Genomic DNA, 140992 nt, shown 5'->3' with positions numbered 1-140992 from the left:
CGTAATAAAAAGAGATCACATCTGTGTAGCTCTTTAGAGGTTTCAAACCATGTCATGTACACTGTGACCCTTACAACAACTTTGTAAGGTGGGCCAGTATAGTATCCAAGCGCCCAACTTATTTAAAGGACTATGTTGTGTTGAACTGTTTCTTTAAATCTAAAGGTTCATCATTGTTTCACCTGATGTGTATACCTTTAAGGGGCCAGAGCAAGGGCCAGAGCAAAATAACGAGATCCAACTTCACAGCTGTGAAGCATAGCAGGTGCTGCTGAGTTGCATTGATTAAGCTGTGTCGGGAATTGGCTGCAGTATATAAGGGGCAGCACCTAGCTCTGCCTTTTTCCCTGGGGATGGGTTGGTGGTTGGGTAGTGTTTGTTTGTAGATGTATTTGGTGTATAAGGAGTTTTTGTTTTTCTTATTAAAACCTTGTGTAAGTTATTTTTGAGTCCCTTTTTTTATGCATGGTCTCCCCAGCAAGCTCTCTGCAGCATTACTACACTGCGAAAAGCCAACATCTTTGGTTATGGGCCCAGCTGCTGAGTGGATGACTGCATATTTTTGGACTCTGAGAAAGGTTTGAAAACTCCTTCATGTTGTTGGACATGCAACACTGTTGATCTAATGGAAGTATGTGAAATGTAACCAATATGTTTTTGTGCCTAATTGATCCATTACGAGTAGTGCTGTATATTGAGGAAACCATTACGATTGTAACTAACACCTTATCTCAGTGGGGAGGGGTGTTATGTCCTGAAGTTCTCACCCTGGGCCAGCAGGGGGATACGGCAGATAGTTTTCACTCAGGTCCGCATATGCAAATAAGGAATTGAAGGTGAAGTTCAGTGATTGGATAGTTACAGAAAGTTGTTACTGTTGCTTTGTAGTTGAACGCTATATAAGCAAGCTGGCTGAACCCTTCAGCCCAGTTCTGTTCTGGCCTGTGAATAAACAAGAGCTGTGTGAAGAATCGCTGTGTCGTCTGATATCTTCACCCAGAACTTAACAAAATGTCTAGAGAAGAGTGGCTTGTCTAACAGCATGTGTGTGTGTGTTGACTGAAGGACTCTTTGAATCCAATACGTTACAGCAACTATCTATGTTTTGACAGAGAATCCAAATACTGCAGTAAGCTTTGCAACATTTTGGTGTTCTCTGTCTTCGATCTTCCTGGCGGTAGGCTTCCAGTGGGAGGAAATCTCAGGCCTACCTTTAATAAGTCACAACCTTTGACCCTCTGATCCCAGTCACATAGGAATGAGAGGCACGAAGGGGAATGTCATTTGCACTGAAAGAATAAAGCTTCTGCAACTGAGACATGGTCAGCCGCAGCTTCTTAGTCACATACAACTCCCCCTGGGGAAAAAACACCCCAATTAATTGTTATTATTTTTAAAAAGGAATCTTATTTCTGAAATGTCAACCTGGCTCCACGGCGTGATTCACAAAGCACCTATTGTTGCTCTGGCTCTGTGCAATAAACAGGCAAATCACTAATGACTCGCAGTCTAGTTAAAAACACAGATAAAAGCCATCAGTGTGCATGGCAACCACATTAGCACATACCGAAATAGACCAGACCACAAGATTCCGTTGCTAAATGGCTTGAAGGATGTCAGCATCCATAGCCTCACAAACAGGCAGGCGTCGTGTCGTCAGAAGGCTGGGACCAGGTTCTGGTGTGCACCAGAGCCTTGCTTCCCCCACTGGAGGGAGGCGATTCCCCTAACCAGGAAAGTGGAAACTACGAGGCTCTTTTGTAGGGGAGGTTGGAAGCTAAGGACCGGTCTGGGTCAGGGAGGTCTCATCAGCATGTTCAGTGCTGTGCTTGCCTTGACCTGGAGCGCTTGGGAACATAATGCTAATAGCCTGTCAGAAGAACGTCATGGTAGGTCCCAGTCAGGACCTGGAGAAAGGTCAACTCGTGCCCGGCCAGCTGGGTGAGTCACATCTTACTTCCCTCTGGACACAGATCCTTCTAGCTCAGAATTATCTACTCTGACTCTCCAATCAGCTCCTCAGCCCTCCTAACCTGAGATCTGTTAACTCAAGACATTGAAGGTGGAACCTGAGACCTTCAATATTCACGGCATGTTCTCTACCGCTAAGATCATGCCCTCTGCCTCTCTAAACTGAGCTAAATAAGCATCCTTCTTGCCATGGGTAGGTATCAAACAGATGCCACCATACAGAGAAATGCATAGAGGTCCCAGTTCAGCTTGCAAAGAAGATAGCTTTGTGTTCCGGAGATTGCAGAAGACCAAAATACCTGTGAAAACGACTGGGGTTGAGAGAGACCCATAATGATATTGAGTGCAGCTGCCCGGGGTCAACCTCCGGGCAGCTGAGTTCCAGTTCTCTAAAATGTCCTGAAATTGAATATGCATTTGGCCTAGTTTCCTTACTCATATGCTTACATAAATCGTATAAGTGCAGAAGACAAGTCACTGAATCATAGCTGTCAGGGGTTCAGGAGCAGAGTCACAGGAGAGGGAGGAAACGGAGAGCGAGGGGGAGGAGTCCGAAGGAAATGTCAGCTACGACAGTAGTCCGAGGTCTCTGAGTCTCTCCAGTGACTCGGAGGATTCACAGAAAGGGGCCCCCATAGTCAGGGCAAGGGGAGTGCCCAGGGGGACACCTCGGGAAGAAGGGGCCAGAGGGGACTCAGAGAGTAGCAGCTGGAAATCCGGACCAGCGTCCCCCCCAGAGGGCAGTAGGGGGGAGGAGTCCAAGGCATCGGGATCAGGGAGCGCGCAGGCAGAGGGAGAACGTGAGGCAGGAGTGGCCACACCCTCGTCAGGGAGCGAGGAAACGGTCATCAGGAAAGTTAAACGCGCGCGCGCGCCAAGTTCAAATGTACAGGAGGGCGGCAAGGTGGGCAGCCCGGGTAGGGAGCCAGGTCCTAAAGCCCGCCGAAGAGAGGGGGAGGAGTCAGAGGGGTCAACGTCTGCGTCAGAAGAGTCCAGGAGGGAAGAGACCCTGGGGGGTAGTAAGACCCAGAGGAAGAGAGAGAGAAGGAAGAGGTGGAGTAAGATTAGAGTCTTAAACTGGTGCACAGGGGGCGGAGACTCAGACAGAGCTTCGCCGGTCTAAAGTCCAGACGTAGAGCTGGGACGCTGAGACTTGGAAATGGAGACTATTCTTCAATAAAGACTTTGATACTGTACTACCGGCTAGCGTGGGTCCTTGGTGAGCTGGGACCCGGAGCCAGCTCTGACAGTAAGCTCTGTCTCAGTTTAAAATTTTGGCACCAAGAACCTCGCCACGTGAGTCGACGCAGCGAGGGCAGAGGAGGGGTGCTTCCAGAGCTCACAAAACTCAGGCAAGATGACGACGGAAGAGCAGATATCAGCCCTGCAAGCAGCTGTGACACAACTCAGCACGGAGGTAATTGCATCCAGAAAAAGAGAGGAGGAAATGAGTAACGCCTGCCGGGATCTCCAAGTAAGGTTGGACGTGCTTTCTAAACAGGGGCCACCTGGATCCAAAGCAGAAGGCATTGGCTTGGGAAAGAGGGGAGGCAGCCTTGTATCTCATTTTGACGGGAGTTTGCAGCAGTACCCCAACTTCAGAGCAGACCTGTTGTTTGCGCTGGATCTGCTTGACAAAGACTTTAGAGATGAAAGAGAGAAAGTGGGGTTTATCCTATCCCATTTGCATGGGGAAGCCAAAACGTGGCTGAGAAATTTATGGAGGGATAATGATCCGGCGCTCCAAGATGCGAAGGCTTTCATTAAAGCAATGGATTCGTGTTTTTTATCAAAGATAGACATCGATATTGCCAGGAGAGACATACATGGACTTAAACAGGGCAAAGCCAGCGTGCGGCAGTACCATACACGCTTTTTCGGACTGGTCCATGCACTGGGATGGGACAAAGCTTCAGCGCCAGTGAGAGACCTCTTTTGGGAGGGCTTGAATACAGAGGTAAAAGCGGAGATTGGAAGGGGGGAGAGGCCAAGGAGCACCCAGGAAGTAGTCCAGAGGGCTCTGGAGATCGGGGTGCATCTGGAGGAACGTCCTTGCAACAGAGAAGAAGGACGTTGGGGAAGGGCACCAACCAGAGCACCTCCCTTCTATCCCAAAGAAGCAGCGCGTGCGCAATCCACACCCTCGCAGGGAGGGGGAGAGGAACCGATGGAGATCGGAGGTGCCAGGGCTCAGTCAGCTACCAGAGCCCTAACGCCGGGAGCAGTCAAAACGAAGACTCCTAGAGGGAACAGGAAGTGCTACATCTGCGACAGTGCTCAACACATGGCGAAAGAGTGTCCCCAGAGGCTCCACAAGCACACTGCAGCCTCGGCAACAGTCAAAGAAGCAACTCAACTGAGAACACAGCAACAGTTAAACGACAGAGTCTGGCTGGAGGAAGAGGCACTGGGGTCCAGTCAGACAAGTCAATGAAGCAATCCCCAGCACTTTTGCAGCCCACAGACCCCCTCCCACCCAAACCAGTGGTGCAGCTTACAGCGTCTCTCCAACTGCCCAACGGAAGCACTCTGGAAGTGCCAATCACCATTGACTCCGGCAGCAACGCCGACTTTATAGGACTGGATTTCATTCAGCAGCACAATATACCACTGCTACCAGCCACGCTGCCCCTGAAAGTTGTCACGGTGGATGGCAGAGACTTGTTAGGGGGGCAGGTGGTGCAACAAACGCAGCCAATGGTGATGCGGATTGGAAATCACCAAGAGGTCATCAGCTTCAACGTCACCAAACTGTCGGGCACGCCGGTGGTCTTGGGCATGAGTTGGCTGCACAGGCACAGTCCAGCATTGGCGTGGTACCAGCGCCAACTGACCTTCGGTTCATCCTATTGCGCGGAACATTGCATTCTTCCTAGCCCGGAAGAAGGAGGGGAAGACACGCAGCTACAATTAAGCACGCTGCAAGCAGTGCCACGCAAGTACGCAGCGTTTTTGGAGGTTTTCTGCGAGAAGGAAGCAGACAAGCTGCCTCCCCACAGGCCCTATGACTGCCAGATTGACCTCCTGCCAGGGGCGACGCTGCCAGCCGGGAAACTGTATTCCATGTCTGAAGACGAGCTGCAGGAGCTCAAGGAGTTCATAGACCTCAACTTAAAGCGCGGTTTCATCCGGGAGTCGAAAGCAGCGGGTGGCAGCCCTGTATTCTTTGTGAAGAAAAAGGACACGCCCCAAAAGAGGCTTGTAGTGGATTTCAGGCTCTTAAATTCAAAGACCAAGCCCACAGCCTTTCCAATGCCCAAAATAGATGACCTGCTTGCAACGGTGAGGAAAGGACGCGTTTTTACAAAGTTGGATCTGCGAGGGGCGTACAACCTGATTCGCATACGGGAGGGGGACGAGTGGAAGACTGCCATGTTCACGCCCCTGGGCACATATGAATACAGAGTTATGCCCTTCGGTTTACAAAATGGCGCCCACTGTTTTCAAGCCTTCATGCATCACGTCCTGGCGGGTCTCCTCTACAAGAAATGCGTCTGCTTCTTGGACGACATCCTGATATTCTCAGAATCTGAGGAGACCCACGAGGGGGACGTCAAGGAGGTTCTGCAGCGACTGCAGGAGCATCGGCTATACGCCAAGCTGGAGAAGTGCCAGTTCGACAGGAAAGAGGTGGATTTCCTGGGCTACAAGCTGTCGGACAAGGGGCTCGCCATGGACAGTGCCAAGGTTCGCGCAGTGTTGGACTGGAAGAGCCCGCGCAATCGGAAGGAGGTCCAACGGTTTGTGGGGTTTGCCAACTTTTACCGCAAGTTCATCAAGGGGTTCGCAATGCACACAGCGGCCATTACCGACACGCTCAGCTCCAAGAAGAAGAAGTTCATCTGGACAGAGCAAGCGGAGAAGTCCTTCCAGAACCTTAAGCGTCTCTTCTCGTCCGAAGGGCAGCTATTGCATGTGAATCCCAGCAAACCGCTGAGAGTTGAGACGGACGCCTCAGACAGAGCCGTGGGCGCCGTACTGTTGCAGGAGGACCCACATGGGGACTGGAGACCGTGTGCCTTCTACTCTAGGAAGCTCAGCAAGTCGGAGCAGAACTACACCATCTGGGACAGGGAGTTGCTGGCCATTCATGCAGCATTCAAGGCGTGGCGGCACTTCCTCATCGGGGCCAAGCACACAGTGCAGGTTCGCACGGATCATAAGAACCTGGAGTACTGGCGCACGGCAAGGTTCCTGAACCAGCGGCACATCAGATGGGCAGAGTTCTTTGCAGATTTCGACTTCAGGATAGAATACATCCCGGGCGACAACAACATAATGGCAGATGCACTGTCCAGAAAGCCGCAATACCTCGAAGAAGCGGCACCAGCAGCAGCCAAGCACATTTTCACCCCGAAAGCGTGGGCGTGCGCTTCCGCAACCGTGGACCTGGAGGCGGTCCGTCGAGCACTGCAGGAGGACTCCTTCGCACTGGCCAAGATGGAGGAGGTGCGCAAGGGCACGGCGAAAGACGACGAGTTCCAAATACGGGACGGATTGCTCATCCGCAGAGGAGCACTCTATGTACCGGGAGACGACCTCCGTGCGAAAGTACTGCAGCAGTTGCACGACGCGCCCACCGCCGGGCACTTCGGCAAGGAGAAGACGGCAGAACTCGTTGCCAGAGATTTCTGGTGGCCCAAGATGAGGGGGGAAGTCGCGGAGTACGTCTCGAGGTGCGACACCTGCCAAAGGGCCAAGTCAGTGCACAAACCTCCGGCAGGACTGCTCGAACCGCTTCAGACCCCAAGCGAACCGTGGGAGAGGGTGGCCCTGGACTTTGTCACGGATTTACCCAGCTCAAGGGGTAAAACGGCAGTGCTAGTGGTGGTGGACATGTTCACCAAAATGGCCCACTTCATTCCGTGCGCGAAGGTGGCCACGGCAGAACAGACCGCCAAACTGTTCATAGACCACGTCTTCAGGGTGCACGGACTGCCACGATCTATCTTGTCCGACAGGGGGCGCCAGTTCATTTCGAGCTTCTGGCAGAAGCTGATGGGTTTCCTGAACGTCAAGATCAACCTAGCGTCGGCGAGACACCCGCAGACCAACGGACAAGCGGAGCGCGTCAACGCCATCATGCAGCAGTACCTGAGATGCTATGCAAATCAACAGCCGACGACATGGGTGGACTACCTGCCGCTCGCTGAGTTCGCTTACAACAACACGAAGCACGTGTCCACAGGGGTGACGCCGTTCTTCGCCAACAACGGGAGGCATCCCAGAACCTTCCCGGGATTAGAGAGACTGGGGGAGGGGGAACCACAGGCAGCGGAAGTCTTGGCGGCAGAATTGCAGGAAGTTCACGAACAGCTTAGGAGGCAGTTAGAGCTTGCAAAGCACGCATACAAACTGCAGGCTGACAAGCACAGAAGGGTTGGGGAAGACATACAGGTGGGAGACTGGGTGTGGTTAGCGGCCCACGCAGTGCCGACCAGATCCTTAGCTAAGAAGAAACTCGGACATAAGCAGCTAGGACCTTACCTAGTTGAGGCACAGATCAATCCGGTGGCCTTCCGGTTGACACTTCCGGAGGGATCCAGAATGCACCCAGTATTCCATAGGTCGGTGCTCACGCCCTACAAAGCACCTCACCGATTTCAGGCGCAGGGCACGGCACCAGACCCGTATAGAGAGACCCCCCCAAGGAGGGAGTCGCCAAGAAGGGAACCCATCAACCAGGTCACAGAGATTTTAGACTCGAGATGGGGGGAAGAGGGAGTAGAATATTTTCTCGCAAGGGAAGGTACCCCGGCCAGCGCCAACAGTTGGGTGCCGGACTATGCCCTGGACGAGCCTCTCCTCAAAGAGGAGTTTCATGCCTTGTTCCCACACAGGCCCATGCCAGCCGAGTATTTCGACGACTGGCTTTTCACACCCACGCTTTCTACCAGCACGTTCCAGGGATTCACCTCGGACGAGGAACCAGCAATAGAAACACGTTCACCGGAGGGCTCGCCCTCGGGGTTTGCCTCAGACCGCTCGTTTTGGTGGGACAATCGAGGAGAGGAGAGGTGGCTGAGGGGCCCTTGGCAGGCAACGGACCCAGAGGGGAACGAGGGTGTGATGGACACGGACGGGATGGGGGAGGACGTTGGGTTCGAGCATGGCGGCACGGAGATGGAAGCAGAGGAGAACGAGGTCGGCGAAGACACGGAGGACGAGCCGGATTTATCTAACTGGATGCACGCCACGGGGGACGAACTGTATCCACCATTCACCCCCACAACGACGGAGCACCCAGCACCCCCACCGGAGGAAGGGGAGGGGGGAAGGGGGGGCTTCGAGGGGGGGATGGATGTCAGGGGTTCAGGAGCAGAGTCACAGGAGAGGGAGGAAACGGAGAGCGAGGGGGAGGAGTCCGAAGGAAATGTCAGCTACGACAGTAGTCCGAGGTCTCTGAGTCTCTCCAGTGACTCGGAGGATTCACAGAAAGGGGCCCCCATAGTCAGGGCAAGGGGAGTGCCCAGGGGGACACCTCGGGAAGAAGGGGCCAGAGGGGACTCAGAGAGTAGCAGCTGGAAATCCGGACCAGCGTCCCCCCCAGAGGGCAGTAGGGGGGAGGAGTCCAAGGCATCGGGATCAGGGAGCGCGCAGGCAGAGGGAGAACGTGAGGCAGGAGTGGCCACACCCTCGTCAGGGAGCGAGGAAACGGTCATCAGGAAAGTTAAACGCGCGCGCGCGCCAAGTTCAAATGTACAGGAGGGCGGCAAGGTGGGCAGCCCGGGTAGGGAGCCAGGTCCTAAAGCCCGCCGAAGAGAGGGGGAGGAGTCAGAGGGGTCAACGTCTGCGTCAGAAGAGTCCAGGAGGGAAGAGACCCCGGGGGGTAGTAAGACCCAGAGGAAGAGAGAGAGAAGGAAGAGGTGGAGTAAGATTAGAGTCTTAAACTGGTGCACAGGGGGCGGAGACTCAGACAGAGCTTCGCCGGTCTAAAGTCCAGACGTAGAGCTGGGACGCTGAGACTTGGAAATGGAGACTATTCTTCAATAAAGACTTTGATACTGTACTACCGGCTAGCGTGGGTCCTTGGTGAGCTGGGACCCGGAGCCAGCTCTGACAATAGCACAATCCATTCTCTTTCCAAGGCAAGAGATATTTGTTACATAAATGTACATTAAAAGTCCCTGCGCTTGTAGAACCACCAGCTTGTTCCTGCTCCCCTGAGAAAGAAGTTCATTCCAGTTTTTAAAGCAAAGTCTCTGTTATGTACTGAAGTTCCCACCCTGGGCCAGCAGGGGGATACTGTAGGTAGTTATGCAAATGAAGGATCGAAAAGTGACGTTCAGTGATTGGATGGTTTTGTATGCAAATGAAGGATCGAAAAGTGACGTTCAGTGATTGGATAGTTTTAGAACATTGCAACAGTTACAATTGTTCTGTAGCTCTATATAAGCAGGCTGACTGAGCTCCTCAGGTTAGTTCTGTTCCAGCTTACAAAATAAAAAGCTGCTTTGGAGAAATCGCTGTGTCGTCTGCTATGTCAACCCACAACTTAACAGTCTCTGCTTGTTCCATCCTCAGGGATTTGTCCCTGGGCAAGAGATGGTTGTAAAAACGTTGAGCTCCGTGGAGTTAATTTCTTTGGCATCTTGCGGAAGCGTTTGAGATGTCTTCACTGCTGCTCCCGGATGAAAAAAAGGAAGACGCCAGAGACCTGTCCTTTGTAGTGTTGCAACCGGAGGCAAGAAGCATCAGCAACTGTCCTGCAAGTAGTCATGAATTCCCTCCAGAGACTAACTTGCCTCTGATTCTGGGCGTTCTGTTTGACCCTGATGCCTGCTTAGAAAAACAGCAAAGATGAATGTGAAATTGGAGGAGAGGCTCAGCGTCTAAAGGTTGGTGCAGAGCGGGAAATTATGCAAGAGGCACACAGAGCTCTCCGAAAGGGGGCAAACAAACTCATAGAGCAGCCTTTGCAGACCTGGTGCCCCCGGAAGTTGTTGGACTACAATTCCCATCAGCCCCAGGAAATGTGCAGGCACCATTGGGAACGCACTGCAAATTGTGCATAAACAGCCGTCTCTCCAGCTGCCACTCACCCCACATCACCTCTGGGGGTAGCAGCTTTGGGATCCAGGATAGGCCTCATCAGGGCTATGGCCAGGAGACTCCCAGCCCTGGGTTAAGACTTTTGGGGGTGGGTGGATAGGTGATTTTGGCTGGATAAGGTCAATGGAAGGAGATTGGCATCTCTTCCCACTCTGTGCATTTTATTTTGCCTCCTTCAGCCCCAATGAAAGCATATCCAGTATACCCGAAGGAGTGTCTCCACCCCCATTGTTCTGCCCGGACACTGAGGTCCAGCTCCGAGGGCCTTCTGGTGGTTCCCTCACTGCAAGAAGCCAAGTTACAGGGAACCAGGCAGAGGGCCTTCTCGGTAGTGGCACCTGCCCTGTGGAACACCCTCCATAGCTGTCAACTTTTCCCTCTTTTAAAGGGAAATTCCCTTATTCCAAATAGGATTCCTCGCAATAAAAGGGAAAAGTTGACAGCTATGACTCCCACCCACCAGATGTCAAAGAGAACAACAACTACCAGACTTTTAGAAGACATCTGAAGGCAGCCGTGTTTAGGGAAGCTTTTAATGTTTGACGGACTACGGTATTTTAATATTTTGTTGGAAGCCGCCCAGTACTATCTTTTCTTAGATGTGGGTTCGGTTCCAAAGGTTCTGCATATACACTGAAATTGCATATATCCAAACCTTTGAAGTTACTGCCCCCATGGCTAGCGGGTAACTTGTGGGGAGAAAAAATTCCATACTCCCAGTGCCTGTGGCATCTTCTTCTTATTATTATTATTGTGTTTTATAAACAAGAATAATGTTATACAAATAAGTATACCAAGTTTTCTCATGTCATCTGTATATCACAACAATAGCATAATAAATGTGGAAAAAATATCTGCATGTTTCATTACTAGTGGTTAGTGTATAAGTTCTTGTTTTATAAATTGGTTTAAACAATTAGGAAGAAGAAGAAGAAGAAGAAGAAGAAGAAGAGGGGGAGGAGAAGAAGAGGGGGAGGAGGGAATGGCGAGCGGGGTGGAGTGGTTATGCTTCTATTATTCTATTTAGTGTCAGCGTTACTTGTACGGATTCTCTAATAATAATGATAATAATAATAATTTATTATTTATACCCCGCCCATCTGGCTGGGTTTCCCCAGCCACTCTGGGCATCTTCCAACAAAACACTAAAACACAATAACCTATTAAACATTAAAAGCTTCCCTAAACAGGGCTGCCTTCAGATGTCTTCTAAAAGTCTGGTAGTTGTTGTTCTCTTTGACATCTGGTGGGAGGGTGTTCCACAGGGCGGGTGCCACCACCGAGAAGGCCCTCTGTCTGGTTCCCTATTCACTTGTTGTATTTCCATGGTGGTGAGAGAGGTTGTGGGGGGCCTAGGGTGTGGTTGGTTGTCTTTGTTTGGCTGCAGTGAGAATTGTTTTTGTGTGTGAGCGGTGGGTGTGAGTGTGTATTTTTGAATCAGGTTAGCCAGATTGATTTGTATGCTGTCTGCGGGTTTTTGCCATTGTCTTGTTGGGCTGTATATGTGATAAAGGGGAGCCATACCGGGATGAAGGCATCTTCTATTTGTCAGTTTCAGTTTGTGTGTTAGTTTTTCTAGTAGGGCTGTTTCCCATACTATCTAGTACCATTGGTCCATGCTTATTCCTGACAGGTCTCTCCAGTGACTGGCTATGATGCTTCTGGCTGCTGAAAGTAGGTAGGTTATGAGCTCTTTGTGGTGTAAGTGGGCATTATTATCTTGGAAGATGTTTGCAGGTAAGGTAAAGGTAAAGGTACCCCTGCCCGTACGGGCCAGTCTTGACAGACTCTAGGGTTGTGCGCCCATCTCACTCAAAGAGGCCGAGGGCCAGCGCTGTCCGAAGACACTTCCGGGTCACGTGGCCAGCGTGACATCGCTGCTCTGGCGAGCCAGAGCCGCACACGGAAACGCCGTTTACCTTCCCGCTGGTAAGCGGTCCCTATTTATCTACTTGCACCCAGGGGTGCTTTCGAACTGCTAGGTTGGCAGGTGCTGGGACCGAACAGCGGGAGCGCACCCCGCTGCGGGGATTTGAACCGCCGACCTTTCGATCGGCAAGCCCTAGGCACTGAGGCTTTAACCCACAGCGCCACCCGTGTCCCCACATGTTTGCAGGTATATGTGGTTTAAATGCCCAACCCAAGCCTTTAGGATAGGGAAGCCTGTGCCTTTATTTTGGGGCGACCCTCCACCACTTTAAGGTTCTCCAACTCTTCTGCTCCACATGGGGGAACCCCATCCTTACCCAGTCGCCTCCATTTCCACTCTGATCTGCTTCCTCCGGTTCTCGTCAATGGGGTAGGAGCAGAAGACAGCCATGGAGGAGAGCAGCAGGGCAATGGGAACAGGCGCCATGAGAATCTGCAGCGTCACGATAACCTGGGGGTTATGTCTGCAGTCCGTGGCTCTGTAACCTGCAAAACTGAAAATGATGGCTTTTTAAAAAAAATCAGATTATTTATTTATTTATATGCCACTTTTTCCTCCAAGGAGCGTGGTTCCCCTCCTCCTCAATTATCCTCACAACAACAACACTGTGAGGAAGGTTAAACTGGTGACTGGCCCAAGGTCACCCAGTGAGAGCTCCATGGCTGAGTGGGGGATTTGAACCCTGGTCCCCCACGTCCTAGGGACGCGGGTGGCGCTGTGGGTTAAAGCCTCAGCACCTAGGGCTTGCCGATCGAAAGGTCGGCGGTTCGAATCCCCGCGGCGGGGTGCGTTCCCGTTGTTCAGTCCCAGCGCCTGCCAACCTAGCAGTTCGAAAGCACCCCTGGGTGCAAGTAGATAAATAGGGACCGCTTACTAATGGGAAGGTAAACAGCGTTTCCGTGAGCTGTGCTGGCTCGCCAGATGTGGCTTTGTCACGCTGGCCACGTGACCCGGAAGTGTCTTCAGACAGCGCTGGCCCCCGGCCTCTAGAGTGAGATGAACGCACAACCCTAGAGTCTGTCAAGACTGGCCCGTACGGGCAGGGGTACCTTTACCTTTACCTTACCCCCACGTCCTAGTCCAGCACTCTAACCACTGCACCATGAGGGCTCTTAAGCCAGCCCTGCCTCTAGGTCATGGGTAGGCAAACTAAGGCCTGGGGGTCGGATCTGGCCCAATCCAGCCACGGATGGTTGGGGAATCAGCGTGTTTTTACATGAGTAGAATGTGTGCTTTTATTTAAAATGCATCTCTGGGTTATTTGTGGGGCATGGCTGGTGTTTTTTTTATGAACAGAATGTGTGCATTTATTTAAAATGCATCTCTGGGCTATTTGTAAAAGGTAAAGGGACCCCTGACAATTAAGTCGAGTTGCGAACGACTCTGGGGTTGCGGCACTCATCTCGCTTTACTGGCCGAGGAAGCCGGCGTACAGCTTCCGGGTCATGTGGCCAGCATGACTAAGCCACTTCTGGCGAAACCAGAGCAGCGCACGGAAATGCCGTTTACCTTCCCACCGGCGTGGTACCTATTTATCTACTTGCACGACTTGCTTTCAAACTGCTAGGTTGGCAGGAGCTGGGACTGAGCAACAGGAGCTCACCCCGTCGGGAGATTCAAACCGTGACCGTTTAACTCACAGAGGCATAGGAATTCGTTCATTCCCCCCTTCCCCCAAAAAATATAGTCCGGCCCCCCACAAGGTCTGAGGGACAGTGGACCGGCCCCCTGCTGAAAAAGTTTGCTGACCCCTGCTCTAGGGCACAGCCTGACCCCCTCCCTTGGCAATCTTTGCGGAGCTCTGGCCCAATGGTTGCCAGTGGCTTGATACAAATTAATTTCATAATGAATGATTTTAGAGTGTTGTTTGTGCTGTACTTTTGTACTGTTTTATTGTTGTTAGCCGCCCTGAGCCCGGCTTCGGCTGGGGTGGGCGGGATATAAATAAATTTTATTATTATTATTATTATTATTATTATTATTATTATTATTATTATTATTTTCCCTTCCCAGGAAGCGAAAGGGATTTTGGGACAGCGTTTGTGGCTTAGGAACAACAAGGCTGGAACAAGGAGGCTTACTGCAAACTCATGGTGGAAATCCCAAGGGAGAGGCCGGCAGCGAGCTTGTTGAAGAAAACGTAGAATGAGTAGAAGAAAGCTTCCAGGTTGAGGCAGGTGGGGTTCTGTAGCTTGAAATCGTCCACTGCGTCTGGAAGCATGGACCTGGGGAACAGGAGGAGATCAAGTCAAGTGGTTTGCACCTGTAAGACAGTCACCACAGCATCCAGCAACAATTCACCTGTGAATGAGCATATCTAAGGTTGCTTCAAGACAACTTGCCTGTTAAGCATAAATCTCAATGTCTGCAGGGAGGTTGCCTGTTGAGCATTCGTTCTGATTCCTTCGCAAGGAATCTGTGTCAAGCAAGTGCGGTTCCCTCCATCCTTTTCCTTATCTCAGAAAGCCCACCAGCAAAATAGCAACTGTCGGTGCAAAAGGGATAAAGCCCAGGAACTCAAACTTCCCAGGCACTCGGGGACTTTGCTAAACTACATTTGCCACGGACCTCGCAAGAGCTGCTGGATCAAATCTATGCTTCCAGGTGCTATAAGAACGCTGCAGAGATAGCGCAGGATAGTGCGCACCCCGGAAATGATCTCTTTCAGCTTCTGCCTTCTGGAAGAAGATACAGGGTTATAAAGACTAGGACTAGCTGCCTGAGAAGCAGTTTCTATCCAAATGCGATTTTGGTTTTAACGCAGTCTCTGTGGGAGTAGATAGTATTTAATTATGGGGTATTTTTAGGGAGTTAACCAGGCTGGGATATCAGGCTTGTTGGTTTTTCAATGTCCGTTGTAGATTTTTTCAATTTCGTTGTTTTGCATGGGATAATGACAATAAAGATTATCGTATCGTATTATCATATCGAAAGACAGATGAGATTGAGGGGCAAGGCCGGCTCATCCATTAGCCTCAGTGAGGCAGTCGCCTCAGGCAGAAGGCCAGGGGAAACTGGGAGGGAAGGCAAATCTGGTTCACGAGGAGTGTGCCGCTTGCCACCTTCTGTGCCAGCTGCCTGCTGCCACCTCCAGCCTCCCATTTTCTCTCCTACTGCCTTCAGAATATTGGGAATTCCCTGGGCCACCTGCAGCCACCTCATTTTGTTTTGCCTCAAGCGGCAAAATCTCTTGGGCTGGCCGTGTCAAGGGGCAAGCAGGAATTACAACAGAAAACTCCAAACGGAAAAACATGCTGAAGCCAACGCAGCGGCAGACTCCGTTATAGATCTCTCTCATGCTTGTTTTTCTCACACCCATGCGCTGCATTTTATGAACCAAGTGCCTCTGAGAGTTCCCGGAGTGCCGAAATGCTGGAAAGCATAGCACGGGATTTCAGGAAGCTTCCGTCCGGATGTGGTACACCCTCCCCAGACGAGCCCGCTATTGTTCGGGACTTCCCTTCTGCTCACCATGGCAACAAGTAGAGGACGGCGAGGCTGCTTCCTGCCAGGGCGACCATGAAGACGTAGACCAGGAAGTTGTGGGTCACGACCGTGATAACAATGAGAGACGGGATGATCAGCTGCAGCAGACAAGGTGAGCAGGAGGAGGACAGGAAAGAAAGAGGAAAAAGAGCCACCTCAGCAACAACTGACAGTAAGAGCTGTCCGACAGTGGAATTTGCTGCCAAGGAGTGTGGTGGAGTCTCCTTCTTTGGAGGTCTTTAAGCAGAGGCTTGACAACCATATGTCAGGAGTGCTCTGATGGTGTTTCCTGCTTGGCAGGGGGTTGGACTCAATGGCCCTTGTGGTCTCTTCCAACTCTATGATTCTATGATTCTAACTACTAGCCAGGATAGCTACCTAATCTACCTACGCTGTCAGAGATGGGATACACCTGGATGCCAGTTGTGGGAAATCACTAGGGAGAGCTGCTCTCACACTCAGGCTTGCGGGATTCCTGTGATGGCCTGGGAATCTGATTCAGAATCTGAACCTGAGGAGTCCCAGCCTGCACAGGAGTCCCTGCCTCCAGGGCTGGCTGAGCCGGGGCAGGGCCTTGAATCTGAAGGGCCTGCACCTGTGCTGGATCCTCAGGAGCAGACACCAGATGTATCCACTCTGGCTCCGGAGGAGATTGAGAACCCATTGCCTGCAGGTGCTGCTCTCCCAGCCCTGTCAGGAGAAGGTGAGGCTGCCTCTGGGTCCAATAACCCTCCAGCCTCTCCTGAGCTGCAGAGGCTCAGGGCAGAGAGGCGGAGGGAACTGGGTTCTCTCAGGAGGAGTGCTCACCTTAAGGCCAGGAGAGGCGGGTCACCTGTGGGCCGGGACCGCCCCTGGCCTCAGAGGAGATAAAGGCCAGTCAGCCCGGTCCCAGGTTGTGGGAGCAACGACGTTGGAAACCTGTTTCTGCCAGCACCCAGACCTGTTTTTCCAGAGTTCCCGACCACGCCCGGCTTCTTGCTTTGGACCCCGCTTTGCCCTTGGTGGACAGTCTCCAGACCCTCGGCCCAGGACCGGACTCTGACCACACCTCACGGTAACCCCCCCCCCCGGGACCAGCACAATTCCTATGGGGGTCTTGTCACAGAAGCATGCCTGTCCGTAATCACACAGTCCAAAGATGGGGTGAACTCTTTACTAGCAAAAATTCAACCTCCAAAGACTTGGTGGGATGTCAGACCTAATGAACACAGCAGCTTGTTCCTGCTGGTCTTCCTCCATCAGTTGCCAAGACGGAAGGCCCTCACTTCCATCTAAGTCCCCTCCTCTCCAGGGCTTTCCCCAAGCAATCGGAGACCGTGCCTGCATGCAGACAACCTCTCCTCCGCCCTTTTCATGCCTCTTCTGGTTCTGGGAGACAAGCGGGGAGAAGAGTTTGTCGCAGCAGGAGGGAGAGACACCCTTGACTCTTCATCAGCCAGACTCATTCCTGCCTCTTGACCTCCCTCCTCTCCTGCTTCGGCTTCTATTCTTCTCTCTGCCACTGACTCCCCCAGCTCACTGAGCCCTGTTACTTCTTCAGCTTCTGACACATCCTCTTCCCAGTCTACTCCTCTGACCACTCATGGTCATCCCACTGCCAGTCCCTGGGCTCTGAGCCTTCTTCCCTTGGTGGTTCTCCACCTGGTTCCTCCCTCCAATCCTCTGCGTCCAACCAGCCCATGACAGGCATCTGGTTTGCCACTGTGAGAAGATGCTGTGCTAGACGTGCCTGATCCTGCATTGCACTTCTTATAGAGTTGGAAGGAATCCCACGGGTCATCTAGTCTAACCCTCTGCAATGCAGGAATCTCAAAACACAGTCTCCCATCCAATTTGAAACCATATCTGACTCTGCTTAGCTTTGCAAATGTGCTAGCAGCTTTATTGCTGCACCATAAGGCCAGCTTTCCTCAACCTGTGGCCTTCCAGGCGTTTTGGACTACATCTCCCAGCATGCACTGGCTGGGGCAGATGGGAGATGTAGTCCAAAACATCTGGATGGCCACAGGTTGAGGAAGGCTGTCTTAGACAGCGTTTTTGCGGCCCTCCAGCGCTCTTCCCCTTCCCTGCTGCAATAAGTTCAGCTCCCAAAGCCTTGCAACCTCCGGTATCCTTTTCCCATTCCAGCCAGGAGGTCAGACAGATTTCTACCCTCTCAACGGCTTGGCCAGAAACCTTCCGTTCTGTCGCAGGAATGGAACAGGCAATTTGGCCGGCTGCTCCTCCATCTGGCCACAGGGAGTGGCAGTCTCAAAATCCCGGCACACAGACTCCTCTGGCCACTCCTCCCTGTTCTGCAAATCCTGCTCCTGCGCCAATGTGTCTTTGCAAGGCTTCATATTTAGGCCAGCCAGGGGGCAATGGAAAGACTTCTTCACAGCCACTGTTCGCTGTGGGCCTGTTGCAAAACTACCTGCCCAGTGCCAGATTTAGAATGAAACAGGTGGTTCACTTGCATAGGGTACTGAGCAATAGGGCTCAAAATAATAATAATAATAATAATAATAATAATAATAATAATAATAATAATAATAATTTATTTATACCCAACCCATCTGGCTGAGTTTCCCCAGCCACTCTGGGCGGCTCCCAATCGAGTGTTAAAAACAATACAGCATTAAATAATAAAAACTTCCTGAAACAGGGCTGCCTTCAGATGTCTTTTAAATATAAGATAGATGCTTATTTCCTTCACATCTGATGGGAGGGCGTTCCACAGGGCGGGTGCCACTACCGAGAAGGCCCTCTGTCTAGTTCCCTGTAACCTCACTGGTTCCCTGTAACCTCACTTCTCACAATGAGTGAACCACCAGAAGGCCCTCAGCGCTGGATCTCAGCGTCTGGGCAGAACGATGGGGGTGGAGATGCTCCTTCAGGTATACTATTACTACTACTACTACTACTACTAATAATAATAATAATAATAATAATAATGCACTCTACGTGGGGTGCATCACTTTAAAGGTGACCCAGAAACTACAACTAATCTAGAACGAGGCAGCTAGACTGGTGACTGGGAGCGGCCGCCGAGACCGCATAACACCGGTCCTGAGAGATCTGCATTGGTTCCCAGTACGTTTCCGAGCACAATTCTAAGTATTGGTGCTGACCTTGAAAGCCCTAAACAGCCTCGGTCCAGTATTCCTGAAGGAGCGTCTCCATCCCCATCGTTCTGTCCGGACACTGAGGTCCAGCGCCGAGGGGCTTCTGGCAGTTCCCTCACTGCGAGAAGTGAGGTTACAGGGAACCAGGCAGAGGGCCTTCTCGGTAGTGGCGCCCGCCCTGTGGAACACCCTCCCATCAGATGTCAGGGAAATGAACAACTACCTGACTTTTAGAAAACTGCCTGACTTTTAGAAAACATCTGAAGGCAGCCCTGTTTAGGGAGGCTTTTAATGACTGATGCTTTAATGTGTTTTTTTAATATTTTGTTGAAAGCCGCCCAGAGTGGCTGGGGAAACCCAGCCAGATAGGCGAGGTATGTATAAATAAATAAATAAATAAATAAATTATTATTATTATTATTATTATTATTATTATTATTATTATTATTATTATTTTATTATTAGTCTCAGCCATTCCACAGCCTGATCTACAGCTTTACTTGTAGGTCTCATTTGTTACCCCTCTGGAATTTGGCCTATATATTTTTCCAACCTGTCCCTATAGCCAGTTGGCTCTTAACATTATATTAGGCGATATACAGTGTTTAAGGCTTACCTCTGCAGTCCACAGTGCAGCCTTGGACCAATATCTCTCTTTTGGAAATGCGTAATCTCCCTGACTCACTCTCTCTCTCTCTCTCTCTCAAAGCACATCATAGATGTGTCAGGTGCTTTTCGCTGACATAGTACTTTTAAGTACTTAGCACTTTTAATCTGCAGGGTAGAAAAATTTCAGAGATGCTCCAGTCCTGCTTTCTCCTGGCACAATGCCTGGTGGAGAAAAGGGCCTCATCCAAGCCCCACATCACAGGTTTGTTACAGTACGGGGGGGGGGGGGGGATTCAGCTATTTAGTCACTTATAGAAAAGCGGGGGAGGGGGGGGAGTCTCTAAGCAACTTTTTAAAAGAGAGCATAAAGTATATCATAAAAACAGATAATAAGCTGCAGGAAAACTATTATGAAACTTATGAAACAGACCCAGCAACAACGGTAAAACTTCAGCTGCAGGAAACATCTTATCAACAAACAACAGAACAGTTGACTTAATCCAGGGGTAGGCAACCTAAGGCCCAGGGGCCGGATCCAGCCCAATCGCCTTCTCAGTCTGGCCCACAGACGGTCAGGGAAGCAGCGTGCTTTACATGAGTAGAATGTGCCCTTTTATTTAAAATGCATCTCTGGGTTATTTGTGGGGCATAAAAATTGGTTCATTTCCCTCCCCCCCCTAAAAAAAATGGTCTGAGGGACAGTGGACCGGCCCCCTGCTGAAAAAGTTTGCTGACCCCTGACGTAATCTGTCCAGTGCCTTCTCGGTGGTGGCACCCACCCTATGGAACGCCCTCCCACCAGATGTCAAAGAGAAGAACAACTAACAGACTTTTAGAAGACATCTGAAGGCAGCCCTGTTTAGGGAAGCTTTTAATGTTTAACAGACTACTGTATTTTGATACTTTGTTGGAAGCTGCTCAGAGTTGCTGGGGAAACCCAGCCAGATGGGTGGGGTATAAATAATAAATTATTATTATTATTATTATTATTATTATTATTATTATTAAAGATGTCAATGACAGAGCCAGGCAGGCTTCCCTGGGGAGAGCATGCTACGAGCAGGAAGCCGTGGCTGAAACGGCCCCTTTTCCTTGTCGCCACCCTCTGCAATTGCAGCTGAAAAAGGCAAAACATAGACAAGTCATCAAGAACAGGTCTTGTGAAGGACACTGACCGAGAGGCCTATGAAGACAGCCAACTTCTTCCCAAACCTTACCAGGAACCACTGCCAGACAGGGATGGAGAGGCAGGCGACCACCTGGAGGCAAAGAGGGGAGAGAAAACTCATCACCCGGCATGACCCAGAACTCTTTGGCACGACAAAAAAGGAATGGCAAGACAAACTGTTAGAGTATATTGAACTGGCTAGATTAACAGAGGCAGCTAGAGATCACACTAGACAAGAGTTTCAAAAAGCAGGGGGGAAATGCAGAGAATACTTCACAAATCAATGCCCTAAAATACATACCTGGACTTGTCTTGATTAATGTCTGCAGGAGACTTTGTGGATATTTAAGTTATAATTAGAAAAATCTTAATTATTATTCATAAAGGAAACAGCTTATAAGAAGTAAATAATGAGGGCAGATACAGGATAAAGGAAGTCTTTTATTTGGTTGTTTGTATTGTTGTATGTTATGCTTATTGTATGTTATGTTCAACTAAGCTGTTGGATTAAGCTAAAATTGCGAAACTGACCGGAAAGCTCAGGAACCAAGAAAACAAAAACTTCAAGAAAGAAGCGAGGGGGGGGGGGGAATTATAATTTATTTAAGAGACCACTGTAAGCAGACGAAAACATTAGCAGGATTTTAATCTCACTTGTAACGCAACAAACGCTGTGGATAATATGGATAGATATAAAATATAGATTTGATATAATATGCAGTTGAAAACATTGACATTAGGACGGAGGGGATGGGGGGAGGTCTCGAGATTCAGAGAAATCTCTCTATAGTGGTACCTCTGTTGTGGAATGTAACCCGATCTGGAAGACCATTCGACTTCCGAAACATTCGACAACCGTGGCGCAAAGGGCAGTATGCAAAGTCAATGCAGAAAATGTGGGAAAAACAGAGCAGAAGAAGAAGAAGAAGAAGAAGAAGAAGAAGAAGAAGAAGAAGAAGAAGAAGAGGAGGAGGAGGAGGAGGAGGAGGAGGAGGAGGAGTTTGGATTTGATATCCTGCCGTTCACTCCCTTTAAGGAGTCTCAAAGCGGCTCACATTCTCCTTTCCCTTCCTCCCCCACAACAAACACTCTGTGAGGCGAGTGGGGCTGAGAGACTTCAGAGAAGTGTGACTGGCCCAAGGTCACCCAGCAGCTGCATGTGGAGGGGCGGAGACACGAACCCGGTTCCCCAGATTACGAGACTACCGCTCTTAACCACTACACCACACTGGCTCTCCAGAAGCCATTAAGGTACCACTGTATATGGAAATGTATTTGGTTTTGTTATAAATTTGTATTTGAAAAATCAAATAAAAACAATTAAAAAAGGTCAGGCAATACGTACCAACATGATGAGCACCAGATGCTGGAAGCTCCCAGGCAGTCCAGCTGCATGAGTGCAGAAGAAGGCAAAGATTCCCTGGGCAAGCTGTGGATGGAAACAGAATAGCCTCAGCGAGCATTCAGGCGCTGAACGGGCGAGTGTGGCATGCCACTCCCTGCTAAACCATTGCTTCCATTTTTATCCTCAGTGACCGTCAAGGAGGCTGTTTTCAGAATGAAAATCAGTGGTGGGGAAACACCACCTTGCCAGGTTCTTTCGGCCAAGCCACGCTCACCTGCCCTTACCTGGGGCAGGTAAAGATACACCTGGGTTGAAAGGGCGTTTTGCACATGCTGCCAATCAGTGAACAGGGTCAGATGGAGCAAGGAGCATCCCTTGCTATGGACCCCGTTAACTGGAGATGCCAGGGATCAAACCTTCAGTAAGCCAAGCAGGTACTCTACGGGACCGCCTCTCCTGGTCTGCCCCGCAGAGGACCTTAAGGTCCATGAATAATCATAGTTTAGAGGTCCCGGGCCCTAAGAAAGTTATCCTCCACCAGGGCCAGGGCCTTCTCAGTGGTGGCTCCGACCTGGTGGAATGCTCTGTCCCATGACACCAGGGCCCTGTTGTATTTAACCTCCTTCCGCAGGGCCCGTAAGACAGAGCTATTCCGCCTGGCTTTCAATTTGAACTTAGCCTGATCTTTTATTCCCCTTCCTTCCCTCCTCCTCCCCTTTTTATGAAGATTACCCACTCTGGGATCCCACAGCTAATTCTCCCCTGGTCTCCTCGCTGGCCCAAATAGGAATAATTTAGCCAGGTAGCCCTGGTGATCATCCAATGTTTATTTGATGGATTTCCCCCTAAATTGATTTTTGAATTCTGAATTTATCGTTATTCACATTTTATACTGTATTTTATGCTGTTTTTTGTTGCATCAATTACGTGTTTTAAATTTGTTGTTAGCCGCCCTGAGCCCAGTTTTCTGAACCGGAAAGGACAGGGTATAAATAAAAATTTATTATTTATTATTATTACTGCTGAGCTATGGCCCATCCGGCAAATTCAGTGTAGCGCAGAGCAATTGTGTCCCGCTTCCGCCCCAGGAAAGCCCTGTTACCCAGCCATGGTAGGGCCTGCTGTTACCTGGAAGGCCAGCGATGCCAGCAAGAAACCTGCAAGGAGCCGGGTGTAGGAGCTGTGGCTTAGGACGGCCCGCAGACTGGCAAAGAATGGGAGTCTGGTCTTCCCCAAAGGGGTGTATCGTCCTAGCAAAAAAGAAAGAGGGAAGAAAGGAACAGTAACATGGATTTATTTCTGCCATTTCTGAATTGCCTTTCTGCACCAGAATGCCCAAGGCAAACGTATGGTGTAATAGAAGGGGAGCCGGCTAGCATTAACTTCCTTTAAGCTTTCCTTTGGCAAACCAAGTTGATCATAGAATCATAGAATCATAGAATAGAATCATAGAATCATAGAGTTGGAAGAGACCACAAGGGCCATCGAGTCCAACCCCCTGCCAAGCAGGAAACACCATCAGAGCACTCCTGACATATGGTTGTCAAGCCTCTGCTTAAAGACCTCCAAAGGAGGAGACTCCACCACAGTCCTTGGCAGCAAATTCCTCTGTCGAACAGCTCTTACTGTCAGGAAGTTCTTCCTAATGTTTAGGTGGAATCTTCTTTCTTGTAGTTTGGATCCATTGCTCCGTGTCCGCTTCTCTGGAGCAGCAGAAAACAAGCTTTCTCCCTCCTCTATGTGGCATCCTTTTATATATTTGAACATGGCTATCATATCACCCCTTAACCTCCTCTTCTCCAGGCTAAACATGCCCAGCTCCCTTAGCCGTTCCTATGGACTATGCCGAAATGGCAAAATTAACTGGGAAGCTCAGAAACCAAGAGGGCAAGAACTTTTTAAAAAAAAGAATGGGAAAAGTTTATAATTTACTTACAAGACCATTGTAAGTAAGTTAAAACATTAGCAGGATTTGTGATGTAGTGGAAAGAATGGATAATTTGGAAGGACAAAAATTTGGACATATTGATGATGTTGTTGTTTAGTCATTTAGTCATGTCCGACTCTTCGTGACCCCCTGGACCAGAGCACGCCAGGCCCTCCTGTCTTCCACTGCCTCCCGCAGTTTGGTCAAACTCATGCTGGTAGCTTCGAGAACACTGTCCAACCATCTCGTCCTCTGTCGTCCCCTTCTCCTTGTGCCCTCCATCTTTCCCAACATCAGGGTCTTTTCCAGGGAGTCTTCTCTTCTCATGAGGTGGCCAAAGTACTAGAGCCTCAACTTCAGTATCTGTCCTTCCAGGGAGCACTCAGGGCTGATTTCCTTCAGAATGGAGAGGTTTGATCTTCTTGCAGTCCATGGGACTCTCAAGAGTCTCCTCCAGCACCAGAATTCAAAAGCAACAACTAAACAACAATGCATTTCTTTCTTCGCAGGGTGTTTCCAGACAGGATCTTAATATTGCAAGCAGGCAATTCAGAAGATGCAAATGGGTCATTGGCAACAGCAATGTATGGGTGTGTTTTAACTTTTTCAGAAGGGAAGATGGGTCTTGTTTCGGACTTTGCAAAGAATCTTGCATGCATAAGCCGCAGCCATCCCACCATAAGCATCTGTCTGGATGTACCCTGGATCTTGTGACCAGGCCCAGGGCTGAACCTTCAAGAAAAGTCACATTGAGCGCCAAATACATGAAATAGTTATACGTTTACCTGGCTGCTCTTTCACTCCCAAGAAGAGGACCAAACAGGAAAGGAAATAAAGAGAGCCAAGAACCAGGGAGGCGACAACATACGCCGTGCGCTGAAAGGGAAACGGAGAAAACCATTTACTGGCCAAGTGCAAAATCACAACCAGTCAAAATCTGATGGCTTGTTCTCTGGTGCAACGCAGGCATATTCCACTCAGAGTAAACCCACTGAAGGGACTGGACCTAAGTTAGCCATGTTCATTCATTTAGGGAAATTTTTAATGTTTTAAATTCTATTGTGCTTTTAATTTTGTTGGGAGCCGCCTAGAGTAGTATGGAAATATTAAGGATTGTAGGAAAGCATACAGTGGTACCTCGGTTTAAGAACAGCCCTGTTCACAAACTATTTGGTTAACGAACTACGCAAAACTGGAAGTAGTGTCCTGGTTTTCGAACTTTACCTTGGCATAAGAACGGTTTCGGTTTACGAACGGACTTCCGGAGCGGATTAAGTTCATAAACCGAGGTGCCACTGTATATTGAATAAGTATTAGCCTTCCTTCACTCACACTAGTAAGTGATGTAGCAGAGAAGATTCCCCTCAATATAGTTGCAGGTTCATTTGAATCTCTTCGTTAAGTTTATTCCTGGTGTCCCCTTTTGATCCCGCTTAAAAGAATAAAGACACAAGAGTCTTTCTGAGCAAAGTAACAAAAGGTTTATTCACATTTCACTTCGCAATATGATTCCCGGAAGGCAGGCTTTTCTTAATAGTTATCCAAGAATCTGCGGGTTCATCTGATAGGGAGACTGAACTCACGTCAAAGTGCAAGCAGATAAATAGGTACTGCTCCGGCAGGAAGGTAAATGGCGTTTCCGTGCGCTGCTCTGGTTCGCCAGAAGTGGCTTAGTCATGCTGGCCACATGACCCAGAAGCTGTACGCCGGCTCCCTCGGCCAGTAAAGCGAGATGAGCACCGCAACCCCAGAGTCGGCCGTGACTGGACCTAATGGTTAGGGGTCCCTTTACCTATTACTACTACAGTGGACACTCGGGTTGCGAACGTGATCCATGTGGGAAGCACGTTTGCAACCCACAGCGTTTGCAACCCGAAGCACTGCGCGTGTGGACATGCAAGTTGCAATTTGGCACTCCTGCGCATGCACAAAGCACGATTTAGCACTTCTGCGCATGCGCAACTGCCGAAACCCGTTCTGGTACTTCTGGGTTTTGGTGTGTCTGTAACCCGAAAAAACGCAACCTGAAGCGTCTGTAACCCGAGGTATGACTGCACTACAGTACTATTAATGGAGCTAATCTGAATAGGGATGGCAGCATGGGGGAATGGAGCCTCCTCAAGGAAGGTTACGCTTGCTAGAACCCTGAACAGGAGCAGCTCTGTTAGGCTGGGGCATGCTGCAACATTTTGTTGCAGCTCTCACTTGCTCCATGCGGCTCCCAGTCCCATTTCAGCTCCCTTGTGGCTGGTTGCCTACAGCCGCCAAGGGCCGGCCCAACTCTTACCGCATTCTCCAGCACGTCCGGGAGCAGAGAGGTGTAGTTTTTTGCCAGGGTGCCATTCGTCACGTCGCACCTCTTCCTCATGCTGGCGTGGTGACTCCCGACGATTTGTCCCTGGATACCCGACCCCACCAGGGTGCTCAGCATCTCCACTCCCATCCCTGCCGAAAGCCGTGGAAAAGTGGGAGAGGCATGAGCGGAAAGGACTCTCAGCACAGCTCTAAACCAGGGTGGGGGGCGGCCTCCAAGCTCTTCTGTCTGGCCCTCAGGACTCCCCCCAGACCACACACCCTTCCCCTAGGCCAGACCCCTCACCATCCCCATCTCACACCCTCCTTGAGTGATATTTGCCTGGCCAGAAGGGGCCTGGATGGAAATCAGAGTGGCGCTTGCAGAAGTTTCTACAACTCTGGATTTTGCATGGCTGGAACCTAGCCTATGGTTACCAGACGTCCCCGTTTCCTGGGGACAGTCCCCGGATTTACAATCTGTCCCTGACAAAATCCGTCCCCGGAATGTCCCCGGATTTCATTTAAAGTCCCCAGATTTATATTTTAAGTGTTGTAGATTTATTATGAGGGAATGAAGTCTTAAGTTAACCATATTTGCACATCAGTTTCTAATGTTGTGAGTGTCCTCTATTTCAGAGGCTTCTACTCTGCAGCCTCCTATAGTTGTTTTAACTGCGAGTCTTTTCGTTCTTATGCTCTTACAGTTGTTTTAACTGCGTGTTTTTGTTTGTTTTCAGTTCTTAAGTGTTTTAATTATCAGTTTTTATCCATCCATTATCCGTGTTTAATCTTGTATTTTATTCAGATGTGTCCTCCATCACCTCCGGAGCCAGAGTGGAATCACCTGGTGTCTGCTCCTGAGGATCCGGCACAGGTGAGGGCCCTTCAGGTTCAAGCCCCAGCCCTGGCTCAGCTGGTCCTGGAGGCAGGGACTCCTGTGCAGGCTGGGATTCCTCAGGTTCAGCCTCTGAATGCGATTCCCAGGCCATGACATAGACTATTGTATTTTAATATTCTGTTGGAAGCCGCCCATAGTGGCTGGGGAAACCCAGCCAGATGGGTGGGGTATAAATAATAAATTATTATTGTTATTCTGCTCTGGACAGTAGGATTCGAACCCATGGCTTCAAGTTTCAAGAAAAGAGGTTCCGACAAAACATCAGGAAGAACTTTGTGATGGTAAGAGCTGTTTGACAGTGGAATGGTCTCCCTTGGAGACTTCCTTCCTTGGAGGTCTTTAAGCAGAGGTTGGATGGCCATCTGCCATGGATGCTTTAGCTGAGATTCCTGCATTGCATGGGGCTGGACTAGATGACCCTCAGGTCCCTTCCCACTCTAAGTTTCTATGATTCTATGAAATACCCTTGCACAGAAAAGTTCCTTCTCTGTAAAATCCCTGTTAATTAATCAGTGTAATCTCCACCTTGTTACTGTCACACCAGGCCTCAGGCAACGACACCAGGGCAAGACAAATGAACTGATGGAGTAGCTCAGTCGGTAAACCGTGAGACTCTTAATCTCAGGGTTGGGTGTTCGAGTCCCACGCTGGGCAAAAGATCCCTACATTGCAGAGGGTTGGGCTAGACTGAGCAGGGGTAGGCAAACTAAGGCCCGGGGGCCGGATCCAGCACAATCACCTTCTAAATCTAGCCTGAGGACGGTCTGGGCATCAGCGTGTTCTTACCTAAGTAGAATGTGTGCTTTTAATTAAAATGCATCTCTGGGTTATTTGTAGGGCCTGCCTGGTGTTTTTACATGAGTAGAACATGTGCTTTTAATTAAAATACATCTCTGGGTTATTTGCGGGGCATTGGAATTCGTTCATTATTATTTTTCAAAATATAGTCTGGCCCCCCACAAGGTCGGAGGGACAGTGGACCGGCCCCCTGCTGAAAAAGTTTGCTGACCCCCGTCTCTATCATGGGTAGGCAAACTAAGGCCCAGGGGCCGGATCCGGCCCAATCGCCTCTAAATCTGGCCCACAGACGGTCCGGGAATCAGCATGTTTTTACATGAGTAGAATGTGTGCTTTTATTTAAAATGCATCTCTGGGTTATTTGTGGGGCATAGGAATTCATTCATTTTCACCCCCAAAATATAGTCCGGCCCCCCACAAGGTCTGAGGGACAGTGGACCGGCCCCCTGCTGAAAAAGTTTGCTGACCCCTGGGTTAGAGGGTCCTTGTCCCTTCCAACTCTGATTCTATTATTTTTTCCAGACTAGGAAGTCCCTGTAGAGCAGGCACCCCCAAACTCGGCCCTCCAGATGTTTTGGGACTACAGTTCCCACCATCCCTGACCACTGGTCCTGTTAGCTAGGGATGATGGGAGTTGTAGTGCCAAAACATCTGGAGGGCTGGGTTTGGGGGTGCCTGCTGTAGAGATTCACCGTCTCAGAAAACAAGGAAGGCATGAGCTTCATTTCCAGATCAATGGCGATCTCTGCCAAGGGACTTACTGTAGGCGGTCGCAGAGTCGCGGTCCGTCTGAGTCCCTCCTAGGAACATGGTCAGCGAGGAATAAGGGACGTGGTAGCACTAAAAGGGGGTAAAGGTGAAGGTAAAGGAGGGAATCTGTCAGGGTGGAAATAATAATAATAATAATAATAATAATAATTTATACCCCACTCATCTGGGCAGCTTCCAACAAAACACTAAAATACAATAACCAATTAAACATTAAAGCTTAATGTTCCACAGGGCGGGTGCCACTACTGAGAAGGCCCTCTGCCTGGTTCCCTGTAACCTCACTTCTCGCAGGGAGGGAACCGCCAGAAGGCCCTCGGCGCTGGACCTCAGTGTCCGGACTGAACAATGGGGGGGAGACGCTCCTTCAGATATACTGGACTGAGGCCATTTAGGGCTTTAAAGGTCAGTGCTAACACTTTGAATTGTGCTTGGAAACGTACTGGGAGCCAGTGTAGGGCGTCTTTCAAGACCGGTGTTATATGGTCTTGGTGGCCGCTCCCAGTCATCAGTCTAGCTGCCACGTTCTGGATTAGTTGTAGTTTCTGGGTCACCTTCAAAGGTAGCCCCACGTAGAGCGCATTGCCGTAGTCCAAGCGGGAGATAACTAGAGCGTGCACCACTCTGGCGAGACAGTTTGCAGGCAGGGAGGGTCTCATCCTGCGTACCAGATGGAGCTGATAAACAGCCGCCCTGGACACAGAATTGAGCTGCGCCTCCATGGACAGCTGTGAGTCCAAAATGACTCCCAGGCTGCGCACCTGGTCCTTCAGGGGCACAGTTACCCCATTCAGGACCAGGGAGTTCCCCACACCTGCCCGCCCCCTGTCCCCCCAAAACAGCACTTCTGTCTTGTCAGGATTCAACCTCAATGTAGTTGCAGTTAATGCAATGTTGTGAGCAGGGCTCTTAGCAATGGCTGCTTGTAGCTTTTTAAAAAATGTGGCTTTCATTTTAAACTCCCCGCTGTGTGTGTTGTGTGTGTGTGTGTCTTTGTCTTTTACCCTCCTGGTCTACAAAGCCCACCTTGAACTGCAGGACGTGCCGTGTCTATATATAAACCTCAGCATCAATAAATACATGAATGGCTGAAGGGAACATTCATTCATTCATCCATCCGTCCCACGCACAAGCGCTTACACTCATGCAGGTCTGGAAGAGGCAGTACATGACCAAATACCAAAAGAACTTCAGTGACACAGAGAGGGAATCTGAGGGCACGAACCAGAGCATAGTGTAGAAGAAGACCCCAAATGGCGTGGAGCAGACGACCCTGCAAGGAGAACAAGAGAGCGTAAGGACGGCCTTGCAGGGCTGTCATTGCTAAGAGCAGCCGGCCGGATGCCGCCAGGCAGCAAGCAGGATTGCATTGACTGTGCCAAAAAAATCTGGTGCTCAGAGGTAGACTATCCCTGTATCTGGAGGTTCCACTGCAATGGGGAATGCGTCACAGTTATTGGAAGAGTGGGCAATGGAAGAGTGGGCAAAGTGGAAGTCTTTGTTTGCCAGAAGGGCTCTTGTGCCTTTAAGGGCCACGGGAAAGGCGGGAGTCCAACAGGTAGAGCTGCGGAACCAGGATGTGAAACCAGGGATCTGATCGCTGGCGCAAACGTCAGGCCACATCAGGAACATGCCAGGATCCATCCCTGAAGGTTCAGCTTCAACTGGTTCAAAAGAGGGGGGGGGGAGGAAAAACTAACAACGCCATTGGCCAACCGCCTCTTCCTTCCCCTTTAAATCTCTGAGGTTGGAAATATAAAGGGGGAAGAGGGGAGACTTGCAAAATCTCCACTTCTGCCAAATTCGGCCCGTGGAGCCGAAAAGGTTCCACGCCCTTGGCTTAAGGCAGGGGTCAGCAAACTTTTTCAGCAGGGGGGCGGTCCACTGTCCCTCAGACCTTGTGGGGGGGGCGGGCTATATTTTGGGAAATAAATATGAACGAATTACTATGCCCCACAACCCAGAGATGCATTTTAAATAAAAGGACACATTCTACTCATGTAAAAACACGCTGATTCCTGGACCGTCCGTGGGCTGGATTGAGAAGGCGTTTGGGCCGGATCTGGCCCCCAGGCCTTAGTTTGCCTACCCATGGACTAGCGGCTCTCTCTCTCTCTCTCTCTATGTATATATAATAAAAATTATATAAATTTTTATTAGTTTTTTTAACATATCATTTTCAACAGTTATTAAACATACTTTTACATCTTATTCAATTTTTTTGACTTCCACCAGTCCTGTCTGAAAATTTCCCAATCTAATCTCTTAGTATGCATTTCTTATTTTCCCTATTACATTTCAAACTCATAACCAATATCTCTATCTTTTCCTACTTTGTAACACTTCGTATATTTCCCCTTACAAAACTTCTTGTAGTCCTACTAGCATGATTTGTTGCTTACAGTTGCTCTTCAAATAATTCATATACTTCTTCCCATCTTCTGTAAATCTCTAGTCCAGAAGTACATGGACTAGCGGTTCTCAACCTGTGGGTCCCCAGATGTTGTTGGACTACAACTCCCATCATCCCTGAGCTCTGGCCTTGCTAGCTAGGGGTGATGGGAGTTGTAGTCCAACAACATCTGGGGACCCACAGGTTGAGAAAGGCTGAATTTTTTGTTTTGTCCCTTCCAACTCCACTGTCCTATGAGAAGCGGCTCGCTTAAAGCACCTCCAGCTTTTATAGAATCATAGAGTTGGAAGAGACCACAAGGGCCATCGAGTCCAACCCCCTGCCAAGCAGGAAACACCATCAGAGCCCTCCTGACATATGGTTGTCAAGCCTCTGCTTAAAGACCTCCAAAGAAGGAGACTCCACCACACTCCTTGGCAGCAAATTCCACTGTCAAACAGCTCTTACTGTCAGGAAGTTCTTCCTAATGTTTAGGTGGAATCTTCTTCCTTGTAGTTTGGATCCATTGCTCCATGTCCACTTCTCTGGAGCAGCAGAAAACAGGCTGCCCCTTGATCTTTCCTGCAAAACACCAACAGATCCACCCGGTTGCCCCTTTTCCCTCTCACTCACCAGGGGATCAGTTTGCCCCATCTCCGGCGGGGGCTTCTGCTGACCAGGAATCCGATGGTGGGGTCGGCCACAGCATCCCAGCCTTTCCCCAGGAAAAGGATCAGCGAAGCATGGAAAGGCTCCAGCTAAATCAAGGCAAAGGAGGAGACTGAATCTCTTAGGCAGTGTGGAAAGACCTGGAGCATCAACCCTAACAACATTTTGAAATTGATTATTTAGTGTCGCAGCGCCGACACTTCGGAACTCAGCCCTGTATACCTGAAGGAGCGTCTCCACCCTCATCGTTCAGGCCGGACACTGAAGTCCAGTTCCAAAGGCCTTCTGACGATTCCTTCACTGCGAGAGGCCAAATTACAGGGAACCAGGCAGAGGGCCTTCTCGGTAGTGGCGCCTGCCCTGTGGAACACCCTCCCTTCAGATGTCAAAGAAATAAACAACTATCTGACATTTAGAAGACATCTGAAGGCAGCCCTGTTCAGGGAAGCTTTTAATATTTGATGAATCATTGTATTATAGTATTATAGTATCCTGCTGGAAGCCTCTTAGATGGGCAGGCTATAAATAATAAATCATCATCATCAACTGATTTTATAATGAATTGATTTTAGAATGCTGTATTATTTTATTGTTGTTAGCCGCTCTGAGCCCGGCTTCGGCTGGGGAGGGCGGGGTATAATTTTTTTAAAATTATTTTTATTATCATCATATTAAGAAAACAACATTTCATCTCCCTGCAAACAAACCAGGGGTAGATCTGCATACAGGGGGGGAAACGCTATAAATAAGTCAGAAATCAAATCGTTATAACAAAAGAAAAAAAAACCCTATGGGAAAACGCTATGGAAAGGTTTTGTGCTGTCTGGCGCCATCTGGTGTTGCATGTTTATAACTCATTCAGATCACTGTTTTTTGACGAATGTAGCTGAGTGCCAGGATGGAGGCTCACCTGCACGACATCCAGCAAGAAGATCTGGAGGAAAAACCCAACTGCATTCCCTGTGAGCTGGTAAGGGGCGCCTCCAAGAGCATAGCAAACCTTCCGGTGGAGAGGCAAGGCTGGTTTCACCTGGAAAGGAGATGCTGGCAGGTGAGGGGAGCACCTCTTGAACACACACCCACACACCGCAAAGTTAGCAAATCCTGCCTTATCAAATGCAAATGTAAGGAAATGTTAAAGAGCAGACCTGGTAGATCAGAAGGCGTTCACTTTGGCCAGCATCTGGCAGTGGATGCCTCTAGGAAATTCAGAACGGCATGAGGGGAGCATCACACCGCTGTCTAGTGGCGCACTCGAGGGAGGACTTTGGGGCATAGGTCAAGGGCCCCGCTCTGCAGAAATGCCCAGGAGAGCCTCCCCCAAAAACACAGCATATCTGGCTTTTCACACTTTGAAGATAAAGGTTTCATCTTTAAAGCCCTGTGCGGCCTAGGACCCACGTACCTGCGGGGCTCCCTCTCCTGGTATGCCCTGCAGAGGATCTTAAGGTCCACAATAACAACATTTTGGAGGTCCCAAGGTGCAAGGTGGTTAGATTTGGAGGTCCCAAGGTGCAAGGTGGTTAGATTGGTCTCAACTAGGGCCAGGGCCTTTTCAGTACTGGCCCCAACGTGGTGGAATGCTCTGTCCCAAGAGACTAGGACCCTGCGGGACTTGACATCTTTCTGCAGGGCCTGCAAGACAGAGCTGTTCCACCTGCCCTTTGGTTTGGACTCAGTCTGACCCTTATGTTTCCCTCCCTTATGGTATTGATCTATGGGCTACTTTTAAAAGGAGGCTGCATTTTAACCTGTATTTTAAATTGCTTTATTTTATTTTTTTCTATTATGTTTTTAAAGTAATTTTATTGGTGTTAACCACCCTGAGCCTGGCTTTGGCCGGGGAGGGTGGGGTATAAATATATTATTATTATTATTATTATTATTATTATTATTATTATTATTATTATTATTATTATCATCCTGCATGTAAAGCACCCAAAGAATTCTTGGAATTCAGTCAGACTAGAGTATGCTGATCTAGATGGACCAGTGGTTAATATATAGCAGACTTCTGTGCTCCCCTACTGCAGGCTTTGCCACCCTCCAGGTGTTTGGGGCTACAGGTGCCATCATCCCCAGCTGGATGGCTGCAGGTTTGTTCCTCACAACCTCCCAGTGCCTATTGCCTCTGACATGGGAGGGTCTGTAGAGATGCTGGATATGAAAATCCCTTCTGCAGTTTCTCTGCAGGTAAAGGTAAAGGGACCCCTGACCATTAGGGCCTGTCGTGGCTGACTCTGACGTTGCGGCGCTCATCTCATTTTATTGGCTGAGGGAGCCGGCGTACAGCTTCCGGGTCATGTGGCCAGCATGACTAAGCCGCTCCTGGCGAACCAGAGCAGCGCACGGAAACACCATTTACCTTCCTGCTGGAGTGGTACCTATTTATCTGCTTGCACTTTGACGTGCTTTCGAACTGCTAGGTTGGCAGGAGCTGGGACCGAGCAACGGGAGCTCACCCCGTTGCGGGGATTCGAACCGCCGACCTTCTGATCAGCAAGCCCTAGGCTCTGTGGTTTAACCCACAGCGCCACCCGCGTCCCTCTGCAGTTTCTCTACAACTCTCTAATCTGGCCTGCATGCAGCCCTATATTCAAACAGCAAGGAGTTTCCAAAGTGCAAAATCCTATCGGGCTGCCTTGATCCCACTGTCGGGGGGGGGGTCACTGCAAATTGCATCACGGATGTTAAATTCCTCTCTAAACATGAGCTTCTTAGTGTGTTTACCAAGGAATTGCTATGTTCATCTTATGCAAGATCAGGGGTTTGGCAGCCCCAGAGAAAGCGCGCTCTCTCTCTCTCTCTCTCTCTCTCCTGACTGCTGACTCTTTTGACACCAAGTGGAGTTTTGGCACTTCCTGATAGGCCTAAAATACAATTTCTGAACAAGGTGTCAAACTGACATGACCTCTATCAAGTCATGACACCATCCAAAGTCCAGAGTCTGGCAGGTATTCAAAAGAGGTGGTGGAAGTTTTTGCGGTGGATAACAGAGAACCAGAAGAGAATATGTGGTTGAGGAAAGCAAGCTTACTCAAGGACTCTTCAGTCGCCTTTCTTGACCTCAATTCCCCAGCTGTAAATTGGGCATAATCACAACTTTCCAGGCAGCAGTGGTGTGTGAGAGACAGAGAGAGAGAGAGAAGACGAGAAAGAGAAAACAGGACTTCAAATGTTTCAAGATCCCACGCACATAAGGAACAGAATCTTGCTCTCACAAAGCACCTTTCTTTAAAAATAAAGCAAAAGCAAGATTCTAGTCCTTTTTGAGTTACCACTTCAAACTGAAAGCCTGCCACAGCTGCTGCTGTTTGAGGGCAGAGTCCAATCACATAACAACAAGGTTGTGCAATTATAGTGCATTGGGAGCTCTTGCACAACAAACCCAGTTCCCCCCAAAATCAGGTGGGGTTTTTTTGGTAATAAATCACAGGAAAATATACTGGAGAGTGTGGGATCACACTTGCTTTGACAACACCTTCTTAAAGGTAAAGGTAAAGGTAAAGGTACCCCTGCCCATACGGGCCAGTCTTGACAGACTCTAGGGTTGTGCGCCCATCTCACTCAAGAGGCCGGGGGCCAGCGCTGTCCGGAGACACTTCCGGGTCACGTGGCCAACGTGACAAAGCTGCATCTGGCAAGCCAGCGCAGCACACGGAAAGGCCGTTTACCTTCCCACCAGTAAGCGGTCCCTATTTATCTGCTTGCACTTTGACGTGCTTTCGAACTGCTAGGTTGGCAGGCGCTGGGACCGAGCAACGGGAGCGCACCCCGCCACGGGGATTTGAACCGCCGACCTTTCGATCGGCAAGCCCTAGGCGCTGAGGCTTTTACCCACAGTGCCACCTGCGTCCCTAACACCTTCTTACTTTCCTGCAAAAAAAAATCAGAGCGAATGCTCATTCAACAGCCAAGGCCATCTTATCTTGCGGGGTGGGGCTCAGGATGATGGCTTTCTCAGTAGAACCGCTTACTCCTGAGTAGACTCGCCAAAGTTTGGGAATTTTAATCTGACCATGGCAAAAATGGACGCAGGGCAGTCTTTATTCTGGATTACTTAATTCAGGATACTTTTGCCAACGTCTCCACCTGTTCTTAATTCTGGCTCTGCCCTCGCCTGGCATGCAGCCCACAACCCAGGCTGGAGAGATTCTGGTTCAGATCCACACCCAGCCAGCCATGAACTGTAGTGTGAAAACTTCCCTCATCCTGCACTCTCCCTTGCAGGGGCGTTGTGAAAGGAAACAGATAGATATGCCAACCTCAGCTCCTTGGACTGGAGGGATAATAGCAGCAGAAACAGGGGTGGGGAGGAGATGGGGAGAAATTTCACAAGCTGCTTGTGATGGATCGGGTGTCGGCAGCTGGAAAGTGGCTGCAGATAATTTTAGAAGCACATATTTTCACAGAGGGCTGCAGAACAGAACAGCCCTATTGTGCCTGCAGTTCAGTTGCTGTTGCTGTCAAATGGCTATATTGCCCTTCCTTCGAGGATCGCAGGGTGTTTTACAATATAAGAACATAACACAGTAAAAACAACAACAAACAATAATCCCTCCACTAAGAAGGCTCCCTTCAAAGTGGTCCTGCTATCTGAATAATAATATTATTTTTATTATTTGTACCCCGCCCATCTGGCTGGGTCTCCCCAGCCACTCTGGGCAGCTTCCAACAAAGATTAAAATTACATTAAAATATCACACGTTAAAAGCATCCCTGAACAGGGCTGCCTTCAGATGTCTTCTAAATGTCAGGTAGTTGTTTATCTCTTTGACTCCAAAACCAGTGCTTCCTTCCCTACCGTGAGACGCCCCAAATATTTTGGACTACAACTCCCATCAGCACCAGCCATGTGATGCTGTGGCTAGCTAGAGCCTGGCTCTGCTGGCAGGGGCTGATGGGAGTTGTAGTCCCAAAACATCCAGAGAGCTCCAGAAGATGGCTGCTCCATCCAGAGTCTTCTCAGTGGTGGCCCCCCAGCTCAGGAACCCTGTGGGACGGAAAGGACCACTTGGCACCTTCCTTTAACAGCCTCTTGGTTCCAAAGAGCTTTTAACTGACTAAGGCTCGTAGCCGGACACTGCCTCTTGGTCCTCATCTTGATTACCTATCAGGGCCGGCCCACCTGTGAGGCAAGGTAAGGCGACTGCCTCGGGCGGCAGGATCTATAGGGGCAGCATATCTGGCCTCCAAGGAATGTGTCGCCGGCTGCAGCTGCAGTAACAGCGGCACACTCCTTGGGGGCTAAATCTGTCACTTCAGCAGCCCCCACCCCACCCCAACAGAAGCCTCTCAGCAAATAGAGGGCACTACCGGTATAGTTAAATCTATGGTTTTCCCAGTAGTGATGTGTGGAAGTGAGAGCTGGACCATAAAGAAGGCTGATCGCCAAAGAATAGATGCTTTTGAATTCTGGTGCTGGAGGAGACTCTTGAGCGTCCCATGGACTGCAAGAAGATCAAACCTCTCCATTCTGAAGGAAATCAGCCCTGAGTGCTCACTGGAAGGACAGATCCTGAAGCTGAGGCTCCAAGACTTTGGCCACCTCATGAGAAGAGAAGACTCCTTGGAAAAGACCCTGATGTTGGGAAAGATGGAGGGCACAAGGAGAAGGGGACGGCAGAGGACGAGATGGTGGGACAGTGTTCTTGAAGCTACCAGCATGAGTTTGACCAAACTGCGGGAGGCAGTGGAAGACAGGAGGGCCTGGCGTGCTCTGGTCCAGGGGGTCACGAAGAGGCGGACAGAACTAAACGGCTAAACAACAACAACCAGTCTCCTGCCACCCCAGGGAGGATATTGAAAGGGCTGACTGGGCTTTGCACCCTCCCAGTGTGATTCAAAGCAGAGCCCCCACCTCCCCAAATGGCCTTTGATTCCCACTTCAAGTGTCAGGTAACATTAATTTGATCAATTTTTCCCTGGTTCCTGATGTACATCTCCACTCACCCCATCTTCCCTGGTGGGAGGACATGCCATTTTGGAGATCTCCCCTGGAGCCCAAATTTCTTGCACTGACTCTGTTACCCTTTCCTAACAGCAGGAAGTAATTAGGCCAATCAGAGGCACCCTCGCTGGGGGACTGCAGACACATTTCTGGAAGCAACGAGCGCTGTGATTCATTGTGGCAACAACAGAAGGCGATGACGAGACAGCCAGGGACCTGGGCACGTTCATTAATGCTTTACCAAACTTCACCTACTTGGCTGGCACCCTAAAGTTCCCCTGGGCGCTTGTCCAAGCAGGGCATGGGCCATGGCACCCAGGAAAGGCTTGGCCAGCTCTTTGCTTCCATGCACTGTCTGAGAGCAACATCGCCTCTGCTTCTGGCATTGCTCATCTCCTAGTATTATGGCAGCACACACATATTTTGTTCCAGAGTCAATGTAGTGCTTGTTTTCTTTTCCCCTGCGTAGTCCTCACACAGTCTAGAAAAGTGCTGTGTATTTTTAGTCCATGAAACGGGTTTCATTCCGATTTCCGAAAATCAAAGCATGTTGCAGATTGAGCCTGTTGACGGTGGATGCAGGAAGGCAAAGTCTTGTGTGCACATGCAGTCCTGGAGGTGTGGGGAGGAAGGTGGGGCCAGCAGGCATTATGGCCTGGCTAGTCCAGCATCCTGTCCTCACAGTGATCAAAAACTTGCACATTATGGGAAGCGCCAAAGCAGTCCTACCATGAGGCAGAGGGAGGCAATGGCCTCAGGTGGCAGATTTAGGGCAGAGGGGGAAAAGCAGTGGGAAGGTGTTAGAGCAGGTGAGAGGAAAATCAGGTCTCTCTACCTGGCGCTCTCTCCAGGCTGCACCTATCATCAGGCTATTTTGCACCCTAGGCACAGCTAACTACAGTGGTACCTCGGGTTACAGACACTTCAGGTTACAGACTCCGCTAACCCAGAAATAGTACCTCAGGTTAAGAACTTCGCTTCAGGATGAGAACAGAAATCGTGCTCCGGCGGCGCGGCTGCAGCGAGAGGCCCCATTAGCTAAAGTGGTGCTTCAGGTTAAGAACAGTTTCAGGTTAAGAACGGACCTCCAGAACAAATTAAGTACTTAACCCGAGGTACCACTGTACTTGCAACCCACCCCCAAAATTGCTAGCTTCAATTTTCAGAAGCAGTTGAAAAATGAAAAGCACAAAACTTGGAAGCGCTAAATTTATTTTAGAGTGTAAGGATAAGCATAACGCAACCATCTTTGAGCACTTTCCTCAAATACAAAAGAAAACGCTTGAGGGCACAAACCATTTTGAATAATCTTGTGAACTGCGATGTTACATGTTTCCATTTCATGCAGATCACAATCTCACTTTGTGTGCCTTTTCCTTGGCAAACTTTGTCATCAGCAGCTCCTTCGGGTCAAGCGCAGGTGGCTTGGGCACATGCTCAGCTGATAGATTTGCCAAACCAACTAGAATCATAGAATCATAGAATCATAGAGTTGGAAGAGACCACAAGGGCCATCGAGTCCAACCCCCTGCCAAGCAGGAAACACCATCAGAGCACTCCTGACATATGGTTGTCAAGCCTCTGCTTAAAGACCTCCAAAGAAGGAGACTCTACCACACTCCTTGGCAGCAAATTCCACTGTCGAACAGCTCTTACTGTCAGGAAGTTCTTCCTAATGTTTAGGTGGAATCTTCTTTCTTGTAGTTTGGATCCATTGCTCCGTGTCCGCTTCTCTGGAGCAGCAGAAAACAACCTTTCTCCCTCCTCTATGTGACATCCTTTTATATATTTGAACATGGCTATCATATCACCCCTTAACCTCCTCTTCTCCAGGCTAAACATGCCCAGCTCCTTTAGCCGTTCCTCATAAGGCATCGTTTCCAGGCCTTTGACCATTTTGGTTGCCTTCCTCTGGACATGTTCCAGTTTGTCAGTGTCCTTCTTGAACTGTGGTGCCCAGAACTGGACACAGTACTCCAGGCGAGGTCTGACCAGAGCAGAATACAGTGGCACTATTACTTCCCTTGATCTAGATGCTATACTCCTATTGATGCAGCCCAGAATGGCATTGGCTTTTTTAGCTGCCGCCTCACACTGTTGGCTCATGTCAAGTTTGTGGTCAACCAAGACTCCTAGATCCTTTTCACTAGTCCCCCTTGCAATATTCTTAAACGTAAGCCAGTTCTGCAAGCTCGAGCTTTGCGTTCCCCACTCGCCACGGATGCTGGAAGTGCGCAGAGGTTCCTTAGGGCAACAGAAACATCTGGCACATTATCCAGGAGCTTTTGTCGTGGCACGAAGAGAGGTTTTCCTAGCGCAGCGGCAGCATGGACTTTGGAAGTCTTTGTGCTGCTGCTGCTAAGCTCACAGCATTGATAAAACAAAAACTAACGTGTATGAAACTGTGCCCACCCCTCGGAGGTCTGTGCCCAAGGCGGATGCCTCGTTGGCCTGGTGATAGCACAGCCTCTGCCCATCACTGCTGCTGTTTTTCACCTTCCTTGAGTGTTTCTGCACAGCTGGAAGGTGCCCTGGAACTCTGACAATGTCTCTTATTTTCCTGGGTGGAGGATGGAGAGAAGAGTGTGCGAGTGTGGGTAGAAACTAGCCTATATTTGTTGCCCTCTCCACTTTTGTTCCTGGCCCCTGCTCACTTCCAGTGCTGGATTTATGTATAAGCTAAACAAGCTACAGGACGCGGGTGGTGCTGTGGGTTAAACCACAGAGCCTAGGACTTGCCGATCAGAAGGTCGGTGGTTCGAATCCCCGCAAATAAAACTCTGCAAGGATATTCTCATGGACTCTTTTGTGCCGACAAGGGTCCGAGGACCAGGCTGAGGAGACAAAGGGAGGTCAGAACCTTTTCCTCCTTTTTTTTTTTTTTTTTTTTTTTTTGCTTTTTACAAACACTGACAGGTCAGGCTATCTAAATAGTACACTTTCCCACCACATAAAAACATAAGTGGCTTTTGGATCAGACCAGAGGCCCATCTCGCCCAGTATCCTGTTCTCAGAGCGGCCAATCAAATGTCCCAAAGGGAAACCCGAACTCAGGACCCAAATGCAACAGCAACTCTCCACTCCTGTGGTTTCCAGAAATCGGTATTTGGAAACATTGGTGTCTCCAGATGTGGAGGCAGAGCAAGGAGCCTTAATAATAATAATAATAATAATAATAATAATAATAATAAATTTTATTTATACCCCGCCCTCCCCGGCCAGAGCTGGGCTCAGGGGCAGCTAACACCAGTAAAATTACAGTAAAAGCATAATGTGGCAGGACCCAATTTAAAATACAGATTAAAATGCAATTTAAAATGCAGCCTCATTTTAAAAGTAACCCATAGATCAAAACCGCAAGGGGAGTGAAGACATAAGGGTCAGACTGAGTCCACACCAAAGGCCAGGTGGAACAGCTCCGTCTTGCAGGCCCTGCAGAAAGATGTCAAGGACCGTAGGGCCCTGGTCTCTTGGGACAGAGTGTTCCACCAAGTCGGGGCCAGTACTGAAAAGGCCCTGGCCCTAGTTGAGACCAATCTAACCACCTTGCGACTTGGGATCTCCAAAGTGTTGTCATTTGTGGACCTTAAGGTCCTCCGCGGGGTATACCGGGAGAGGCGGTCCCATAGGTACCCTTCTCAATGAATCTGTCCAATCATCTCTTAAAGCCATCCGTGTCGGTGGCCCTTGCTGCCCCCTGCTGCAGCGAGTTCCGCAGATACCACCTGAAATCCTTGTAAGTGGAGATGACAAGAGCTTTTTCGCATGCAAAGCCACCGAGTTGCGTGGGGTCTGGTGCTCGGGTCTATATGTCTGCATCCCCTTGCCTCCCTCGCGTTTTACTTTGCATAGCCCGCGGAATTAAAGAGAGAATTGCAAACGCGCATAGGTAAATTCTGCTCCTGGCCGCTTCCTCCTTGCCAAAGGATCTCTCCGTGCCGCCTCTGCAAGTCAAGCGCCACCATCGCCGGCTTGTCTGGCTTAGACTTTTGGCAGGCAAACGGTCCGGGAGCGCCTCCCACCCCCTTTAAAATGCTCAAATATAGAAACCCTCTTGGAACCGACTGTGAGGGCGCTCAGCCAGCATCGCAGCGCTCCGCGGAGTCACGCGCAAGAAAAGCCACCTCTCCAAATTGGTCAAGCTGCTAGTCCTGGCTGAGGCCACTGCCTGCACCCTTCGCCCTCCTCTCCGGCTTACCCGGCTGGGCTGCGCGTCCTCTGCACCCTTCGGAGTTAACCCTTCCCGCGCCAGTTCGCCCTGGCCTTCGCCCTGAAGCATGGCTCGCATAGTTATAGGACCATCACCTGCCGAGCCTCCGCGCGCAATTACGCACAGGGCAGCCGGAGCGGGAGGAAGGAGCACAGGAGGGGGCGAGAGGGATAGTCCCCTCCAGGAAGCCAGCGGACGCAAATCATGCTTCTTCCTCCCCGGGGGCGCGGACGTGAGGCGGACGCGCGCATGGCCCTGAAACCGACACCAACACCAGGGCTCTCGCCAGCAAGGGGTGGGACCGGGAGCCTCTGGCAGGCGCCGAGGCGCAGAGGAAAGGGGTGGATGAAGGCTGTCCGGCGGGGGACGGGCAGTTGTCCGTCTTGGAGCCGCCTGCCTGCCGGCTTCGCTTTGTTGCAAGAAGTCTTGTGGTTGTGCAGTCGTGCCTGACTCTTCGTGACCCCCTGGACCAGAGCACGCCAGGCCCTCCAGTCTTCCACTGCCTCCCGCAGTTTGGTCAAACTCATGCTGGTAGCTTCGAGAACACCATCTCGTCCTCTGTCGTCCCCTTCTCCTTGTGCCCTCCATCTTTCCCAACATCAGGGTCTTTTCCAGGGAGTCTTCTCTTCTCATGAGGTGGCCAAAGTATTGGAGCCTCAGCTTCAGGATCTGTCCTTCCAGTGAGCACTCAGGGCTGATTTCCTTCAGAATGGAGAGGTCTGATCTTCTTGCAGTCCATGGGACTCTCAAGAGAAGTCTTGAGCTTTAAATGTGCGTTAGGTAAAGGTAAAGGGACCCCTGACCATTAGGTCCAGTCATAGCCGACTCTGGGGTTACAACGCTCACCTCGCTTTACTGCCCGAGGGAGCCGGTGTCCAGCTTCCAGGTCCATGTGGCCAGCATGACTAAGCCACTTCTGGCGAACCAGAGCAGCTCACGGAAATGCCATTTACCTTCCCGCCAGAGTGGTACCTATTTATCTACTTGCACTTTGATGTGCTTTCGAACTGCTAGGTTGGCAGGAGCAGGGACCGAGCAACGGGAGCTCACCCCGTCGCGGGGATTCAAACCACCGACCTTCTGATCAGCAAGTCCTAGGCTCTGTGGTTTAACCTTTAAATGTGTGCTTGGCCAGGGAAAGCTGAGAAAGGCAGAGAGGTTAGTGGATGAGGCCTTCATTATTTTAGAAACCTTGATCTTCTCATAAACAGAGCACATAAAGGAACACGACAAGCGAGAGGTATGATATGTGCTTATTCCATTTCTATCCAACTCTGTTTCCAAGAAACTCAAGGAATCATTCAGATGTCTGCCTGCAAACCAGTTTTTCCTCCCAACACCCTTGTGAAGTAGTAAGAAAGTGATTGCCCAAACTCAGCCCCAAAGCAGGCTGTTTCCAGATGTTCCCATCTGCCCCTGCTGTAGTCAGGCACATCTGGAAGCCACTCGCTTTGGGGAACGGCTGACCAAAAGTCATCCAATGTGAGCAGGGTGGCTGAAGCCCAAACTACACGTTATGCGGTTGAATGTTGGCACGTTCCCTTTAAACTTTTCTCAATGAATTGTGGGGAATGACCTTGCCTAACTGGTTTTTATTGGCAGCCGGTTAGTCTCTCCAGCATCAGCTGGACTTTCTGAGAGTTCTTAAAGGATGCCAAGCAAATCTTTGCTTTGCAATGGTCTTTTGGAAACCACATCAGTGGCGCAGAGAGAGTTTCACGAAGCAGCCCAGATGGGCAGTTGCCCACGTCAGCTCTGAATCCTTCCTCCCGCCCCTACCCTATAAAAAAGCACCGTTCAAAACAGTGGTTTGCAAGGCACACCACTGGCATCCATCTGTCTCGGGAGACAACGGAGGAGTGCACCTTGGGGGTGAAGTCAAACTGTTGGAAAGTTGCAGCACCTGCTGCTGTGGCTGCAGAAACCGATAAAGGAGAGACATGTTTTGTTGCAGCTGGGGCAGATGAAGGCATCTGATTGTGCTGCTCCAGATGCACCGTGGCATTTCTTCTCTCTGTGCTCCTCGCAGAGGTCATTTCTCCTGTGGTCACTACTATGGATACACAACCGGACTGTCTCCAAGCACTGCAAGGGGTTCCCACATGGCAGAGTTTATGTTGCCAGCATCCATGGCACATTGGCAGACACCCTTGTTATGAAGAGTTGGACATACCAGAAGAGAGCCTGCTGGATGAGGCCAATGGCCCATCTAGTCCAGCATCCTGTACTCACACTGGCCAGCCAGATATCCATTATGGGAAATGCACAAGCAGGATCTGAGCCCAAGAGCAACTTTCCCCTGCTGTGGTTTATGTTAGAATTCCTGCTCCGTGATTGCAGTCATGGGGTTTTTGTCTATCACATGACGGTGTATGTTTTGACTCCACAGAGTGGGAAGTGATGGAGACAGGGTGTTTGTGTTGCTGTGTTCCGTGAAGTGGGACTATTGTACGTTGTTCTTTTTCTCTTTGCTGTCTGATGCTAGAGAGAGAGGGAGCCATGTTGCCGTGCTCCGTGTGGGTTTATATGTAAATAAAGTAGATTAGCCAAAATGCTGAGTTGCTGAGGTCTGTTATGCAAGTTGTGAAGATTCTGCGGATCCCTAAGTGTGCCGATGTCTTTTGGCGTCGGTCACTATGATGTTTGGGCTGAGGAAACATTTGAAGCTCCCGAACGAAAGACCAGGAGGGAGAGAACATGCCAGTCGGGCATGTGTCTCTGCCAGGGTCCTACTCGAGTGTAGGCTGAACTGAATACCAGTTTCCAGCAACTGGTATTCAGAAGCATACCAACTGTGGAGTCAGAGCAGAACCAGCCTGCCTAGTAACCATCAAGACCCCTCTCCTCCTCCATGAATTTGTCTAACCCTCTTTTAAAGCCATCCAAGTTGGTACCCATCACTGCCTCTTCTGAGGGGGGGAGAGCTCCACAGTTTACGTGTTGCACGAAACCCCCAAGTTGGAGACTGTCTCTCCCCGCCCCCGCCTTCTTGCCCTGACAGCATCACTGCTTCAGAGATTCAGCCGCTACTTAGGAGAAAAAGGCCTCCCTCCTCCCTCCGCTCTATCAGGGGTTAATCCGATGATTGTTTTTCAAATCCCCATATTGCAAGGTGAGTCATAAACTTCCCTGATTATAGTGCCTGAGGCTGAGTCAGCAAGCCTTTGTCTTCCTGGCTCAGTTTTGTTCTGCATGACTAACGGGGACGCCCACCCGCTCCATCTCTGCATCCCAGATGCCTCCCACCTGCTCTGCAGAGAGAGGGTGGTCTGGTCTGGTCTGCCATCTCCAACATGGTGCCCAGCAGATGCTCTGGACTATGATTCCCAGGGGCCACAACCATTGTGGTTGAATCCTGACGAGACAGAAGTACTGTTTTGGGGGGACAGGAGGCGGGCAGGTGTGGGGGACTCCCTGGTCCTGAATGGGTTAACTGTGCCCCTAAAGGACCAGGTGCGCAGCCTGGGAGTCATTTTGCACTCACGTCTGTCCATGGAGGCGCAGGTCAATTCTGTGTCCAGGGCAGCTGTCAACAAGCTCCATCTGGTACGCAGGATGAGACCCTATCTGCCCACAGACTGCCTTGTCAGAGTGGTGCATGCTCTAGTTATCTCCCACTTGGGCTACTGCAATGCGCTCTATGTGGGGTTACCTTTGAAGGTGACCCGGAAACTACAACTAATCCAGAATGTGGCAGCTAGACTGGTGACTGGGAGCGGCCGCCGAGACCACATAACACCAGTCTTGAAAGACCTACATTGGCTCCCAGTATGTTCCCAAGCACAATTCAAAGTGTTGGTGCTGACCTTTAAAGCCCTAAATGGCCTCGGTCCAGTATATCTGAAGGAGCATCTCCACCCCCATCGTTCTGCCTGGGGGCTGAGGTCCAGCGTTGAGGGCCTTCTGGCAGTTCCCTCACTGCGAGAAGCAAAGCTACAGGGAACCAGCCAGAGGGCCTTCTCGGTTGTGGCACCTGCCCTGTGGAACGCCCTCCCACCAGATGTCAAAGAGATAAACAACTACCTGACATTTAGAAGACATCTTAAGGCAGCCCTGTTCAGGGAAGTTTTTAATGTGTGACATTTTAATGTATTTTTAATCTCTGTTGGAAGCCACCCAGAGTGGCTGGGGAAACCCAGCCAGATGGGCAGGGTACAAATAATAGTTTTTTAAATTTTATATATTATTATTATTATTATTATTATTATTATTATTATTATTATCATCATCATCCAAAGCATCTGGAGGCAGCAGAAGTGCCTGCCCCTCTGCCAGGCTGCCCAGCCTGCCACCCACCTCCCGAGAAACTACCTTCACAATACAGTCGTACCTCTACTAACGTATCCCTCTTGATACCAAACCTTCAGGTTACGGCTACGGCCAACCCGGAAGTGTATACTTCTGGGTTTCGCTGTGTGCCTTGCGCATGCACAGAAGCGCTCAATCATGCTGTGTGTGTGTGTGTGCAGGAGCACGCCTCTATTTACGTAATTTTTAGGGTGTGAATAGACCCCTGGAACGAATTAAGTTCATATCCAGAGGGTCCACTGTTCCTGGGGAGGGTGGGATATAAATAAATTATTATTATTATTATTATTATTATTATTATTATTATTATTATTATTATTATTATTCTGCCAGCAATAATTGTACAGTGGTGCCCTGCAAGACGAATGCCTTGCAAGACGGAAAACCCGCTAGACGAAAGGGTTTTCCGTTTTGGAGGTGCTTCGCAAAACGAATTTGCTATGGGCTTGCTTCGCAAGACAAAAATGTCTTGCGATTCCTGGGTTTTTTCCCCCCTCCCCCCCCTTTTTCCCAAGCCCCTAAGCCGCTTAACAGCTGTTCGCTAAGCCGCTTAACAGCTGATCTAAGCTGCTTAACAGCTGATCTAAGCCGCTTATCAGCTGATCTAAGCCGCTAATAGCCTTTTAGCAGCTAATCCGCTAATCCCTTAAACCTTTAATAGCCGCTAAACCGCTAATAGCGCTAATCCGCTAATGGGCTTGCTTCGCAAGACGAAAAAAACCGCAAGACGAAGAGACTCGCGGAACGGATTCTTTTCGTCTTGTGAGGCACCACTGTACTTACACGCATATGATATACCTATGTATATGTATATCTATATCTGTTTGACTCTACTAATGTTTAATTGGTTTTTAATCATTGTTTTCTCCACCCCTATGCTTTTAGCCGTTCTTATTTAATCTGTAAACAGCTCTGAGTCCCTGTCAAGGAAAAAAGAGGGGTATAAATGAATATATAAATAATAACTCAGGCAGTTCCAGGGAAGCCCCAGGACCCAGAACTCGACAATTCTATGAATAGGGTGGGCTATGAAAACACACATCTTAGGTGTCATGAAAAGTCTTCTTATACAGCTTTACTTGGAAGTGAATCCCACTAATGGGGCTTACTCCAAAGTAAGTGCATGGGATCTTAACCATTCACTATCTCATCTCTTGTGTATTTTAATAGGATGTACAGAAAAAGAAAAAGGAACAAGATGTTCCTCCCCGATTGAATTTCAATATTTATCAGAGTTGGAGCCAAGGATGTCTTGCAGTTAAGGGAGAAGGGATTTAAAACAAAAACAAAAAACTCAGCCTCCAAGGTAGATCACAGCTCAAGAATGCAGCAGTGGAATTGCACCAGTGAAGGATTAATTAAACAGTTTCGCTGAGCTCGTTGAGAGGCAGGGAAGCCGCCAGCTAGCTGAGGTTGTGATGCCAACCGAAACAGCCCAAGCCTACAAGCTCCTGGCATTCTTGGCACTGAACTTTGAAAAAGCCGGTTTGTACCTGCCAGGCTGCACTCATCCAAAACAGTTCAAAAAGCAAACAAACCTCGCAGCCGTTCCACACGGCTACACGCTACCCCAATCTCTGGGTGGCGAGAGACTTCAAGGGGTCGTGTGCTTTCCCAGGGTTCAGTTTCCTTGGAATGAAGGTCAGCTGAGACTGCAGTGTCTTTAGGTGATATGGTTTGATGTGCACATATACGCCACCTGCGCATAGGGTGGAGGGGCTTGCAGCATCAACAACCCCATAGATCTCGCTTCCCCAATAGCTTTCCAGGGGAGCCCCAAAGTCTAGCACAGAGCAAGATATGTATCTGTAACCAACAAATTACGCTAGTAGGACTACAAGAAGTTTTGTAAGGAGAAACATACAAAGTGTTACAAAGTAGAAAAAGACAGAGATATTGGCTATGAGTTTGAAATGTAATAGGGAAAATAAGAAATGCATACTAAGAGATTAGACTGCAAAATTTTCAGACAGGGTGGATGGAAGTCAAAAAAAATTGAGTAAGATATAAAAATATGTTTAATTACTGTTGAAAATGATATGTTAAAAAACTAATATATATATATATATAGAAGCTGCCTTATACTGAACCTGACAGTAAGAGCTGTTCAACAGTGGAACAGACTCCCTTTGGAGATTTCTGCATTGCAGGGGGTTGGACTAGATGTCCTCTGGGGGTCCCTCCCAACAGTCCTACGATTCTATGAGTCAGACTTTCAGGTCCATCCAGCTCAGTATTGTCTACCGCTGACTGGCAGCAGCTCTCCGGGGTTTCAGACAGGGGATGTGCCCAGCCTTTCCCAGAGATGTCAGGATTCGAACTTGCATCCAAATCAGATAACGGAGCGCAGAGTGCCAGCTCTTCCCTGCCCTTCAGGGCTTTGGTTTCCTCAGAGGTTGGCAGCCCTGTTTTGCACACTTCCTCCTGGCAAACTCCAGCATCCGGTCCGGCTCCAGAGCTCCCGGAAGACACACTTCCTTGGGATTTCACCACTGAGGTCGAGGCCAGGAGAGCGAGGGCTCACTCTCGTAAACAGCGGGCAGGAAAACAGAGACCCGACTGTGTGCCACTTTAGACGGCCTCCAAACAGCCAATCTAGAAAACTAAAACATCAGGAAGATGGCTTGGCGAAAGTCCTTCTTCCCAGCAGGCTTATTCCAGGGGGTTATCGGCCAGTCCATGTGCAGAGGCATTTGAGGAGGGCGTCCCTCTCCATTAACCAGCAATCAGCTTAAGTGGTACAGTCCAGACACACATTCTGCACTTAGGCAGGAAGAACCAGATGCACAAATATAAGATGAGGGACACCTGGCTTGCTAGCAGTACATGGGATCTAGGGGGCTTAGGAGACCACAAGCTGGACATGAGTCAACAGTGTGATGCAGCAGCAAAAAAAGAGAATGCTATTCTAGGCCTCATCAGAAAGGTTGTTTTCTGCTGCTTCAGAGAAGCGGACACGGAGCAATGGATCCAAACTACAAGAAAGAAGATTCTACCTAAACATTAGGAAGAACTTCCTGACAGTAAGAGCTGTTCGAGAGTGGAATTTGCTGCCAAGGAGTGTGGTGGAGTCTCCTTCTTTGGAGGTCTTTAAGCAGAGGCTTGACAACCATATGTCAGGAGTGCTCTGATGGTGTTTCCTGCTTGGCAGGGGGTTGGACTCGATGGCCCTTGTGGTCTATTCCAACTGATTCTATGAAACACTGTTCTATCAACAGAAGTCCAGACCATACCTTGAATACTGTGTCCAGTTCTGGGTGTCACAATTTAGGAAGGAGGTTGACAAGCTTGAACGTGTGCAGAGGAGGGCGACCAAGATGATCAAGGGTCTGGAAGCCAAGACTTATGAGGAATAGTTGAGGGGCTGCGTATGTTTAGCTTGGAAAGAGAGCCATTGTGGTGTAGTGGTTAAGAGTGGTAGTCTCGTAATCTGGTGAACCGGGTTCGCTTCCCCGCTCCTCCTCATGCAGCTGCTGGGTGACCTTGGGCCAGTCACACTTCTCTGAAGTCTCTCAGCCCCACTCACCCCACAGAGTGTTTGTTGTGGGGGAGGAAGGGAAAAGAGATTGTTAGCCGCTTTGAAACTCCTTTGGATAGTGATGAACCGGGATATCAAATCCAAAACACTCTCCTCCTCCTCCTCCTCCTCCTCCTCCTCCTCCTCCTCTTCTTCTTCTTGAAAATAGGAGACTGAGAGGAGTTATGAGAGCCATCTTCAAATATCTCACGGGCTGTCACATGGAGCAAGCTTGTTTTCTCCAGCTCTGTAGGGTAGGACTCAAAACAATGTCTTCAAGTTACAAGAAAGCAGATTCTAACTAAACAGGAATTTTCTTAGGGTAACTGCTATTTCAGTGGAATGGTCTCCCTTTGGAGGTGGAGGGCTCTCCTTCCTTGGAGGTTTTTAAGTAGAGGTTGGATGACCATCTGTCATGGATGATTTAGCTGAGATTCCTATATTGCTGGGGGCTGGACTAGATGACCCCTGGGGTCCCTTCCAACTCTACGATTCTCTGTTTACCACCTCACACGCTTCTTTGGGTAAACCAAACCACGGATTTTGTTTCGAAAATCCGAGGTTACTTCCAGGATGCTCACTTACCGAGCATTCACCCTGATCCGTTTGCAGAGAGGTTACATGACGTTGTGTCAAACCAAGTGCCATCCCACATTTTCCCGTCAATTTTCTCATGGCAGAAAAGTCCAGGTTTGGCGATGAGCTCATAACGCCTTTCGTTTGCTGCGAAAAAAACGCTTTTAATTCCACAGCTTGAAGGCATGTGGCTGAAAATCACCCCAAAATAACATCAGACCCCTCTATCACTACCCAGGTTTTAAAAATACATAGCAAGGGATTTTCCAAGTTCCCCAGAAGACGGTGGCTAATCCAATTTATCGCATTACAAAGATCAAAAAAGGTTCTCAACCAGCCCCCCCTTATTTTAATGGTCCAATGTTCTCCAGACTGCACTCCCTTAAACCAGACTTTAAAATCAATTAACTATAATTACAAAAATGGTAACGCGTTGGAAGCCACTAAGCATCCAAAGGCCAAAATTATTATGTCCCCGACATTTGATTTTGAGAGGTCAGAATTTTTCAAGTACTGCCCGAGACTTGCATTTTGGTATTGCTTTTAGATGTAACAATTTCGGATTAAAAGCCGGTGTGTGTGTGTGTCAGGGGGCAGCAGGAGAGCCGCACCGAAATATCCCCCCCGTTTTGTTGGCATGAATCGTGAAAGTTCAAAACATGCTCTAAATAAAACGAGGGTTTTGCACTTTCGGAAATCTAAATGCTGCTGCACCCGTTTCCATAGTTGCACAAGCAAAGCTGTTTCCAGGAGAATATGGCGTGCTCAGAGCTTCTGTCGAGTGGGAGAGCATCAGCCCATTTCTGGAATAAATGCATTTAAGACCAGGCTGTCGCGAAACGGTCTTGGTTTCACTCCCTTCCTCCTCCCCTTCCTGCTTCTTAACTGTTCTTCTTATAGTGGCGTGCAGGACACGAACATCAGAACACTCTTCCACTTCCAGCAACTGGGCACCACAGTTCAAGAAGGACACTGACAAACTGGAACGTGTCCAGAGGAGGGCAACCAAAATGGTCAAAGGCCTGGAAACAATGCCTTATGAGGAACGGCTAAGGGAGCTGGGCATGTTTAGCCTGGAGAAGAGGAGGTTAAGGGGTGATAGGATAGCCATGTTCAAATATATAAAAGGATGTCACATAGAGGAGGGAGAAAGGTTGTTTTCTGCTGCTCCAGAGAAGCGGACACGGAGCAATGGATCCAAACTACAAGAAAGAAGATTCCACCTAAACATTAGGAAGAACTTCCTGACAGTAAGAGCTGTTCGAGAGTGGAATTTGCTGCCAAGGAGTGTGGTGGAGTCTCCTTCTTTGGAGGTCTTTAAGCAGAGGCTTGACAACCATATGTCAGGAGTGCTCTGATGGTGTTTCCTGCTTGGCAGGGGGTTGGACTCGATGGCCCTTGTGGTCTCTTCCAACTCTATGATTCTATGATTCTAACTGGTGGAGATTTGTGAACCTCCCACCCACCAGGGTTTCCATCCCTCTTGGGAATATTCTCCATAATAACACATTGCTGGGGGGGGGGGGAAGGAGCCCCAAATGCGGAAAGAACAACCCTCTTGAAACACAGAGGCGGCATCGAGATTTGTTTGCAAGGGAAGCAAAGAGCAGCATCTTCAAAAAACTACGCAAACCCTTCTTGCAATTCCACCTTTGCTCAAGTCCTGCCTCAGTGCGCCAGCGCCACCCTTGGGCAGAAACTGGGAACTGCAATCCCCCATTACCTGCTAGGGCCCCGTTTAAGCTGTTCCATCTGCCACATTGGTGAGAAACTGATGCCTCTCAGGGCGGCAGCACAAACACTTTGGAACTCCCTATTGCCATTAGGCAAGGACCTGCTGAAAACTCTCCAGGCACATAATTACCGGACTTGTTTTTAAACCGTTGATTTTATCTGCCTTTTATTCAATGTAATATATTGATTGGGGACGCGGGTGGCGCTCTGGGTTAAAGCCTCAGTGCCTAGGGCTTGCCGATCGAAAGGTCGGCAGTTCGAATCCCCGCGGCGGGGTGCGCTCCCGTTGTTCGGTCCCAGCGCCTGCCAACCTAGCATTTCGAGAGCACCCTCGGGTGCGAGTAGATAAATAGGGACCGCTTACTAGCGGGAAGGTAAACGGCGTTTCCGTGTGCGGCTCTGGCTCGCCAGAGCAGCAATGTCACGCTGGCCACGTGACCCGGAAGTGTCTTCAGACAGCGCTGGCCCTTGGCCTGTTTGAGTGAGATGGGCGCACAACCCTAGAGTCTGTCAAGACTGGCCCGTATGGGCAGGGGTACCTTTACCTTTAATATATTGATTTGGTGCAGTTATATATCTTGCCTACCCCATGGGTGGCGCTGTGGGTTAAACCACAGAGCCTAGGGCTTGCCGATCAGAAGGTTGGTGGTTCGAATCCCTGCGACGGGGTGAGCTCCTGCTGCTCGGTCCCTGCTCCTGCCAACCTAGCAGTTCGAAAGCACGTCAAAGTGCAAGTAGATAAATAGGTACCGCTCCAGTGGGAAGGTAAACGGCGTTTGCGTGCGCTGCTCTGGTTCGCCAGAAGCGGTTTAGTCATGCTGGCCACATGAGCCAGAAGCTGTACACCGGCTCCCTTGGCCAATAAAGCAAGATGAGCGCCGCTACCCCAGAGTCGTCCACGACTGGACCTAACGGTCAGGGGTCCCTTTACAGAATGAATGCCTGCTCCTACTGCCAGTGCCTGAAAAATATTATGTGTTATGGTCCACAGCGAGTGATGTGGCACATGTTAACAGCTGAATGTCAATTTTCAGCAGAAGCATTTCAGTTTGAGAGCTGCTGCTTCTACTTTGTGTTGTACACCGGCTCCCTTGGCCAATAAAGCAAGATGAGCGCCGCAACCCCAGAGTTGGCCACAACTGGACCTAATGGTCAGGGGTCCCTTTACCTTGAGGAGCTCAAGGTGGTGTACATGATTTTCCTTCTCATCTTATCCCCACAAAAGGGGGTGAGGAGAGCCCATCTGCACCACCCTGAGCTCCTCGGAGGAAGCACGGAATGCAGTCAGCCAAGCAAAATACACCTGGCCACGGCCACCTGCCTAAAAACAGGCACAGGTGAACCACGCTGTAGATTATTATAGTGGGAAGTGTATGTGGGGCACCTGCTAACTTGATTTCAACATTTCCCTTCCTCCTCCCCCTGACATTTTGACATCTCGGTTGAGAAAGAGACTTAAGTAACACTACTGAGTTTGGGCAACGGTGAACCGAGAACTTCTTTATTCAAATTCCACAAGCGCATTGCGCCAGTCCTCCTCATGCGAGGCTGTTCTTTGTGTGCCTCCTCTATGAGAGGTCTGGAGGGCAGCCGCACAACAGGGCCTTTTCTGCAGTGGCTCCCTGTTTGTGGGATGCTCTCCCCAGATACACTTGCCTGGTGCCTTCATTATACAGCTTTATGCAACAGGCAAAAACGTTTCTCTTCAACCAGGCCTTGGGCTGATTAATATTCCATGGCCTTTTAAATGTGTTTGCGAGTGGGCTGGGGCTGTTGTTTTGTTTTGAGCTATTTATTTTGTGCTTTAATCCTGCATTTCCATCTTGTGAACCACCCCGAGATCTTCGGATGAAGGACGGAATATAAATTTAACAAATAATAAAAATAACCAGTGCGACAACCAAGGGATGCCAAGCACTTTGCTGAGCTAGGGAACCAGCCAACTCTCTTCTGAAGTCAGCTCTTGAAGTCAGCCCCCATACGTACGAAACCTCCACTGCCAAACTGCCCCACCCTGTACCCAGCCCTTCCCTGTTCCTTCCTCCACTGGAAGCAGCCCCCCAGCCCAATGAAATGAATGGGGACATTTGCCTGTGCAGGAGTCCCGTCCTGTAAGATTATTGCACCTGGTGAAACTCAGGCCTGGGCCACCACTGCAGCAGCAGCAGAGCTGGCCCTATCACTCTGGAAGCAGAAATGCCGTTTTTGAATGTTCCTGCCTCTTGTAACGACTCCCTTGCGAAGACTGCAACCCATTCTACCTAGAGGGACTGCAATCCCATAACCACAGCCGAGTAGCACAGCTCCAATCGTGGCGGGCAGGGGCTAGACCAGGGGTCAGCAACCTAAGGCCCATGGGCCACAAACGGCCCATGGGGGTCATTTTACTGGCCCACGAGCTGCCCCCAAACTGAGCTGCCCGCGCTGCACTAAACCGGCACAGTGCGGCGGGGAGACCTGCTTCCGCGGCGCCGGAAATCGCTTCTGAGCAGACACAGATGTCGGAAATCGCAGGCGTGCGCACTCACGCATCTGGCCCATGGAGGGAGCTCCGCGGCAGATAACTGACCCAGGCAAGCCTTGCCCAACCCCTGGGCTACACATTGCTAACCAAGCTGAGCTCCCTGCCCCCTATGCTAACCCCCATCCTCACAGATGCTGCCTGCAAAACCGGAGGCTATTCCACACCGCGACAGAAAGGAGCAAACGTCGTCCCGGGTTCAGTTTGGATTTTTAATGCTCACACACTTGTCACAATAATTTACAGAATTCACTGTCAACATCTGGTGTGGATTCATTTAGCCATGAGGGGTGGCAGGTGGGGAATGCCCATGTCTGAACTTTCTGGCGCAGGATAACCGATACCCAAGTGGCCGGCAGGACAGACCGGCCTGGATGCAAGCCTTCCTTTTTCTCAAGCTCTGCTCCGTGGAGAGGCTGCTTTCCATCACCTGACCGAGGAGGGACCATGCAGCAGATGTGAGCTCAAGCACAGCCCACAACTGAAGAGCAGAGCTGAGCGCAGGCTCGCAGGCATGGAGATATTTGTCCTGCGCCAAACTTTCCCGCACGCGCCCCTTTCCATTGAGGAGAAATTTAGTGAGTTTCCTGGGGCACTTGGTGTCACAGCTTTTGCCCACCTGGGGCCAACCAGATGTTTTGGATCAGCTGGAGGGACCCAGAAAGGCAAAGACTGCTGTGTTATCAAGGGAGAGACCTTCCTAAGAAAGACCTGAGAAAGAACAAAGGCAGATGAGACAGAATGAGGAACAGTGGGAGGCGGCTGACGAATTATTTTCTTTAAAAAAAACAGAAGACGGTGAGGAGGACACCCCTGGATCCAAAACTGAGATGAGTGACAGATTGCAGCCGTGCTGATCTTCAGGAAGTACGAAGTCACACACTCCAAGCCAAACCGTTCCCCTACCTAAGAGGCTTCAAATCCTGATCAAAATGTGGGTCTCCTCTTTTTACGAGCCCTTCCTTTTATTTAGCACGCTGGAAGGAGGGGGAAAAAACCAAGGGCCACCCATCCCAGGCTTTGCACTCAAGAGACCCCTCACTTAAGAGTGGCTCATTTTCAGGATATGGGGGGGAAGACACTTTGAAGGGACCTCTCTGCTCGTTGCGGTGCTATGAGAGAGCCTGGAGGAACAGAAGAGCCGATGGCAAGATTGTGCTGCAAATGGGACGCTAGATTATTTGAGGAGGGAAGGTCTGGATTCCTCCTAATGCCCACAGCTTTTACCCATATGCAAGACAGAAATACCCTACAGACTTGGTTGGCAACAGAGAAGAGCACCCCCCGGGTTGGGGGCCCACTTTATTTAATACACCGACGGATCCTGTAGCTGCTACCCCCCCTGGAGCTGGAATGAAGGGAGGAAGCCATGCACCCCCCCCCTTGAACCTTACCTCTCCTTTCTGCCCCATAAGTGATCCAGGGGGGAGTGTGTGGCAGGCACAACAGGGAGCTGCTGCTCCTTTGAAAAAGTTTGTGTTTGGTTTTAATTATTATTATTATTATTTTTAAAGTCCATGGATCAGCACAAAGAAAACAAAACAGTGGGAAACGCAACTAAAGAGTCCAACGCAAGAGCTTCGAACCCAGCACTACGAGGCGGCCGTGAGGCTGCCCTTCCCGCCCGGAGAGTTGCCCCGTAGGAGGCTATAGGGCCTGGGCAGGCAGCCATCGGGCAGGTTCCCTTATATTAACCTCTGGACGATGACGGCGTTCAGTAGGTTGGCTTCCTTCAGGGTCTGGTCCTCATCTGTCAACTCTTTGTTGGGGAAAGTGGTCATGAGGACAAAGCTCGTGGCGGCCATGGCAGGCCTGGCGTCCGCTATGAAGAGTCGGACATCGCGGATCCTGCAAGAGAAACAAGGTGCGTCTGTCATAGTATGGCCAGAGAATGCAGGGGAGGAGCAGGAACAGGCAGAGGGAGGTGGGCAGGAAGTGACGATTGAGGAAAGAGGAGAAAGCCGGGAGGCGGGACAGCTCTCAGATGTTGAACCAGAGCCTCAGCTCAGCTCAGGAAGTTCTGGCACAGACAGTGAGGCAATGCCTGTTCCGTCTGCCAGGGAAAGGAGAGGGTTAAAGAGGAGGGGGGAGAGGCATGACGTGAAAAAGCCACTCCCAGAATCTGAGCCAGAGGATTCAGATGCATGATTGTAATGTGCTGCCTGTACATATGTAAAATAAAGACTGAGTGAGCAGAGGCATTTCTCACAAGCCATCACAGCGCTGGACCTCTTCCAGCTTCCCACCCACCCACCAATGCCAGCCAGGTTCCCATATTTGTAATGCCCTTTGGCAGCAAGCTCTGCCCCGGTACCTGTGACTGTGGTTGAATTTCTGGACCAGCCGCCCCCCGTCCGCCAGCCGGATCTGGATGCTGGTGGTGGGCTCTGACTCGTCGATGGTGATGGAGGAGCTGGCTTTGGCTTCGTTTTCCGCTTGCTGCGACGGGGAGCCTCCACCCATCACCTGGGGGGCAGTGCTGAGGGAGGAAGAGGGAGGAAAGGTTTGCACTGTGGAGCAGGAGGCAGGTTTGGGCAAGACTGATGCAGGCCTCCCTGACAATACACCTGGTGGCTGTACACAGTTATTCGAGGGACATAAAGGAGCAGCTTCAGAAGACTAATCAACCTTTGGAATTTGGGTTCGGAGACCCAAGCAAAACGAGACTGGTCAAAACCATTTATGAACCAGGTGAAACTACAGTCATACCTCATGTTACGTCCGCTTCATGTTACGTTCTTTCAGGTTACGTCCCGCGGTGACCCGGAAGTACCGGAAAGGATTACTTCTGGGTTTCGCCACTCGCGCAGAAGCGCAAAATGACGTCACGTGCATGTGCAGAAGCGGCAAATCGCAACCTGTGTGTGCGCAGATGTGCCACTGCGGGTTGTGTTCGTTTCATGTTGCGAACGGGCCTCCGGAATGGATCCCGTTTGCAACCAGAGGTACCACTGTACTCTAAGAGAGCTACCGGACTGGACCAAAATCTGGCCCTGGATTTCCTTTCCTTGTGCAAGAATCTTTGTAATGAAACAGAGGATACAGGATGAATTTAAAAAGAAACTGTGTCCATCAAACCTACCCACATGACACTGACACAAACACCTTCCACGTACACTATGGAAAAGAATGAAAATTTACTACTTCTCTCTGCCCCCCCCATCTCCCCACCTCTTTCCACCTACGCTTATACCATATACAAGATTAATGCCTCACATCGAATATAACTGATCTGTATAAAGGACTTGGAAAAATGATCTGAAAATAGAGACTTTTTATGTACTTTTGCTACCCAAGAAAATCTTTTAATAAAAACCATTTGGAAAGGGGGGGGGGGGGTTGTGTTCTTCAACATCAGCATCCGCAGCCGTACTATTTTATCCACAGTTTAAGAAAATGTGATCATTGGGTGAATGGCGATATAGAAATTTAATTAAAAAACAAAACCAAACAACAAGAAGGGCCGTGGAAGAAGAACAAGCCAAGAAGACAACTGGGCTGTTTGCAGGCAGAATTGTTGGGGTTTGCACACAGAAGATGAAGGTTCAAATAACTGGCCTGTCTGGACGGCTTGCAAACTCTCCGCCTAATTCTATTCTGGAGATGAAATCCTGCACTCCAAGGGCAAAGTCGCAGCCGCAACACCTCCCACCCCAGGAAGCTAAGCTATAACTATGTTAACAACGTCCGCAAACATTCTAACCACTGAAAAGTGCAGTTAGCCACTGAAAGCTGAAAACAATTGCAGTTTGCTGTGGGAGAAGTGCCAAAATGCATTTGCTTGGAAATCAGGCCAACTTGTTTCGGCGGCGTTTTGCTCCATGTTAAATTTGGACTGCACTGCAACCTTAATCAGCGAAGTATTTCAAACGCTGCCTTGAGGACAGTGGGCAAAATTCCAGAGTAAAAGAAATTTGCATTAGGCACCTGGCTCTGCATATAAATTTGCTAACTGCAACATTCACACATGCAATTTTCAGGATCAGAAGTGGCTGGCCGGGTTAACAGCGGCATGCAGCAGACTACCCAGCAAAGAGGGATGAGGAAGCAATTTCTGCCAAGAAGACGGAGCAACAGGAATCTGAAATGGGATCATCTCACTCCCTGCCTGACCTGGTGTATTTCTGGCACAGACCTTCACAGCTGATGCCCAGCTTGCAATGCAGCGCTTAGGCCGTTCACAACTAAATTCAACATTCCAGATCATATTACAAGTAGACTGAACAAGCAGAGAGAAACTAGGCAGTTTGGCCTTATCTGAATATTTATAGAATTTGAGATTTTACTATTAAAGCAAGGGCAGCAGAATTGCTGCATAAGAAGGAAGGAGGAATGATGTACATGACTGGTGACTGGGAGCAGCTGCCGGGGCCATACAACACTGGTTCTAAAAGACCTACACTGGATCCCAGTAGGTTTCCGAGCACAATTCAAAGTGTTGGTGCTGACCTTTTAAAGCCCTAAATGGCCTCGGTCCAGTATACCTGAAGGAGTGTCTCCACCCCCATCGTTCAGCCCAGACACTGAGATCCAGCTCTGAGGGCCTTCTGGCGGTTCCCTCACTGTGAGAAATGAAGCTACAGGGAACCAGGCAGAGGGCAGATGTCAAGGAGATAAACAACTATCTGACTTTTAGAAGACATCTGAAGGCAGCCCTGTTTAGGGAAGTTTTTAATGTTTGATGAATTATTGTATTTTTACTATTCTGCTGGAGGCCGTAAAGAGTGGCTGGGGAAACCCAGCCAGATGGGCGGTGTATTAATAATACTAATACAGTGGAACCTTAGTTTTTGAGCGTCTCGGAAGCGGAACGTTTCAGAACCTGAACGCTGAAAACCCGGAAGTAATTGCTTCTGTTTTTGAATGCGCCTTGGAAGCCGAGTGGCGTGTTTTTCAATTTTCACCATAGAAACTGCTGACAGCCCTTTGCGCTTTGGTTGTTGAACGTTTTGGAAGTCGAACGGTCTTCTGGAACGGATTGCGTTCGACAACCAAGGTTCCACAGCACTTATTATACATAGTAATTACTATTACAGTGGTGCCCCGCAAGACGAAATTAATTCGTTCTGCGAGTTTTTTCGTTCTACGAGTTTTTTCGTCTTGCGAAGCACCGCTGTGTATTGACGGTTTCCCGTAGGAATGCATTGGCGGTTTTTTAAAAAAAAGGCGCAAGACGTTTTGTCTTGCGAAGCAAGCCTATAGGGAAATCTGTCTTGCGAAGCAACTCGGAAAACTCTTTCGTCTTGCGAGTTTTTTGTCTTCCGAGGCATTTGTCTTGCGGGGCACCACTGTATCATCATTACCTGAAGGCAGCCTTGCATGGGGAAGTTTTTAACTGTGCTTTAATTTCCTTTTGAACCTTTACTTGGGTGCTTCTCTCAATGAAGACTAGAGGCAGCCGGGCCCTTTTGCAAAAGAGGCAAGAAGGAAATGCTCAAAGGCTGACTGACTGCTCACCTGCCCAGTTTCTGTCCTTCCCCAGTGAAAGCCCTGAAGGCACCTCTAGGTTTTGTGAAATCCTCGTCACGGTGGTCCTCCAAGTCCAAGTTGACCTGCCCGCCACGGGCCAACCGGCGAAGCTCCACAGGAACCTCCCTGACAAGGGAAAACAGAGGGAGGCAACTCAAGAAAAAGGATCGGCCAGCCTTACCTTTCTCTGTGGTAAGGGAGCATTCTGCAGAGTGCAGCATCCCAGAGACTAAGATGTCTGGTGCAGCCAGTTACCAAACACTGGCCCACATCCCAGAGCACTGCTATTACCCTCTGCGGATGGATTCCAGGAACTGGGAGTTGGATGGGTCTTGGTAGCTCCTCAGCTCTCCGCTGTCCAGGCTGAAGCCACTCTTCCACAGCTTCAGGACCACGTGCACCTGTAAAATCAAAAGTCTTTCCACCACCTGCAGGGTGCCTCTCCCAGGAAGCCACACCGCTGCACATGTGCGCCCGTTCAAACCAGGGAGTGAGGGTGGTATGCCAGGCAGCAGAAATTGCGACCCTCCTCATCCCTCTTGCCCTGCCAGAGCTGCTGCCCTGGAAGCCAGCCTTCTCCAACCTAGTGCCTTTGCAATGTTGCTGGAGGAGAGAGATAGCAAGGGAGATGGATGTGGAACCCTTTCTTGGCCACGTGCAAATGGCTTCAACTCACCCCGCCTGTCTTGGGCTCAACACACATGGAGCCCTGCAGGGCGGAAAGCAACTTGATGGAGCTATTTGGAGCAGCGTGAAGAGAAAGGGTCTCAGACACCCACCTCTCACAACCTCGCAGCTCCGATCCACCCTCTCTCCTCTGAAGCAGCCAGTGCCAGGGGTTTTATATGATGATGAATTTATTATTTCGGTCACAGCCCAGTTCCAGCCCACATACAATATCAAGGAAGTCACGAAACACGATAGCGATACATTTGAATTTGCAATTAGGTATAAGAGGAACAATACAGATATAGAAGCAGTTAAAAATATATGTAATTTAAAACTTAGTCACTAACATATATCCTCGCATGCAATGTGTGGCTGGACATATGAAGCTGCCTTATATCTAGACAGATCACTGGTCTGTTCCAGCTCTGCCAATCTGGTTCCTGCCAGATGTTTTGGACTACAACTCCCATTAGCCCCATGCTGGCTGGGGCTGGTGGGAGCTATAGTTTGATGCACCTGGAAGGAGCCTGGTTGGCAAAAAAAAAACAAAAACTGGTTCCGCATCATATATGCCAGTGGTGTCCAAACTTTTTTCAAAGAGAGCCAGATTTGATGAAGTGAAGGGCTGTGATGGCCGACCAAAGTTACTGAACTTTTTTTAAGACTGAAGTTTGAAGTTGTTGAGCTTTTTTATGATTTTACCCCAAAGTTGAGCTTTTTTTAGGGTTGAAGTTTTTGAGGGTTTTTTTAGGGTTTTACCCCAGGAAATAAACTGCCACAGGGGCCAGATTAAACCGACCAGTGGGCCGGATTAGGCCCCCGAAACGGACTTTGGACATGCCTGATCTATGCTGAGCAGCAGCAGCTCTCTATGGACTCGGGGGCAGAGTGAGGCCTTTCCTAGATCTCTGATCCTAGAGATATCTATCCTGGAGGTGCCAGAGAAAGAAAGCCAGGAACTAAACCCTGGAAGGGAAAAATGGGGACCTGGCCAGATCTCACTACCTCCAGTCCTACTCCTAGCACAGGGGTCTGCAACCCGCGGCTCCGGAGCCGCATGCGGCTCTTTTACATCTTTGCCGCGGCTCCGGGGTGGATACCTGTGAGGGGAGGAGGCGCATTGTGCGCCCCGACACTCCTCACTGTGGCGGGCACTGTACTGGCTGTGACGTCACATGGGGGCGGTGCGTGCGTTAGTCACGCACTGTCCCGACGTCACCTTCCCGCCTGCTGTCAGATTGCGGCTCCGGAGATATATTTGTTTTAAATGTCGCAATGGTTTTGCGGCTCCCAGTTGTTGTTTTTTCTTCGGAAACGGGTCCAAGTGGCTCTTTTTGTCTTAAAGGTTGCAGACCCCTGTCCTAGCAATACTCACATCCTGGGCAGCGTTCTGCCTCATCTCTGGGGCAACATAAGCAGACTCCTCCTCGGGAGCAGCTCCCAGGCGGTACCCTCCACCTGCAAAGGGCTGCGAGAGAGAAAGGAACTGTGAGGCCTGGAAAAAGCAGGGAAAAGGCAGATGGGTCACCTCCGATCTCAACCTCCATTCGGCGGCCCTGGCAAATACTTCTCGCTTCCCCTCCGCTAAAAATTCCAAGGACGGGCAGGCCAGATAGTTTGAGGGCTGACACACACAACCCATGTCAGTATCTAACTTAATCCACCGTCCTTTAATTAAACCCAATGCGCCATTGTCATTTCCCCACTAAACAACGGTTTTGTGCAGGGAAAGGAGAAGCGTTCAGATCAGCAAGCGTCTGAATCAATCATTTAGGCATGTCAGTGCCGAGTGGGATTTTGCCAGCCCTCCTTTTAGGGTGAGTTTTTTAGGGGAGGGAGGCAGTTCTGCAAGAACAACATCCACAGGGAAGGGGCTACAGGAGACTGGCTGCAGCTGCCTTTAAGAGGGAAGCTGCTGCTGACAGCTACTTTCAGTGCGGTGTGAATGTCTCAGCCAAGTCCATCTTTCTCAAGCCCTGGAGACTGCTTTATCTCCCTTCCCTGAGAGTCCACACTGGCCCCTTCTTGCTCTCTCCGTCTACAGTGGTGCCCCGCAAGACGAATGCCTCGCAAGACGGAAAACCCGCAAGACGAAAGGGTTTTCCGTTTGCAGAGGCGCTTCGCAAGACGAATTTCCCTATGGGCTTGCTTCGCAAGACGAAAATTGTCGAAAAATTTTGAGGGTTTTTTTCGCTCCAAAACCCCTTTTTCTGAAGCGCTAAGCTGCTAAAAGCATATCCCTTAAGCCTTAAAAAGCCGTTTTTAGCCCTTAAACTGTCAATAGCGCTAATTGCGCTAATCCGCCAATGGGCTTGCTTCGCAAGACGAAAAAACCGCAAGATGAAAACTCGCGGAACGGATTCTTTTCGTCTTGCGAGGCACCACTGTACTTGAAGCTTCCAGCCCTCACTTTTTCCCACTTCTCCTCCAACACTCCTCCCTGCTTTATGCTCCCCCTCCCTGACTATCGGTCCTTACTGCTCCTCGCCTTCCCATGCCTTCATCCATGCTGCTTTCTGAAAGGATTTGGCCTCATTCAAGTCCCTCCCATCTGTCTCATTTCTGCGCCAACCACAGCCTTGCTTTCCACGACCCCTTCTGCACATTTCGTCTCAACAGAATCCCCCCCAGGTGTGCTCACCTTTGGCCTGCTGCCTTCCCCAGGGCTCTTGGCTGCTCTGTCGACAGCCACAGCTCCGTGCTCTTTGGCCCCTCGGAACAAGTCCTCAACCAGCTCATTGGGGCTCTTCTTCCTCGGAGGACCAACAATCTGCTGCCCGCTTCGCTCAGAGCCCCCAGCGTAAAATCTGAAGAGACAACAGGCCCCCAAGATTACACCTCTCCATTGAAGGCTGGGGCATGTTTGCATCTGGGCTCAAACATGTTTGCTAATTTTGTTACATATCTTTCAATGCCGGGCAAAAACATTCCTCTTATGCCAGGCCTTTGGCAAATTAAAACAATCTTTGACCCTTTAAATTGTTTGTGTGTGTGTAGGGGAGTACAGTCATACCTCATGTTACGTTTGCTTCAGGTTGAGCGTTTTCTTTTCTTTTTTTTAAATAATATTTATTGCTTTTTGAACAATTTACACACTACAAAACCAAATAAAAAGAAAAAAAGAAAAAAGAACAATACAATACAATATAAAGACACTACATAACACTAGACACATTAAACTAACAAAACCAAACAAAACCAATTTAAAACACTCAATTTCAATATCTTATCTTTCATTCACTTATTTCACCGACCTCCTCACACCTCCCTTTTTGTATTCCACTTTTGTCAAATGTTTCAGCAATTCCTTTCCATCTTCCTCTGTTAACTGTCCTATAATTATCCTAACACATTCTAACCTTATTTTACCTTTAAAATTCCATTAATCTATTTATACTTAAATCCTTATAACATTTCTACAAAAGCCATATAACTTCATTCCAAGAATCTTTAAACATTCATTAATTTTACAATATTTCTGTAAATAATCTTGAAACTTTTTCCAGTCTTCTTCCTAGGTTGAGTGTTTTCAGGTTGCGTCATGCGGTGACCCGGAATTCCTGGAATGGGTTTCGCCGCTTGTGCAATGCGCAAAATGATGTTACGCGCATGTGCAGAAGCGGCAAATCGCGACCCGCACATGCGCAGAAGCAGGTTGCATTCTTTTCAGGTTGTGAACGGGCCTCCGGAACAGATTCCGTTCGCAACCAGAAGTAAAAGGTACCCCTGCCCGTACGGGCCAGTCTTGCCAGACTCTAGGGTTGTGCGCTCATCTCACTCTAAAGGCCGGGAGCCAGCGCTGTCCGAAGACACTTCCGGGTCACGTGGCTGGCGTGACAAGCTGCATCTGGCGAGCCAGCGCAGCACACGGAACGCCGTTTACCTTCCCGCTGGTAAGCGGTCCCTATTTATCTACTTGCACCTTAGGGTGCTTTCGAACTGCTAGGTTGGCAGGCGCTGGGACCGAACGACGGGAGCGCACCCCGCCGCGGGGATTCGAACCGCCGACCTTTCGATCGGCAAGTCCTAGGTGCTGAGGCTTTAACCCACAGCGCCACCCGCGTCCCCACTCCGGAACAGATTCCGTTCGCAACCGGAAGTACCACTGTATTATTGCTTTTGTTTGCTATTATAGTATGTATTTTTGTGTTTTTATATTGTAAACCACTCTGTGATCTTCGGATGAAGGGTCGTATGTAAATTTATTATTATTATTATTATTATTATTATTATTATTATTACTCTCTCCTGTAGCCAAAGCAAGTCCTGTTCTCAAACTGGGTTAAGTGCACACACATGCACACTCACCCCAATGTCAGCCTAAGAAACAGGTTTTAAGAAGGAAGTAAAATAAATACATAGGACGTGGGTGGCGTTGTGGGTAAAAGCCTCAGCGCCTAGGGCTTGCCGATCGAAAGGTCGGCGGTTCGAATCCCCGTGGCGGGGTATGCTCCCGTTGTTCGGTCCTAGCGCCTGCCAACCTAGCAGTTCGAAAGCACTCCCAGGTGCAAGTAGATAAATAGGGACCGCTTACCAGCGGGAAGGTAAACGGCGTTCCGTGTGCGGCTCTGGCTCGCCAGAGCAGCGATGTCACGCTGGCCACGTGACCCGGAAGTGTCTCCAGACAGCGCTGGCCCCCGGCCTCTTGAGTGAGATGGGCGCACAACCCTAGAGTCTGTCAAGACTGGCCCGTACGGGCAGGGGTACCTTTACCTTTTTAAAATAAATACACATTTGCAATTCTTACTCTCTGGCTGGCTGGCTTGCAGCACTGGGGCCAGAGTGGCACGGGCAGTAATGTTTGCAGATCAGCCGAACACTAGCAGGAGGACCTGAATGGATAGCACAGAAGTGAGACCGAGGAGGGGGAATCTGTGGCCCATCAGAAACTGGACTGCAACTCCTCTCAACCCTGACCGCTGGGCCATTCTGCTGGCAGTTGGGACTCTTAACAACTTTTGGAAGGCTGCAGGTTTCCCATCCGAGTCAGGTCTCTGCTCCAGCCGGCCTTTCTTCACCGTTCTGCTGGCCTGGCTGAGTAGACAACAGAGGCAAGGCCAAGAACCCTGAAGCTATGTGCCACATCCTGTTCCCACGGTGGCCAACCAGAAGCCCCAACGGGCAGCTGGCTACAAGCAGGACCTCAGTGCAAAAGCAACTCTCCCCACCTGCGATTCTTAGCAACTGGCATTCAGAAGCACGTGGCCTCCAACAGTGGAGGGAGAACAGGCTGCAGGTATAATGTAATGCCAGCTAGCACAGCACTTGTGGATTGGACTTCAGGCACACCCGCCCAATAGGTTGGCCAACACCGTTTTACCCAATCTGCCCGTGTGACCCTTCAGATTTACCAGGAGCCTCATCTTGATTACCGTAGATTCCGGCATATTAGGCGACTGGGCGTATTAGACGACCCCCCAAATTGGCTGCTGCAATTTGGGGCTTTGTCTTATAAGCCTAGTCTTATATGCTGGGCAGCAGTAGCAGGTGGCGGGGTCCGCTCCGTGCCGGGAGAAAGCTTTCTCCTGGCGCAGAGCCCGCCACCCGCCGCCCATAAAGGTAAAGGTAAAGGTACCCCTGCCCGTACGGGCCAGTCTTGACAGACTCTAGGGTTGTGTGCCCATCTCACTCAAGAGGCCGGGGGCCAGCGCTGTCCGGAGACACTTCCAGGTCACGTGGCCAGCGTGACAAAGCCGCATCTGGCGAGCCAGAGCCGCACACGGAACGCCGTTTACCTTCCCGCTAGTAAGCGGTCCCTATTTATCTACTTGCACCCGGGAGTGCTTTCGAACTGCTAGGTTGGCAGGCGCTGGGACCGAACAACGGGAGCGCACCCCGCCGCGGGGATTCGAACCGCCGACCTTTCAATCGGCAAGCCCTAGGCGCTGAGGCTTTTACCCACAGCGCCACCCGCGTCCCTCACCCGCCGCCCATACCTGGCGTATAAGACGACCCCCGACTTTTTAACCTCTTTTCCAGGGTTAAAAAGTCTTCTTACACGCCAGAATCTACGGTATATAAATCATCGGCCACACACAGAAAGGCAGCCTTGGCAGAAGGAGAGAGGAATTCCCTGAGCATGAGACAATTTAGGAGCTTTGGGTGGTTTCCAGTTTGCACATCCTGTCATTACAAAGATTTCTACTTGTGCAAGGGAAAACTCTCTCAGCTTCACACACCCACACACACCAACCTTATAGGACTAGCTATGTCAAGAGCTTTGAACACTCCCAGACTTGGGTCTCCAGCTCTTTTTGGACTAGAACTCCCATCATCCCAGCTAGCAGGACCAGTGGTCAAGGATGATGGGAATTGTAGTCCAAAAAACAGCTGGAGACCCTGGGAAACCCTGCTCTAAACTTTCTGTAAATGCTTTCTTCATTCATTCATTCTGCTACAAGACAATCCTGAAAATTATGAATTGGCTTTATGTGCACCAATGCCCACATTTCCCTTATTGACTCTGCCTATGATGTGTAGTTTAAATAACTCAGTGTGTCTGATCTGTGAGGGCTCTTGTAATGCTCTGGACTGTGCCTCCCTTTCATTGCTTTACTGTGGGAGCTGTACATTTCCTAACATACACATCGCAGGGATTCTCAGATAAGTCCATGGCTGAGAATGTGCTGTGACTGCAGAAAAGTCACATAACTTATCACTCAATTTAACTTCCTGGGAATGTAAGCTCTCTTTTCTTTTCAAGGCCAAGCTCCTAGACCTCACGTTACCAAGATAGCTGATGCAAGTTTTAATCTGCATTGAAGTCTACTGTTGTTTTAATTTTCCGAAAGCCTTATTATTGTTATTTTTCCTTACTGATAATTTTTCCTTATAGTTTTTTGTAAACTGCTTTAATGTTGTTGTTTTTTACAATCAAGCAGCGTATGAATTTCATGACACAAATAAATAAAATTGTGTGGTTACTGCGCAGTGAGAAGTCAAAGGGGAGCTGATCAAGAACTCCAGAGGCTGCAATGCCCCGCAAAGCTGTCTCCGCTCATCCTTATAACTAGCAATACCAGGATAAATTGCACAAATAGTAGAAGAACAAGCTATTCAGAGAGAGAGAAAGAAAGAAAGAAAGAAAGAAAGAAAGAAAGAAAGAAAGAAAGGTGTGCAATTCATACAAGCCACAGACTAAGCCTTGCTTGGTGGAGAGTTTCTATTTATCTATTGGCACAGAGCAAACATGTTCATGTCAGGGTAACAATAAACTCGCCTGCTCCTCCCCCTAGAAAGAAAGAGCCGCAACCACTTACTATGCAAGATTCTGGAATGAAAGTGCTTCAAACAATGGCAGGGGAGGTCACGCCCTCCGAGAGCAGGACTCCCAACAGCTGCCTCAACAGAGAGGCCCCTGCCCAATGCAGACATTTCCATAGCAGCCTGGGCTTGCAAAAAACCGTTTCCAGAGGGACTTTTCCCACCCCAACTCCTCCCTTCCCGATAAATCAGGGGGGAAGTCAGGCATTCAAACGGCAACAAACCTTTGTCCTTCCTCCTCCTCTTCCTCCTCCTCCTGAGCATGGACAAGGTCTCGGAATGACGTCACCCTGTGGTCACTGGTGAGACAAAAGGAGATACCATATGAGTCCGCCCCACATCGTTCTGATGCAACTGCAGCACCAACAGCGCTGAGCATTAACTGGGAGCACAGAACGACAAGAAGTGGAAGGCCAAGCAGGTGCCCAAAGGATACTTTTTTAAATACAGAGCAGCTTGCTAGAGATGTGATGGTCTAGTTCAGGGGTAGGCAACCTAAGGCCCGTGGGCCGGATGTAGCCCAATCACCTTCTATATCTGGCCCACGGACGGTCCAGGAATCAGTGTGTTTTTACATGAGTAGAATGTGTCCTTTTATTTAAAATGCATCTCTGGGTTATTTGTGGGGCCTGCCTGTTGTTTTTACATGAGTAGAATGTGTCCTTTCATTTAAAATGCATCTCTGGGTTATTTGTGGGGCATAGGAATTCATTCATTTCCCCCCCAAAAATATAGTCCGGCCCCCCACATGGCCTGAGGGATGGTGGACCAGCCCACGGCTGAAAAAGGTTGCTGACCCCGGTCTAGTTAGTACAAAAATCTGGAAAAACTGGGATCCCTCCCATTTTCCCTGGTACCCCTCCCCCATTTTTTCCTGGTGTTTACTCCCAGGCCTTCACATCTCCATATTTATGACAACTGATTACTAAAATGCCAAACATTCTTAAGGACAGTATGGAATAAGGGATGATCTTCCATCTTGTAAGGACTAATGCCCCGCACCAAAGGAGTACAGAACATTTCTGTGAGCTCTGACAGACCTGATGGATTGCTGCCCGTAAAGGACAGCCCATCCCACTACCCCACCGACAGGAGGGCAGGTTTTGCTCTTATCCCTATTGGAAAAATGCCCGGGAAGGCCATCACCTTCCCGAGACACTAGGGTGTCTCTCCGGTGGTCACTCTTTGGCTGTAAATCTTCCTCAGTCTAGAGAGACCGGCAATAAGCATCTCATAGTAGAAGAAAGAGACAACCAGTAGCTGTAAACTACTTTATTTACAGTCTATGTACTAAGAAGCCATCAGCATGTCTGTGCTCTCTCAGCAGCAGTACAGAAAAGCATCACACACAGAAGTGAAACTAAACTCTCCAACAGTACTGAGACTTCCTGTCTCACGCTCTCAGACACTCACACGTAGTCCTACTTGCTGAGCAGCACGGGTGGATAAAAACCCTAACAATCCCAAGCACCCTTAGGGGCACTTTGCATTTCTGGGGGAAGTAAAGGGAATACGTTGCACAAAAGTGGTTTAAAGTTCAAATCGCAGGAGCGATTTCAGAATTTAGGGGGCAGACAACGTGTCGCACTCGCCCCCAGGCCGCAGCCAGCATCGCACACTTCCAAGTGCACGGGGTTGGACTAGATGACTGTTGGGTCCCTTCCAACTCTAAGATTATATGATTCTAAGCGCCCAACCAGGCAGCCCACTCTCTCCCTCCACAGCACAACTGCCATGAGAGCCAGAGATGCCAGTAGGGCAGCCTGCCTGCCAGGCAGCGTCTTCGCTTCTTTCTCTTCTCCCTCCCTCCCTCCTTGCAAAATGGCAAAATGGAGTCGCCTTGCATGGCACTCCAGAGGGTGGCTCCAAGTAGCAGGACACAACTGGCAGCTTCGTGGAGGCTGGTGGCACCCTAGGGCTCCACATTTCCATGCATAGGACCATGTGGCACCCTGGCCTCCTCACACTGGGATCCTTGGCATAGTGTGGCAGAAGGTTGGGAACTGGTTTTAGGTGAACAGAGCAGGAGCCACAGTTTTGCTCACCAAGCAAGGGACCACCATCCTCTAGCAAGCATCATCTTCCTGAATTGGTAGTTGGGGAGCCTGAACCCCACCACCCCAATTTGCACTGCACTTCCGAGGCATTCTAAGCACTCCTGAAAGTCAAAACGTCCAAAGACAATCCAAAATATGCAGGCAGATAGTAGGGCTGGGTGATATTTCGATATAGCGCCTGGAACCAGTTTGAAGACCATATTGTGATATTGGCTTCATCGTTTTTTAATCTGGCAAATCATGACGTGTGTTAGTGTTGGGCGATGTATCGCTCAAAACCGGTTTCAAGTCCGTATCATTATAATAGTTTCACGATTTCTGAACTGGTAATACATTGCGAATCACAATGTGTGTGTGTGCTATGCAAAAATCACAATGAGGGGGAAACTGTGAAGCCAGCCAATGCCTCTACATGGCTCCATCCTTATTTCAGACTTTGTGATATATCAGCATATCGTGATGTTTAGCTGGCAATATATCAAGAAGTTGAAAACCAGGTATCACCCAACTCTAGCAAGATGGCCTGCTATGCTCCAAAGGCTCATGTTGGATACTAATGCAATCCTTTCCCTCGTTCTTTCTTTCCTCAAGAATGTGAAATTCACAATACACCTAGGCTAGAGGGGGGGACAACTGAGCATGCTCAAACTCACTCTCTCTCAGTGACTGCATGACTAAGCAGAAATGTGAAAGCAGGTCAGGCTGATAGCCCAAAATGCTGCTGCTTGGTCTGCTTTCTGCGCCTGAGTCCACGCCAGATCTTTTTGTGAGAAGCACTGGAAAACCGGTTTCCACAATCCCATTCCTCCCTCCGCCCAGTTTAACACACAATATTTGAGACGATGAGGATGCAAATTGTAATAGCAGCCAACCAAATCATGTGGCAGTAACATATTTTTTTTTAAATCCCCACAATGCAATCCCTCCTAAGCAGGGTCATGATGAGTCATCCCCAAAAGAAAAGTGTTGGCCCACTGAGCACAGGCTTTCCCCAGACTCAGCAGATTAGATCCTGTTAGCGGGGATGCATAGGACTAAACCTGGGGCCTTCTGCATGTCAGAATGCGTGCCCCACTAAGCTGCAGCACATCCAACAGAGCAGCCTCAGCATCTGGTGGGCACCAAGTTGGGGAAGGCTGCAGCCACAGTGGGAAAGTAGAAAATATTCCACAAAACGCATGCACACAAGGAGAGAGCGCTGCCGCTGCTTCCTCTGCTCCGACACAAAAGGGAACTGTTTTTACAACCCTTTTCGCCGTGCTAAAACCTCCCCAAAGAATAAAAAGGACTTGAGTGCATGCCTAGATTACACACTGTGGGCTTACCCCCATTGCCCAATAGACCCAGAGTGTGGTGCAGGTGGGAACTGCAGTTCCATGAACGCTAGAGATCCCTAGCAGGGTGTCCTCATGGCCTCCCCAGCAAGTTACACTTCCCAGGGTTCCTGTGCGGGAAGGAAGTTCTGGCAGTTGCACACCAGCTCGCAATATAGACATGCTCAAAGATGAGCCTGTTTGACCTCACCTGGGTGCAGTGCCTCGGGTAACAGAGCTGGGAGCTGGCTGTGGGAGCGTGATGATGTCTTCGTCACCTCCATCTTCATAGAAACTGGCCAGGGCAATCTGAAAGGAGGGACACACAGCTGTTTTTGAGAGCAAGCTCCATTGCTTAGTGCCACCCAAGAGGGAGAGAAGACAACTGTCAACAGCCTTGTGACGACTTCTGTACCATATACCACGCCAAATAGGAGGGGAAGTACAGAAAACTCCCTTGGCCTGGGTAAGTTTGTGGTGCTCTCCAACCTTCTCACTGCTGCTTTGGTTTGGACTGCAATTCCCATCAGCCCCAGCCAGCAAGTATTGAATCTGATTAAAATATACTGTATTTTTCGCTCTATAAGACGCACCTAGTTTTTGGAGGAGGAAAACAAGAAAAAAAATATTCTGAATCCCAGAAGCCAGAACAGCAAAAGGGATCTGGCCTCTGGGATAGCCTCTTGCTATTCTGGCTTATGGGATAGCTGCACGCAGCCTCTTCCGGGCAGGGGGGTGAAGGCTCCCCCTGCCTGGAAGAGGCTGCGCACAGCTTAGGCAGAAGGCTCCCCCAAGAGCCACGCTCCCTTTAAAGAGTGTGCGGAGCGTGTGTGTGGCTCTTGGGGGCTTTTCCCTGAGGAGGGAGAAGGGCAGCCCTTCTCCCTCCTCGGGAGAAAGCCCCCAAGAGCCGCACACACGGTCCACGCGGCTCTTTAAAGAGAGCACTGAGCAGAGCCTCCCGCCTGCATTCGCTCCATAAGACGCTCACACATTTCCCCTTTCTTTTTAGGAGGGGGAAAGTGTGTCTTATAGAGCAAAAAATACGGTAATGTTGTATTCCAAGACACCATGCAATACAGGAACATGGCACCACCACACAGAATTCCTACCTGGCAACATGTTCATGCAAGGGAAATTGCCGTTTACCTGCTGTAACATGCCAAGTAGCCCTAAAGCATTGGAAAGAGAGCTCCTCTCAGAGAGACACTTGGAACTGTTCTCCATTAAGTGCCAAATTATTACCGTTTTGCTGAAAAACACCAGGTGCCTGTTCACCAGAGGCCATTCCTTCTGGGCAAATACCTTGCCAATCCCAGGGTTCAAACAGTGTAGTGGAACATGGATGCCGATGGGCAAACTGAAGTTTATGGGCTCATATGCAAGACTGTTCTGCGCTCTAAATGTCAAATTTATAATCTTGCTAAAATATACGGAAGATCCAGAATGGGTGTTTGAAACAGTATGCCGGCAGTTAGCCTGTGACTTTCTCAGCCTGCGGCGCCTTCATAATTGGAACAGTCTGGATCTTCTTGGAAGCCAAAGTGCTGTAGGTGGGAAACCAGTTCAACCTGAAGCACAAGCTGCCTAGCTGCAATTGGTGTTGAGCTGATCAAAGTATTACATCTCCAGCTGTGACTAACACCAGATTACTTGACTATTTAGTAGGAAAACTAAAAATCAGCCTCCCCTCCAACAGTTAAAGGAAGAGCTTTTCCACTAATACCTTTTCTTTCTTCCATTGGTGTAATATTTTTCCTCGTGTCCTCCTGATCCACTATTTGGGAGCTACTGGTTAAGGTACCTGGATTCTGGAAGATGAACTTTTTTTTAAAGAGGGATAGAAATTTACTTGCAACTTCCAGCCAGCATTGTAAAAAAGTGAAGAAAGAGCAATGGTGACAGGCTACAAATGGGCAGCAATGAGGTCTTCTCTCCATCCTACTGCAAAGCAAGTCAAAAAACAGTGGCTTCTTTAGCAGATTGGAGCCCGCTGGCAAGAGCTAAGCCAGCTTTCAACAATCTAGTGCCATCCAGATGTTCTGGACTACAACTGAACTACAACTCCCATCAGCCACAGCAGCCTGCCGCTGATGCCAATCATAGCCCAAACCATATGGAGGGCACTCGGTTAGCAAAGGTTAAGCTAAGCCAAAAGAATAAGGTAATATTTTACACACTCAAAAGTCTTGACCTTTGAGTGTGCAGGAGGGAACGACTCTGCTGCAAGAAGGAAGATATTGTATGGGAGAATAAAGGTTTGTATGGGGGAAGAAGAAAGATGTGTCATGAAGAAGAGGATGAAGGAGCAAGGAGGAGAACTTAAGAGCCTGCTGGATCAGACCAAATAGAGCCCATCTAATCCAGCACCCCAGTAAAGAAGAATGGATTGTTAGATCACCCTGGGAATCGTAGCTCCATGATAGGAACGGGTGTCTCTTATCAGCTCTCAGCAGTATCCTTAACAAACCAGGAACATAAGAAGAGCCTGCTGGATTAGACCAATGGCCCATCTGGCCCAGCGTCCTGTTCTCACAGAGACCAAACTGATGTCCCCCCCCCCTTTTTTTGCAAAACCTGCAAGCGGAACTCTTATCACAAGAGCAAGTCTCCCACACTTTCCAGCGACTCCTCCAGTCCTCTTTCCCAAGCCATCCAGGCTGGTGGACACTGCTGTCTGCCTCCTGCAGAGGCGAGTTCCTGAGTTCCGCAGGGTGGAGGGAGGAAAGAAAGGCGGTCCTAGAGGCCTAGGAATGGGGGGGGGGCACAGGAGGGGGGCTACAGGGGGCGGGGAGCAGTCCAGGGCAGTCCAGCTGTGTGTGGAGGGAGATGGGGCAATTGGAGGAGGGAGAAGGGGGGAGAAAAGAGGGAGAGGGAAGGTGGTGGTGAGGGAAAGAGAGGGAGGGCAGGAGAGAGGAAAAGGGGAGGGTAGTGGTGAGGGGGAGAGGAAATGGGGAGGGTTGGGGGGCAGGGGAGAGGGGGTGGGGAAGATGGTGGGGAGGGGGAGAGAGGGAGGGCAGGAGAGAGGAAAAGGGGGAAGGTAGTGGTGAGAAGGAGAGGAAAAGGGGGCGAGGAAGATGGTGGGGAGGAGGAAAGAGGGGGAAAGGGGGAGGGCAGTGGTGAGAGGGGAGAGGAAAAGAGGGGGCAGGAGAGAGGGAGAGGAGGGAAGGAGGAGCAGGGGGAAAGAGGGAGGGCAGGTGGGAGGGGGAGAGGAAAAGGGGGCGGGGAAGATGGTGGGGAGGCGGAGAGAGGAAAAGGGGGCGGGCAGTGGTAAGGGGGGAAAGGAAATGGGGGAGGGGTCTGGGGCAGAAGAGAGGAAGAGGGGGAAAGAGGGGGCAGGGGCAGAAGAGAGGAGGAGGGGGAAAGGAGGGAGGGGAGGAGAAGAGGGAAGGAGGGACAGGAGGGAAGGAGGGGCAGGTGGGAGGGGGAGGGGAAAAGGGGGCGGGGAAGATAGTGGGGAGGGGGAGAGTAGAAAAGGGGGAGGGGTATGGGGAGAGAAGAGAGGAAAAGAGGGGGCAGGGGGAGGGGAGGAGGAAAGGAGGGAGAGGAGGGGAAGAGGGAGAGCAGGTGGGAGGGGGAGAGGACAGGGGAGAAGGGAGAGAGTCCAGGCGGCCCATTCGGGTGTTAGGAGGAGAAAGGGGGAGAGGCGCTGCTGCTCTTTCTCCCCCCCCCCCCCGGGAAACGAGGGGGCGCCCCCTCCGCGGCCGAGGGTTACCTGCAGATCCCCGCCCGCCGACTCCAGGAAGAAGCGCGCTCGCTCCTCCTCGGCCCCGGTCACGGCCACGAACTCCCTCAGCGCCTCCTCCCGATCCGCCATCTTGCCCCGGTGCAACCGCCAAAGCGCTCCGGCCCGGCCGCCGCAGCCGCCTCGGAGCTCAGCTTCCGGCTTCCTGCCTCACTTCCGCCCTCTGGCGGGCGAGGGAAGCCTTTCGTTCCGCCTCGCTCGTGGCAACGCTCAGACCGTTCCGGGTAGAAACGAACGAATGGATTTTTTTTTTTTAAGCTCGCAGAGCGCCCCCTGCCGGCGCGGCTGCGGAAATGGCGACGTTCGCTGTTCCGATAACGGGCGCTCATTGCAAAGAGGCGAGTCGAGGGCGCTTTACAGGGAATTTACCGGGAATTTCTTCTTTGCAAAACTTCGGGTTCGTGGTGCAGATCGACACTGGTTGCGCAACCTGGTTTTGCATGCATGCGATTGAATCCCACCCCCAAAACAGCAACAGCCTGGAAGCGCTCAGAACTTGCGATCCTGTTGAGCTGCCAGTCAGAGTTGACAATACTGGGCTAGATGGACAAAGAGGCAGCTTTGTAAAGCCGCTCGCCCACCCTGTAAGAAACAGGTGCGGTGCGTTTTTTAAAGAGTACTGTTATTTATTTTACAGTTAAATGCAATCAGAACAAAGCTCAAAAGCGGAGCAGCAGGCACCCTCTGACACACACTCACCAACTGCAATACACGCATGCTTTGAGTTATTCACTTGAAAGACAATTAACCACAACATGGACATCAAACCCATCCATCCGCTCCAGCAAAGCGCTCCTCCATCTCTTCCTCCAAACTGCATGCCCATCCAGGGCATACTTTACAGATGTATTATCTGATGCAGTCTCTCCCGATCCTTTCCATTCATCCACTACGAGCAAATGTTTCCTCACGTTCTTGGTTGGGTTTAACAGCAGCATGCGTGTAAGATTAGGTAATCACAGGGTGCTCAGTCCTTAAGGCACGGTTTCTTAGGCAATTTACATTTCATGTATCTCCTGCATATTTTTCTGATCATCCACGTGACGTCGTCCTCATCCACCGCCCCCCGATTTAATTCAGATTTTTCTGATCTGCACAGAATGTGTCAAATAATGAATAAACACAAGATCACATGCTATCCAGCTGTGGACACATTAGGTGGGCATTGTGGCTCTTTAATTGTGTGCCAGCACATTATAAAATGGGCAGAGCTAAAAGGCTCTTTGGTTGGCAGCTTACACATAAAAGACAGCGCTTGCTCCCCTACACTTTCTATCTCTATGTTCAACCTCCGGACCCAGAAATTCCCTTTGCGTGCCGTTCTAGCCTTTCCCTGCGACATCTATGGTAAAGCCGCTGCGCTATCGAGCGCAGAAACGGAGCCGTAAGAGGAAAGCGGGTGCGACGCATGCGCGGTGGGCGCTGTTTACTCCTCTCCGGCGTGCGCTCGAGGCGCGGCGGTTGGCGGTGACGTCTTTGGCAGGCGCCAGCCGAGGCGGGCAAGAAGCGAGAAGTGGGCGGAGCCTCGGGAGGGAGGAGTAAGGGAAGAGGGGAAAAAGAGACACGAAGCCGGAGAGGCCCGGCCGGGATGCTCCTCGGCGGCGCCCAGAGACCATGGCCCTCCGGAGGCCGCCGCCGCCGCCGCCGCACCAAGACAACGGGAGGCGAGGTACGCGGGCCGCTCGGCCGGCGAGGGTGCGAGGCCCTCGGCCGACCTGACAGCCGGGCGCCTGAGGGGGGAAAGGGAGGCCTTCGCTCCGCTGAGGGGCGACGCGGCCCTGAGGGAGAAGGGGCGGGGCGGAGAGGAGGCCACGCCCCGTCCCCCTCGCTCAGGAGGCAGGAGCCAATCGGAGGGGGCCGTTCCGGGGGTGGGCGGGGCGACGGGTGACGCTTCCTCCCCTTTCTTCGCAGAAGTGTCAGGCAGAAGTCGAACAGGTGAAGCAACTGCGACTCCCGCCATCTGGTTCCCTGTGTATTCTATTTTCTTTTTTTTTGGGGTAGTGGGATTATTCCAAATAACTGCAGTGGGAGGCCCCTTGAATGGGGGTGGGAGCATAGCTGTCAACTTTCAGATTTGAAAATAAGGGATCAGCAGCCTCACCTGTCCTGGAGACAGTCTACGGGATATATAACAATCTGGGATAGCAGCGGGAAGCAGCGGGAAACGGCGCTGAAATAAGGGAATTTCCCGCAAAAAAGAGGGAAGGTTGACAGCTATATGGGTGGGAGGAAGCTGCTCCCCCCCCCCCAGCAGTGCTAAGACAGGTGTGTGTTCATACCATTTCGCTTCCAGTGCAAAAGTGAAGTAGGTGGGCGGGCATCCCTCAGGAGGGTTAGGACCCATCTGCAGGGACACTGCGGAGAAGGTGTTCTCTCTCTTTCTGATATGCTATGTGCATACTTTCACTTAACAAAATTTTAAAAAGGTAAAGGGACCCCTGACCATTAGGTCCAGTCGTTGCTGACTCTGGGTTTGCGGCGCTCATTTCGCTTTATTGGCCGAGGGAGCCGGCGTACAGCTTCCGGGTCATGTGGCCAGCATGACGAAGCCGCTTCTGGCGAACCGGAGCAGCGCACGGAAACACCGTTTACCTTCCCGCTGGAGTGGTACCTATTTATCTACTTGCACTTTGACGTGCTTTTGAACTGCTAGGTTGGCAGGAGCAGGGACTGAGCAACGGGAGCTCACCCCGTCGCGGGGATTCGAACCGCGACCTTCTGATTGGCAAGTCCTAGGCTCTGTGGTTAACCCACAGCGCCACCCGCGTCCCTTTAACAAAATTTAGGTACCGTTTTATTGGAAAACCTGTAAGCAGTTTACAAGAAGTGTTGGAATAAAAGCAAATAAAACATTTACAAATGATTTAAATTAGCAGTAAAGGAAATTGAAACACAGCAGCTGCCTGGGTGAGGGCTGGAACGCTCTTGGTCTAAGAGCTAACATAGAAGTGGGGAACCTCGAGCTCAGGAGCCAGGTGCAGCTGTTTCTACCTTTCATTCATTTCATTTATTGGACTTATTAGGCACTTGTCACCCGAAGGTCTCCAAGCAACTTGCAGCAAAAAAGAAGATATACAATATATAATATCATAGGACTTTCCCCGGGATAAACACCCTTCACCAGCCCTGCTTTGCAACCTCCTTTTTGTCTGGCTAGAATGTGCTGCTAAACTCTGATTGAGAAGGATATGCATAGAAAAAGCTTGCTGTACAAAAGCAAAATTAGGATTCTTTGCTGCACCTACATTTGCTTCTGGCCCCACCTACCACTGCCCTAGAAGCAATGTGGCCCTCATAGGGAAAAATATCCCACACCTAACTGAATTATTCCTTTTAGGCAGGTACGTTTTTAGCCACCCTCCTGCATGTATGCAATCCATTTCACTGTTGCCAATGCCACTGCGGGGCTTCTTTTGGGGGAGAAACAGCACTTTATTCCACTCATACTTCTTCACTAAAGTCATGTGCGTGCAAAACAGTGTTGTCTCGGCTACTGCCGTCCTTGGGAACCAGAGCACTGAGGACCTTCCATTCCACTGTAATGACACCTGTGCAAATTAGTAATAAGGAGGATAGAGTGAAAGAGAAAGAAACCAGGGTAAACTTTTATTTAGACTGTGAGTCAAGTAGAAAGAAATCCTCCTCCTGTTTGCTCTTCTTGCTTATTTTGGGATCATTTCTGTCAAGTGGCATGTAGCTTTCCAAGTTCCAGCATTGTGTTGTGTAGAAACTCAGCACTCATGAAATTTCCTGCCAAAACAACCCTCTGTTTGTGGCTGGAAACGCAGAAGAGTTACACACTGCATAGCAAAGTTTTTAAGGCACTGTTGCAAACTGCAGGGGGTTGTGTAATTGGGGTGTGTGTGTGAGTGTTTTTGGTGCCCTCCTTTTGGGTCATTTGTTGTCTTGCAAAACTATCCAGAGTGACAAGTTGCCTTGCCAAGTTAGAGCCCTTCAAATCAGCTCCCATCTGAATTCTAAGAGTGGGTGTTAAGGATGCAAATTGCACAAACAGAGTTTTATGAAAGAGGCTTTTAAATGCAAACTGGTCACGCTTCCACATATTTGGCTCCCTGAGGTTGTTGTTGCTCCCCACCCCCCACTTACTTTCTTTCACTGGAGAAGTATATGAACATAAAACAAAGCAGCTGACTATCACCAGCTTTTTCTGGTGGCTCTGATCCAGATGTGTAGCAGTGTTCACAATGAAACTGCAAAAGGTTTAGATCTTTGGGAGCTTGTTGTATTGTGCTCAATGCATTTAGCCAGCTGCTATGCATAACAGTCAGATATCCTTAAAAGGTTATACTGGATCACGTGCTTGCTTTGTGCTTGCCTTATTGCTGCTGGCAGGGACGCGGGTGGTGCTGTGGGTTAAACCACAGAGCCTAGGACTTGCCAATCAGAAGGTTGGCGGTTCGAATCCCTGTGACGGGGTGAGCTCCCGTTGCTTGGTCCCTGCTCCTGCCAACCTAGCAGTTCGAAAGCGCGTCAAAGTGCAAGTAGATAAATAGGTAGATTTTTTGACCGTAATAAATTATCGGTTTTGACAGGCTTTCGAATGGTCAGAGGCACCTTTACCTTTACCTGTGTGTGGAAAAGAAGGCCCATTGAGTCCTTTAACAGAGTAAGAGGTAAAATGGAGAGAAGCATACTCACAAAAATAACTCTTGCTAAGTCTGACCTTTAAGACATTGAACCGAAATGACTGAGAATTGTAAGTAAGCAACGAACTTTACTTTTCTTTCTTCTTCGCTCTCCACTCCCCTGCTTCCTACAATACTCTCTAAGGTGTATTAGGATACTTCCAATTATTGTGGATATTGCTTCTAATCTCCATTATGGGCCATGGCAAGCGGCCAAGGGACCTGGATGAGGCAATGCCTCCCCCGAGGCCCAAACAGTCCAAGATTGATACTTTTTTTCTTAACTGTAATAGAAATAATGAGGAAGTTAGCTACATGGTTGAAACTCACAATCGTTTTAATCCTTTAATTGACCTCGCAGCCGATATAGAAGTGGAGGGGGTGAACTCGAAGACAACGAATAATGCCAACGATAATGACAAAGAGGTGAGAGCCACCTCGAAGGGGGAGCCCGAGTTGGCCCTCGGCGATGGCATGGGACTCGATCATTTCCAATTAATAACCAGGACCCTGCGCTGCATCTTTAAGAGCATAAATGGGATCTCCATGCAGGTGGATAATCTCCACCAAAAGCTTGAGGCCCATTTGCTAGAGCTCCAGCTCAACCACACTCTGCCTCCGAGGGATTTAAAGGGACAGAGGTATACCTCCCTTATTAGACATGAAAGTGGTACTGGTGGTCACCTCCTAAAAACTCAATTGGACTCTCAATCTCTGATTTTACAACCAAACAAAATATGTCTAACTATACACAGTAGGGACCCCAGGTCCCCAAGGTGGAATAATTCGAGAGATGTCAAAGATCATCTGAGGCAACTCCTTCAGATTTGGCCTCCGCTAATAGACCTCAGTACAGTGAAACTTTTAAACTACCACCATCGGCTCCAAAAAGTATTGCTCTCCTTCCAGTCTCCAAAAATTCCCTCCATACTGGTTAGGCGTAAAGCGTTTCTGGCCACCTGGGGCATCTTCCCAACAAGAGTCTTTAATGACACCAGGATTAAACCTCTCTTCCGCAGCACCGTACAAAAAGGTAGCTGCCCGCCTGACAGGCGCGACTCAGTCTTGAAACTCAAGTTGTCCACCCGGGAACCTCACCCTCCCTCTCAGCCCAAGCTTCCTGGTTTATCTACTCCAGCAACAAAGAAGCATGACCAAAGCGGGCCCAGCCATCTGGATATCTCAGAGGAGAGGGACCTTATTTCATCCTATGGCGAGTTGCCATTAGTAGAACAGCAGGAAGTTATAAACAGGCTTGATACACTCAAGCAGCATCTTACACATGTACTTCAAGAGAAAATCTCCTCAAATCCTGGACATAGCAACCTATTAAATCAAAGGAAACCAGTTATGAAGGGGCTAACACCCCAGAAACCCCTGCCAAATACTGGGACTCCAATAACGGATGATTTGGCAGTCTGCCTGGCGGAAGCTCCTCATACACCGTCGCAACGCAGACCCCCTTCACCTCTACTAATAGATCTGCAATCAACTACCTCGTCCTCCGCCTTAAAGAGTAACGCGCCAAACACACCTCATCCTGGTAATCTGTCAATGTCCTATTCTTCTATGCCTGACCTGGAGTCTTCATTCAGTGCGGTCCAGTCAAATGACTCTATATCCTCGTCCTTTGCCAGTCAACCTCTTTTGGTAGAACCTCATTTATCCGCAACCTTTTCAAGCCAATATATAAACGTTAAGGAACCCACTGTGCAAAGAGACAACTTAGGTTTTACTGAAGACCCTGCTGGTCACATCAATCAACTCACCACCTCTTCGATACCTTCGGTAGTACCTCGCCTGGAGCTGTCTCAGACCCCTGGCAATGTCCTTCCCACCAGCAACCAGAGCAATTGACTAGCACATAGTCCCTCCTCAAATTGCTTTAATGTGCTATCCTGGAATGTGGCAGGATGGACGTCCAAACAGGATGACGGGGATATGAAAGAGTTTTTAGCGAAATTCCAGATTATGGGTATACAAGAGACCTGGTGCTTAGAATCTTCACCCCCCCCATCCCTACCGGGCTATGACGCCTTTGTGATTCCTGCGACCAAAACACACTTGTATGGGCGCCCTAGTGGAGGCCTGGTAACATTTGTTTCGCAGGAGCTTCAGCTTAATATCTCTCCTATCTTTTGGTTAGAGAGTAATTACATTCAAACTTTGCACATCACTAACAGCTCGCTTGGGGAATTCATATGTGTAAACTTGTACAATCCATCTACCTACTCCTCCTCTCACTCAAATCAGCTTTGGGAGGATTTAAGATTTATTCTAGATAAATCTGGGGCTGAATTTCCAAAGTCAGAGATCCTTATAATGGGGGACTTCAATGCCAGAATCGGAGCAGATATAAGCTTATTCACCGATAAGTCGCAATTATTCATAGAAGAGGAGTGGTTTCCTACGTGGAATTCACAGGACAAGACCATTAATAGGGCTGGCATCATACTGCTGGAGTTCACTATAAACTGCGGGCTGCACAGCTTGCACGGCACACCCAAAGACTGGTCCGGGGGATACTATACTTTTCTAGGATCTAGAGGGGCAAGTGTTATAGATTACATCTGGTCCTCCTCAGCATTTAATGATGAGGCATACTGTTTCAATGTGTTCAACAGAACCGAAAGTGACCACCTTCCAATTGCCATCTCCTTTCACCACACACAGCTGGGGCCTCCCAGCTCACCACACCCCCAGGATTCATCGACCCTGGCCCCCGGACGCAAGAAGTGGGACATCTACCTGGAGCAAGACATAAAAGTCCTCCTAAATTCCCCTGAGATCCTAGCCCTGAAATCTCAGCTGTTAACAACGAATGTGAATCATTTCTCAAATTTCCAGCAAATTCTAGTCTACTTGCTCCCTTCGCTTACGAAACCTTCCCGTGCGATTCTATCCTGGAAGAATCAAACCTGGTTCGACCAAGAATGCAAACAGTGCAGAAGTAGGCTTAGATTTCTCCAGTCAGACATGAAAGCAGACAGCACTCAGAGCAAAATCAGGGAGTTAGCCCAATTTCGTTCATACTATAAGAAGCTGCTCCAACATAAGAAATTGCTCTTTGCGAAAGAACGCTGGTCGGCTCTGTCAGTGGCCATTAAAACCCGTGACGACAAGAAATTTTGGAATTTAATTAATGCAGGTCTAAGACCCCCCTCATTCATTGTTAATAACATCACAGCAGTCAGCTGGCACTCTCACTTTGCTCAGCTGTATTCCACCTCAGATTCTGACGTAAATGTAGTCACCACCCTTCCAGCATCTGCCTTGCCCACCTGGGAGCCAGTCTCCCCAGAGAGATGTATTCAACTAATTAGCATGCTATCAGGGGATAAATCCCCGGGGGAGGATATGATACCACCTGAGGTATTCTTATCGAACCAGTCGTGGTGGGCCCCTATCTTAGCATCTCTCTTTACCACCATTAATGCTACTCTTAAGATTCCACCTAACTGGAAACAGAGCATAGTTATCCCAATACATAAAAAGGGGGACCCACAAGATCCGCGCAACTACCGACCTATCAGCCTGTTGGACATATCATACAAGGTTTACTCTAGATTCTTGCTAGAGAAATTAATTGAGTGGGCAGAAGAAACAAAGCTATTCCATCCGGAACAGGCTGGCTTCCGCAAAGGTCACAGCACATCTGGCCAATGTCTTGTTCTACTTACCCTGATTGATAAATACCTAAACAGGTTCAACTGCAAACTACACGCGGCTTTTGTGGACCTGACCTCCGCCTTTGACTCCATTCCCAGAGATAGGCTATGGCAGAAGCTTAGTCATACCAGCATAGATAAGAGACTCCTCCTCCTTCTTATGGAAATTCATAATGACATATCGGCCAGAGTAAAATTCGGCCCTCTGGGAGCTCTTTCTGATTCTTTCCCTCTGAATAAAGGGGTCAAACAGGGCTGCCTCTTGGCCCCTTTTCTATTCAATTTCTATATCAATGACATCGTCACAACTATGAAGGCCCTAAATCAACCTGCCCCCTCCTTACAACAGCTCAAGATCCCCATATTACTCTATGCGGACGACATGGTGATACTGTCATTAACCAAGCTGGGCTTAAACAACATGCTCAGAGGGCTCATGACATATTGTGATACCAACTCCCTTAAAATTAATTTCGCCAAAACCAAAATTCTTACTTTTGGCATGAAAACTCGGAAGTCACTCTGGAATTTTGAGGGCCATTCTATCGAACATTGTTCAGCATTCAAGTATTTGGGTATCATTTTTCAGCATGGGCTTAGCTGGTCAGCTCACCTAAATACAACCATCCTGGCTGCCCGCAGAACCATCAAAGCCTTGGAGAAATTCTACCATGCAAAAGGCGGCCAGCTGGTTCCACCAATCAGAAAAGCATTTATCAGCAAAGTCCTCCCGATGTTATTGTATGGGGTTGAAATCTGGGGGTGGAATTTAAAAACACTACAACGGCTGGAGATTCTACAAAACTCTTTTGCACGGAAGATACTGGGTCTCCCCAAGGGCTCGGTTGCAGCACAGTTAAGAACAGAACTGGGCCTCCCCTCCATTGTTGCGAGAGCCCACATTAGAATTATTAGCTTTTATTGTAAATTAATCAATGCCCCAGGTCCCCTACTAGCCAGGCAAGCCTTTTTAACGTGTTCTCAAAGCAATAAATGGTCCAAGGCCATGGTGACTATTACTGCACGCTACTCTCTCCCAAATCTTGACTCGCTGTCCTCTTGGGACAAACATAAAATCCGGGCCTGGATTCTTACAAGAGACGAGGCCATGGACCGGGCACAGTCCACCTCAGCTCGCCTCTCCATGTGGCTCCCTAAAGTGAAAGTGGTAAGATCACTTGCCAACTACTTGATAGACCTGACGGAGCCCAACTTGAGAAGAGCGTTTACTATGGCCCGCTTCCATTCTATACCCACGGCCTTCCTGCAGGGGATTTATTCTAAGACCCCTATTACCCAGCGTCTATGTCCATGCACAATGAATGAAGTAGAGGACTTCATACATTTCTTTTTCTACTGCCCTATTTATGAGCCAATAAGATCTAAGCTCCTCCTTTTGATCCCGTCCACCATTACATCTAAGGAAGACTGTTTGAAATCGCTTCTTGTGGACGCAAATCCCCAAATCTCACGTGGGGTGGCAATATTCATAGTGCAGGCTCTGAAACTCAGGGCTACTCTGACAGGGTAGCGTGCCCTAGACCTGGACCTGTTTTAATCTTTTTTATTACTTTTAACTCAATATGCTGAGTCTGTTCTGGGGCCATTTTGTGCTTTATATATACCCGCATACTAGTTTTTGGGCGCTGGCTATTATATCTTTGCATTATTGTCTTCGGGTAACTTAAATGTCACTACGCCAGCCAAAACACCTGAATTTTGCTGGGCTGCTTGTCTCTAGTTTGTCTTTTTTCTTTTTTGTATTGTCTTATTTTGCTATGGCAGTTTGCTAATGCAATAAAGGTTTTGACTTTGATAAATAGGTACCGCTCTGGCGGGAAGGTAAATGGTGTTTCCATGCGCTGCTCTGGTTCACCAGAAGCGGCTTAGTCATTCTGGCCACATGACCCAGAAGCTGTACGCCAGCTCCCTTGGCCAGTAAAGCGAGATGAGCACCGCAACTCCAGAGTTGGCCACGACTGGACCTAATGGTCAGGGGTCCCTTTAGCCTTTACCTATTACTGCTGGCAGCCCAGCCAGATGGGGGGGGGGTATAAATAATAATATTATTATTATTAACCTTTGCATTAAAAACAAATTGGCTAGTTTTTAGCAACAGTCAAGAACCAAGTGCTACTGATGCAAATGTTGCTTAGTTTGTGATTCATTGGAATGAGGTTACGTGTCTATGATGGTGTGAAGAAAGCTTTCTGTGATGCAACACTTTCTGATGTGATTCTGTTGAGATGGAGAGTGTCGCAGTGACTGGCGGTCAGGTCTTTTGAGTGTACAATACCAAATTGTGTACAATACTAAACTGAAAGGGAAAAAGTGTCCTATGTGGCGCTTGAGCAGTTCTGTCTTTCGGAGCATTAAGCTAAAGATTCCATAATGAAACAGCAGAGTGTCAGCAAAGAGGTCACAAAGTTAATAGCCTGAAACATTTGCATTGGCCCAACTGATGTTTGTTGTGTCACCATTGCCTTTCGGTCAACTATTAGGTTTCTTCTTAAACAAGTTTATTGACTACACTGCAGAAAACACCCTGCCCTTAAGACTGATTTGGTGGGTTTGCCAGTGTGATCTAGCGCCCCACTTTCCCCATCTTGTAAATAAATTACTGTCCCCTTTTGAGGCCATAATCATTAGCAGGCGAAACTGCTGTTAAGGCTGATTTGAATTTGATTTTTGTTTCTCTCGCAGACTGTGATTCCAAGAAAAAAAGGAAAGAAGCAGAGATCTACCAGGCCCTGAGCAGTGAGCCTGTGGATGTTGCTGCACTCAGGCGCATGGCTATCAGCGAGGGGGGGCTTCTGATGGATGAGATCCGCTGCAGGGTGTGGCCAAAGCTGCTTAATGTGAACACAGAGGACCTGCCACCTCCACCAGGTGAAGCCACATAACTCTTGCAATCTGGGGAAAGACTCTGGGAACCTTTGAGCTTGAGTGTGGGGTTAATTACTCAAAGCACAGTTTGCATTTTGGTTTTAGAGTATTTCTTTTTTTATGTAATTGGAGAGCTCTCTTCCATTAACATGGCTTTTAGTATTCACACAGAGTTGTTCCGTGGCTTCACCCTCTTGCATATTTAATGCTATTAAAAAGCAGATCCAGGAATGGTTTAGAATAAAAATAAATAAATCCAGGAAAACTCCTTTTAGCTGCAGCCCCCACAAATGGCAGCAAATCCATTTGGAAGTGCAGCTGGTGCTGTCTGGTGCAATTAAGCAGGTGAAGAGAAGCCTGTTCAGATGGCATTGCAATATGTGCTACCCTTAAGACTGGTGTTTTCCTGGTGCTCAGAACCTATGTTGTTAAGTGTCCCATTGCATAGATCAAACCATGTTTTGAACAGTGATGAGTACTTGTTAATAGGTATTCAGTTTCAGTTTTTATGGCTGCATTAAACACACTTCCCTCCTTAGTTCCTTGGGGCTGGTCCTCCTTTTGTGACTGCTGTGGATTTGTGACACTCTTCTATCCCTCCTAGGTGAGGAACTCCGGGAGGACAACAAAGATTACCAGCAAGTGTTGCTGGATGTGAGGCGATCTCTCCGACGCTTTCCTCCAGGTACAAGAAGCACTCTCTGCTTCCAGCTGTGGGGTCTCTGCAGAAATCCCTTGGGTTGAAAGTAGAGATGACAGAGAATTTCATTTGGCCTGCATTTCTAGTGAAATGACCTAATTTACACCTCCCACACGCATACACAGATTAAAATACAATCATCCTTTGGGATTTCACACTTCTCTGATTTTCTTGGCTCAGAAAAGAAGTGTTTATGAAATGTATGCACTGACATAGTATTTTGCAGCAAAACGTACATTGAAATATTAATTTAGTTATAGATTTCCACACATATTTTGCTTTAAGAAATTCACAGGTAAGTGTGGAAATGGGACAGAACAGACTTAAGAATAAATGCATGGAAAGTTGGCATGAGCTGGGAATAGACTGAACCATCTACCCCTAGTAGAAAACCATGATGCCTGAACTAGATTAAGTTGATAGCTTAGACATGCTGCTTGCGATATTGTTGCCCTAGCAACACCCCAGTGGCCCAGAATAAGTGAGTCTTGAGGGAGGTCCTCTGTTTCTTTATCTGCACTTGTGTTTTCACTCCCCACCAATGGGTGATGCTGCTGCATGCTTCATTTAGCTGTTGCTTGCCTCGGACCATGGTATTCTTCAGCCTGAAGTGAAAGAGCTGGTGACTCTTAATGTGCTAAGCTGAGTCACTTTGCCAGCAGATCCAGTTCAGAGAAAACTTCTCCGTGCAGAAGTTCTTATGCAGCTTCCTCTTCTGTTTGCCACTGGCAATCCTGCTGTATTTCATTGTGCAGGGAAGGGTCCTGAGTAATATCAGAGGGTGCTCATGTTTGCAGAATATCAACCCAGTATATTTGTAGCTGAAAAGTTTGGAGCCTGACTGCACAAATGTAAACTACTCCCTTCTCTTGCACTGGAACAAATAGCCAATTGAAGGGTGTTGCATTTAAAACTGTCTCAAGCCAGCTAAACAGATGAAAATATGGCCTTGCCTTGTGCCAAGTAATGTCATAGGTCCATCTAGCCTAGGTTCTGATTGTCTTTGGCAGCAGCTCTTCAAGATCACAGCAGGATCTTTTCCCTCCAAGTCCTGCTGCCGCCTAAGTTCTTGAAGATGCAGCTGAAGGAACCAAATGCTGAGTCTCCCTCTGAGCACCAGTGATATTTTGATATTTAATGAAGCTGTGAGGCTTGTGATTAAAATAAGAGATAAATTGCCTGGGAAATTATCAGATTTATTGCGTGAACCAAGGGATGTCCACCTTCAGATAGAGATGCTGTAAAACTACTATTACCAGGTTTTCTTGCAGGGATACAGTGACTGGTTAACTGCTTTATGCTTGTAGTGCAGACTTACTGAGCTTCTGCTATTGAGTTTGGCCATGCGGGACTGCACACTGTATGCACAAGAAGGTAATGGGGCTGAGGAGATAATTAACCCCTGTTGTTAAATCCAGCAATCCCTTAATGATTCTGCCTTTGGATCTATGTGTCTTCAGCTGGCAGGAGACAAGAGAGACAGGCAGCTGAAGTAACTTGTGTCACTGGGACGCAGGATGTTGTCAGGTGGATGTTCTCAGCTGCCAACTCTCCGAACCCTTCTTGTTGCTCTCCCTGCAGGGATGCCAGATGAGCAGAGGGAGGGGCTGCAGGAAGAGCTGATTGACAGCATCCTGCAGGTCTTGCAGCGCAACCCACAGCTTCACTACTACCAAGGCTACCACGACATCGTGGTCACGTTTCTGCTTGTGGTTGGAGAGAGACTGGCAACGGCCCTCGTGGAAAAGCTTTCAACCCATCACCTCAGGTACTCTTGTCTGCGTTAGAGAGCACCCCTGGCTGCGGAGCTTGAAAGGAGTCACGGAGCAGGCTCCCGGGTTGCTGCGCAGTGGCGAATTCACATGGCGACCCACCTGGGTTCCAGGAATAGGTTAGCGGTGGCTGTTAGGTCCCTGCTGCAGAATGGGGCCTTTGTCTTTAAGAAGGAGCGAGCCAGAAAGAAAAGCCCACACAGTGAAAACGAGGGGGCTCAAGTTGCTCCTTGCCTTGGAACCCCCAAATTGCCAACTTTCTCTCTCTGAGCCAGGGGTCAGCAACCTTTTTCAGCCATGGGCCAGTCCACTCTTCCTCAGACCTTGTGGGGGGGGCGGATTATATTTTGGAGGGGGAAACCAAATTCCTATGCCCCACAAATAACCCAGAGATGCATTTTAAATCAAAGGACACATTCTACTCATGTAAAAACATGTTGATTCCCGGACCGTCTGCAGACCAGATTGAGAAGGCGATTGGGCTGCATCCGGCCCATGGGCCTTAGTTTGCCTACCCCTGCTCTGAGCAAATCCAACGGGATTTACATAGGAAGCTCCCTTATATTGAGTCAGACCATAGGTCTACCTAGCTTGGTGTTGCCTACACTGACTGGTAGCTGCTCTCTATGCTTTCAGGCAGGGAACATGCCCAGCCTTACCTGCAAACTCCAGGGATTGAACCTGGGACCTGCATGCAAAACATGTTCTCTAACGCTAAGCTCTGGCCCTTCCCATTAAGTGTCTTTCCTGCCACAGTGGGCCCTAAAGCCTTTGTACTGTGCATCAGCCTCCCGCTAAGGGAGTTGGGGTTGGTTCTTGAGTGGAGCTGCCTAGTGCCTGTGTTCCTTTGCACTTCCCGTTGTTTGGGTTTGCAGACTCCCAGTGAGGGTTAAACGTCCCCCACCTCCTGACTGTTAGCTTGCTCAGTTAGAGGAGGGACATGCAGGCCCTTCTGGAGAGGGAAGTCTAATTCCCCTCCTCTCTGAGCCACATTCTCTGCATGTCACCCAAGCTTATTAAAAAATTAAAGGGCAGGTTTCAACATTGTGCTATTACACACGTTCGATCTGTGCAGGCATATTAGGTTGCCAGATGGAATGACTCCTCCTTACCCCCTTGTGCTGTTCTGGGGTTTCTGCCACCCACTCCATGGCCAAAGTTAGGGTGGGCAAGGGGAGGGAAGCCCCATAGTGCAAGCAAAAGCCCTTGCAGAGGGCTTCCACTGATAGGTTTGTGAATCCCACCCAAAGATTCAACACCTCCTTCCTTCACTTCCACTGGGCTTCTGTAATAGAGATGGTTGAAACCCAGGTCCTTTGCTATAGACGTTGCACCCTTCCTCGTTGTTCTAGGACTGTGCTACCTAAAGTTCCCGGAAATATTCTGCCCAGGAATCAACATTGTGTTGCTTTTGCTGTTGCTTCTTGATGTAGATTAGAAAACGTTCTGCTGCACTTTGATAAGGCAGTGGTAGTTCTGCCCAACTCAGTGAAAAAGCACACTGGGGAAGGGACTGGAGAGCAGACTGGATGGATTAAAATCTTCTGGGTAGAAGTAAGAGGACATAATCTAATCTGATCTTATTGTAACTGCAATACAAACAGAGTTGCAATACGCACAATATAACAGTCTTAAAAGGGGACAAAGAAAAAATGTATTTCACTGTACTGTGGGATGGCAGGCTGATGAATGCCTGATGCTTTGCTGCTGTTCTTTCCCAATTTCCATCCATTGTTATCTTGTTTGCATTGGGAGGGACTGGGCAGCTGTGAGAGTTAAGTATTCCAGTCCCAAACAAAGCCAGGCCAGCCTCCTGCAGAGAAATCACTTTCACACCCTTTCTAAATACCAACTAGAAGTTGAGGCAAAGGTTGAAGCAGTGTGTTAAATCTACAGAGCCTGCTGGGAGAGAGGGTTGTTTTCCCCAGATTCTTCTCAGGACCAGCCCTTGCCAGGCTTTCCTGAAGCTAGCTTTTGCAGAAACGTTAGTGGCTAGTGGCAATGGCCAGTTTCTAGACCCACAGTCTGCTTTCAGTCTGTGTCGAAGCAATTGTGGGATTCACAGTGCACCAAGCCCCTTGTGAACATAGTTTTCTCAAGAACATAAAGTGTGTTGTTGTTTTCCAAAAGCAAGCCATGACTTTGGACCCACGCCTTCAGGGTTTCTGCATGGTTTTCTGCTGGAGTCCTGGTGACTTTCCTTTTCTAAAATAAAAAAACTGGACCTGCATGGTCACTTGTGTTTCTCCATTGCAACAGCCTCTCTTGTGTTCAAGTTTGTACACTTGCCGGCCGCTTGCTGTGAGTGAGCCTCTGGTTGTTGGAACCAGAAAGTATCCCATCTCCTATTCCCACTTCCCGGGGCATTTGGGTATCTCTTGGCTTCTGGTCTGCTTTGCACCGTTTGCTGTCTGTGATAAACAAGAGAGCGTTTGCTTCACACTGCCTCATGCCTTGTCTGACCAGACCTGCTTTTCCTGGCAGGGATTTTATGGACCCGACAATGGACAACACCAAGCACATCTTAAACTACCTGATGCCCATTATAGACCAGGTGAACCCAGAATTGCACGACTTCATGCAGAGGTAGGTGGAATTGCTGCACTTTCCTTTTTAAAAAATAAAATAAAAATGCATGCAATTGAAGGTCAACTCTAGGAAGTCCTCCCATACTGCTGCCTAGCATGACTGAGCAGTGCCTTTTTCAGCATCCCTCTCGAGATGCAAAACTTGGAGAATTTGGTGATGCAGTTAGTGGCTTCTAGGCCTTCAGTGTCCATATTCATTGGTATGCTCTGAGAAATAGAATTGGAAGCGACCTTGAGGTGGGACACCCAAAAGCATTTCTGACCGGCAGACACCTGTTCAGTCTTGGCAACCTCCAAGGAAGAAGATGTCACAAGCCTCTTTTGATAGCTTGTCCCTTCCTGAATGCCTGCTGAATCCCATGCCATATCATGTGGAGAACAGCCATCCCAGCTGCAACTTGCAACCTGGGGGGAAGGGGTTGAGCAAACGGGATGCTTTACCTTGACCCTTTTGTTTCTTTGTTCCTCTTCCTTTTTTGCACAGAGCTGAAGTGGGGACCATTTTTGCTCTCAGCTGGCTGATCACCTGGTTTGGACACGTGCTGTCTGACTTCAGACACGTTGTGCGGCTGTACGACTTCTTCCTGGCATGCCACCCGCTAATGCCAATCTACTTTGCAGCAGTGGTAGGTGTCACTCACTTCAGCAGTGGAACATGAACCAAACCAGGCTGTGTTTTTTGCTTCCCGCCCCACTCTTTAAAATGATTTAAGATGCATAGAGCTGCAAGAGACAGCTTTGCTGCTTAGTGGCTGCTTTGCCTTCAGCACAGAGTTCCAGTTGCAAACCATCCATCAAGAAAACAAGCTTGAGTCTGTAGCAAAGAGTATCTGCTTCTCCTCCTTCCATTAATCTATTATAATAATAATTTCTTATACCCTGCCCATCTGGCTGAGTTTCCCCAGCCACTCTGGGCGGCTCCCATTTGAGTGTTAAAAACAATACAGCATTAAATATTAAAAACTTCCCTAAACAGGGCTGCCTTCAGATGTCTTTTAAAGATAGGATAGCTGCTTATTTCCTTCACATCTGAAGGGAGGGTGTTCCACAGGGTGGGTGCCACTCCCAAGAAGGCCCTCTGACTGGTTCCCTGTAACCTCACTTCTCGCAATGAGGGAACCGCCAGAAGGCCCTTGGAGCTGGATCTCAGTGTCCGGGCTGAACGATGGGGGTGGAGATGCTCTTTCAGATATACTGGGCCGAGGCCGTTTAGGGCTTTCAAGGTCAGCACCAACACTTTGAATTGTGCCTGGAAACATACTGGGAGAGAATGAAGATCTCTCAGGACCGGTGTTATATGGTCCCGGCGGCCGCTCCCAGTCACCAGTCTAGCTGCTGCATTCTGGATTAGTTGTAGTTTCCGGGTCACCTTCAAAGGTAGCCCCACATAGAGTGCATTGCAGTAGTCCAAGCGGGAGATAACTAGAAACATATTATTATTATTATTATTATTATTATTATTATTATTATTATTACCATCATCATCATCAGTTTTGCTGTGCTTGGGCAGAGAAGTGCAGAGGAGTTTCACAGAAAACGTTGCCAGCAGTCCATACCATAGGGATGGGAAATATTCTGCATGTTGGAGAGCAAGGCTGCTGCTTGTCTGAGGACGATGGATCATTACTTGGGACCTATCCATAAAGTCAAGGGTGAGCTGCAGCTGTGGAACCATGCAGGCTTGTGCTCTCTCTCTCTTTATCCTAGCAGCTCTCACATGCAGCAGCAGCACAAGGGCTGCATCTGGTTGCCTGGAGGAAATTTTGACTTGCCACAGTTCGTGGAATCATATACCGTATTTTTTGCTCTATAAGACTCACTTTTTCCCTCCTAAAAAGTAAGGGGAAATGTGTGTGCGTCTTATGGAGCGAATGCAGGCTGTGCAGCTATCCCAGAAGCCAGAACAGCAAGAGGGATTGCTGCTTTCACTGCACAGCGATCCCTCTTTCTGTTCTGGCTTCTGAGATTCAGAATATTTTTTTCTTGTTTTCCTCCTCCAAAAACTAGGTGTGTCTTGTGGTCTGGTGCGTCTTATAGAGCGAAAAATACGGTAATTTTTAGGGTTGGAAGAGACTCCCAAGGGGCATCTAGTCCAACTCCCTGCAATGCAGCAAAATTGTAAGGGAGACACATGGACTGCATGTCACTTGCTGCTTCCAAAGAAACCAAACTACAAACTGGGGCATACCCAAAGGGTTTAGAGTGGAACCCTCTTGCAGCTGCTTTGGCAGGGACCTTTTCACTTTTAAAAAAAATAAAATTGGAATTTTATTTACAACATAACATAACCCCCCCGCCTCCCCAATACAGAAATCCACCCTCATTAAACGTGAACATAACATGCTATGAGCATAACATACAACAATACAAACAACAAAATAAAAGACTTCCTTTATCTTGTATCTGGCCTCCTTATTTACTTCTTATAAGCTGTTTCCTTTATGAATAATTATTAATATTTTTCTAATTATAACTTAAATATCCACAAAGTCTCCTGCAGACATTAATCGAAACAAGTCCAGGTATGTATTTTAGGGCACTGTTTTGTGAAGTATTCTCTGCATTTCCCCCATGCTTTTTGAAACTCTTGTCACACGAGATCACAGGTGGCAGGGACCTTTTGAACCCTTGGCGACGGTAGCCGTGTGACAGGGAAGTGTTGGCGCCATGCGCCACGTAAGCTGAGTAATAATAATAATAATAATAATAATAATTTTTATTTATACCCCACCCTCCCCAGCCAAGGCCGGGCTCAGGGCAGCTAACAAGCAATAATAAAAACAAGTTGAATGAATACAACTTGAAAACAAGATTAAAATACAACATTAAAATATTGAAACATTAAAATATTAAAATGCAGCCTCATCACAGGAGGAGAAAGGAAAAAGAAAAAAGAAAGAGGGGGAGGGAATCAAATTGACTCCAAGCCAAAGGCCAGGCGGAACAACTCTGTCTTACAGGCCCTGCGGAAAGAAATCAGATCCTGCAGGGCCCTGGTCTCATGAGGCAGAGCGTTCCACCAGGCCGGAGCCAGTGTTGAAAAGGCCTTGGCTCTGGTTGAAGCCAATCTAACTTCCTTAGGGCCCGGGACCTCTAGGGTATGGCTATTTATGGACCTTGAGGCTCTCCGTGGGGCATACCAGGAGAGGCGGTCCCGTAGGTACGAGGGTCCTAGGCCGTGAAGGGCTTTAAAGGTCAAAACCAGCACCTTAAATCTGACCCTGTACTCCACCGGCAGCCAGTGCAGCTGGAAAAGCACTGGGTGAATATGCTCCCATGGCAGAGACCCTGTGAGGAGCCTCACTGCAGCATTCTGCACCCATTGGAGTTTCTGGGACAGCTTCAAGGGCAGCCCCGCATAGAGCGAATTACAGTAGTCAAGCCTGGAGGTGACCGTCGCATGAATCACTGAGTTGCTGCTTGCTTCTCTGCAGATCGTGCTCCATCGCGCACCGGAGGTTCTCGCCTGTGAGTGTGACATGGCCTCCGTCCACCATCTTTTATCGCAGATCCCACAAGACCTTCCGTACGAGACCCTGATCAGTCGAGCTGGAGACCTCTTCGTTCAGTTTCCACCATCGGAACTTGCTCGGGAGGCTGCTCAGCAGCAAGCCGAAAGGTGGGTAATGACAGACTTTAGTTGGGGCCTTAGTGGAGATGTAGCGCAGCGTACTCCTCCTGGGGTCGTTTGTCCACCTTGGGTCCCCACCATGCGCTCCGCTCTCACATGAGGCTCCCAGAAGCTGTCAGGATGCGACAGCAGCCACACCCCGGTGTTACCGGAAAAATCCGAGGGCTCCCTTGGACAAAAAGTAAAGACACCAACCAGAGTAAATTGGAGCAAATCAGCAGTCTGTAGGCTTGGCCTTTATTGTACTGTTGCAGCAGGGTGTTCCCCTCACTCGCAGGAGAGAGGAAAGACCCAGAAAATGGTGTGCAAGACCTTATAAAAACTTTTGAAATTCCCCTCCTCTAGGTCAAGCCCACCCCCAGAAACATCATGCATACATTACAGAAAGGAGGGGTTGAGGGAGGAGTTGTGGTGGTAACCTGAGTGTCCTGTCACCTGGCTGGTTCCCTTCTCCCCCTCCGCATGAGTCATTTCCTGAAGACAAAAGGTAGTCGCAGTTCCCTGCCCCCTGAGGGAAATCTGATCATGCTGAATCCACTCCCATATGCAAGTTCTTTGTGATTTTTGATTGTCTTCTGTCTGGGATCATCAGGGTTGGCATAGCAACTGGGCAGGGCTCCTGTGGATGTGCTGGGATGGTGAAGGGATTATGGCGCCCTGTATCAAACCTTCCCCATTTTGTAGTCTTTCCTTCATGGAGTAAAATAAAAGTGGAACAGTGCAAATCCGATGTATGGTTGATTTTCTATGAATTTATAGCAGAAGTGTAGCGTATGTAGTGTGTGAGTGTGTGTGTGTGAAGTTTGTACAAACTGAATGATGGGGGGGGGGGGGTTTCCTGCTACACCGGGAACGGCTTTGACTGGCCGGCTAAACCAGGTGAGGGTAGCGGATGGATCTCAAACCCTCAGTGAGTTAGGGACTTCCCCTGCATGTGAAGACAGGCTCTGGTGGATTGGGCGAGACCAGTAGTGGGTCCAGCAGTCAAAAAGGCAGTTTCTGCGCATCCTGGCCACACTACCAGCAGTACTGAGGAATTCAGAAAGAAGCAGAGATTTCTCCTCCATGTGCCAAAAAAACAACCCACTCTCTGCCTTGAGAAAAGTAGCTTGCCCTTTCAGCAGTTGAGTTTTCACTCCGTAGCTGCTTATGTCGTCTCCTGCAGCAGAAAAAAAAGGAGCAAGAAACCCAAACAGCGGCCCTGAAAGATAAAGAGCGCGTGAGAGCTCCACTATCCTCTTCTGAGCATCTGAAATATCCGTTGTCCCTTTTGCCTGTTGTGTAAGATAAGGTCACTCAAGGTTTCTGCAAGTGCCGTCTCCTGGCTCTGATAACAGCTGCAGGCCAGTTTGATCGCCTGCTGGCTGTGGGTCTCAGATGTTGCCTGTGTAGACAGAATGGGGCTGGCTGCTTGTTTCTAGGTATCCATGTGAGTTCAGCAAGCAAGGTCATTTCAGGAGTTCAGGAAACTCTGATCTGCTCTTCCATTCCCTCGTCTGAGGTGGACTGATCCCTAGGAAGTGAGCTTCCTGCCCATATCCTTTTAAGAGAACCAAACCTGAGAATTTTAACTCATGGTAAAGTTGCTAGTTTCCAAGATCTGGAAAACACAACTAACTTCAGGGGTGCTTTCCACATTTATTGTGATACCCTGAACCAGTGTGGTGTAGTGGTTAAGAATGATGGACTCGTAATCTGGTGAACCAGGTTCGCTTCCCCGCTCCTCCACATGCAGCTGCTGGGTGACCTTGGGCCAGTCACACTTCTCTGAAGTCTCTCAGCCCCACTCACCTCACAGAGTGTTTGTTGTGGGGGAGGAAGGGAAAGGAGAATGTTAGCCGCTTTGAGACTCCTTCGGGTAGTGATAAAGCGGGATATCAAATCCAAACTCCTCCTCCTCCTTCTCCACAGCAGGAGAACCATATCCTGCCTGGCTGGCTGCTTGGAATGACGTGCCCTGCCTCTGTTTTCTTCTTCCCCTACAGGACGGCTGCTTCCACCTTCAAAGACTTTGAGCTGGCTTCGGCCCAGCAGCGGCCCGACACGGTTCTCCGGCAGCGCTTCAGAGAGCGGCTCCGCGCGGAGGAGCGGGCAAAGTTGCTCTTGGCAACGAAACCAAGGACCAACCGCTTTGTCAAGCTGGCCGTCATGGGGCTGACGGTGGCGCTGGGCGCGGCAGCTTTGGCTGTGGTGAAGAGCGCGCTCGAGTGGGCACCCAAATTCGAACTCCAGATATTCCCCTGAGAGTCGAGGAGGAAGTTCCCCGCTTACCGTCTCCTGCTTGGTACACCAGGCATAGGCAGCCATGTCTGCAGAAGGCAAATTGGGTTTTGGAAGCCCTGCTCTCTTCCCTCCCCCCCTCCTGCAACCTGCCTTACTAATTCAAGCCACCCAGGCCTGGACCTGCAGTCATCTTGTTCTCACCTCCTCTTCGTCGTCCTCCCTGAGCATCCAGAGCCTCTGGGGAACCTTTTCCTTTCGGAACAAGGGAAGTGGCTGCCGGCTGCTACAAGGCTAAAGAACCTCATTTTTTTGCTGTGCTTCCTGCCCTGTTCATGGGCCTGTAGCCTGTGTAGCGCTTGAGAGAAGGTCCGTTCTTCCCTCTGGGTGTTTGGCAAAATGGGAGAGAAGGAAACAGAAGAATATTTTCAGGGATGGTGCTGGTTCTGCAATATTAACTGAGATGGAGCGAGGGGAGATGAGTCTGGGCACAACCGTTCAGAGGTGTCCTCCCCTCCTTTCCCTCTCACCTATTTAGTTGCCTGCATTCCCAGATGTGGAACTGAAGAGCCAGTTTCCGACAAGTCAAAACACTGGGAATCTGCTTGTTTTTGCTTTTGAGGTCTGCAGCAGATTGACTCACGTTATCTCTCTCGACTGCGAAGCCTGCAGCAGGGGTTGCAAGCATATGAACATGTTTCATCTCGGAGACCATGTAGCTGTCACCCAGCCACCCACAGCACAGCTATTTCAGCCAGGCCCGAGTAGGAAATTCTGCATCTGGCGCATGAGGAATTACTCCTTGGAACATGGTCCATTATGGCTTTCGGAGTTTTTTCTGTTGCTACCATCTTGCAAAATCAATAGCAGCAGTTTCCGTTAATGATCTTTCCGTTAAGGGAGAGATCTTCCTGTTGTGAAATTTCGCCCTGTTGCAGGACCAATGTAGTTGATGTGGAAAGAAAAGTGCTTTAAAAGATCTGAGCCACTAACAGAAATAGATGTATTGTCATGCCCGAAGGGTTTTCCAGAAACTGTCCACTCAATCCAAAGTCCCAGGCCCTCCATCGATAAACCCCCATGCACCTCTACCTCCTTCCTCTGCTAATAAACCCTCACAAGTGTCCTTACCTAATTTACACAGCTGAGTCCTTTTTCCCTGATGGCAATTATGTATTCAGTCACCTGTAAAACTACCTTCTCAGTCGGCCAAGCATTACTGTGGAGGGCGAAGGAAAGTCAAAACCAAGGACCCAACTGCTTGGTCAAACTGGCAGCCCCGAGGCTGATGGTAATGCTGCGTTCGCCAACTTTGCCGCATTGGAGCGGACAGCAGAGCACTTGGGACCTGCGGCCTTTTGCAATCTGCTGCGATGAACTCATTCCAACAGCGACGGAAGCCCAAGTTGCTCCCTCTACCCTGGAAGATGAGCAGACTTGGCCATTCAAAAGGAGCAGCTCCCAGAGGACGCCACAGTGCCTGGAGCCCTTAACGACACGGTAGCAAGGCCTAGAGCTAACCAGTGCATGCATTTGTTTTGCTTTTAAGAGTGCTGGATTCTGCTGTGCATTGGGATTTGCAGTCACCGGAAAGACAGCCAGCAGAAAAACAGAGAGACCTCCTTTTCCCTGTTTTGCCTGCTGGGAGTATCTTCTCACCAAGCCGAGAACTGACCCCAGAAGGACACATTGCTGCCTCTCTATTTGGAATGTGCTTCCTGCAACCAAGTCATTCAGCTATTGGTGTCTTTTAGGGGGAAGTTTTTCTTCTGCAGTGGGGCAGTGCCGTTCAGCTTTGGTGGGAGGCAAATCAACCTGCCACCCATTAGTTGCGGGCCTTGTGGTATCAGGAAGCCATGGGCATGGGGATACCAGGATGTCCCACGAGCAACAGTGAAAAGCAGGGAAGGGAAAGTGTCATCTTAGTCCCTGGTTGCCAATGCAGTGCTCTCCAGGTGTTAAACTACAGCTCCCATCATCCCTGAGGATGTTGCAGTACCTGAAATATCCACATTGGCCACGCCTTTCTCAAGTGGCCACAGTGTGGATCGTAGGATTCCTCTGGAAGAGCAGGGGCTTGAATGATTGACACCTGCCGCAAGGGCTGGGGCTTTTCGTTACCGGATGGTGTGGGATGGAAGAAACACGCGAAGCGTTATTTTACTAAGCACTTTATGAAAATCAAAGCTAAAAGAGGAAGACTTAGAAGGAGGCCTACCTATCCCTTGAGGTTTTTCTTCTTGCCTTACCAGGAAACGGTTTCCTAGCAGGTTCAGACAGGTGTATATGAGACCTGTGGAAGCTGCATCTGCAGCCTGACCGAGGCTGGATGCAGTCTTGGCCTGAAGCTGTTCCATGTTACTCAGGCAGCAGAATGCAGAAAAAGGGTTAAGACAGGCACCCTCTTCCCTCTGCTCCTTGTGGCAATGATGGGCTGACTTCTGGTTTATTAAAATGGAAGAGTCATTTCCTCTCCCTCTACCACCAGATATAGATATGTATTAAAAACCCCAAATTTCAGCAGGTCTAGAATCTGCAGAAACGAAACTTCGTGCAGCGGTGGCGAGGGGAAGCTTTGTTTCATGATCAGCATTCACCAGCTTTTTAAGCTGAAAGCACACAAAACCAGCTGATTACAATTAGCGGAATCTGCTAGTAAAGTGAGACTGCAGCACTTCAGGTTTGAATGCTCTCATATGTGAGATAATATTCTCTGTGTGTTGAAAACTAGCCTGTCAGGGGAAAGGGTTCAGCCTAGTTTTTCCCCACCCACCCCCACATGCTTTTTTTCTGCCTTCGGGGAGGACACCGCCGCCGCCTGAAGCCTGGAGTGATAACTGTAAGGCAAGCTTTGCCACTTGATTTAGCTGAAAGTATAAACTGACCCTTATTATCCCAGAGGGAAGAGCAGTACAAGTGAGCGCAAACACTTTGCTCTCCATTGACTGCAATGAAGGGAGAAACTCATGCATCAAGAATAAACCACATGGAAGACCATCATGTATGTGAAGCCACAAGAGGTGGGACTAACCTTTTATCTCCATCCTTTTAGCTGTGCAGAGACAAGAGTTAAGCCCCCAGGCTGTCTCTTCCCTCTGCTGTGCATTGCTGCAGGCTGGTGAATTTGACAGCCACATAACTCTGCCTTTGTGTCTCCTGCAAAGCCGCTGACTCTGCTTGCGGTAACTGTTGGAACTCGTGCCGAAGCAGCTGGCCACCATGAATGCATTTGGTGACACGCTACAGTTTTGCCAGGTTCCCTAAAGCAGCTTGTTTCTTGGACTTTGGGGACTGAACCATTACTGTAGCCTGCCTGCTAACACTAGGAAACCACTGAGCAGCCTGTTGCATTTTGCAACCAGCCAGGCTTGTAGGGCGGCCTGCTGGTCTACGCAGTTGCAGACCAGTAGCAAAACCAGGTGGTTTAAGTGACACCCAGCTGGACCACTTTGCATAGACTAGCAGGCTACCTTTGTTGGTGCTCATTCACGACTCGAGCAGGCCTCCCTGTTGCCAACCCACAATAGATATGGGAACAGGTGTGTCAAAAAAAAGGAGCACTTTCTGAAGGGGAGAGGCAGCTGGAAGAAGAAACAGCTGCTGCCGTTAGAAGCTGCAACGCCAGACGTCCTGGGTCAAAATCATGGCCAGGGAGATGCCCGCCAACTCTAAGCCACCTTCCGTGGGGAAATCGGTTGTTTCTTCCCTTGTGCATAAGCGTTCTCTGATGAAGTTGCTACTCTGTATAAAGATTATACATATGTATGTAAAATGCAGATTTGTACAAGGCTTGTAATTGTGTAAAAAAAATACCCCGACAACCAAATAAACACTATACCTACTTACTAAACAGATGCGTTTGCAGCACTGCGTTTTCCTCCTCTTCCCTGACCCAGTTTGACTCGTTTTAGCTGCTTGCTAGTCTCTGGTATATGGGACGTGGGTTAAACCACAGAGCCTAGGACTTGTCGATCAGAAGGTCGGCGGTTCGAATCCCCGCGCAGACGGGGTAAGCTCCTGTTGCTCGGTCCCTGCTCCTGCCAACCTAGCAGTTTGAAAGCACGTCAAAGTGCAAGTAGATAAATGGGTACCGCTCCGGCGGGAAGGTAAATGGCGTTTCTGTGCGCTGTTCTGGTTCACCAGAAGCGGCTTAGTCATGCTGGCCACATAACCCAGAAGCTGTCTGTGGACAAACGCCAGCTCCCTCGACCAATAAAGCAAGATGAGTGTCGCAACCCCAGAGTCGGCCACGACTGGACCTAATGGTCAGGGGTCCCTTTACCTTTAGTCTCTGGTATGTAATACCAGTTCCTGGGGAGAGCATTGTTGTCCCCTCTGAGCTTCCTTTATGCATCTGTTCGGTCACCACGAGAACACGATGCTGAATTTGGGGAGTCTCCTTTGGCCTGATCCCACAGGCGGCGTTCTCCCAATGAGCTAGCTTGAAACGGCTTCTGCATGTGACGGAACAAGTCATCTGCTTTTCATGGGATTGACCCCGCGATGTATAATAAGGCTGCCCTAAGCAGCAGCTGCTTTGAACAATCTCTGCCTGGAGGCAGACCTACATGGATTAGCCCTCCCTGCTTTTTTAAAAGTATGCTATCCCTTTTCTAGCAGCAGCCGGTCAGATGCCTTAAATACTCCACCTTCAGTCAACGGGATCCATTGCTTGTCTGACTCACATGATGTTTCAGAATTATTTCAGACAAGCAAAAGGTTTTTCAAAGCTGGTAAGGCCGGAGAGAAAGATCTGGAATGTGATCATCCTGCCCACACAAAGGAGGTCTTTCAAAAATAGCTATTTTAGAACAGCGCTGATGGAAGCACTTCAGCTTTTCTTTCCAGGTTTGCAGTCAAAGGTTTTAAAATTGCCCCAGACCAAACATTTACATAGCTGCGAGTCAGCAGATGCAAAACAAGGTTGACTGGTGGGTGCATTTTAACACCTTATCTCCTAGCAGTTTCTTATTTTATGAAACAAATGAAAGAGGAACGAAATACTCCAATTCCCCAAACCCAGAGCAAAAAGAAAACCTTTTGTGTTTGAAATCAATCCAGCCGCCTTCTTTTTTAATTTTGCACCTGCCTTAATTCTGCGCCCCCAGGATGGATGATAAGAATCCATTTTACGCTTTTATCAAGCTTGTGAACTAAGTTAGGCTGAAGGAATCTGGGAACACGGGACTGCTAAACCCCAAATACAAAGCCTCACTAACCTGGTCCTGAGCAATACAAGTTAAGTTAATATTGCATCTCAACTACCTGCAGAAAAAAACGCAGCAACAGGTTTATAAATAACTTTTATTAGGGCAAATCAAGTAAAATTGTACACAAAACCCAGCATATTTTGTAGTGGAACTCAGTGCCGACAAGCCTGGTTCTAATAATGCACCGTAGGGCAATGCCCCATCTGGGATAGGGGTCAGAGCTTAGCTAAGCACCTGCAGCTTGGCAAGAACAGCCTTTGCTCCTATAGCCTTGGAAGGATGCAGAATGTAATGCTGCCATAGGGAAGGGAAGCAGGAAAAACTGGTTGTAGAGAAAGGAGCAAAAAACAGCATCTCTCCACGGACATTGCAAGAAGCCTGTCTGCACGGGGACTACAATAAGAAGTCCAGCCTGCCCTCGAACCCAGTAAGAGGCCAGCATTTCCACTCAATCCTTTTGCCCAGCCCTCACGTGTATGGAAATACAGGGAAGCAAGTCGTCTTCTCGATGGCGCATGAGCTGAGCCTGTGAGTCTTGACCTTCGCTGTGCCAGAGCCACTCCAAAAGCCCAGGCTGTCCCAGAGCTCAGCTTGACGTTCGCTCCTGACTTCCATTCCCCTGAAGCGAGACAGCCTCTTCTTCCAGAAGTTCAGAGTTCTCCTCCCCTCTTGTTTAATGGCAGTTCTGACAGTTGGGGTGGCAGGGGGCTCCATTCAGCTTGCAGCGGCAGCCCCCGTTGGTATCGCCAGGACCCTGCGGGGGGAGGAGATGGAGATAGAAAGCAATGAAACAGAGGGCAGACGGCGGGTACATAAGGAAGAGGTTATCTCACAGGGTTGGAGACGGAGGAAGCCATGGGAGGGTCCTGATGACAGTGCAAGGACAATGTAGGTCTTCCTGTACAGGAAAGGTCAGGGTCCAAAAAACAAAGCGGGTCAGGAAATTGCCAGACAGGAAAACGGGGAGAGACGGGAGGAAACCTCCTGTAGGATTGCTACTTTTGAAATTGTCCTTCACGTGATTACCGTATTTTTCGCCCTATAGGACGCACCGTCCCATAAGGCGCACCTAGTTTTTTGGGGGGGAAATAATAGGAAAAAAATTATTCCCCCGCCCCCAGGCACATGGTTGGGGCGGGGGAAGCCCGAGCTTCAACCGGCCCCAGCCACCAAACAGGCAGCTCTCTGCAAGCCATGGGAGCCCAGCACTGGCTCCCGCTGCTTCCTGAGAGGTCCGCGAAGCCTGGACGCGCTGAGCTTGGCGCGCGCAGGCTTCAGCATGCAGGCAACTCTCCGCAAGCAGCGGGAGTGCTCCCGCTGCTTACGGAGAGGTCCACGAAGCTGGACGCGCTGAGCTCAGCGCGCGCAGGCTTCAGCATGCAGGCAACTCTCCACAAGCAGCAGGAGCGCTCCCGCTGCTTGCGGAGAGGTGCGCGAAGCCTGCATTCGCCCCATAGGACGCACACACATTTCCCCTTCATTTTTGGAGGGGGAAAAGTGCGTCCTATAGGGCAAAAAATACGGTATGTGGGAAATTGCTTCCTTCGAAGTTAAAAAAAACAAACCCTACTTATTTGTGCATTGTCACCCTGTAGTCAATACAGTGGTACCTCTGGTTGCAAATGGGATCCGTTCCGGAGGCCCATTCCCAACCTGAAAAGAACGCAACCCAAGTCTGCAGGTCATGATTCGCCACTTCTGCGCATGCGTGTGATGTCATTTTGCTCATCTGCACATGCGCGAGCGGCGAAACCCGGAAGTAACCCGTTCTGTTACTTCTGGGTCGTCGTGGGATGCAACCTGAAAGCGTGCAGCCTGAATCAAATGTAACATGAGGTATGACTGTATTCTAGTTTTCCATCTGGATTCTCTTGTTTGGGTCGGGGAAAGTAGGAAAGAAGGAATCATGGAATCATAGAATCATAGAGTTGGAAGAGACCACAATGGCCATCGAGTCCAACCCCCCGCCAAGCAGGAAACACCATCAGAGCACTCCTGACATATGGTTGTCAAGCCTCTGCTTAAAGACCTCCAAAGAAGGAGACTCCACCACACTCCTTGGCAGCAAATTCCACTGTCGAACAGCTCTTACTGTCAGGAAGTTCTTCCTAATGTTTAGGTGGAATCTTCTTTCTTGTAGTTTGGATCCATTGCTCCGTGTCCGCTTCTCTGGAGCAGCAGAAAACAACCTTTCTCCCTCCTCTATGTGACATCCTTTTATATATTTGAACAGGGCTATCATATCCCCCCTTAACCTCCTCTTCTCCAGGCTAAACATGCCCAGCTCCCTTAGCCGTTCCTCATAAGGCATCGTTTCCAGGCCTTTGACCATTTTGGTTGCCCTCCTCTGGACACGTTCCAGTTTGTCAGTGTCCTTCTTGAACTGTGGTGCCCAGAACTGGACACAGTCCTCCAGGTGAGGTCTGACCAGAGCAGAATACAGTGGCACTATTACTTCCCTTGATCTAGATGCTATACTCCTATTGATGCAGCCCAGAATTGCATTGGCTTTTTTAGCTGCCGCGTCACACTGTTGGCTCATGTCAAGTTTGTGGTCAACCAAGACTCCTAGATCCTTTTCACATGTACTGCTCTCAAGCCAGGTGTCACCCATCTTGTATTTGTGCCTCTCATTTTTTTTGCCCAAGTGCAATACTTTATATTTCTCCCTGTTAAAATTCATCTTGTTTGTTTTGGCCCAGTTTTCTAATCTGTCAAGGTCGTTTTGAAGTGTGATCCTGTCCTCTGGGGTGTTAGCCACCCCTTCCAGTTTGGTGTCATCTGCAAATTTGATCAGGATGCCCTTGAAGGGCTCCAGCTCAGTAGAGCACATTGGGATGCAGTGACTTCTGCTATTACTGCACTGCAAGGGGCTTGCACATCTTGACATCTTGGATATGCTTCATGCAACAGTTTTGCGCACCAGAGCAGTTCCAAAACTCTTTGGGTTCAAAGGGGAACACAGCAGGCCTCATCGTACGCAAGACCAGAAGCCGTTCCCAGCCACACAGGTCTCTCAGAAGACACCTGATTACATCCCTTGTGCTAGGGTGGCTGGACAGGATTCTTGGTCTGCAACATCAGGGCTGTGGAACAGCCCTGGGCCATCGCCAGCCCTCTCCTCTCATTAACTGGAAGTTTCCCATCTCGGCTTTCTCACACCTGCACAATCAAGACACACAAGAAGCCCTGGACTCGAAAAGACGGAAGACTACAGAATTAGGGCATGCCATTTCAGGAATGAAACTTCAATGATTGCAAATAACTTCAGTGCAAAATATGTTTTCGGGGTTTGAGGAATTCAGATTTGCTATTGTTTTTGAGACTGGGCAACATTTAGTGTGGTAAACCCATGTATGATTATAAAGCACATAAGCTGCTCTTGGAAAATTTTACCTTCTGAAAGTATGTCACCTAGCCCAACTCCCACGCAAGGCAGTAACTTCTTGAAGGCATCTGGTTGGCCACTGTGGGAACTAGATGCTGGACTAGACTGGACTTTTTGTCGGATCCAGTAGAATTTGTCTTACATTCTTACAAAGCTTGGATTGGAGCGGCCGCCGAGACCACATAACACCAGCCTTGAAAGACCTACATTGGCTCCCAGTACGTTTCCGAGCACAGTTCAAAGTGTTGGTGCTGACCTTTAAAGCCCTAAATGGCCTCAGTCCAGTATACCTGAAGGAGTGTCTCCACCCCCATCGTTCTACCCAGACACTGAGGTCCAGCACCGAGGGCCTCCTGGCGGTTCCCTCCCTGCGAGAAGCAAAGCTACAGGGAACCAGGCAGAGGGCCTTCTCGGTAGTGGCACCCACCCTGTGAAATGCCCTCCCATCAGATGTCAAGGAAATAAATAACTATTGGACTTTTAGAAGACATCTGAAGGCAGCCCTGTTTAGGAAAGTTTTTAATGACTGATATTTTAATGTATTTTTAACTTTATGTTGGAAGCCACCCAGAGTGGCTGGGGAAACCCAGCCAGATGGGCGGGTTGAAATAATAATAAATAATAAATAATAAATAATAAATAATAAATAATACAGTCATACCTCAGGTTGAAGTAGCTTCGGGTTAAGCATTTTCAGGTTGCGTTCCATGGCGACCCGGAAGTAATGGAATGCATTACTTCTGGGTTTCGCCGCTCATGCACGCGCAGACGCTCAAAATGTCACACGCATGCGCGGAAGTGGCAAATCATGACCCACGCATGCGCAGACGCGCAGACGCGGGTTGCATTCGCTTCAGGATGTGAACGGGGCTCCGGAACAGATCCCGTTCACATCCAGAAGTACCACTGTTAATAATAATAATAATAATAATAATAATAATAATATAGTCATACCTTGGGTTACAGGCGCTTCAGGTTGAATTTTTTTGGGTTGCGGACCACCGGAAGTACCACAACGGGTTACTTCCGGGTTTCGACAGTCGCGCATGTACAGAAGCACTAAATCGCGCTTTGTGCATAAGCGCCAAATCGCAACTCGCACGTGCACAGACGCGGGTTGTGTACGCTGCGGGTTGCGAATGTGCATCCCGCACAGATCACGTTTGCAACCTGAGCGTCCACTGTAATACTTTATTATTATTATTGTTAAGTTGTGGGCGAACATATCAGACGACACAGCGATTCTTCAAACAGCTCTTCTTTATTCTGAGGCCAGAACTGAACTGAGCTGAAGGGCTCAGTCAGCCTGCTTATATAGAGCTCCAGTACCTTGTTACTGTAACATCTTTCTAAAACTATCCAATCACTGAACATCACTTTCGATCCTTCATTTGCATAACTATCTACAGTATCCCCCTGCTGGCCCAGGGTGAGAACTTCAGTACATAACAATTATTATTATTATTAAGCTTCAACAGCCAACCAGTTTCTCGGGAAGAGTTTATCTGTTGCAACACCTTCAGCTCTGCTCTTGCATCCTGCAAGTCCTCACTACGGTCCTCAGCACCTAAACAACCAGATGTTGTAGTCCAAGTGTTTTGGACTACAACTCCCATCAGCCCCAGCTGGCATTCACAAAGGCTGACAACGATTGCGGTTGAGGTTCCTGGTGTCACACAGCCCATGCCCATCCAAGCGGATGGAATCTTTCAAAGCCAAATCCGTGAATGGATTGGGGGGGTCTTAAAGGACCCCAGAGCCCACTACACACCGTTTGAAGAGAATCCGCTCTCTGTCGCGCGCTTGATCAACACATACCGCAGGCCCCCACCGCGGCCCTTTAGTCACCCAGCAGATCTCCGTGTGGCAGACAGTGCATCGGATCCAGTCGCAGCCGTCTTTCTTCTGCACGATAATCTTGCATGTGGGACAGTGCATGGCCTCCCCTTTCTGAACCATGTTCTGAAGGAGAAAGCATGTTTAGGTTTGCCTCTTCCAACAGAGAGGGCAGGGATAAGGGCAAGGGGGTGATGGCAGGTCATTGCATGGTGCAGATTGTGCCAGAACTAGACTATTCACTCCCCCAGGGTGGGTGGTTGCTGCATGGATGGGTCTAGAAATAATAATAATAATAATAATAATAATAATAATAATAATAATAATAATAAATTTTATTTATACCCTGCCCTCCCCAGCCAAGACCGGGCTCAGGGCGGCTAACACCTGATATAAAAACAATTGATTGAACTACAACTTTAAAACAAGATTAAAATACAGCATTAAAATGCAGCCTCATTTCTGCAGAAACTCAAAAACTTTTTTGGGGATGAAAACGTCAAGTCTTCACCAAGGCTTACTATCCAGACTGGTCCTACGTTGACCAGGAAAAAGCCAGGGAAGTCCCCAAATAGGAGTTCCATCACAGAAGAAAAAAGGGAAAAAGAAAGAGGGGAAGGGGATCAAGTTGATTCCAAGCCAAAGGCCAGGTGGAACAATCTGTCTTACAGGCCCTGCGGAAAGAAATCAGACCTCGCAGGGCCCTGGTCTCATGAGGCAGAGCGTTCCACCAGGCCGGGGCCAGTGTTGAAAAGGCCCTGCCTCTGGTTGAGGCTAATCTGACTTCCTTAGGGCCTGGGACCTCTAGAGTGTTGCTATTTGTGGACCTTAAGGTGCTCCATGGGGCATAGAAATCCCCAAACTCTTCCAAAACTATATGTACATGCTGCAAATCAGCTGGGATCAGCATGCATGTGCAAACCATATCACCAGACCTTCCCCCCCACTGACAGGTGATGGAGTCGTGTTGATGTCCGGGCCCAATTCAAGGGGCTCATGTTTTTAAGGCCCTGAGCAACTTTGCCCCCCAAATATCCAAAGGTGTCTCCATCACTGCAGACTTCTAAGATGTTAAGCTACGTGGGTGGTGGAGGGGCTCTCTTAGTCATCCAGCCCCTCTCAGAAGGGACAGGCTGGGACAGAGCCTTCTCTGCAGCAGCCCCTAAGTTGTGGAACTCCCTCCCTGAGCAGGCGCCCTGAGCCCCTACACAGCTTTTGCCATACAGTGAAGCCACACACTCTTTACTTTGCCCTTTGACAACTGAGGGGGTTTGTGGGACCCACCTCTTTCGCTGATTTTATACTGCCCTGTTCCGTTTTGAACGGTTTTGAATGTTTCATAGCTGCAATGGTTTTATCTGGGGGGCTTTTTTGGAATTGTATATTCTACTGTTGGAACCCATCCTGGGTGGGTAGGAAATTCAATTATGAATAAATGAATGAATGAATACATTAAGCTGATCTACTGATTCGTGTTATATATGTGTGTGTGTGTGTGTATAAAATAAATACATTTATGAGAAAACATGTGTGTGTGTGTGTGTGTGTGTGTGTGTGTGTAAAATAAATACATTTATGAGAAAACAGACGTACATACAAGTAAACAAACAAACAAACAAACAAACAACGGAAAAATCAAACAAACCACCACACTATAAGATACAAGATGATTAATATAATTATCATCATACAGTGGTACCTCGGGTTACATACGCTTCAGGTTACATATGCTTCAGGTTACAGACTCCGCTAACCCAGAAACAGTGCTTCAGGTTAAGAACTTTGCTTCAGGATGAGAACAGAAATTGTGCTCCGGCGGCGCGGCAACAGCAGGAGGCCCCATTAGCTAAAGTGGTGCTTCAGGTTAAGAACAAGTTTCAGGTTAAGTACGGACCTCCGGAACGAATTAAGTACTTAACCCAAGGTACCACTGCATATACTCCTGATACTGAACACAATTATAAAACTTATAGAGAAGAAATTTAAAACCGACTTCCAATTAATCTCACTGTACTTTAAGATTCACGATACATTTTTGCATGCGTTTCGTGAATTTTTCATTGCTGACTTTGTGCTGTTTACCACCCTGGTGTTTTTTTTCCTTAAAGTTGGAGCTGCCAACATTTTTTGCAGGTAAAATGTACAAGCCAACTGCTCTCTTTCCCAGCTACTTCATGAACCAGGGGGTGGAGGACTGCTAATATACTGGAAGAATTCGAAATCGACGAGATCAGAGATTTACTGAAGAATGGGAAAAGTTTTCAGAATATATGCATAATTTAAGTGGAAAACAAATAACGCTTGTAACCTTTAATGAAGCTTTGTAAAAAAGAAAGGTTAGAATTTGAGTGAAACAAGATTTAATTTATAAACAATTAGGTGAGATCTCAGAAATGTGTAGGAAATTAAGAAGGGAAGGAGTACCAGCCAAGTTGAGGGAAGTCAAAAAAAAGAGAATGGATGTAAAAAACTGTATGAATTGTATTAATTTGTTTTATTTGTAAACTGAATAAAAATTATATTAAAAAAAATAATAATATACTGTGTGGGCCTGAACTTGGGGGTGACCCTCTCCCTCCCCCTTTCAGAGCCCCTCAGCCACCCCTTCTCACCAGCAACATCTGTGTGGTCTGCTGCGCAGCCTGGTCATTCTGAGCTCGGATCTGGAGGTCATCCTGATACTCTTTGCAGTTCATGTTTTCGTGAATAGCCTGCAGATGAGACACGTGGTTTGGATCCTGACTTCCAGTCTCCTTCCCCCAAATGGTTAGCAAACACTTGTAGGGTGCCCCATAAATGATGTCATGTACCCAATAGCCTCTTATCAAGCCAACCTAGGCATCTGCTGAAAATGGCAGATTCCAGATACCACCAATGGGCAGGAAATGGTCAATTGTTCTATTTTTGTTCTAAAGGTAAAGGGACCCCTGACCATTAGGTCCAGTTGTGGCTGACTCTGGGGTTGCGGTGCTTATTTTGCTTTATTGGCCGAGGGAGCCGGCGTACAGCTTCCGGGTCATGTGGCCAGCATGACTAAGCCGCTTCTGGCGAACCAGAGCAGCGCACGGAAACGCCGTTTACCTTCCTGCCAGAGTGGTACCTATTTATCTACTTGCACTTTGACGTGCTTTCAAACTGCTAGGTTGGCAGGATCAGGGACTGAGCAACGGGAGCTCATCCCGTCACGGGGATTCGAACCGCCGACCTTCTGATCGGCAAGTCCTAGGCTCTGTGGTTTAACCCACAGCACCACCCGCGTCCCTGCCAGCAGTAATAAGGCAAGCACAAAGCAAGCATGTGATCCAGTATAACCTTTTAAGGATATCTGACTGTGATGCATAGCAGCTGGCTAAATGCATTGAGCAAATAAGACACAGCCCTGTGGCTTTCAAGGTGCCAACAATCAGCTGATAGCTGGGACTAGCAAATCCCTTACCTGACTGAAGGCATGCAAAGGAGCTCATTGTAACCATCAGGCGGAGAGTGGCTGCACCAAGCTCTTCTGAACATGCTGTCCGGCAAAGGTTTGCAGCGCCCACAATCAGCTGACTGTTAGTGCTTGCAAAGGCGGCCAACAGATTGAGGTTGAATCCTGACAAGACAGAAGTTCTATTCTTGGGGGACAGGAGGCGGGCAGGTGTGGAGGACTCCCTGGTCCTGAATGGGGTAACTGTGCCCCTGAAGGACCAGGTGCGCAGCCTGGGAGACATTTTGGACTCACAGCTGTCCATGGAGGTACAGGTCAGTTCTGTGTCCAGGGCAGCTGTTTACCAGCTCCATCTACTACGCAGGATGAGACCCTACCTGCCCGCAGACTGTCTCGCCAGAGTGGTGCATGCTCTGGTTATCTCCCGCTTGGACTATTGAAATGCGCTCTACGTGGGGCTATCTTTGAAGGTGACCCGGAAACTACAACTAATCCAGAATGCAGCAGCTAGACTGGTGACTGGGAGCGGCCACCAAGACACTGGTCTTGAAAGACCTACACTGGCTCCCAGTACGTTTCCAAGCACAATTCAAAGTGTTGGTGCTGACCTTTAAAGCCCTAAACGGCTTCAGCCCAGTATACCTGAAGGAGCGTCTCCACCCCCATTGTTCTGCCAGGACACTGAGGTCCAGCGCCAAGGGCCTTCTGGTAGTTCCCTCCCTGCGAGAAGCCAGGTTACAGCGAACCAGGCAGAGGGCCTTCTCGGTAGTGGCACCTGCCCTGTGGAAGGCCCTCCCACCAGATGTCAAAGGGAAAAACAACTAGCAGACTTTCAGAAGACATCTGAAGGAAGCTCTGTTTAGGGAAGCTTTTAATGTTTAATAGACTATTGTATTTTAATATTCTGTTGGAAGCCACCCAGATTGGCTGGGGAAACCCAGCCAGATGGGCGGGGTATAAATAAATTATTATTATTATTATTATTGCTCCAAAGCTTGCAGGCCTGCTTTGAATAGGGGAAATAGGGGAAATGTCCTTTTGCAAGGGCTGGCATCCCTCTGCTTACAGGTGCAGCCTGAATACAAATCGTGCCGGCAAATATATTTTAAAGGGATGCTTGAAATGGACGCAGTCAGTGCCAATCAGCTGACTGACACCAACAGCACACTTTCAAAAGAGCCCGGCTGATTGGCGCTGCGAGAGAGCCCCTCTGAAGTTGCCACCTGATGTCATCATGACATCAGGTGACTAGCCTTGCACCAGCAAGGGACAGCCAAGGGCAGGATCCGGCCCACCGATCCTGAGCTCCAACCACGTTTGCCACCTCCCAGCTGTGGACTGGTCTTCCCTTCCCCGCCCGCAGGCTAAATTTCTAGCGTAACCGACACATCCATGCACAACGGCAGTTTCTAGATGAGCAGAGAGACTCTCACCTGGCAAAGCAGGCAGTTCACCTTCTCGCACACGGGACACGGGAACTCGTTCACGTCGTCCTCGTAGAAGCACCAGCCCCGGCAGTCCGTGGTTTTGCAGTGGTAGCTGGAGCGGCTGCGGTTTTCGGCAACGGAGACTCCCAGGTCCAAGAAACGCTGGTACTCGTCTTTGCTCAGGAGCTGGAGATCAAATGGAGAAAACAACATCAGAGGAGACCCCCCAAAAGGGAAGCAAATTGCCCCAGCTGCCTAATCATGCTGTTTTAAGTCAGGGAATCTGCCTCTGAAAGATCGAGTGAGAATAATGTTGCCCGTGGAACCCAGGATTTTGCAAGAGCTGCTGGGCTTAGATAGCAGGGTTAATAATAATAATAATAATAATAATAATTTATATCCCACCCTCCCCAGCTGAAGCTGGGCTCAGAGGGGCTAACAACAGTAAAAGTAACACAGTTTACATAAAATCACAATCAATTAATAGAATAAATTATAAAATCAATTCATTCAAAAATCAGTTCAGAATCAAATTAATGGCAACCCTTGGGCTAGAGTTCTATGAGGATTACCATGGCCTCTGACCCCAGTTTACATAGCACCCTCCTTCCCAACCACAAAGCTCTTTTCTTCTGATTTGTGATAAAAGATTATTTATATCCCACCCTCCCCAGCCGAAGCTGGGCTCAGGGCGGCTAATAAAATAATACAACATTCTAAAATCAAGAATGTTGCAAGCTCCAACTGGTGCATCAATCAATCTGAAATGTAGCTCAGTTGGTTAGAGAAATGAGGTTACAGGGAGCCAGGCAGAAGACTTTCTTGGTGGTGGCGCCCGCCCTGTGGAACGCCCTCCCATCAGATGTCAATGAAATAAACAACTCTCTGACTTTTAGAAGACATCTGAAGGCAGCCCTGTACAGGGAAGATTTTAATGTTTGATGTTTTATTGTGTTTCTAATATTCTGTTGGAAGCTGCCCAGAGTGTCTGGGGAAACCCAGCCAGATGGGCAGGGTAATAATAATAATAATAATAATAATAATAATAATTATTATTCCTGCATTGAAGGGTTGGACTAGATGACCCTCAGAGATCCTTCCACCTTGACAATTCTTTGATTCTATGATAATCAGCCAGAAATAATTTGTGAGAGCACCCATGTGGCACACTGATTAGGAGTGTTGAACCAAGGAATCCCAATTGCTGAAAACTGGGAAAATGAAATTGTGCCAACAAAAACGGAATGGCAAGACAAACTGTTAGAGTATATTGAACTGGCTAGATTAACAGAGGCAGCTAGAGATCACACTAGACAAGAGTTTGAAAAAGCAGGGGGGAAATGCAGAGAATACTTCACAAATCAATGCCCTAAAATACATACCCGGACATGTCTCGATTAATGTCTGCAGGAGAATTTGTGGATATTTAAGTTATAATTAGAAAAATCTTAATAATTATTCAGCTTATAAGAAGTACATAAGGAGGCCAGATACAGAATAAAGGAAGTCTTTTATTTGGTTGTTTGTATTGTTGTATGTTATGCTTATTGTATTACTGTATTGGGGGAGTTATGTTATGTTGTAAATAAAATTTTCAATTAAAACGGAGCATTGAACCAAGGAGTTCAGTGCCCCTCCCTGTGAAGCTCATTGGGTGAACATCAGAGAGACCAGTCACTCTCTCACTCTCAACCTAGCCTACCTCACAAGGTTAAAAAGGTAAAGGTACCCCTGCCTGTACGGGCCAGTCTTGACAGACTCTAGGGTTGTGCGCCCATCTCACTCAAAGAGGCCGGGGGCCAGCGCTGTCCGAAGACACTTCCGGGTCACGTGGCCAGCGTGACATCGCTGCTCTGGCGAGCCAGAGCCGCACACGGAAACGCCGTTTACCTTCCCAATAGTAAGCGGTCCCTATTTATCTACTTGCACCCGGGAGTGCTTTCGAACTGCTAGGTTGGCAGGCGCTGGGACTGAAGGACGGAAGCGCACCCCGCCGCGGGGATTCGAACCGCCGACCTTTCGATCGGCAAGCCCTAGGCGCTGAGGCCTTTACCCACAGCGCCACCTGCGTCCATCGACCTCACAAGGTTATTGCAAGGATAAAATTGGGGAGAGGGACGGAAAGAAACATATACACTATCCTGAGCTTCTTGCGGGAAATCCAGTGTGTGTGTGTGTGTGTGTAAGGTAAAGGGACCCCTGACCGTTAGGTCCAGTCGTGGCCGACTCTGGGGTTGCGGCGCACATCTTGTTTATTGGCCGAGGGGGCCGGCGTACAGCTTCCAGGTCATGTGGCCAGCATGACTAAGGTGCTTCTGGCGAACCAGGGCAGTGCATGAAAACACCCTTTACTTTCCCGCCGGAGCGGTACCTATTTATCTACTTGCACTTTGACGTGCTTTGGAACTGCTAGGTTGGCAGGAGCTGAGCAACAGGAGCTCCCCCCGTTGCGGGGATTCGAACCGCCGACCTTCTGATCAGCAAGTCCTAGGGTCTGTGGTTTAACCCACAGCGCCACCCGCATCCTGCGTGTGTGTATGTGTGTACAAAACAGACATTTTAACTGGCCTACCGCTTTGACCTCCCGTTCCAGCAACTGCCCCGGGCAGGAGTATTTCTCGTCAATGTAGGGGCAACGCACTTCGGGCTCCTGGCTGTTGAGGATGGTTCCTCTCAAGCAGTCCCTGGAGGGAGAAATTATTGGGGGGGGGGGACACATACGTCACACGGAAATGGGAGGTTCGGAAACTTCGGCTGGTGCAGAATTCAGCAGCCGGGTTGCTCACTGGGACATAGCGGTTTGTCCATATTGCAACCCTCCTGGCCCACTGGTTGCCAATGAGTTTCCAGGCCTAATTCAAAGCGCTGGTTTTGAGCTACAAAGCCTTAAACGGCTCAGGACCGCAATATCTCAAGGGCCGCCTCTCACCATATGACCCTAAGATCATCATCAGAGGCTCCTATTCGTGTGCCTCCTCCACAAGAGATCCCGAGGGTGGCAACACGGGAACAGGGCCTTCTCTGCAGTGGCTCCCCGTCTGTGGAATGCTCTCCCCAGGGACGCTTGCCTGGCACCTTCACTATTTAGCTTTAGGTGCCAGGCAAAAACATTGACATTGTTATTATCAGCGCTCAACATAAAATCACAATAAAAAACACAAAATAAATAATAATAAATAATTAATAATAATAATAATAAAGCAAGAATAATCCAATAACCCCCCCCAACACATTTTCAAAAGGGCATTGGATGCCAATCAGCCAAAAGCTTGGCTACAGAAGCATGTTTTTGCCTGGCACCTAAAGGTGTATAATGAAGGCCCCAGCTGCACCTCCCAATGCCCTTTCAAAGGTTTTGTGGGAGTTGTTGTTTCGTTGCTTCTGTTTTCACTATTTATTTGTGGCTTTATCCCGTGTTTTTATCTTATGAACCACCCAGAGATCGTTTGACGAAGAGTCCAGGTCCGAAAAACAGATCCTTAGGGGACTCTACTCTTCATTTCTCTCCACCTGGGGAAAATTCCCATTTATACTCCTCTTCTTAAGGGAGCCGTTCCATTGCAGCTTTGAAGGTGACCTGGAAACTGCAACTAATCCAGAATGCAGCAGCTAGACTAGTGACTGGGAGCAGCTGCTGAGACCACATAACACCGGTCTTGAAAGACCTATATCGGCTCCCAGTACGTTTCCGAGCACAATTCAAAGGGTTGGTGCTGACCTTTAAAGCCCTAAACGGCCTCGGTCCAGGATACCTGAAGGAGCGTCTCCACCCCCATCGTTCTGCCCGGACACTGAGGTCCAGCTCCGAGGGCCTTCTGGCGGTTCCCTCCCCGCAAGAAGCGAGGTTACAGGGAACCAGGCACAGGGCTTTCTCGGTGGTGGCGCCCGCCCGTCATATGTCAAGGAAATAAACAACTATCTGACGTTTAGAAGGCATCTGAAGGCAGCCCTGTTTAGGAAAGTTTTTAATGTTTGATGTTTTATCGTGTCTTTATTATTCTGTCGGAAGCCGCCCAATGTGGCTGGGGAAACCCAGCCTGATGGGCAGGGTATAGGTAATAAATTATTATTATTATCATTACTGGATCATTTACTTACTTGCAGAAGGAATGTAAGCATTCCCGCAAGGTCACCCCCTCGCCAGGCTGCAGGGCCAAGAAGCAGATGGGGCACTCCAGGGCCTCGTCCGATGGCACCAAGCTCTGCCCATCCAGCTGTAGAAGCCGCTGGTAGTTTTTCTGTTTCTTCTGCTCCTTAGCCTACATAAAAAGAGAGAGAGAGAGAGAAACATCGGAGAGATTGAAGCATTTGGCGACATGTCCGGATTGACAATCCATAAAACTGAATCAGAATCTGAGTGTGTCTGAATGTGCCAACTGAATTGCAAGATCAGTTAAGAAATAAGACAGGATTTAAGATCTGCTTGCAATATATTAAATATATTGGAAGAGATGTAACAGAAACCTGGGGGGAACTTTATAAAGCTAATTTTCTGCATGTTATAAAGTTGTACATATCCTTACGCCATCTGTCTATCATGTTACCAACCAATAAATTTGTGCATGTTTATTCATGCAGAGAATAATATGCGCTGAAAAATCAGAGAGAGGACCTGAGGGAAGTCTCTGGAGGGGAGGGTTTGATGGGTGGGGGGGAAAGGGGGGAAACAATGAATATGATATGTTTTGAAATTTTGTTTTGTTGAAATTGTTAATAAAAAATATTTTGAAAAACAAAATGAAAAATAAAGCCAATTTTCTGCCATTAATAAGAAATATTAAGGCGGCTTCCTTTTGCACCAAGAACCGCAGCTGGCTTGTGGACAAGCGGTGGCCATCTCCCATTTATAGGCCACTAATTTCTAAAGGATTTATGTAAGCTGGCGCAAAGTATTCCTAAGAAAATGAGCACAAAACCAACATGTGGCTCGTGGGAGGTTGCCTGGAAGAGAATGTGGGGCTGGAGAGAGCAAGGTAACGTAGTTGTTGGAGAGTCAGGCCAGAGCCTGGGAGAGACCAGGGTGGGAGACGAAAGCAACAGGTAAATAAGTAAGTTGAAAGGTTCAAAGCACACACACACACCCTGATCTACATGGTCACTCCTGGCTGCCTCGCCCTCCCAACAGCCAGTCACCTGTTCATACTGCCGTGTGGCTTCCTCTTCCTTCTGCAACCGCTGCAGCTCCTCCACGTCCGGCTGGTACCCTTCCGGCAGGATGTATCCCTTTGGGCGCTCAGCGCAGCACATCTCGCAGCCGGGCCTGGTGGGCTTGTTGACGAAGGTGCAAGTTGGGCATTCCCAGCCGACCTAGGTAGCACCCCGCGCAGGAGAGAAAAGGATGGGAGCATCACGGAGAGAAAAGAGCATCTCTACCTGCGTCGCCCGCCCCCTCGCAATCCATTACCGGTGGGGGCACAGGGGGCAGAGGTGACGTGGTGCCCCTCTTCTCCTCTTGGAGATTCGGGGTGCCCGAGGGGTCCGCTGGCATCGAGGCTGCCGCTTCTGACGTCCCCCGTGGCACCAGCACACCCTCGCGAATGCCTAGCTCTGGACCAAAAGGAAAAGAAAATTGTTTTATTTATTCTTTTTTCCCAAAAATTTTATTGGTTTTCCAAATTTCTTGCAAACATAAACAAAAAAAAAAAAGAAAAAACATTACTATATAAAAGCAAGCAAACAAATATACAAACATGTATCCTAACTATTATAATCATATTTTTATTACCATTGTTAAATGACTTCCTTCAATCCCTCTAGCTGTGTTTCCATATATCTCATTGTAGCAGTTTTCTAATACTAATTTCCAATCAATTTACCTTAGTCAATTAACATCTTTCTTTCTTATCCTATTCGCTTGTATCCATGGTATTATTAAATTTGAAACATTTAACTCCTATGCCAATTTGGTACTCACAAATGATACTACTTATGTTATCTTAGAATATGTTGCTAAATAGTCCTTAAATTTCTTCCATTTTTCTTGCTATTCCTCCTCCTCCTGTTTGCGGATTCTACCGGTCAGGTCGGCCAACTCCAGAAAATCCGTCATCTTCATTTGCCATTCCTCTGCTCTTGGTATTTCTTGTAATTTGCAGTATTTAGCTAACAAGATTCTTGCTGCAGTTGTGGCATACAAAAACAATCTAACATCTTTCTTGGGCAATTCGAAACCTGTTATTCCAAGTAGAAAGGCTTCTGGTTTTTTAATAAAAGTATATTTCAACATCTTTTTCAACTCATTATAAATTCCCCCCCCCCCGAAATCTTTCACCTTAGAACACGCCCACCACATATGGAAAAAGGTACCCTCCTTTTCTTTGCATTTCCAACATAAGTTATCACCCGTATGATAGATCTTTGCTAATTAAAATTAAGTAAAATTTAAAAAAGGAAAAAAAGAAAATGATTTTCAAGGAGATCCTTCCTGGTGGGTCTGGGAGCAGACTTTGGGTGTCTGGGGCTGCCTTCCTGGCAGGTGCGCTGGCTGGGTGGAGGGCAGGTAGTTCGGAGGGCGCCAAGTTGGCAGGTCTGAAAGAAACTAGAAGCGCCTGCCTTCTTGCCCTGGAAGAGGCATTCCTCCCTTTGAGAAGTTAGCTACGCAAAGAAGAAAGTCGCGCATGGGTCGTGCACATCGCCAGAAAATCTGGACCAAAACCACTCTGGAACAGCTTTGACTGATTGATTGACTGATTGCTCGATCGTGTTTACTTATATGCCGCTTCTGAGCTGCACCCAAAGCCGGCTTACAGCAATACAGTGGTACCTCGGGTTACATACGCTTCAGGTGACTATAAGATACAAGAAGATTAATATAATTATCATCATACAGTGGTACCTCGGGTTACATACGCTTCAGGTTACATATGCTTCAGGTTACAGACTCCGCTAACCCAGAAATAGTACCTCAGGTTAAGAACTTTGCTTCAGGATGAGAACAGAAATCGTGCTCCGGCAGCGCAGCGGCAGCAGGAGGCCCCATTAGCTAAAGTGGTGCTTCAGGTTAAGAACAGTTTCAGGTTAAGAACGGACCTCCGGAACGAATTAAGTATTTAACCCGAGGTACCACTGTAATTCAAAACATCACAATACAAAGCTTTACAAAATACCGAAGGGGAAAGGCAATGATCGCATGTCTCTTTTCCACCCTGCTGGCAGGACCAAGCCCTGGCGCAGGTCGCTTTGCTGTCAGAAAAGTCTTCAGTCACTCTCTTGATGTTTGACTCCACTGGTTTGGATCTTACTCTCTGGAGCAGCAGAAAACAAGATGGCCCCATCTTCCACGTGAACCTGTTCTGTATCTGGCACCTTCTAGGGTACCACCTCCTCCTAGCAGGATGTCGGAGGTTGCATACGACCGAGCTGAATCGGCTCTCCCCCACGTCGTACAGTGGTGCCTCGCAAGACGAAATTAATTCGTTCTGCGAGTTTTTTCGTCTTGTGAATTTTTTCGTCTTGCGAAGCACCAATGTGTATTGACGGTTTCCCATAGGAATGCATTGGCGGTTTTAAAAAAAAGCCGCAAGACGTTTCGTCTTGCGAAGCAAGCCCATAGGGAAATCCGTCTTGCAAAGCAACTCAGAAAACGAAAAACCTGTTCGTCTTGCGAGTTTTTGGTCTTCCGAGGCATTCGTCTTGCGAGGTACCACTGTACTTCGGAATCCATCGAGGCTCTCCTCTGATGGTGATTAACGACCTAAGCCTTTAATGAGGCTTCAGGCACATTCCCTCATTATGCATACAAACAGCAGAAGGAGCTGAGAAATATGAGCTACATCGCTACTTTATTTCTAACGACGCAGGACAGAAAAGAATATGCATCTGCTCTCTGTGAGAGTCAATGAACAACTGGGACAAAGAAACAGGAAACTAGTAACATCAACATCCGTCTCCCGTGAGACTTCCAACAGTCTGGAATGTAAACAGAGTCTTGTGACTCCAAAAACTGCACAGTGGTGTAAACAGAAACCTAACACAGGAACCACAGCCCAGCATCGCCCGTCACGCTTGCGGGAGGGAGGTGCTCTCCGCACTGATTGCTCACCTTCCAGCTGCCTGCGCTCATGGTCCCGCTGCAAGGCGTCTTTGCTCAGCTTGGCTGCCCTGGCAGAGAGAAGGTACAGGTAAACTGCGTCGCCGTCCTTTTGGATGCCGTGGTAGTGAAGAGTCTCGTGGTCTCGCGGAAGCCTCTGACCCATCACCCACTTCTGGATGCTGGGGGGAAAGCCGTAGTGGAGGAACACCTGGGCCAGGTAAGAGGGAGAAGAGACAATTTCAGAGCCCCAAAGCCTCGGAAGTCACAAACGGTTTATGTGGAGCAGCTAGGTGGGCTAAACCAAATGGAAAAATACACCCAGCAAGAGGATTGTTAGCCCAGAAATGGAAGCAAGAAGAAATTCCGACGAAAGAAGAATGGCAGACAAAATTAATGGACTACGCAGAATTAGTTAAAATGACAGGAAGGATTCGAAATCCGCAGGACCAGAGATTCACAGAAGATTGGAAGAAATATATGAGCTATTTGAAGAGCAACTGTAATCAACAAATTATGCTAGTAGGACTACAAGAAGTTTTGTAAGGAGAAATACATGAAAAATTGCAAAGTAGAGAAAGAATAGAGTTATGAGATTTAAATGCAATAGTAAAAGTAAGAAATGTGTATTAAGTGATTGGAAAATTTTCAGATGTGATTGATGGAAGTAAAAAAAAAACTGTATAAGATGTAAAAGTATGTTTAATTACTGTTGAAAATGCTATTTTAAAAAAACTAATAAAAAATTATTATTATTATTTTAAAAAGGAAAAAGTATACCCGATGAGGACTTCTGTGCTACTCAAAAGCTTGCTTTGAATTACTTGAAAGTGATTTACAGATGGCATTTAACTCCGAGTAGGCTTGCTAAGATGTACAAGACAGAATTAAGTGCTGGAGATGCAAAGAGGCAGAGGAAACGTTCTTTCATAGGTGGTGGACTTGTAAAAGAGTACAGTCATACCTCTTTAATATGTTCGGTTGAGGTTACGTCTTTTCAGGCTGCGTCCTGCGGCAAACCGGAAGTACCAGAAAGGGTTACTTCTGGGTTTCGTCGCTCGCGCATGTGCAGACGCTCAAAATGATGTCACACGCATGCGCAGAAGTGACAAATCGTGACCTCCGCAGACACGGGTTGCGTTCTACTCATGTTGCGAACGGGGCTCCAGAACGGATCCCATTCACAACCAGAGGTACCACTGTATTGGAAAATGATTCATAATGAATTGAAAAAAATGTTCAAAAGTACTCCCCCCCCCCCCGCACCGACCGGAGACCTTTCTGTTGGGGATAATTCAGACTGAAATTCCCAGGTGTCAAAAAAGGTTATTTACGTATGCCACTACTGCAGCCCATTTTTTGTTAGCCCCAAAATGGAAAATGAGTGAGGTCCCAGCGAAAGAAGAATGGCAACTGAAGTTGACGGAATATGCGCAGCTTGCAGACTTAACATATAGAATAAGAGAATAAGAAGAACATACGTTCAGAGAAGATTGGAAAACGTTTATTGAATACAGTGGTACCTCCGGTTATGAACTTAATTCGTTCCGGAGGTCTGTTTGTAACCTGAAACCGTTTTTAACATGAGGTGCGCTTTCTCTAATGGCACCTCCCGCTGGTGCCGCGCTGCTGGCACACAACTTTCGCTCGCATCCCAGGAGCATCTACTTCTGGGTTAGCAGAGCTCATAACCTGAAGCATGAGTAAGGAGGATGGTACGTAACCCGAGGTTACACTGTATATGGGAAATAACTATAGCTGAAAATGCTGGCAACAATTAGATCAATTCAACAGTGTAAATAAGTTTTGATGGATGTCATAATGGAATACTGAATGGGATAGTTTCTGTAAAATATGCAGGGATTTACGATAGGTAAAATGAACCATGGAAAGAGAAGAAGGAAAGCCACTGATATCTTAAGGATGTAAAAACAAGTATTTAAATTGTAAAACAAAATTTAACAAAAATTATAAATAAATTTTAGAAGCTTGCTTTTCTGCTCAACAAAAACAGTGCTGTTGTTTTCCATGCTTCTGACTAGTCCAAAAGTTTAAGCAGCTCCTTCAGTTTAGCCAATATTTTATTATACAGGTGATATCCAATGTTTGTCACAGGGTGTCCCATGCGGGATTTGAACCTGCAGCCTTGGCCTTATCAGCCCATTACCATGTCTTTGAGGGATGCCAACGTCATGCAAGGCTGGACTTTCAGGTAAATGGGGACGGTGCTCATCTGGGCATCTTCCACGCCCACCCACAGCCTGGGAGAAGAAAGGAAACGATCTATTATTCCCTGTCCCCGAATTGTGTCTGCCCACTCCTCCTTGCAGAAACCTTTATAACTCCAGAGACAACCATGCTGCTTTTTGCTATGGCAGGAGTGTGGAAGCTCTGGCCCTCCAGCCCTCTTTATCAGGCCCTCAATACCTTTCCTAGGCCACACCCCCTTCCCAGATGGATAGAGAATGAAGGGTTTGCAAGGGTGTGTAGAAACTAGAGGAGTGTAAAAAGGTAAAGGGACCCCTGACCATTAGGTCCAGTCACGGACGACTCTGGGGTTGCGGCGCTCATCTCACTTTATTGGCTGAGGGAGCCGGCATACAGCTTCCGGGTCATGTGGCCAGCATGACTAAGCTGCTTCTGGCGAACCAGAGCAGCGCATGGAAACGCATGGAAACGCCGTTTACCTTCCCGCCAGAGTGGTACCTATTTATCTACTTGAACTTTGACGTGCTTTTGAACTGCTAGGTTGACAGGAGCAGGGACCGAGCAACGGGAGCTCACCCCGTTGGGGGGATTCGAACCGCCGACCTTCTGATCGGCAAGCCCTAGTCTCTGTGGTTTAACCCACAGCGCCACCCGTGTCCCTAAGAGGAGTGTACAAAGGTGAAAATCTACATCTGTTGCTCTGCCATCCCTGCCCACCATGTGGCCCCTGGAAGGCTACCTGGAAGTGAATCCGGCCCCCCAAAAGCATCCCCCTGCCCCTGCCCCTGCTCTATGGAACTGCCGTCTCTACCCACTGACGATTGCTCTCAGCTATTCGCTGGCCTTTTTGCGGCGTAATCCGTCACCTGATGTCTTGCGTGGGGTAGGCGTCCTGCTGTAGCTGCACTACGACGGGGGCACGGCGCTGGGCTAGCCAGGCGGCACACTCCTGGGCTGTCGCCTCGTCCCCTCCGCTGATGGCTTCCGCCAGCTTCAGGGCCTGCTGTTCCGCTGAGAACAAGAAACGGGTTGGGTAGGCCCAAGTCGTGGCGGCAAACTCGCCCGCAGAAGCCAGGGGGTGTTGCAAATTGCAACGGAGACTTAAGGAATTGGTGAGTTCGTGGCTTCTCCGCTAGTGAGGTGTCAAGGACAATTTGCAAAACGACAGGAAGGGACTCTCCGGATGGGGAGCAGCCGCTGTTTAGGCAGGGGTTGGTGCGCATTTATGTGCGCGCATGTGCAAAATGATTTATCCAATTTATATGCTGCCTTTATCCAAAGATCTCAGGGCAGTGTATAACATGGAGAACATACAGTGGCACCTTGGTTCTCGAACACAATCTGTTCCGGGAGTCCATTCGACCTCCGAAATGTTCAAAATCCAAGGCGTGGTTTCCAATTGGTGCAGGCACCCCGGAAACGATAGCTGACAACCGCATCGGACATTCGGCTTCCAAAAAATATTCAGAAACCAGAACACTTACTTCTGGGTTTTCGGCATTCGGGAGCCGAAATGTTCAAATACCAAAGCATTTGAGAACCAAGGTTCCACTGTAATTTACTTAGCATAGTCATAAAAACAGAATACACAGCATCTTGATAAAATAATCATAATATCAATTCCCGGAATACATATATTTTGCAATATGTCACTTAACCTGTTTAACAACCTATTGCTGTAATTTTTTCTTGATCGTTTTATCTTTTGTAAGCTGCTTTGGGGGGGGAGGTTCTACAACCGAGCGGCACATAAGTTTTATGAAACAAACAAATCGTTGCAAAAACAGTGTGTTACCGGTGGATGTAAACTGGACTTCATTCCTCTTTTACCTGTTGTTCTGCAGTACCTCCATGTATCTCAGTAATGTCTACACTGGCTGGCAGCTGCTCTCCAGGGTTTCAGGCAGCGCATTCGCAACTTTACTAGAGATGCTGGAGGTTGCCCTTTCCTAGTCTGCTGGTGGGCCCCTGCATTTGCAAAGATTTGCTTGGGATTCCCCCAAATGGGGTACATCAGCGGTTCTCAACCCGTGGGTCCCCAGATGTTGTTGGACTACAACTCCCATCATCCCTAGCCAGCAAGGCCAGCGCTCAGGGATGATGGGAGTTGTAGTCCAACAACATCTGGGGACCCACAGGTTGAGAACCGCTGGGGTAGATCCACATGTAGATATTTGTAACCAAGTCTGCCTTCAGGGATCCAACCGTGAACTGATGTGAGTAAACTTCTTTTATTGACTTTGAGTAAGATTGTCATGTCTTTATTCTTTTAAGAGGCATTAAAGGGAACTTACCGGGAATATATAGTGAGAGGCTTACACAAGCCTGCAACCAGCTATCTGCTGTGCATGTAAAAGGGGAATGTAAACTCTGCTACATAAAGAAACTTGCTAGCGCACGTTAGGAAGGATGTTCTATATCCTCTCCTGCCACCCTGAACATTCCCACAGCAACAAGGTCCTTGAGAAAGCAGCCCCCAAAAGAGATCTCTCTCACACACAACCTCACCTTTTCTCGTTGCCTCATCCATAAAGGCTGCTCTCACCAATGGCCTCCAGAGCCACAAAATTCATCTGTGGTGGACCTGTAAAAGGGTAAAAGAGTATTGGGAAATACAGTGGTGCCTCGCAAGACGAAATTAATTCGTTCTGCGAGTCTCTTCGTCTAGCGGTTTTTTTGTCTTGCGAAGCAACCCTATTAGCGGTTTAGCGGCTATTAGCGGCTATTAAAGGCTTAAGGGATTAGCGGATTAGCTGCTAAAAGGCTATTAGCGGTTTAGCAGCTTAGAAAAAGGGGGTGGGGAGCAGAAAAAAATCTCAAGACTCGGAAGACATTTTCGTCTTGCGAAGCAAGCCCATAGGGAAATTCGTCCTGCGAAGCGCATCGAAAAACGGAAAACCCTTTCGTCTAGCGGGTTTTCCGTCTTGCGAGGCATTCGTCTTGCGGGGTACCACTGTAATTTATAATGAATTGAAATATATATCAAATTGATATAAATATCAAAAAGTACTTTTTTTAAAAAAAGCTAAAGTCCTTTTTGATGGGGATAATTCAGATGGAAATTCCCAGGTGTCAAAAAAGGCTATTTACGTATGCCACTACTGCGGCCTGTGTTTCGTTTGCCCCAAAATGGAAGACGAACGAGGTCCCAACCAAAGAAGAATGGCAACTTAAACTGATGGAACATGCGCAGCTTGCAGAACTAACTTATAGAATAAGAGAACAAGGAGAACATTCGTTTAAAGAAGATTGGGAAATGTTTGCTGAATATATAGGGGAAAATTGTGTACACTTGAAAACTCTGGCAGCATTAAGATAAATTCAACAGTGTAAACAAGTTTTGATGGATGTCTTAATGGAATACTGAATGGTTTAGTTTATGTAAAATGTGCAGGGGTTTATGCCACGCAAAATGAAAGAGAAGAAGGGAAATCACTGATATTTTAAGGTTGTTGAATGAACATTCTGAATCGTAAAATAGAAAACTTAATAAAAATTATACATACAGAGCCACAAGAGGCTGTTGAAAAAGAGAGATGAAATAATGAACCGTTTGAGGCTTCGCCGGTCTTGCCAGACAGAACCTGTGCATTTGTTCACAACAAGAAGGGATTACCTGGAATCATAGAATTGGAGGGGACCCTGAGGTCATCTAGTCCAACCCGCTGCCATGCAAGAAGGGAATTGAACCTGCAACCTTGGCATTATAAGCACCACGCTCTATCCAGCTGAGGATTTGGGCATGATGTCTGGCTGCATATATGTACAGGACCACCCAGGCAGAAACACCAGAGGACCACTGTGGTGGTAGTGTGTCAGACGAGGACTTGGGAGGCACTGGGTTCGAATCCCTTTCAGCCATGAAGTTCACCGGGTGACCTTGGGCCAGTCACTCAGCCTAACCTACCTCACAGGGTTGTTGTGGGGGCGGGGAGAACCCTGAACACCACCTTTAGCTCCTTGGAGAAAAGGGTGCAATATCAACCCAGTAAATAAACTGGGAGCTTGCGGGACACTCTGCTTCCTTATTTCTTGGGAGCATCCTAGATCTTTTTTTATAATATTTTTTATTAATTTTAACATATAAAACGATGCCTTATGAGGAATGGCTAAGGGAGCTGGGCATGTTTAGCCTGGAGAAGAGGAGGTTAAGGGGTGATATGATAGCCATGTTCAAATATATGAAGGGATGTCACATGGAGGGGGGAGAAAGGTTGTTTTCTGCTGCTCCAGAGAAGCGGACACGGAGCAATGGATCCAAACTACAAGAAAGAAGATTCCACCTAAACATTAGGAAGAACTTCCTGACAGTAAGAGCTGTTCGACAGTGGAATTTGCTGCCAAGGAGTGTGGTGGAGTCTCCTTCTTTGGAGGTCTTTAAGCAGAGGCTTGACAACCATATGTCAGAAGTGTTCTGATGGTGTTTCCTGCTTGGCAGGGGGTTGGACTCAATGGCCCTTGTGGTCTATTCCAACTCTAGGATTCTATGATTCTATGATATAAATTATAAAATGTACCACAAAAGTTATCACTTATACAATCTTTTTAGACTTCCATCAGCACCTCTGATGATCCACCGTTTTAACCACTTCTTATGCATTTCTTAACTTTATATTGCCTTTACATCTCTTAACAAATCATCCTCCCCCTTGTCCATTTTTACAATACTTCTAATAATACTCCTCATAAAACTTCTTGCAACCCTGCAAACGTCGTCTGTTCTTCACAATTACTTTTCAAATAGTCCGTAAATTTACTCCAGTCTTCCGTGAATTTCTGGTCTTGCCGGTTTCGAATCCTTCCTGTTAGTTTATCTAGTTCTGCATAGTCCATTAACTTCATCCTCCATTCTTCAATTGACGGTAACCCTTCTTGCTTCCATTTTTGGGCCAATAATATTCTTGCTGCTGTTATTGCATATAAAAAGAGCTTACATTCCTTTCTATTTATACCACTCCCCACAATGCCCAATAGAAATGCTTCTGGTTTCTTTATAAATGTATATTTCAACATTTTTTTCAGCTCATTATATATCATCTCCCAGAAGCATTTCACCTTTTTACATTCCCAGGGAGCATCCTAGATCTTCAGGAACAGATGCCTGAGGCTGTGCCCTTTGCCATGAGCCTCTCTATGTGCGCAGAAGTGCACACTTGTGGATGACTTGGACATTTGGAAACCCCTCTGTGGGTTGCCAACTTATTCACTGGGCCCTGATTGGGCAAGAGATGTAGGACATAATGTTTGAGGATTGGGAAAGATTGTGGAAGAAAGGGGTCAAGTTTACTGCATGTACAATGTTAAAGGAAAATATAATGAAAATGATGTGTAAATGATACTTGACTCCTGTTAAACTAGCAAAGATCTATCATAACTGTGATAACCTATGTTGGAAATGTAAAGAAAAAGAAGGTACCTTTTATCACATGTGGTGGACTTGCCCCAAGGTGAAAGACTTCTGGGGAAAGATTTATAATGAATTGAAAAAAATGTTGAAATATACATTTATAAAGAAACCAGGGGCCTTTCTTCTTGGAGTAATAGGTATGGAATTGCCCAAGAAAGATGTTAAATTATTTTTGTATGCCACAACCGCCACGCCAATCTTACTAGCTAAGAAGTGGAAATTGCAAGAAGTACCAACTGTGGAAGAATGGCAGATGAAGATGATGGATTTCTCGGAGCTGGCCGACTTGACCAGAAGAGTCCGTGACCAGAAGGAGGAGGAGTATCAGGAAGAATGGACGAAATTCAACGACTATTTAGTTAAATATGTTAAGTTAAATTAATTGGAAAAAGCTTGAAATTGCCAGATAGGCTTAGGATTTAAATATGTAATATGATGAATTAATATGTTTAATGCTGAATGAATATGAAAAAAATAGGTTAAGCGATCAAGTTAATTATATAAGAATTTGGATTTGGAAATCCGTTAAAATGACATATACTGAAATTCAACTAGGAGGATACGAGGAAGTCACTTAACAATGTTACTAAGATTAGTTTTAATAAGATTATGATGTATGTATGTATGTATGTATGTATGTTTATAAGTTTGTGAAAATAACGGCCTAGGACCCTCGTACTTATGGGACTGTCTCTCCCGGTATGCCCCACGGAGAGCCTCAAGGTCCACAAATAGCCATAGCCTAGAGGTCCTGGGCCCTAAGGAAGTCAGATTAGCCTCAACCAGAGCCAGGGCCTTTTCAACACTGGCCCCGGCCTGGTGGAACGCTCTATCTCATGAGACCAGGGCCCTGCAGGATCTGATTTCTTTCCGCAGGGCCTGTAAGACAGAGTTGTTCCGCCTGGCCTTTGGCTTGGAGCCAATTTGATTCCCTCCCTCTCTTTCTTTTTTCTGTTTCCTTTCTCCTCCTGTGATGAAGCTGCATTTTAATATTTTAATGTTTCAATATTATAATGTTGTATTTTAATCTTGTTTTTAAGTTGTATTCATTCAACTTGTTTTTATTATTGCTTGCTAGCCGCCCTGAGCCCAGCCTTGGGAGGGTGGGGTAATAATAATAATAATAATAATAATAATAATAAAAACTGGGGGTGGGGACTTATTCACTGGACCCTGCTCCTGCACTTTCTTAGTAGCAACTGAATATGTAACCACCAGCAGGTGAAAGTGATTGTGTTCATAACAGGTGCAGCTTAGCCTGCTAATCTTTCCAATTAAGCTGCTGCTGCTGTTATAAGAGCAGATGAACATGCCAGCTGCTCTTTTCCTGGTCCCTTGGCAACTCCAAGCCATAAGTCATATGATCCGCTCCCTGCAAACAAATCCTCAAGAAGCAGAGGAGAAAAAGAGTTGGAGAAACTATTCCTTGGTTATGAAAGAGTCCCAAAACAACACATACACACACACAAAATTTCCCCCAAGTAACAGGACACACCTGAACATCTACTGATAAACTGCAGCCTGAGTGCTACACAGGTCGCCTCTGCTCTGCGAAGAGTTTTGTGTAACCCTCATGCTGACACAGCACTCCTTGGTCAAACAGATACAAGAAAACAGATACCCAAACAGATACAAGAAAATGTCACTTGGTAAATTTTGTATCACTTTTCTTTTCCTTCTTTCTTTCTTTCTTCAAAAAAAGGAAGCCCTTTCACTCTTCCTGTTTTGCTCATTTTCACAGATAAAAAATTCACGAGCAGATTCAACCAAACTTTGTATACCTGACAGTTTTACAGCCCACTGCCACCATTCTGCTTTGCCTTAAATTACTTGTTTGGGCTCTTTTGTAGATTTGTTTTTTTCATATACATATGCTTGGGAAATCAAATGTTTATCTTCACATACACACACCCAAATTACCTAACACCCTTCGCCAACCAACCCAGAAGCTTTGATAAACTTTGAACTTTGGCAGAAAGAAATACACACCATGAAGTTCCTGGTATTTATTGATTGAGCAATAAGAGGCACTCTGGAGTTTGACTGCTCTCCCACATGCAATCACTTATTTATTGCTTGGGAAAGGTGCATGCCTCTTGCTTCGGGGGGAAATATATCCAAGCAGAGTACAACTCCAGTTATAAACGCTGCTTCATAGTTGCTCCATCCCCTTTGATCACCTTCGCTGCCTGGGTCTGAAGCTTTTCCAACTCTACAATATCCTTTTTGAGTCGAGGCGACCAGAACCATTCATAGGATTCCAGATGCGGTTGCACCATTGATTTGCATAACGTAGGGCACAGATATTGCGGCTTTTACTTTCAGATCCTTTCCCAATGACCCCCTTTGCAGTGCCACACATAAGAAGCTGGCTTTTGCTTCATGGGGTGTGTGGGTGTGTCTCGGGGGGGGGGCTCAGAGAGCACACTTTCTGCAAGGTGCACCTCGAGTGCGGCTTTTTGTATAACATGAAAGAGTTGGGTGCTGGTCCCATCGGAGCACGACTCCAGGGCACAAGTCCAGGGACCCACTTCAGGAGAAGGAGTAGTGGGGTGGGGTGGGGTGAGGGGGGGTAGGCAAACACCTGCGATACATTGACAATATTTTTATTACCTGGACACATGGTCAACAGACCCTGGACACCTCCCACCAGACATTCAATGACTTTCACACCACCATCAACCTAACAATGAACCAATCTATGCAAGAAATACATTTTTTGGACACTACTATAAAAATAAGCGGGACGTGGGTGGTGCTGTGGGTTAAACCACAGAGCCTAGGACTTGCTGATCAGAAGGTCGGCGGTTCGAATCCCTGCGACGGGGTGAGCTCCCGTTGCTCAGTCCCAGCTCCTGCCAACCTAGCAGTTCAAAAGCACATCAAAGTGCAAGTAGATAAATAGGTACCGCTCCAGCGGGAAGGTAAACGGCGTTTCCGTGCGCTGCTCTGGTTCGCCAGAAGCGACTTAGTCATGCTGGCCACACAACCCGGAAGCTGTATGCCGGCTCCGTCGGCTAATAAAGCAAGATGAGCGCCGCAACCCCAGAGTCAGCCATGACTGGACCTAATGGTCAGGGGTCCCTTTACCTTTACTATAAAAATACAGGATGGGCATATAGACACCACCTTATACCGTAAACCAACTGACCGACAAACGTATCTACATGCTTCTAGCTACCATCCCAAACATCCCAAACAATCCATTGTATATAGCCAGGCCCTACGTTACAGCCGTATCTGTTCCAACTCTATAGACAGAGACTCTCACCTAAGAGATTTACAGCAAACCTTTTTATAACTAAAATATCTGCCTGACTGATACCCAGAGAGAACTTGCTGCAAGACGGACCCAAAAAAGAAAATAACAGAACACCACTAGTAATCACATACAGCTCCCAAGTTAAAACAGTTCAAAGCATCATCAGAGATCTACAACCTCTCCTAGACAATGTTAGCTCTCTCTCTCAAGCTCTGGGAGGAAGACCTTTCATTGCCTACCGACAACCACCCAATCTTTAACAACTCCTCATCCACAATAATACAACAACCAGACTTAGAATCATCGAATCCTAGAGTTGAAAGAGACCACAAGGGCCATCGAGTCCAACCCCCTGCCAAGCAGGAAACACCATCAGAGCACTCCTGACATATGGTTGTCAAGCCTCTGCTTAAAGACCTCCAAAGAAGGAGACTCCACCACACTCCTTGGCAGCAAATTCCACTGTCGAACAGCTCTTACTGTCAGGAAGTTCTTCCTAATGTTTAGGTGGAATCTTCTTTCTTGTAGTTTGGATCCATTGCTCTGTGTCCGCTTCTCTGGAGCAGCAGAAAACAACCTTTCTCCCTCCTCTATGTGACATCCTTTTATATATTTGAACATGGCTATCATATCACCCCTTAACCTCCTCTTCTCCAAGCTAAAGAATGCCCAACTCCCTTAGCCGTTCCTCACAAGGCATCGTTTCCAGGCCTTTGACCATTTTGGTTGCCCTCCTCTGGACACGTTCCAGTTTGTCAGTGTCCTTCTTGAACTGTGGTGCCCAGAACTGGACACAGTACTCCAGGTGAGGTCTGACCAGAGCAGAATAAAGGTAAAGGTAAAGGTACCCCTGCCCGTACGGGCCGGTCTTGACAGACTCTAGGGTTGTGCGCCCATCTCACTCAAGAGGCCAGGGGGCCAGCGCTGTCCGGAGACACTTCCGGGTCACGTGGCCAGCGTGACATCGCTGCTCTGGCGAGCCAGAGCCGCACACGGAAACGCCGTTTACCTTCCCGCTAGTAAGCGGTCCCTATTTATCTACTTGCACTTAGGGGTGCTTTCGAACTGCTAGGTTGGCAGGCGCTGGGACCGAACAATGGGAGTGCACCCCGCTGCGGGGATTCGAACCGCCGACCTTTCGATCGGCAAGCCCTAGGCGCTGAGGCTTTTACCCACAGCGCCACCCGCGTCCCTAGCCAGAGCAGAATACAGTGGCACTATTACTTCCCTTGATCTAGATGCTATACTCCTATTGATGCAGCCCAGAATTGCATTGGCTTTTTTAGCTGCCGCGTCACACTGTGACTTAACATGGACACTGGTACCAGAGCCTGCTATAAACCCCGATGCCAACTTTGCTGCCACATACACGCAGAAAACACCATTACTGGCCCCAAAAACATCAAACATACCATCTCAGGACTATTTAATTGCTCATCTTCTAACAATGTGTTTGGCATCAGTGCCCTTCGGCTCTCTATATTGGACAAACAGGCCAAACCCTACGCCAAAGGATAAATGGACATAAATCTGATATCAGGAATCACAAGACAGAGAAACCAGTAGAAGAACACTTCAATCTCCCAGGACATTCTAGGCAAGGTCTCAAAGTAGCTGTCATATTACAAAAGAATTTCAGAAATAGACTGGAAAGAGAAGTTGCTGAATTGCAACTTATTACCAAACTTAATGGGCGCGGGTGGCGCTGTGGGTTAAACCACAGAGCCTAGGACTTGCGGATCAGCAGGTCAGTGCTTCGAATCCCCGCGACGGGGTGAGCTCCTGTTGCTCGGTCCCTGCTCCTGCCAACCTAGCAGTTCGAAAGCACCTCAAAGTGCAAGTAGATAAATAGGTACCACTCCAGCGGGAAGGTAAACAGCGTTTCTGTGCGCTGCTCTGGTTCGCCAGAAGCGGCTTAGTCATGCTGGCAACATGACCCAGAAGCTGTATGCCGGCTCCCTCGGCCAGGAAAGCGAGATGAGCGCCGCAACCCCAGAGTCGGCCACGACTGGACCTAATGGTCAGGGGTCCCTTTACCCTTAACCTTTACCTACCAAACTTAAAACCATGGAGAGACCTAGTCTGAATAGAGACATTGGATTCATATCTCATTATACATGATATAGCTATTTTTAGCCATCTCACCCCTTGCTTTTTCCTGTAAGACCAATTGCAGTTATTAACAGTCATCAACAGGTTTACCACACCTATCAGCCAGTCACCCATTCCCACCCCCCTTCTGAGTAATACCCCTCCTCGCCTTCTTACTATATATAAGGGTCTGCTGACTTCTGTTCCAGTGTATCTGAAGAAGTGTGCATGCACACGAAAGCTCATACCAATAACGAACTTAGTTGGTCTCTAAGGTGCTACTGGAAGGATTTTTTTTAAATTTTGTTTCGACCACAGCAGACCAACACGGCTACCTACCTGTAACTAGAACAGGGGAGAGGTCTTAGCACATCTTGAAGTCAGCGGCCAATATCGGGCCAATTCTAACCAGTCTCAAATTTCAAAACTGCACCACAAAAGGGGTGAAAAACAGGAAATAAAAACACAAATTCTGCTCCGCTAGGCTGATGCCATTTCATCATGGCCTCATTTTTTTAAGCAGGTCTTTTTAAGTGACAAATATTATTTCTGGAGCTAGAATGGCATGTTTGGTAAACTGGCTGGCTGGGAGCCAAAGGTGAGAGTCCAAGGCAGCCCCAAACTATGACCTTGACTCCTGCATGGCCCCATTCCTTGCCAGGCGATTCCCTCTCCAAATAGCCTCTGAGCATGAACAAAGGGAAGGACAGAAATAAGCACGCCATTGCCTGAGATGCAGCCTGGCAGCCTCTCTGCCTCCCATTCTTGCAGAGAACCCCTGGGCAAAGGGTACCCGCAAATCTGAAATTCAGACACCCCCCAAAATTATGGTTTCTCAAACCCCCAGGCGCTCCAAAAGAGCAGACTGCAGCGCAATCCTACTCTTAGGCAGTTTACTCGGAAGTAAGTCCCGTTGTGTTTACTCCCGAGTAAGCGCGTTCCGCGTTGCAAACCTCGCCGAAAGGGGCACCCCGGGGGCTGGAGCGGTGGGTTTGCTCACAACCGCCCTGTAAGGTGGGACAGGGGTGTTGGCTACTTGGTGGAAAGTAAGGAACCAGGGGCAAAGGCGGGTCCGCGGCGGGGATCGGGGCCGAGAAGACCTGCCCCCAAAGGAGAAGTTTCCGGGGAGCGTGGAAGGGGGCGAAAAACTTTGGAAAGGGGAGCTTAAAAATAAGAAGAGAAAGATCCAGCTGAAGTGAAGACCCTTTTAATGGGATTTTAATGGGAGCTGAAAAGGCAACTTTGCACGGAAGCAAGTCCCGCCGCAGAGTTCCCGGGAGAAGCGCAGCTTCCCGGCCCGAAGGAGCAACACGCACGAGACTCCTTCCTTCCTTCCTTGCGCGCGCGCGCAAAATGCGCATCCCGTCCGGGCGGATCGCGCCCAACCGCACCCCGCGCGCCCCGTGATTGACAGCAAGAGCACCCTCGAAGCTTCCCTCCCCCACCCCCTGCTGCGGACCCCCCTCCCCTCCCTCCCTCCTCGCCCCCCTAGGGGGTAAAGGGGAGTTCCCCCCCTCTGCGCCCCCTGGAAGGGGATCTGGGTGCGCGCCCCGGCCGCGCACGACACTGACCTCCCCGGCGAGGCGGCAGCTGCTGCTGCGGGCGGATCCACGGGAGCCGCCGGCGGCAAAGCGAAAGCGAAGGCGGGCGCGGGGGAGGCGGAGCGAGGGGGCACGTGGCCCGCCCCCTCTTCCCTCCGCCTCTTCCTCCCACGCCCCCCCTCCGTCGAGGGGCGCCCCCGCGCGCGGACCGAGGGAACCCCCGTGACGTCACTGGCCCAGGCCAATGCCACGCCGAGGATCTTCAGGGAAGGAAGGAGCGGGAAATTCCACGGCATGGATCCCTCGGGAATGATACTGTATTTGGCGCTTTTGGTTTTGCTATTGATTTTGCGTTTCTTGTGATTGTGTGGAAGCCAGTTCAGCTGATTGATTGATTGATTGATTGATTGTGTGACTGCGGAAATGGATAAAAGTCCCCCCTCCAAACAATGACTATCATCAGAGCAAGTAAATATATATATTTTTTAATTTTCAGCATCTACAATACTGTCTTATTTATTTTACAGTACAGTATATTGATTATTGCTTTCATTTTATGGATCAGTGGTCTCATTAGATAGTATAATTCTTTTTTTAATATTAAATTTTAATTATTAAAATAATTCAACATTAATGCATACATGTTACGAATATACAAACATACAAACATACATTTCATACAATCCTTAAAAATATTCATACATATCCACACTCAATCCCACAAATACCTTATTTTCTCACCCCTCACCCCACCCTTGTGATAAACTTCCAATCTACTCAATTGCAATTTCTTTCCACTTCTATTACTTTCTTTCACATACTTTTAAAGCAATTTTCTGCTACACATTGTTATCCATCTTATTTAGTATTTCAGTATTTATAACGGATGTTGTTTATTCTAATAGGACTTCTGATTTTTCAATATAATTTAAACACCTTCCAGTCCTTGTCTATTGGAAAAGTGGTATTATACCGACAAAAACAGGGTGGCTTGCCAAATTATTGGAGTATTACAATATATCCAAAACAATGGGAGAAATTGGAAGGATCTCAAAAGAGAAGATAGACAAGGTCGTTAGATAGTATAGGTAAAGGTAAAGGTACCCCTGCCCATATGGGCCAGTCTTGACAGAATCTAGGGTTGTGCGCTCATCTCACTCAAGAGGCCGGGGGCCAGCGCTGTCCGGAGACACTTCCGGGTCACGTGGCCAGCGTGACAAGCTGCATCTGGCGAGCCAGCACAGCACACAGAAACGCCGTTTACCTTCCCGCTTGGTAAGCGGTCCCTATTTATCTACTTGCACCCGGGGATGCTTTCGAACTGCTAGGTTGGCAGGCGCTGGGACCAAACGACGGGAGCGCACCCCGCCATGGGGATTCGAACCGCCGACCATGCGATCGGCAAGTCCTAGGCGCTGAGGTTTTACCCACAGCGCCACCCACGTTAGATAGTATAATTCATGTTAAATTGGTGTTTTAGGGGTTGTTTTTAAAAGTCTGGAATGGATTGATCCGCTTTGCATGACTTTCTATGGGAAAGTGCGCCTTGGTTTTGGAACGCTTTGGTTTTGGAATGGACTTCCGGAACGAATTAAGCTTGAGAACTTTTTCGTTTGGAGAAAAGCTAAGAGGCGACATGATATTAAATTATACGCCGCATAGAGAAAGCGGATAACGTTTCTCTCCCTTTGTCATAGCAGTAGAATTCAGTGCGGTTGAATGTTGGAATATTCTGGTAAAAAGGAAGCGCTGCTTCTTCGAGCCGGGCGGAGGTTAAACTGTGGAACTCACTGCCACAGGAGGGAGCGGGTGAGGAATGTATGGCCTGAACAGCTGCGTCTTCAAGAGCCGACAGAAGGCCAACAATACTTATAGAAACAAGGATAAGAAAGATAATTAACAAAATGCTCATTGGTTAACATTTCACAGAATCATAGAGTTCAAAGGGACCCTGAGGGTCATCCAGTCCAACCCCCTGCCATGCAGAAATCACAGCTAAATAACCCCTGGAAGATGCCCATCCAACCTCTTCTTAAAAAACTCCAAGGAAGGGGGTTCCTTCCAAAGTGCTGCAAAACAATTTCTGTTCTTATCAAACCTGCTTGGTGATACGTGGCCACTGTGATTCCTTCACATGCATTGAAGCTTTAATTCAATTGTCCCCACCCTTTTCCTTTCTGTATTTCATTTCCCTCTGACCTCACTGCTTACATGTCTGCACCTGCCAACCTTGGCTCACATTTTATTTACTCCTCTGGTGAAGGAGACGCGAGCTCACGAAAGCTTCACATAAGCTGCCGTAGATCGTTGCTTTGCTCCAAAGGGACCTCTCTAGAAATGTAAAAATATCTTTTGTTCCACTTGATGGGTGTTTGGTGGAGGGCTAGGAGAACCATGGGGCAGGGTCCAGGATGCTCAGATTCCTGCCACCAGACCTCCCCTTTCATGATGTAACCATGACGTATTAGTGATGTAGTTTGGGGGGGGGGTGTAACATGGGGATTAGCAGCTAATACAAGTTTGGGTTCTCTTTTGTTGGGGGCTTCCATCTTGTTCCACCTGGTGGCAGGTGGGAGTCCTGTTGCAACAGTCTTCAATAATGACCAAGCCTACTGGCTGCTGTTTTGCTCTGGTATTCCTGGCCGGTGTCCTTGTTTTTTGTCCAAGGGAGCCCTCAGATCTAGAACAGCACTTTTGCAAGAGCAGAAGCTTTCAAGATCCCAAAGGCCACAGTTTGCTTGCTAGCATTCGATCATTTGCTCCTGTAGTTCTTCCAGGAAAGCAGGAACTGTACAATTGTGCATTGGTGAATGCTTTGCAGAATCCTGCTTTTCCCCCTACCGAATTTAGAACTGCGTAAGCCAAGGTCAGAAGGTTGGCGGTTCGAATCCCCGTGACGGGGTGAGCTCCCGTTGCTCGGTCCCTGCTCCTGCCAACCTAGCAGTTCGAAAGCACACCTGTGCAAGTAGATAAATAGGTACCGCTGCAGCAGGAAGGTAAACGGCGTTTCTGTGCGCTGCTCTGGTTTCGGTCTTCCGTTGCACCAGAAGCGGCTTAGTCATGCTGGCCACATGACCTGGAAAAACTGTCTGTGGACAAACGCCAGCTCCCTCGGCCTATAAAGCAAGATGAGCACCGCAACCCCAGAGTCATCTTCAACTGGACTTAACTGTCAGGGGTCCTTTACCTTTACTTTTAAGCCCAGGTTGCATCAGACTGGGATTCCTCCTTACCCAGAATAGAAGCAAATGAAAATTCTGCTACATGTATTTTCCAGTCCTGGAACAGAAATTACCGGTAGGTTCCAAGGCCCAGCCCTGGTTCAGATTTAGATTTGTGAATTGCTCCTTCACACCACCCTTCTATATTCCAAGCCTGTGGGTGAGAGAGAGAGAGAGAGACAGGAAGCTCTGACAGGCTATTCTGTATTTGTGGGGTGTGAGACAAGAACACGTCAGCTTAGCACAGCCTTTGCCAACCTGGTGCTCTCTGGATGTTCTGGGCTACAATTCTCATCATTCAATGGAGTTTCCTGTTGTCTTTGTCCATGGAGTTTTCTTGGCAGGGATACTGGAGTGGATTGCCGGTGACAAACCTAGACAGTATCTTAAAAAGCAGAGACATCACCTTGCCAACAAAGGTCCGTATAGTTAAAGCTATGGTTTCCCCAGTAGTGATGTATGGAAGTGAGAGCTGGACCATAAAGAAGGCTGATCGCCGAAGAATTGACGCTTTTGAATTATGGTGCTGGAGGAGACTCTGGAGTCCCATGGACTGCAAGAAGATCAAACCTCTCCATTCTTGAGGAAATCAGCCCTGAGTGCTCACTGGAAGGACAGATCCTGAAGCTGAGGCTCCAAGACTTTGGCCCCCTCATGAGAAGAGGAGACTCCGGAGGTCCGTTCTTAACCTGAAACTGTTCTTAAGCTGAAGCACCACTTTAGCTAATGGGGCCTCCTGCTGCCTCCGTGCAATTTCTGTTCTCATCCTGAAGCAAAGTTCTTAACCCAAGGTAATATTTCTGGGTTAGCAGAGTCTGTAACCTGAAGTGTATGTAACCCGAGGTACCACTGTATACAGTTGGGTTTCTAACACTTGCCCAGGCCACAATCAGCTCCACTTCACATTCTCCTTGTTTCTGCTCAAGTCAAATGTATCCTTAAACTCTGATCATGTTTTGCTTGTTTGTATAGAAAGGGGGGGGGGTTTGTATATAGAAATTAGACTATATTCACTCCTTGTCCTACTTTGGCCTCTGGCCTGGCGAACCACTGGAATGCATCCCTCTGAAAAAGGTCATGTTCAATTTCTGGCAGGTGCTGGGAAAGATTTCTCTCAGCCCAAGAGGCTGGGCATGGAGAATCGCTCAAGAAACCAGCAGGTGCCAAGACGGCCCAATTGCCTGGCCTGGGAGAACAGCACCCGAGTCCGGCAACATCCGTCCTTGCAGGGGAATCAAACTGAAAAGAGGTCTGCTGCAATGATACTCTCGACAGCAAATCAATACATCTTTTAATTTCCGAGAGACAGAAAAATAGGCAAATTCACTCTGTTAAAAAAACAACAACACAGAAGGCCTCTCCCAATGGTAGTGTCACTATTTGGTCATGTATGAAAGGTACATTTGCTCCAAGGTAGGATGACGGGCGGCCGGGGGGGGGGGGGGGAGGAAGAGGCCGAGGCAGGAAGGACTAAACCAGAACTGGAGCATCTTTGGCTGCATGTGAACCAGAGAGAATTATTTTCAAAGGAGCTAACTCACCGTCCCTTTTCGCTCTCCCCTGCAAGCACCAGCAGGGTTCCAGCTCACCCAGTTTCACCCTTATATCCAAGGTTTGCTAATCAGAAGCTGGGCTTTTTTCGCCCGAGGCGTCTGCCCGCGCCGGTTCCAACACGCCCTCCCTGCGTAAACAAAAAGTCACCCCGAGGGCAGAACCGTGCGCCCGTTTTTGCAGCAGCTCAACCGTCAAAGCTCCCTCCCAAAGGACGCTGGGAGGTTGCTTTGCGATCAGCTCCTGCTTGCAGGTTTCCCAAAACCTCTCCATTCTGAAGGAAATCAGCCCTGAGTGCTCCCTGGAAGGACAGATCCTGAAGCTGAGGCTCCAAGACTTTGGCCACCTCATGAGAAGAGAAGACTCCCTGGGAAAGACCCTGATGTTGGGAAAGATGGAAGGCACAAGGAGAAGGGGACGACAGAGGATGAGATGGTGGGACAGTGTTCTCGAAGCTACCAGCATGAGTTTGACCAAACTGCAGGAGGCAGTGGAAGACAGGAGTGCCTGGCGTGCTCTGGTCCAGGGGGTCACGAAGAGTCGGACACGACTAAACAACAACAAAAAATTTGCTTGGCCACTTTAAGGTGCGGGTTTAAGATGGTTCACTGGCCCAATTTGCATGCAGAAGGTCCCATATTCGCTCCCGGTGGGGTTATGAGGAACTGCTGCCTCAAACCTTTCAGAGCTGCTGCCAGCCAGTGTACACAGTATGGAGCTGGATGGACCAATGCTCTCACTCAATGTAAGACGGCTTCCTGTGTTCCTATCCAGCAGGCTCTTCTGATGTGCTGAGAGCCATGTAAGAGGTGCCCAGCCCCCTCCAAGAGGGACAATTCCCAGAGGAGAAGGAATGTCTCTTAAAACCAGTTTTGCAACCATGTCTTAAGGGACACCTGACCTTTCAGGTCCCAGGGAGACCGAGAGATTAAAAGCTGGTTTCCATCATGGGGTGTGGGAATGCAGCGCCCTGTTTTCCCACCGCCAACTTGGGAGGGCAGAGCTGGCATGGGGCAGAGGAGAGTGACCCTGAAGCAGCTGCCAGGATCCTGCTCAACAGCCCTTCTGACTCCAGGTGAAACGGCCCGCCACATTTCTGCCTGCCTTCGTGAGCGTGCCAGGGCCCTCTGGAATGTGGGGCTAACTCCAGCCCTTTCTCACCTCGCACCTTCCCAATCTTTGGGTCCAGCTCCCATCAGCCGCAGCCGGTGCCGACGGGAGCCCAAAATGTTGAGAGGGTGCCAGGTTTTTGGAGAAGGCTGAGCTAAGGCTGCCTGCAACACTCAAGAGAAGGGCGGGGACAGTCTCCTGCCCATGTGCAGAGATCCCTGCTGCCCTCTCTAGCTCCAAGGCTGCAGGGTTGCTGTTTGGAAGCTGCACTTGCTAAGGCAGCAGAATCTCTTTAGCTCTGACCAGCCCCTACCCCACCAAATTCTGCTCCGGAACAGGGTAGGCTGGGGGCAGTTGCTTTTCAATGGGGACATGTGGGTCGGCAAGGGGTGAAGTTTGCCCACGATCAATCCCTACCACCACCTTTCTCAG

General features: G+C 48.7%; 4 protein-coding genes across 16 annotated transcripts in view; 1 reads left to right on the top strand and 3 right to left on the bottom strand.

Annotated features, from left to right (window-relative positions):
* Positions 1–42233, bottom strand: part of LOC310680564 (sodium-dependent lysophosphatidylcholine symporter 1-like) — a 42788-nt gene extending 555 nt beyond the window's left edge. Inside the window, exons 1-19 of one of the 8 annotated variants that reach the window (XM_083447392.1) lie at positions 41561–42233; positions 32323–32442; positions 31377–31501; positions 29492–29624; positions 28345–28423; positions 25880–26037; positions 24378–24468; positions 22794–22915; positions 21666–21749; positions 19016–20411; positions 16520–16922; positions 15802–15914; positions 15425–15605; positions 14035–14178; positions 12270–12446; positions 9472–9750; positions 9041–9173; positions 589–2459; positions 1–130 (exon numbers count right to left, since the gene is read on the bottom strand). The exon at positions 1–130 is cut by the window's left edge and continues 555 nt beyond it. In XM_083447392.1, coding sequence (XP_083303518.1) covers positions 20298–20411; positions 21666–21749; positions 22794–22915; positions 24378–24468; positions 25880–26037; positions 28345–28423; positions 29492–29624; positions 31377–31501; positions 32323–32442; positions 41561–42205 — 1671 coding nt within the window. In that variant the 5' untranslated portion in view covers positions 42206–42233 and the 3' untranslated portion in view covers positions 1–130; positions 589–2459; positions 9041–9173; ... (5 more) ...; positions 16520–16922; positions 19016–20297. Of the gene's footprint in view, positions 146–588; positions 2460–9040; positions 9174–9471; positions 9754–12269; positions 12447–14034; positions 14179–15424; positions 15606–15801; positions 15915–16519; positions 16923–19015; positions 20412–21665; positions 21750–22793; positions 22916–24377; positions 24469–25879; positions 26038–28344; positions 28424–29491; positions 29625–31376; positions 31502–32322; positions 32443–37364; positions 37461–41560 lie in introns of those variants that run through there. The other 7 variants (XM_083447386.1, XM_083447387.1, XM_083447388.1 and 4 more) reach the window with 7 other exon arrangements.
* A 12188-nt stretch (positions 42234–54421) lies between these two features.
* NSFL1C (NSFL1 cofactor) lies at positions 54422–74888 on the bottom strand. Of its 2 annotated transcripts, none has more exons than XM_083447572.1 (9): positions 74712–74888; positions 71211–71308; positions 67854–67928; positions 63008–63173; positions 61742–61834; positions 59989–60098; positions 59686–59823; positions 56543–56707; positions 54422–56076 (listed from the first exon to the last, which is right to left on the bottom strand). In XM_083447572.1, the coding sequence occupies exons 1-9, from the start codon at positions 74811–74813 to the stop codon at positions 55914–55916; spliced, it is 1110 nt and encodes a 369-aa protein (XP_083303698.1). In that variant the 5' UTR covers positions 74814–74888; the 3' UTR covers positions 54422–55913. The 2 variants fall into 2 exon arrangements, with proteins under 2 accessions (XP_083303698.1, XP_083303697.1); XM_083447571.1 differs by having other exon boundaries at positions 61742–61861; positions 74712–74870.
* A 1244-nt stretch (positions 74889–76132) lies between these two features.
* Positions 76133–100702, top strand: TBC1D20 (TBC1 domain family member 20). 2 transcript variants are annotated; one of them, XM_083447552.1, is made up of 8 exons: positions 76133–76410; positions 85759–85944; positions 86546–86626; positions 88223–88409; positions 90898–90999; positions 91486–91627; positions 94436–94620; positions 96618–100702. In XM_083447552.1, exons 1-8 carry the CDS (start codon positions 76356–76358, stop codon positions 96874–96876), a joined length of 1197 nt encoding a protein of 398 aa, XP_083303678.1. In that variant the 5' UTR covers positions 76133–76355; the 3' UTR covers positions 96877–100702. The 2 variants fall into 2 exon arrangements, with proteins under 2 accessions (XP_083303678.1, XP_083303679.1); XM_083447553.1 differs by having other exon boundaries at positions 76194–76410; positions 94511–94620.
* Positions 100703–102142: 1440 nt separating this feature from the next.
* On the bottom strand, positions 102143–134789 carry RBCK1 (RANBP2-type and C3HC4-type zinc finger containing 1). Of its 4 annotated transcripts, none has more exons than XM_083447459.1 (13): positions 134709–134789; positions 124881–124961; positions 123244–123434; positions 122337–122430; positions 120182–120380; positions 117545–117687; positions 117274–117447; positions 116239–116399; positions 114713–114824; positions 112147–112326; positions 109899–109997; positions 107269–107412; positions 102143–102816 (listed from the first exon to the last, which is right to left on the bottom strand). In XM_083447459.1, exons 2-13 carry the CDS (start codon positions 124905–124907, stop codon positions 102736–102738), a joined length of 1605 nt encoding a protein of 534 aa, XP_083303585.1. In that variant the 5' UTR covers positions 124908–124961; positions 134709–134789; the 3' UTR covers positions 102143–102735. The 4 variants fall into 4 exon arrangements, with proteins under 4 accessions (XP_083303585.1, XP_083303587.1, XP_083303586.1 ...); XM_083447461.1 differs by having other exon boundaries at positions 123244–123388; positions 124886–124961; XM_083447460.1 differs by lacking the exon at positions 134709–134789 and adding an exon at positions 133477–133556.
* Between the last annotated feature and the right edge of the window lie 6203 nt (positions 134790–140992).

This window comes from Podarcis tiliguerta (assembly GCF_965153285.1).
Source record: "Podarcis tiliguerta genome assembly, chromosome: 6".
Classification (NCBI taxonomy): domain Eukaryota; kingdom Metazoa; phylum Chordata; class Lepidosauria; order Squamata; family Lacertidae; genus Podarcis; species Podarcis tiliguerta.
Note: the sequence above shows the minus strand (reverse complement) of the source record. Positions and strands in the feature narration are given on the sequence as shown.

Coding starts and splice junctions, on each gene's coding strand:
- TBC1D20 (XM_083447552.1), top strand. CDS start 76,356: ATGGCCCTCCGGAGGCCGCCGCCGCCGCCGCCGCACCAAGACAACGGG. Junction 91,000..91,485: donor TTGCACGACTTCATGCAGAG/GTAGGTGGAATT, acceptor TTTTTTGCACAG/AGCTGAAGTGGGGACCATTT. Junction 91,628..94,435: donor CAATCTACTTTGCAGCAGTG/GTAGGTGTCACT, acceptor GCTTCTCTGCAG/ATCGTGCTCCATCGCGCACC.
- NSFL1C (XM_083447571.1), bottom strand. CDS start 74,813: ATGGCGGATCGGGAGGAGGCGCTGAGGGAGTTCGTGGCCGTGACCGGG. Junction 60,099..61,741: donor GGCAGAACGCTGCCCAGGAT/GTGAGTATTGCT, acceptor TTGATTTTACAG/GTGCACGTGGTCCTGAAGCT. Junction 59,824..59,988: donor CTGGAATCCATCCGCAGAGG/GTAATAGCAGTG, acceptor TTCCCTTGTCAG/GGAGGTTCCTGTGGAGCTTC.
- RBCK1 (XM_083447459.1), bottom strand. CDS start 124,907: ATGGATGAGGCAACGAGAAAAGGTGAG. Junction 120,381..122,336: donor TGGCATCCCTCAAAGACATG/GTAATGGGCTGA, acceptor TACCTGGCCCAG/GTGTTCCTCCACTACGGCTT. Junction 102,817..107,268: donor GGCCGCGGTGGGGGCCTGCG/GTATGTGTTGAT, acceptor CTCCCCCCGCAG/GGTCCTGGCGATACCAACGG.